Source organism: Apodemus sylvaticus, chromosome 1, assembly GCF_947179515.1.
Source record: "Apodemus sylvaticus chromosome 1, mApoSyl1.1, whole genome shotgun sequence".
NCBI lineage: Eukaryota > Metazoa > Chordata > Mammalia > Rodentia > Muridae > Apodemus > Apodemus sylvaticus.
In genome coordinates, this window is record NC_067472.1 from 182188096 (window position 1) to 182322641 (window position 134546).

General features: G+C 52.2%; 12 protein-coding genes across 26 annotated transcripts in view; 7 read left to right on the forward strand and 5 right to left on the reverse strand.

The window, feature by feature from the left end:
* The first annotated feature begins 3044 nt into the window (after nt 1-3044).
* Nucleotides 3045-14401, forward strand: Upk1a (uroplakin 1A). The gene is made up of 7 exons (XM_052179559.1): nt 3045-3125; nt 5487-5687; nt 8525-8599; nt 8721-8828; nt 12119-12298; nt 13651-13734; nt 13857-14401. Exons 1-7 carry the CDS (start codon nt 3045-3047, stop codon nt 13899-13901), a joined length of 774 nt encoding a protein of 257 aa, XP_052035519.1. The 3' UTR covers nt 13902-14401.
* Nucleotides 14402-28800: 14399 nt separating this feature from the next.
* Zbtb32 (zinc finger and BTB domain containing 32) lies at nt 28801-32855 on the forward strand. 4 transcript variants are annotated; one of them, XM_052166316.1, is made up of 7 exons: nt 28803-29181; nt 29376-29543; nt 30483-31438; nt 31639-31712; nt 31811-31879; nt 31999-32163; nt 32308-32855. In XM_052166316.1, exons 3-7 carry the CDS (start codon nt 30582-30584, stop codon nt 32583-32585), a joined length of 1443 nt encoding a protein of 480 aa, XP_052022276.1. In that variant the 5' UTR covers nt 28803-29181; nt 29376-29543; nt 30483-30581; the 3' UTR covers nt 32586-32855. The 4 variants fall into 4 exon arrangements, with proteins under 4 accessions (XP_052022292.1, XP_052022276.1, XP_052022267.1 ...); XM_052166307.1 differs by having other exon boundaries at nt 28803-29543; XM_052166332.1 differs by lacking the exon at nt 31811-31879 and having other exon boundaries at nt 28801-29543.
* A 639-nt stretch (nt 32856-33494) lies between these two features.
* On the forward strand, nt 33495-53676 carry Kmt2b (lysine methyltransferase 2B). Of its 3 annotated transcripts, none has more exons than XM_052166346.1 (37): nt 33496-34157; nt 35185-35257; nt 35486-37527; nt 37720-37833; nt 37927-38077; nt 38330-38609; nt 38786-38841; nt 39076-39354; nt 39654-39748; nt 40024-40122; nt 40260-40373; nt 40520-40675; nt 40771-40866; nt 41458-41575; nt 42085-42198; nt 42358-42542; nt 42617-42706; nt 42808-42912; nt 43050-43123; nt 43617-43732; nt 43821-43912; nt 43993-44130; nt 45062-45220; nt 45384-45504; nt 45583-45661; nt 45756-45916; nt 46440-46664; nt 46893-48186; nt 48272-48361; nt 48445-48551; nt 51687-51827; nt 51931-52005; nt 52089-52266; nt 52507-52614; nt 52722-52805; nt 52914-53043; nt 53122-53676. In XM_052166346.1, the coding sequence occupies exons 1-37, from the start codon at nt 33795-33797 to the stop codon at nt 53395-53397; spliced, it is 8178 nt and encodes a 2725-aa protein (XP_052022306.1). In that variant the 5' UTR covers nt 33496-33794; the 3' UTR covers nt 53398-53676. The 3 variants fall into 3 exon arrangements, with proteins under 3 accessions (XP_052022323.1, XP_052022306.1, XP_052022314.1); XM_052166354.1 differs by having other exon boundaries at nt 33497-34157; nt 51690-51827; XM_052166363.1 differs by lacking the exon at nt 40771-40866 and having other exon boundaries at nt 33495-34157.
* Nucleotides 53677-54337: 661 nt separating this feature from the next.
* Nucleotides 54338-56883, reverse strand: Igflr1 (IGF like family receptor 1). Its single transcript, XM_052166377.1, has 5 exons — nt 56791-56883; nt 55905-56122; nt 55365-55549; nt 54818-55175; nt 54338-54736 (listed from the first exon to the last, which is right to left on the reverse strand). The coding sequence occupies exons 2-5, from the start codon at nt 56068-56070 to the stop codon at nt 54411-54413; spliced, it is 1035 nt and encodes a 344-aa protein (XP_052022337.1). The 5' UTR covers nt 56071-56122; nt 56791-56883; the 3' UTR covers nt 54338-54410.
* Nucleotides 56884-56895: 12 nt separating this feature from the next.
* Nucleotides 56896-58933, reverse strand: U2af1l4 (U2 small nuclear RNA auxiliary factor 1 like 4). Of its 2 annotated transcripts, XM_052166420.1 has the most exons (8): nt 58833-58932; nt 58614-58701; nt 58246-58312; nt 58111-58160; nt 57942-58040; nt 57650-57783; nt 57459-57554; nt 56896-57146 (listed from the first exon to the last, which is right to left on the reverse strand). In XM_052166420.1, exons 1-8 carry the CDS (start codon nt 58874-58876, stop codon nt 57062-57064), a joined length of 663 nt encoding a protein of 220 aa, XP_052022380.1. In that variant the 5' UTR covers nt 58877-58932; the 3' UTR covers nt 56896-57061. The 2 variants fall into 2 exon arrangements, with proteins under 2 accessions (XP_052022380.1, XP_052022387.1); XM_052166427.1 differs by lacking the exon at nt 57459-57554 and having other exon boundaries at nt 58833-58933.
* A 112-nt stretch (nt 58934-59045) lies between these two features.
* Psenen (presenilin enhancer, gamma-secretase subunit) lies at nt 59046-60270 on the forward strand. The gene is made up of 4 exons (XM_052166431.1): nt 59046-59163; nt 59249-59391; nt 59723-59827; nt 60016-60270. Exons 2-4 carry the CDS (start codon nt 59331-59333, stop codon nt 60153-60155), a joined length of 306 nt encoding a protein of 101 aa, XP_052022391.1. The 5' UTR covers nt 59046-59163; nt 59249-59330; the 3' UTR covers nt 60156-60270.
* A 2221-nt stretch (nt 60271-62491) lies between these two features.
* Nucleotides 62492-66423, forward strand: Lin37 (lin-37 DREAM MuvB core complex component). 3 transcript variants are annotated; one of them, XM_052166407.1, is made up of 9 exons: nt 62492-62866; nt 64101-64176; nt 64385-64435; nt 64770-64799; nt 64877-64962; nt 65050-65216; nt 65922-66055; nt 66143-66216; nt 66300-66423. In XM_052166407.1, the coding sequence occupies exons 1-9, from the start codon at nt 62833-62835 to the stop codon at nt 66347-66349; spliced, it is 702 nt and encodes a 233-aa protein (XP_052022367.1). In that variant the 5' UTR covers nt 62492-62832; the 3' UTR covers nt 66350-66423. The 3 variants fall into 3 exon arrangements, with proteins under 3 accessions (XP_052022367.1, XP_052022358.1, XP_052022349.1); XM_052166398.1 differs by having other exon boundaries at nt 62497-62866; nt 63971-64176; nt 65915-66055; XM_052166389.1 differs by having other exon boundaries at nt 62497-62866; nt 65915-66055.
* A 39-nt stretch (nt 66424-66462) lies between these two features.
* Hspb6 (heat shock protein family B (small) member 6) lies at nt 66463-69193 on the reverse strand. The gene is made up of 3 exons (XM_052166436.1): nt 68411-69193; nt 67650-67772; nt 66463-67563 (listed from the first exon to the last, which is right to left on the reverse strand). The coding sequence occupies exons 1-3, from the start codon at nt 68606-68608 to the stop codon at nt 67396-67398; spliced, it is 489 nt and encodes a 162-aa protein (XP_052022396.1). The 5' UTR covers nt 68609-69193; the 3' UTR covers nt 66463-67395.
* A 423-nt stretch (nt 69194-69616) lies between these two features.
* Proser3 (proline and serine rich 3) lies at nt 69617-85469 on the forward strand. 4 transcript variants are annotated; one of them, XM_052166454.1, is made up of 12 exons: nt 69617-69737; nt 71781-71877; nt 72405-72572; nt 75611-75735; nt 75812-75921; nt 77849-77931; nt 78008-78150; nt 79796-79974; nt 80063-80990; nt 81073-81154; nt 81298-81382; nt 83732-85469. In XM_052166454.1, exons 2-12 carry the CDS (start codon nt 71819-71821, stop codon nt 83762-83764), a joined length of 1995 nt encoding a protein of 664 aa, XP_052022414.1. In that variant the 5' UTR covers nt 69617-69737; nt 71781-71818; the 3' UTR covers nt 83765-85469. The 4 variants fall into 4 exon arrangements, with proteins under 4 accessions (XP_052022414.1, XP_052022402.1, XP_052022399.1 ...); XM_052166442.1 differs by lacking the exon at nt 83732-85469 and adding an exon at nt 70700-70893 and having other exon boundaries at nt 69618-69737; nt 81298-81727; XM_052166439.1 differs by lacking the exon at nt 83732-85469 and having other exon boundaries at nt 69618-69737; nt 81298-81727.
* A 689-nt stretch (nt 85470-86158) lies between these two features.
* On the forward strand, nt 86159-99793 carry Arhgap33 (Rho GTPase activating protein 33). 4 transcript variants are annotated; one of them, XM_052166486.1, is made up of 22 exons: nt 86159-86378; nt 87136-87218; nt 88241-88338; nt 88420-88504; nt 88862-88942; nt 89049-89186; nt 89626-89718; nt 90664-90786; nt 90871-90948; nt 91034-91100; nt 91181-91240; nt 91330-91482; nt 91554-91656; nt 93332-93476; nt 93558-93640; nt 93723-93830; nt 94794-94939; nt 95583-95736; nt 95826-95971; nt 96057-96131; nt 97430-98089; nt 98171-99793. In XM_052166486.1, exons 2-22 carry the CDS (start codon nt 87141-87143, stop codon nt 99424-99426), a joined length of 3930 nt encoding a protein of 1309 aa, XP_052022446.1. In that variant the 5' UTR covers nt 86159-86378; nt 87136-87140; the 3' UTR covers nt 99427-99793. The 4 variants fall into 4 exon arrangements, with proteins under 4 accessions (XP_052022446.1, XP_052022428.1, XP_052022454.1 ...); XM_052166468.1 differs by having other exon boundaries at nt 86160-86378; nt 87109-87218; XM_052166494.1 differs by lacking the exon at nt 87136-87218 and having other exon boundaries at nt 86161-86378.
* Nucleotides 99794-109007: 9214 nt separating this feature from the next.
* Nucleotides 109008-123095, reverse strand: Prodh2 (proline dehydrogenase 2). The gene is made up of 10 exons (XM_052179572.1): nt 122922-123095; nt 122650-122846; nt 122423-122561; nt 122247-122333; nt 116711-116791; nt 116481-116636; nt 116234-116400; nt 112950-113060; nt 111557-111642; nt 109008-109180 (listed from the first exon to the last, which is right to left on the reverse strand). Exons 1-10 carry the CDS (start codon nt 123093-123095, stop codon nt 109008-109010), a joined length of 1371 nt encoding a protein of 456 aa, XP_052035532.1.
* Nucleotides 123096-128894: 5799 nt separating this feature from the next.
* The window catches only part of Nphs1 (NPHS1 adhesion molecule, nephrin), a 25611-nt gene continuing 19959 nt past the window's right edge, over nt 128895-134546 (reverse strand). Inside the window, exons 24-30 of the mRNA XM_052166506.1 lie at nt 134457-134546; nt 134306-134330; nt 134156-134231; nt 133914-134007; nt 133388-133503; nt 129721-129876; nt 128895-129634 (exon numbers count right to left, since the gene is read on the reverse strand). The exon at nt 134457-134546 is cut by the window's right edge and continues 30 nt beyond it. Of these exons, the coding sequence (XP_052022466.1) occupies nt 129751-129876; nt 133388-133503; nt 133914-134007; nt 134156-134231; nt 134306-134330; nt 134457-134546 (527 nt within the window). The 3' untranslated portion in view covers nt 128895-129634; nt 129721-129750. The remainder of the gene's footprint in view (nt 129635-129720; nt 129877-133387; nt 133504-133913; nt 134008-134155; nt 134232-134305; nt 134331-134456) is intronic.

Genomic DNA, 134546 nt, shown 5'->3' on the forward strand with positions numbered 1-134546 from the left:
AGGTTAGCAACAGCTGCACTCTTACTGATAGTTTCTAGGCGGGGCTCTACCACTGAGCCACGCCCCCAGCCCCTCAGTATTGGATTCTAGGCGGGGCTCTACCACTGAGCCACGCCCCAGCCCCTCACTGGAGGATTCTAGGCGGGGCTCTACCACTGAGCCAAACCGCAGCCCCCTCACTGGGGATTCTAGGCAGTGTGCACACATGCAAATGTCCTATAAGGCCAGAAGAGGACTTTGGATCTGAAACTAGAGTTACATGTATGTGGTGGCTGTGGGCTGCCTGATACCCTGCTGGGACTGAATCTTCAAGGACAGTGAATGTTCTTAACTACTGATTCTAGCGTCTCCGGTTCTTTTTATTTTACTTTTTGAGATAGAATCTCGTTGCCCAGGCTAACCTTGGACTCACTGTGGGGTCCAGGCGTTCCTTGAATGTGGAGTCCTCCTGTCTCGGTCTTCTGAGTGCTGGATTGCATGTTTTGAAGCACCAGCCCTGGCCGTTTTCTTTCATTTTTCAAGAGATTTTATTTTACTTTTAATTGTATGTGTGAGGGATTGTATGTCCCTGTGGTGGCCAGAAGAGGGCAGCAGATTCCCTGAAGCTGGAGTTAACTCGCAGTTGTGAGCCACCACTTGGGTGGTGGGCACTAAACTCAGGTCCTCTTCAAGAGCACTGTGTACACGTAACTGCTGAGTCAGCTCTCTAGTATTTTTTATTACATTTCCTTAGTGTCTGTATTTGTGTGTACATGTATACATGCATGTAAGGGTGCATGTGACGAAGCCTGATCGCTACAGATCAAAGGACAATTTGCAGCAATCAGTTCTCTTCCACCATGTGAGTTCTAGGCCAGCCTGGTCTGCAGAGTGTGTTTTAGGGACAGCCTGGGCTGTGTAGAGAGACTGTTGCAAAAATAAAATAAATTTTTACACACACACATACACACACACCAGTTGTTTAGCAAATTATTTTAACTAAAAGTCATTTCTTCCCATGAATTTTTGCTTAGATTTTCTTGGAAGCCCTTAAATAGATGTAAATTAGAAGAGAACAGATATTTTTAAATAGAAAGGAGGCTGATAACTTAATTTTCAGTTACACTGGCAACACTGCATGTGCTTTCTTACCAGGAATGCCTGGTGTTTTTTTTTAGGGACTGGGTCTCACTGAGTAGCTATGGCTGACTTGGAATACACTACGGATGCCATGATGGCTTTGAACTTATGGAGATCCATCCTCCTGTCTCTGCCGGGATTAAAAGCCTACACCAAGGCAGGGTAACTGAGCATGATCCTGAAGTCAAGATGCTCCTGTCCTAATCTCACACGCTGGATAACCCAGTGTCTTGACAAGGGAATTTTAAGTGCTAATTTTTTGCCACCTTCTGCAATAGATAGGGACCGCTGGGAAGGAGAATTTAACAAAACCCCGGAGAATTTCTGGGGCCCGGCTCTTGCTTTAAGAGACCACCAGGGGGCGCCGTCCGAGAGCCCTCGGGCTCTACCCGCCCACCACACCTCCGAAGCCTTCCCTGACCTCCAGGACCCAGTCCTGCAGGCACCGTGCAGATGTGCGCTTAGTTAGTCGCGCTGCTCAGAGGAGACAGCAGGAATTCAGCCTAGAAATTCTTGCTTTCTTTTGTTTTTCCTTCCTACTCCCTCACCCCACCCCTCTACCTTTATAGTTTAGGATGGTCTCGAACCCTTAATCCCCCTTGCCTACGGCTCCCCACTACTGGGATTACAATTACAGGCGTGCACTACTGTGTCTGGCTTGAATTTAGATCCCTTCCATTCTTCAGCCTGAAGAATGTGTGTGTGTGTGTGTGTGTATGTGTGTGTGCGCGCACGCGTGCGCGCGCACGGGCATCCTGGGGAAAGAGGAGCTCCTTTTGTCCCACCACACCCATTCCAAATGTCCCCTTCCTTTTCTAGCACATTCCTTCCTCCTTCTTCATACATCCATACCTATCTCAACCCCTCCCCCACTCCCACCCCCCCAGTGTTATCGCCAGAACTGTGCTCGGCTGCCTCTGTAGCCATAACCAATCACATCTGAGCATGCCTTTAACCTTTACCTAATTCCCTCCCACAGCCCTGCCTTGAGCCCACCCCATGATCCTTTGCTGTGTGCGGGGGGGGGGGGGGGTGCGGGGGGGGGCGGGGGGGTGTAGTCTCTGGTCCTCCCTCTGGGCTCCTGGCCTCCAAAGCTACAGAAGGCAATTTTGTTTTGTTTTGTTTTGTTTTGTTTTGTTTTGTTTTGTTTTGTTTTGTTTTGTTTTGTTTTGTTTTGAGACAGGGTTTCTCTGTGTAGCCCTGGCTGTCCTGGAACTCACTCTGTAGACCAGGCTGGCCTCAAACTCAGAAATCCGCCTGCCTCTGCCTCCCAGAGTGCTGGGATTAAAGGCGTGCGCCGCCGCCGCCGCGCCGCCCGCCGCCACCACCACCTGGCAAGAAGGCAGTTTTCTAATGTGGGATTCCCATGAGGCTCTGTCATGGGTCTGATCCCTGCTCTCAGAAAAGCCCATCATGCACCTTGGAAAAGACAGATCAAGTGTTTAACATTCTACACGGCTGCAGCCTGGGAATTAGAGGCTCTGGGTACATATATCACCTTGCCCCAGTGGCCAGTCAGGCGCACAATCCTGAATTTCAGGTCTGTAAATCACTTGAGTGTCAACTCAAAAAAAAACTATCATGGTCAGCCTGCTGAACTGCTGTCCCCTCCTCCACGGAGACTGGCTCAAGGAGGGGTTTGGGCTCCTTATATAGGGAGCTGCTGTAGCTGGGACTGGCCAGAGAGGCTTCTGTAGAGAAGGTGAGGAGGAGTTCTGGGGGTTGACAGGGCAGGGGCTGGGGAGGCAACCGCTGCCCTGCAGTTAGAGGCTGCACAGCGTCTCTTTTTCTGTAGGAGGCTCACTGCCCAGCTGTGGGACTCTGGGCTCTGCAGCCTCTGAGCATCTCCTGGCAGATGGGGTCTACAGTGGAGCCTGCCTCCCGCCCTCCTAACTTCTGCCCACTTCTGTGTCCCCATCAGGAAGATGGCTTCTGCGGCGACAGAGGGAGAGAAGGGGTCTCCTGTGGTGGTGGGGCTGCTGGTCGTGGGTAACATCATTATTCTGGTGAGAGGCGCAATAGTGGGAGTAGGGAAGTGTGGTGGGGAGGGGCATCCCCAGACCTGAGGTGGGGCTGAGACCCCAGGCCTGTGTGCTGTAGGCTCTAGTCCCAGATCCTAACGGGATCCCAGCTGCTTGTCCTTACAGAGGGAGCAACCTGTTCTCTGTGAATCGTCCTTGCCTGTCACTGAATCCTCCTTGTGGATTGTACATTCATGCTGTGTAGAATCATCCATAATTCAGGGGAAACACTTGATAGACAAGAAGAGTGGTGCACCCCTGGAATCGCAGCTTTGGAAGGCTGAGGCCAGAGAATTGCTGTGAGTCTGAAGCCAATCTAGACTACAGCGTGTGAAATTCTGTTTAGAGAGAGGAGAAGGAGGGAGAGAGTGAGGGAGGGAGGGAGGGAGGGAGAGACAAAGGGAGGGAGGGAGGGAGGGAGGGAGAGAGAGAGAGAGAGAGAGAGAGAGAGAGAGAGAGAGAGAGAGAATGAGAAAAGCTGAGAAGTAATATCAAGTCTTGGAACTCACGCTGTAGACCAGGTTGGCGTCGAACTCAGAGATCCTCCTGTCTCTGCCCCCTGGGTTCTAGGATTAAAGGCACGTGCCCCCACTGTCCCGCTGATGTTGTGACGTTGGTTTTTAAAAGAGGAGAACTATGTGATGCTTGGGCATTGCCCTGAGCCAAGCAGGCTTGGGTTCATATCCCAGCTCTGCTAGTTTTGGGACCAGAGGTCATCAGTATCACCTCTGTGACCCCTGACTTTCTCATCAGAGAGGGGAGGAGGGGGAGGAAGAGGAGAGAGAGAGAGAGAGAGAGAGAGAGAGAGAGAGAGAGAGAGAGAGAACAGGGATGCTTTGAGGATACAAACAGCTCCTAGACTAATGTTTTTGGAAGAGAATCTAGCAAACAAGTATACTATTTGTATGGTGCAGAGCAACAGGATATTACAGCTGGCTACAATAGTGTTTTATCACATGCCTGGTGCATAGTGAGCCATCACAAATGTTAGCTTTTATCACCATCGAAAATATCCACAGAATAGCCCCATGTGCTAGCACACATCTGTGGCACTGAGGAGGCTGAGGTAGGAGGATTGCCTTGAGTTTGAGACCACCCCAGACTACATTTTAGGCTATAGCCTGAGACCTTATGTCAAAAACCCAAAACAACAACCAAAGCCTATCCACAGAGAAATTGTCTTTCTTCTTTTTCTCCTCCTCCTTTTTCATCTTTGATTTTTAAGGCAGAGTTTCTCTGTGTAGCTGAAACACAGATCCACCACCTCTGCTCTGCCTCCCAGATGCTGGGACTAAAGGTGTATGCCATTATGCCTGGCACCACAGAGAACAGTTCAGCATTCCTCTGTCCCCACGACAACCCTGTAGTGATCAGATTTGTTGTTGGTGGTGGTGGTGTTGTTTCATTTGTCTGTTTTTTTCCAAGACAGGGTTTCTCAGTCTAACCAGACCTGGCTGTCCTGTACTCGCTTTGTAGACCAGGTTGTCCTCGAACTCACAGAGACCATCTCATCTGTCTCTGCCTCTGGAATGCTGGGATTCAGGGCTCCACCCTACCTGGCTTGTTTTTTGCTATATTTGAGAGAAGTTCTCTCATGTAGTCTAATCTAGCCTTCAACCCCCTATACCGCTAAGAATATCCTTTAATATTAGATCCTCCCGTCTGTACCTTCCAAGTGCTGTGATCACAGGTGTGCACCTGCTGGCCCAGTTCATACAAGACTGGGCTTGATCTACCAACGGAGAGACATTCCCCAGTCTTTCTGAAATTTCTTTAAGCAAACACCAGTGGATAGGACCAGATAAGCCCATGTTCTTCTTCTGGTGCAGCCTGTCCTGCTGATTGCCCTTCAGTGGCTCGCACTGCCTCTAAGCCCACAGATGACCAGACTCCAGGCATCTGACAGCCACATGGGTGCTGCCATGTGGCCTCCACCCCTTGTCACAATGCTGCTGAGAATAGCCCTGTTAGCCAGCCCTGGCCTTGCCCGGGACAGAGCGCCTGTAGGATGATGAACTGACCTACTAAAGAGTTGGTCCACCCATAAAATGCTCAGAATGGCGCCGCCACGCATGGCGGCCGGCGTAGCAGTTCCCCTGTGCCCACCCTGCTTGTCAAGATTTTTATTGTTGAAGCAGCTGATCCCTGGGATGTGGGGGCTGAGGTCCTGGCTACACCTTCTCTTCCTTCTTGGCTTTTCCTCATCCACCCCATCGCTGGTCATAAAGATGTGAGTCGTCTCCCTTCCAGGCCCGCTTTACCCCAGGGGGCATGGGAAGCTGTGGCCCAGGAAAGGCCTGCATTCTGGAGACTCTCACAACCCTGGACTAACCTTTCCCTGCCCAGCTGTCAGGCCTGGCCCTGTTCGCGGAGACAGTGTGGGTAACGGCGGACCAGTACCGCGTGTACCCACTGATGGGCGTCTCAGGCAAGGATGACGTCTTCGCTGGCGCCTGGATCGCCATCTTCTGCGGCTTCTCCTTCTTCGTGGTGGCCAGCTTTGGTGTAGGAGCTGCGCTCTGCCGGCGCCGGTACATGATCCTCACGGTGAGAGCCCAGGACAGGGATGGTGGCACGGGCCATCAATCGTGGGTGACATCGGGGCCACGAGTGTGACTCATTCATGGCACCTCGCTTAAAGACCTCGAAAACGCCATTTCATCCACCACACCCTGGTACCATGACTTAACTCCAGCTGTCGCCCCCGTTGTACAGAGGAACCTGGGGTGCAAGGAGGAGAGGGATGTTCAGCACAGCCTCTAGGAGGCTCCTAAAAGCAATATATACATATATATGTATATACACACAAATATACACATATACACATACATACATATATACACATACATATACCCATATATACACATACATATATACACATATATATACCTGCATACATATATACACATATACATACACACATATATATACGCATATATACATATACATATATACACATGTACATATATACATAATTATATATACACATATACATATATACATACAAATATACACATATACAGATATACACATATACACACATACACATATACATATATACATACATATATACATGGATTTGAACCCAATTATTTGGTTTCCAAGGTCTGTGGTCCTGAGTTGTGGCAGCAGTAACAACAAAAATTGTAATAACACAGCTCTCGTTTGCCAAGCATGCAACCCAAGCCAGGAGCTGAGCAGTGCACACAGATGAGTTCATTTATGTTACACGGCCTGTCATGAAATGCCACCACCGTCATGACCTCTACACTATTCGACAGACAATTGAAACTGAGGTTCAGAGAGGTGGCGACGCTTATCGGGGATCACACAGCCCAGTTGTGTTTGAATCCATCCGCTCTTGACTCCATGCTAGTTCGTGTTTAAGGTTGATTGTATTTTTTTTATTGGTGCGTGAATGTGCGTGTGTGTGTGTGTGTGTGTGTGTGTGCAAGCACGCGCGCGTGCACACTTGTTCAGTGTCCAAGGAAACTAGAGGAGGGAGTTGAATCCCCTGAAGCTGGAGTTGCAGGTGGTTGTGAGTAGCCTGATTGGGGGGTGAGGGCGGCACAGGCGCTGAACTAGGGTCCTCTGCAAAAGCAGTAAAAGGCCTTCACCAAGCCTTCTCTTCTGCCCCGCCCCATTTGTCTTCTCCCACGAGGCGCCTCGGCCTCCCCCCTGTTGGGATTATGGGTGTGCGCCAGCACAGCGCGCCAGCCCATCATCCTCTTCTTGTTCCGAGTTGAGGCAGGGTCTCGCCGTGCTTCAGTTGGCCTTCAGGAAACTGTGTAAACCGGGACCGCTTGGAACTAAACTGCCAGGCTCGGGAAGGCCCACGCGTTTGATCCCTGACACATTCAATGAGCCTTCAGTTTTCCCGGAAGCCGCAAGAAACTGGCTTATTTATTTATTTATTTATTTACTTATTTATTTTTGGTTTTTTGGATTTGGTTTTTTCGAGACAGGGTTTCTCTGTGTAGCCCTGGCTGTCCTGGAACTCACTCTGTAGACCAGGCTGGCCTCGAACTCAGAAATCCACCTGCCTCTGCCTCCCAAGTGCTGGGATTACAGGCGTGCGCCACCACCGCCTGGCAGAAACTGGCTTTTTAAACTCATTTACCAGGCAGGGAAATAAACCCGAAGCTCAAAGGAGGCCACTGCCTCTGCCAGGGGTCTCACGGGAACAGCTCAGGGCTCACTCTGCTGAGGAGGGACCTTTGGCTCCCAGAATTACCACTTAGTCAACAAATGTTAATTGAACAAGGAACACTGAGAGCAACTTAAACATCCCTTTGATCTGGGGTAGTGAAGGGAGCCGGGGATGAAACTCCACAGCCAGCAGATGCCAAAAAAGCAGGTGGGGTGGGGGCAGAGTGTCTCTGGTGGACAGGGCAGCATGAGCAAGGGTCCTGTGGCCAGAAGGGGGCAGCAGTGTCTGGCAGTCAGAAAACAGCGCAGGGCGGGGACTGGGAGGGGCGCGGGTTTGGTAGACGCGGGCCTTATTGTGTATAAAATGGAGCTATTAACTGTAGGGCTTCCTCAGCAATCCCTTCCGCCTTCTGTTATCTCACGGTGAAGATCTGGCTACTCCCTCTGGTGTCCGCCTGCTTCCACCTAAAGTGCTGAGACTCCAGCTGTGCACTGCCACGCCCAGCTGCTCTCTCGGTTCTCCCGCCTTTCTGCCTTTCTCCCTCACCCTTTCTCCCTCACCCGTAGTCACATACTCCTGTGATAGTAATTTAATCAAAGCCTGAAAGTCAATCTAACTACTTTTTTGTTTGTTTGTTTGTTGTATTCTTTTGAGATAGGGTCTCTGTCCTAGACCTTGCTCTATAGACCAGGCTGGCCTCGAACTCAGAGATCTCCTGCCCCGCCTCTGAGTGCTGGAATTAAAGGTGTGAACCACTACTGACTGACCGACTGAGTGTCCAGTTTTCTTTTCTTTTCTTTTCTTTTTTCTTTCTTTCTTTCTTTCTTTCTTTCTTTCTTTTTTTTTTTTTTTTTTTGATTTGGTTTTTTTTTGAGACAGGGTTTCTCTGTATAGCCCTGGCTGTCCTGGAGCTCACTCTGTAGACCAGGTTTGGTTAGCGTGCTGGGGACCGAACCCAGAATCTTATACATGCTGCGGATCACTCTCCCTCTGAGCAAGGTTCTGTTTGGGGCTGGGTGTAACGGTACATCTTTAATCCTGCCTCTTGGTGGTGTGGGAGGGGTGCAAATTTCTGTAAATTTGAAACCAGCCTGGTCTACATGTAGTGATTTCCAGGCTACCAGAGAGGTCTACATAGTCTCAAAAAAAGAAAGAAAGCGTTTTAATATGGCCCAAGGCACCTAGGCGTGGGCGTCCGCCTCTGCACTAAGGGCCGCCCCTGCTCTCTCTGCAGTACCTGCTGCTGATGCTCATTGTCTACATATTCGAGTGTGCCTCCTGCATCACCTCCTACACCCACCGCGACTACGTGAGCGTGGGCGGGGTGGGGGGCGGAATGATGCCGGGAGTGGGCGTGGTGGTGGTGGTGAGTGTTCGGTTGCGGGTCATACGGAGGCCCAGGCCTGCTCTTCCCTGTCCTTCCTCCTCAGATGGTGTCCAACCCTTCCCTGATAACCAAGCAAATGTTGACCTACTACAGTGCAGACACCGACCAGGGCCAGGAGCTAACCCGCCTCTGGGACCGGATCATGATTGAGGTGGGTTGGGCCCTGTGTACTCACTGGCAGAATGAATATTTCCACTCAGGGGACTGAGGTGGGGTAGGAATGCCTTTGGTCACTACAGTTTTGTAGACAACGGATCCAGAAAAGAAGTCCCCCACCCCTTTCAGGATTGTGTGCATTGAAATACTGAAGGTGATTCTCCTCTATTATGAGGATGAATCATAATAGAACCAAAACAGCCTTTACTAGGTAGCCCAGGCTAGCCGTGAGCCTACTGTTCTCCCAAAACAAAGCTGTATATGTTGCTAGGGATGGACTCCAGGACCTCATACCTTCTAGGAAGGGCTCTACTGCTTAGCTATATACTACCCTACGGCCCATCGCTCTGTCTCTCTCTGTGTCTCTGTCTCTCTCTTTTAACTTTTGAAATAGGGTCACCATGAGTTATCTGGGCTTCCCTTCAATTCACTCTGTAGCCCAGGCAGTTCTTGAATCTCCCGAGTAGCTAGGATTACAGCCCCGGTCCACCACATGGGACTCCTTTATTACATTTTAAAATGTATTTATTGAGGGTTGGGGAGATGGCTCAGTGGTTAGATGTTTGTTCTACAAGTGAGAGGATCAGAATTCAGATCTCCTGAAACCCAGATACCTGAGGACTGGGCATGTAATTTCAACCTCAGGAGGCAGAGGCCGGGGACACCCCGCACCCCAAGCCTTCACCTCCAGAACAAGCCAATTAACTAGACTGGCCAGATCGGAAGGCTCTGCGTTGGTAGGGACACACTGCCTTAAAAAACGAGATGGAAGAATCATCCTAGGAGGGTTCTTTACTTCAACTTTAGACTTCTACATGCATGTGCACACATGTGCAACACCCCACACATGCAAAAACACACAAACCACACAAAGAGGCACACAAAAATAGAAAGAAAAAAATTTTACCCCGATTTTATATGTATGAGTGTTTTGCATGCTGTGTACCTGTGCACGCACTGCCCTGGAACCAGAATGGGCATCAGATCCCCTGGAACTAGAGTCCCAGGTGGCTGCGAGCCTCTTAACATCGGTGATGGAAACGAACCCAGGACCTCTGCAAAAGCACCCTGTGTCCTTGACCTCTGAGCCAGTTCTCTAGCCCTGTTTATTATTTGTTTTAAGACAAGAGGTCAAGGCCAGCCCAGTGTGGTGGCTCATGCCTTAACCCAGCAGGTAGAGCTGGTAAATTCAAGACCAGCCAGGGCTGCACGGTGAGATGGTGAGACTTTATCTCCAAAACCAGCCAAACAATGACACAAGCTGGGCATGGTGGGATAGAACGTCAATGCCAGCACTGGGGGGTGGGGGGCAGAGGCAATCCGATCTCTGTGAGTTCCAGGACAGCTGGAGTTCTACACAGAGAAACTCCGTCTCCAAAAAACCAGATCAAACAAGCAAACAACAACAACAACCCCAAAACCACCACCACCACTAACAACAACAACAAAAACAAAGCCACACTTTCAGAACAGCCAACCTAGACTGAAACTTATTCTAAAGCCGAGGCAGGTCTTGAACTTCTAATCCTCTGTTTCCACCTCTCAAGTACTGAATCAACACAGGCATATTCTGCTACACCCAGCCCTCAAAGCACTTTTAAAACAGTTTCCTGTAGTCCAGACCAGTCCTCGGGTCTCAGTCACCCAAGGATGACTTTGAAATCCCCATTCTTCTGATTCCACCTCAGTTCAGAGATTCCAGGTCTCTGAGACAAGACCATAGTTACCTCAGAAACTGCTTTCTTTTCTTTTCTATTCTTTTTGTTTCTTTTTTTTTTCTTTTTCCAAGACAGGGTCTCTGTGTGTAGCCCAGGCTATCCTGGAACTCATTCTAGACCAGGCTGGCTTAGAGATCTACCTGTCTCTGTCTCCTGAGTGTTGGGATTAAAGGTGTTCACCACTCAGCTTGGCAAAGCTACAGTCTTAATTGCATCCAATATAATATTGCAAAAGAAGAAGAAAAGGAGGAGGAGGAAGAGGAAGAGGAGAAAGAAGAAGGGGATGAGGAGGAGGGGGAGGGGGAGGGGGAGGAGGGGGGGAGGAGGAAGAGGAGGGGGGAGGGGGAGGGGGAGGGGGAGGGGGAGGAGGAGGAGAAGGAGAAGGAGAAGGAGAAGGAGAAGGAGAAGGAGAAGAAGAAGAAGGATCCCACTCAGTTCAGCCCAAGTCCCCAGGGGCCCAGAAACCAAACTATGTCTGAAGGGTTTCTAATAAAATGCTCATTTGAGCTGGACATTGTGATGCACCACTGGAATCCTTGGTGCACTTGGGAGACTCAGGCAGGCAGCCACCAGTTTGAAACTAACCTGGGTGACACAGTGAGACCCTGTCTCAAAAGCTATAACAAACCACTTGGTGGGTTGAGAAATGCCATAAATCTGCCTTTTATAAAATGTGATTTAAAAATTGTTATGTGACCCAGGTGGTAGTGGCGCACACCCTTAATCCCAGCACTTGGGAGGCAGAGACAGGCGGATTTCTGAGTTCGAGGCCAGCCTGGTCTACAGAGTGAGTTCTAGGACAGCCAGGGCTACACAGAGAAACCCTGTCTCGAAAAAACAAAAAAAAAAACAAAAAAAGAAAAAAAGAAAAAAGAAAAGAAAAAAGAAGAAAAAAATTGTTATGTGCATATGAGTGTCTGTGTTATATGTGCATATGAGTGTCTGTGTTATATGTGCATATGAGTGCCTGTGTTATATGTGCATATGAGTGTCTGTGTTATATGTGCATATGAGTGTCTGTGTTATATGTGCATATGAGTGCCTGTGTTATATGTGCATATGAGTGTCTGTGTTATATGTGCATATGAGTGTCTGTGTTATATGTGCATATGAGTGTCTGTGTTATATGTGCATATGAGTGTCTGTGTTATATGTGCATATGAGTGTCTGTGTTATATGTGCATATGAGTGTCTGTGTTATATGTGCATATGAGTGTCTGTGTTATATGTGCATATGAGTGTCTGTGTTATATGTGCATATGAGTGCCTGTGTTGTATGCATGCTTGGGTGGGGTCCTCATAGAAGCCAGAACAGGACATCCAATCCTCTGGAGCTGGAGTTACTGGTAGTTGTGAGCCACCCAACATGGGTGCTGGGACGTGAATTTGTATCCTCTTGAAGAGCAGCAGGTGCTCTTAACTGCTTGCCCTCCCAGCCCCCCAAATCTAACTTGTCAGCGCGGTTATCAGCAATGGTTTGGGCCAAATTTATTAGCTTACTGGCTTACACACATGCGTGCGCACAACTTCACCTCTAGCCCTGCCTAAACCCTGGCTGTTTCTCCAGCAAGAGTGTTGTGGCACATCTGGCCCCATGGACTGGGTGAACTACACATCAGCCTTCCGGGCAGCCACCCCGGAAGTGGTGTTCCCATGGCCCCCACTGTGCTGTCGTCGGACAGGGAACTTCATCCCCATCAATGAAGATGGCTGCCGAGTAGGCCACATGGACTACCTGTTTACCAAGGTGCGTCTCTTTGCCGTCTGTTTGCTTCCCTTTCTCCTTCTGCTGCCTGCCTGTCTCGCTGTCTTCCTGCCTCTCCTCTCTGGCCTTTTCTTTCCTTCCCTTCTCCCTGGTCCTCCCATCTCTTTGTCTGGGTTAACTGGATGCACAGGGGCGCGCTGATTCCGACCCGATGTCTGCAGCTGGTTGGCTGGGAATGAAAGAAGCCACAGGAATGTTATCAGTGCTGGAGCGGGGCCTTGCTTTTGCGCCCTGTCACCTTGCCCGCTTAGTAAACTGAGGTAGTTTGGCCATACGTTCATGGCCAGCCCGAGTAACTTCGAAAGCTCCTGCCTGCCTCAAAAGTAAAAAGGAACGGGGTAGTGGTGGCGCACGCCTTTAATCCCAGCACTTGGGAGGCCGAGGCAGGTAGGTGGATTTCTGAGTTCCAGGCCAGCCTGGTCTACAGAGTGAGTTCCAGGACAGCCAGTGCTACACAGAGAAACCCTGTCTCGAAGAAAAAAAAAAAAAAAAAAAAAAAGTAAAAAGGAGTCAAGACTAGGGTTCAGTGCTAGAGCACCTACCTAGAATTCCCCCGACAGGGAGGGGCCGAGGGCGTGGCTTAGTGAGACTGGCTTTCCTAAACGCGGAAGGAAGGTCGTGGATTCAATCCCAGGTACAGTGGATAATCTACTTGCAGAGGACCGCTGCCAGTTTGAGGCCAGCCTGGGCAATATTAAGAATAATAACAGCTGTGCGTGGTGGTACATGTGGCTACAAGTCAGCCTGTTAGATCTGGCTCGGAGGGGAGGTGTCCCAGGGCACCCCATCACCAAAAAGTTAGCAGATTGTAAAACTGGGGCTCAGAGAACCAGAATCGTGTCTGCGTTCTACAAAGGGCAGAGCTAGCTCCAGACTCGATCGCATCCGAGAGGGTCCCATGCTCTGAACGTTTGCTCCAGCTGCTTCGTGACAGGATCCGGGAAGGTGACCCTGGTACAGGGCTCGCTCTCATCTTGCTCGTCCTGGTCTCTACTGAGCAGGCTTCATTAGAAGGAGATGAACCCTAAAGCTGGAATCCCTGAGGTTTATGGGTAGCACAGAAAGCCAGGCTGAACATAACCAACATAACCGACCGCTGCCCTGAGAACGGAAAACCTGCTGCCTCCGGGGCTTGGGGCGGGGCGGGGGCGGGGGGGGGGAGGGGGAGGGAGTGTGTGCGGGTTCAATAGCACTGTCCTGGCTAAGGGTCTCGGAAGTCAGACATGGCCAAAATTCCCATTGCAAAGATGGGGAAACCAAGGCAAAGGGAAGAAAAGGGTCGCCCACCAGCCTCGGGTCGCATTTTCACAAGCCCCCGCTGTCCCTCTCTCCAGGGCTGCTTCGAGCACATCGGCCATGCCATTGACAGCTACACGTGGGGCATATCGTGGTTTGGCTTTGCCATCTTGATGTGGACAGTGAGAAATGGGACACCTGTGGGCTGTGGGGGAGGGAGCCTTGGGTGTCCGTGGGCGTGGGCTTGGGGGAGAGAGATGCGGGTTTGGGCTAGAGCGCCCAATCGTCTCATTTGCCCACCCAGCTCCCTGTGATGCTGATAGCCATGTATTTCTACACCACGCTCTGAGGAGGAAGGGAAGACGGGAGATGCACCGCTGCCCGGAGCTCCTGCCTTTGCAGCACTGGGACATCCTCAACCTCCTCCCCACCCGACCTCCCTCCGTGTTCCTCAGCTGCAACCCAGCCGGTCCACCTCCCTCCGGTCTCCCTTCTTGCAATCCCAGCATCCCTTTCTAGATGTAGGAGCTGCCCTGGACCCTCCCTGTGCCCCTGGCCCTGGATTTGTGTGCCCCGGCCCTCTTGACCTTGCTTCACTTGGCTGATCTACTGACAGCATATCCTGTCCGCAGAGGCCCTTCCTGGCGGCTGACAGCCCATCATGCCCTTCTCTCTGGCTTCCAGAACTTCTTGTAGGCATAGCCGCTGTTGCTCGGTGGTTTGTATAAGCGCTTAGACTGCTATAAGCACATTCTGCTGTGGTCATTGTGGGGGTCCCCACCAGCACCCCAACATGTGTCTGAGCATGGACCAGGGATATCCAATAAATACTGGCTGACTGAATGAGAAGAGGAGTTTGTTCCGTTCCGTTTGAGATGAGGTCTTATTCTGAACCCCAAACTGTCTCTGGAATGTATGAGTGTGTCTGTGTGTGTGGTGTGTGTATATATACATATATACATACATATATGTGTGTATGTATATGTGTATGTATGTGTGTATGTATGTGTGTGTATGTATGTGTGTATGTATGTGTGTGTGTATGTATGTATGTATGTAATTCCTGGCTAACCTTGCAGCCAAGGTGATCCCACTGCAGCTGCCTCCCCACTGAGAGGTTACCTGTGAGACCTACAATCTCCTCCCCTTCCTGTCCTCACCTCTGGAATGCTGGTGTTCCAGGCCAGCAGCATTCCGCCCAGCCTGAGTGTGTTTTCTTTTGGGGACAAGGGTGAGTGAGTAAGACTTCAGAAGGGAGTAAGGGGGTGGCTGAAATCTAGCATCCATGAGGCATCACGTGGGGTTTTCTGGCGCACACCATTGGTTCAAAATGGCTAGCTTCAGGCATGTCTGCATACAGGAGTGCTGTCTTGGTTTCCAGAAAGGTTTTGAATTTTTCTCTTTGGTTCTTTGTGTGTGTGTGTGTGTGTGTGTGTGTGTACTACAGGCTCTGTGTGTGTGTACATACTCAAAGGCCCTAGGAGTGTTTTTCCCTGCCCCTCCCCCTCTTCCCTTAAGACAGAGTCTCACTGAACCTGGAGCCCAACAGTGCCCCCCCCCCCAGGTTACTTGACTGGCCAGTGAGCCCCGCCCACCCTCCCTTCTCTTTTCCAGCCAGTACTGGAGTCACTGATGTTTTAAATATGAGATCTGAACTCAGATTCTTTTTTTTTAATATATATATTTTATGTATGTGAGAAGAGGGCATCAGATTCCATTACAGATGGTTGTGAGCCACCATGTGGTTGCTGGGAATTGAACTCAGAACCTCTGGAAGAGCAGATGGTGCTCTTAACCGCTGAGCCATCTCTCCAGCCCTGAACTCAGGTTCTCGGGCGGTGGTGGCACATGTCTGTAATCCCAGCACTCTGGGAGGCAGAGGCAGGAGGATTCTGAGTTCGAGGCCAGCCTGGTCTACAGAGTGAGTTCCAGGACAGCCAGGGCTAGCTACACAGAGAAACCCTGTCTTGAAAAAAATCAAACCCAGAAAACCAAAAAGAAAAAGAAAAAAGTAAAAGAAAAAAAGAGAAAGGAAGGAAGAAAGGAAGGAAGGAAGGAAGGAAAGAAGGAAGGAAGGAAGGAAGGAAGGAAGGAAGGAAGGAAGGAAGGAAGGAAGGAAAGAAGAAGAGAAAAGGAAGGAGATGATAGCTGTCAGGTATAGTGGAGGAGAAACTTTATCATAGATTGAACATGAGCATAGTCAGAGTCAGAGACGCCCGTCCGCCTGTCCGGGAGAGTCTGAGTATACACGACCCTGAGCTTTGTGAGGAAAGGGGAGGGGAAGCCGGGAGGGCAAATGGTAAAACAGGAGCAGGTAACCAAAATGGCTGCACTGTATAGGGAAGGGCAACTGGGGGAGGGCAGTCCAGTCTCTGGCCTGGAGTTTATGTTAGGAGGTGGTGTATGCAGGCCATACCCGGAAACCAGAGGTAGGGACTGAGAGGACCTAGCTGCCAGATCCCGTCACTTTGATATGTTGAATAGGCACCTCAGCTGTTTGTCCCACGGTTTGACCAGTCTTCACCCACAGAGTCACCGTACCTACCCAACTAACATCACTTTTTTCTTTTTTCTTCCTTTCTTTTTTTTTTTTTTTTTCTGAGACAGGGTTTCTCTGTATAGCCCAGGCTATCCTGGAACTCACTCTGTCCTCAAACTCAGAGATCCACCTGCCTCTGCCTCCCAAGTGCTGGGATGAAAGACTATTAGACTTATTTATTTTTGTTTGTTTGTTTTGTTTTGTTTTCTTGAAACAGGGTCTCTCTGTGTAGCTCTGGCTGTCCTGGAACTCACTCTGTAGACTCAGAGATCTGCCTGCCTCTGCTTCCTTAAGTGCTGGGATTAAAGGCCTGGGGCACAACCACCAGATGGTTTTTTACTATTATTTTTTTTTCTTTTTCTTTTGGTTTTCGAGACAGGGTTTCTCTGTGTAGTCCTGGCTGTCCTGGAACTCACTCTGTAGACCAGGCTGGCCTCGAACTCAGAAATCCACCTGCCTTTGCCTCCCAAGTGCTGGGATTACAGCCATGTGCCACCACCGCCCGGCTTTTTAACTATTATTTTAGATGATTTATATTATGTGTATGGCTTCTTGGCTTGCATGTTTGTCTGCGTACATACACGCAGTGCTCTTGGAGGTCAGAAAAGGGTGTCAGGTCCCCTGTAACTGGAGTTATAGTTGTGATCCACCATGTGGGTGCCAAGAACTAAACCCAGGCCCTCTGGAAGAGCAGCCAGTGCTTGTAAGTTCTGAGCCGTCTCTCCAGCCCCTTGTAGCCCTTTTCATTCTGAGGCCTGGGTTTCTCTCAACCCATGGTTACCAGATGGAATGCTGACAGAAGTATGGTGACACCCAGCCCTGATCCCAGTCCCCGGAAGGCGGACCGACCAGGAGTTAAGGTTGTGAGTACATTAGTGGCCAGCCTGGGCTACATGAGGCTCTATCTCAAAGCAATACACAAACAAACACAAAATGGGTTACAAGATAAATGGGCATTGTAGTACTTGTACGTTTTCCCGGAACTCGAGAGATCAAGAAAGGATGGAGACTTGAGACTCACCTGCATGCTGGTCACCCAATCATCTTCATTCTGCTTTGTTATCAAGAAAGAGTCCCGCCCAGTCCAGTGGGGAAGAAACAAAGACGCCCGGGTGCGTGCCGGCATCACCTGGGGGCTTAACTTTATTTCGTAGATATTTTGACATTTCCATTTTTTAAAAAAAAAAAGATTTATTTTTTTCTAACGTTTTATTTATTTATTATTTATATGAATAAACTGTTGCTGTCTTCAGACACCCCAGAAGGAAGCATCAGATTCCATTACAGATGGTTGTGAGCCACCATGTGGTTGCTGGGAATTGAACTCAGGGTCTCTGGAAGAGCATGAGTGCTCTTAACGGCGGAGCCATCTCTCCGGCCCTATTTATTTTATGCATGTGAGTTCACTGTCGCTGTCCTCAGACACACTAGAAAAGGGCATCAGATCCCAATACAATGGTTGTGAGCCACCATGTGGCTTCTGGGAATTGAACTCGGGACCTCTGGAAGAGCATCAGTGCTCTTAACCGCTGAGCCATCTCTCCAGCCCAACACTGTCCAAAGTAATTTTTATAAAAAGAAAGCTTTTGTATGGGTGCTGGGGATCTGAGCTCAGATCCTCAAGATTGAGCCACAAGCGTCATCCGCACTGAGCCATCTGCCCAGTGCCAAACATTTAAGGTTTAGGGAGTTTTTAAAAATGCGCCATTGCTGGCTGTGCAAAACATAAAGGGAGGGAAGAATTATTCTGCCAAGCATTTCTGAGCTTGTCCTAAGCAGTTCAGAGAAGCCAGGCCTTGCTGGAGATGGGCGTTTTAGGGTGCCTCTGGGGGAGGGGGCAGGCAGACCCCTGTATCTGTCCAGGGTTGTGCCACCACTCTCTCTGGCTCCTCTGGTCCACATACCCGCTTGAGTGGCTCAGCAGGGCGGACAACAATGCCTGGGTGGAGACAGCCTGGGCTGGCAGGACAGGTTTCTCCTTCCTGGGCCCTTGCCCAGAGACCAGTGCCTGTGGGTAAGAGGGGAACAGAGAGGTGAGAGCGGGGTCAGAACAGGGATCTTAGGAGGGACAGGTACCACCCCGTGTCTGCATCTTGCAATCCTCCAGCCTTCGCATGACTGTATGGTTCCTCCATCTCTAACCAGCTTTGGCTTCCTCGGCACCCGGTCTAATTGGTCACCTGACGTGGAGGGGCCCACTCGGCCCAGGCCCTTGCCACTTCCCCATGCTTATCTCTTTTCCTGCCCCACCGAGCCTCTGAGCCTCTCAAGTGAACTCAGAAGAGAAAGAATAATGCCGTGGCACACAGCAGCCAAGCAGGGCACAAACCGTTTCTACTTCACCCGTGAAAGCAAGTTAGGTGGTGGTGGCGGTGGTTTTCGTTCAAATGTAAAACTCACATCCCTTTACCCAACCCGGTCCGGTCCGCTGCTGCTGTGAACCTGAATGGTGACGGAGAAGTGTGAGCAGGTACATATTCACAAGGAGAGACCTGAAAAGCAGTGACTGGCTAGGCGTACTGGCACACACCTTTAATGCAGGATCCAGGAGACAGAGGTAGGAGGGTCAAGAGTTCAACACCAGTCTGCTATACACGGAGTTTGGGGCCACCTTGGGCTACATAGAGACGAGAAAACCCTATTTAAAAACAAAACACAGCATGTGGGAGGCAGAGGCAGAAGGATTTCTGAGTTCGAGGCCAGCCTGGTCTATAGAGTGAGTTCCAGGACAGCCAGGGCTACACAGAGAAACCCTGTCTCTGGGGCTGGGGAGGAGGGGGTGGGAGGGAGGGGGGAGGAACCAAGCCGGGTGGTGGTGGCACATGCCTTTAATCCCAGCACCTGGGAGGCAGAGGCAGGCGGATTTCTGAGTTCAAGGCCAGCCTGGTCTACAGAGTGAGTTCCAGGACAGCCAGGGTTATACAGAGAAGCCCTGTCTCAGAAAAACAAACAAAAATAAATAAATAAACAAACAAAAAAAACAAAACAAGGAGTAGTGGGGCCCACTTTAGAGACAGGTGAACCTCTGTGAGTGTAAGATCAGCTTACTCTGCATAGTGAATTCTCAGACAGCCAGGGCTACATAGAGGGATAAACAGACAAACACTGTTCTGGGCTTTGAGGACCCAAGAGAATACAAATCAGACCTGTCTCTCCCTTTATAAAATTTACTTTCAAAGCCAGGTGTGGTGGCACTTGCTGGTTAACCCAACACTGGTGATTTCAAGTTTGAAACCAGCTTGGGCTACATAATAAAACCCTGTCTCTCATTTAAAGGGGGGAGCAGATGCCAGGCGGTTGGTGGTGTCTGCCTTTAAACTCAGCACTCAGGAGGCAGAGGCAGGCAGATCTTTGAGTTCGAGGCCAGTCTGGTCTACAGAGAGAGTTCCAGGACAACCAGGGCTACATAGAGAAACTGGTATCAAAAAAGAAAAAAAGGGCGGGGGTCTGTGTGTATGTGTGTCTCTGTGTATGATCATAGTGTAACACTTGCCTAGCATACACAAAGCCCTGAGCTGGACCCTAAGCAATATGATAACAGGAGACATGTGGGCCAGTCAGATTTCTCAGTGGCTAGTCATTACCTATACTTGCTGTGTGTGTAAATGACTTTCCTGTTGCTGTGGCGAAGCACTATGGCCACAGCAGTGTACAGAAGAAAATGTTTATTTGGGCTTTTGGTTTTAAGGGATAAGAATCTCTCATGGAGGGAGGAGGTGTGGTATTCACATCAGCCAGAGCCAGAAGCTGAGACATCACATCTCCAGCTGGAAATTCGAGGGGAGACTTTACATTCTCAAAGCCTGCCCCCCAGTGTTGTCTTTCCTTCAGCAAAACTGTACCTCCCCACGACTTCTCCGAACAACCTCACCAAATGGGGAGAAGTATTCAAATACCTGAGCCTATGGAGGACATGTCTTGTTCAAAACATCACACCATGCAAATCTGACACCGAGGATGGTCAGCTAGAAGGAAAGAACCCATAAGATACACCCTTCAGAGGCATACTCCCAGTGACCCACTTCCCACAGCCGGGACTCAGTACCTCATAGCCAATTCATCCATGAATTCATCAACAGATTAATCCATTAATGAAATAAGTGTTTTTATGATCCTATTACACTTCAAAAGTGCCACTAGATGGGGACTGAAGATTATACCCTTCCAGTCCTCATCCTTAAACAACCTGGGAGACATAAATCTCTCTCTCTGTCTCTCTGTCTGTCTCTGTCTCTCTCTCTCTGTCTGTCTCTGTCCCTCTCTCTCTGAGACAGGATCTGATTAGGCCAATTCTTCAGGACTAGATCCAAGCCTAAAATCCAAACACTCAAAAACCTATACCCTGGGACTAGGGAGATCTACTCAGAGGGCAAGAGTGTATGTTGTACGATCTGGAGGACCTGAGTTCAAATCCCCTGAGCCCTTGTAAAAAAGCCAGTGGTGGTACACTGTGCCTACAACCCAACTACCATGGGATGGGCATAGGAGGGTGAGACAGGAGGATCGCTGGGGCTGGCCAGCTGGGAGCCTAGCTCCACGAGCAGTGAGAGAGCTTGTCTCAAGGGAAGAGGTTGGGAGAGTAAGAACCCCTGACATTCTCTTAGGATGGTGGGGTAGAGGTGGGTGGGAGGGTGGTGGGTGATAAATTATTTCTCCAGCAGCGAAGTGAGCCAGTTTAAGCTAGATTATATTAAATGCAGGTTTACTGGGAAGCTGCTCTTGGGTGAGTTCATCGGCTCCGATGACCAAGGCCAGGGAAATCAACGGTTCAGGTGCAGTGTGGAGAGACAAGGCCAGAATGTCTGGATTATATAGCCTCTGGGGGAAGAGCAGCCCAGCCCCTGGGCTGGAAAGTACTGGGTTGGGACAGGGTAGGCCAGGTAGGGACTGAGACAAGCTGGGAGAACCTGGAGACCAGGTCTGCTTTGATATGTAAAATACGCACAGCAGGCCCTTGTGAAATCAAGCGTTGGGCATGGATCCAGAAGGAGTTAGGGATATGTTCAAAATATACACAAACGAAAGTCTGAAAGAATTAATTAAAGTATATTTTAAAAGCAAGAGACAGCCGGGCGGCGGTGGCGCACGCCTTTAATCCCAGCACTTGGGAGGTAGAGGCAGGTGGATTTCTGAGTTCGAGGTCAGCCTGGTCTACAGAGTGAGTTCCAGGACAGCCAGGGCTACACAGAGAAACCCTGTCTCGAAAAACAAACAAACAACAAAAAAAGAGAGACAAGTCATAATAAATCTTAGAGCAGGGAAAAAGAAAACCACAAACCCCCATTTGTAGATAAGGGAAATCAGACCTTATTCCACATCTACAAGATGAACTGCCTCCAATCATAACGTAGTGTTTTGTTACTTCTCTCTTTTCTCTCGGACAGGATCTGCATATGCAGCTCAGACTAGCCTCAACCTAAAGAGTCTCCTACATAGTTTCTCCCAAGTTCTGGGATTACAGTCCAACTCCCATCCTTCTCCATTCATCTCGATGTAGCTCGGAGGCCGGACTCTTGACGAGAACAGCTTCTGCTCAGGTCGACGCGCTCAACGCAATCCGTGAAACGGCCGAATCAGCCGCTGCTAATGCTACAAAGCTTCCTTTCAACCCTTGGAGGGCCATTTACATTTGTGGGTACTGAGCCAGGTTCTGGTGCTGCTTTTTTTTTTTTTTTTTTCCTTAAAGGCTACTCATCCTGCTCATCCCAGTCCCCGCCCTGCAGCTCTTCCGTTGGCCTAGGGGTAGGAAGTACGCCTAGGCGAGGCGTGCCCGTGCCTTGGGCTCCACGCCTTCCGCCCTCTGATCAATCAACAGCGAGTGCAGCCTTGCGACCAATCAGAAACTGCAGCGGCAGATCAAGGCCTGCCTCTCTGAGAGCGCCCTCGCGTCTCATTGGTTGTGGCTCAGTGCCAGCCAATGAGCGGTGCCACCGCAGGCTGGGACTAGAGCTGGTTTGTGCCAGGTGCCTCCCTGGCGGAGATGCAGGGACTGCTTGAACCTGGGCGCTGCTGCAGGTGTTACTCGGTGGCTGGCTCAGCAGGCCGTCGAGTCATGGAGAATTAGAAGTGCTTTATTCAACAGAAGTGTTTATCCAAACAGGCCAATCATGATGGGTCAAGGCACCGCTGCCCGCACCCATGGCCAGGGCTGGTGTCCTCCCTGCGAGGGTGAGGCCGGCTAGTCATACATCAAGTCTGTGGTGGCTTAGGAAAAGCCTCCGGAATGGGGGCTCTCCAATAGCTGCCTCTGGGCGAACTTTTGAGGGCCTTCCAATTTAGGGTGGTGACCCCCTACATTCTCTTCCTACTTTCCTCACTTTGTTAGAGACTAGACAAAGCAGACACCTGCAAGGGCCTAATGTGCTGGTGAGTGCTAACGCACCAATTGAGCTAACATGTCGTCGTCGTCGTCGTCGTCTTCTTCTTCTTCCTCTTCTTCTTCTTCTTCTTCTTCTTCTTCTTCTTCTTCTTCTTCTTCTTCTTCTTCTTCTTCTTCCTTTTGTTCTTTTTCGATAACATCTGTCTTTTTAAATAAATATTTGTTGATTTATTTATTGTATGTGACTACACTGTTACTGTCTTCAGACACACCAGAAGAGAGCATCAGATCCCATTACAGATGGTTGTGAGCCACCATGTAGTGGCTGGGAATTGAACTCAGAACCTCTGGAAGAGCAGTCAGTGCTCTTAACCACTGAGTCACCTCTCCAGCTCAATATCTGTCTTCTAAGGGCACCTTAGAGAGAGGGGGGCCAAGGGAGGGAGGGAAGAAGGGAGAGAGAGAGAGAGAGAGAGAGAGAGCCCTGGATGGTCTGGTACTTGCTCTGTATCAGACTCATAGAGATCTGCCTCCAGAGTAAAATAAGTCTTTTTTTTTCTTGACCCTTTATTTATTTTCAGATAAAATTTATGGTACAAACTGGACATGTGCAGTAATATACCCTTTCCAAATGGGTATGTGTAGTCTCCCTAATAAATCCCTTATCCTTCTTTTAACGGAGAACATTTCCTAAGAAATTATTTTCATGCTCTCCTGGTCTTCTGCAGAAAATAAAACTTTCTCCATTCTTTATGTCCGACTTTATTTATTTGGACTTGGCCCTCACCAAGACGCAAACTCCTTGAGTAAGGTTACATCTTCTCAACAGATTAATTCCCGCATATTGTAGGAGGTTAAGAAGAAAGCTTGAATTTTCAGATTGCGGATGCTCAAATAGGGCGTAAGAAGGAAAGATGGTCAAGTTCGCGTTGAAGGAGTCTTCAAGGTCTTTAACCAGGACAGAAAGTTCAGAGTAGGCAGAAAAGGGCAAAATCTGTAGCCAATCAACACCGTTGGCTGGTTACATGACTACTCGGCATCTCAGCTTCACGCCTTGCCATTTATACACATTCCGGCCAATCAGAGGCAAGGCTAGGGTTCCCCAGCCAATCCGCTGCAAGGAGAAGCCAGTTGCTTCCCTGGCTGGTCAGCACCCGACAGGCACCAATAAGAGAAGAGTAGGGCCAGAGCTGCAGCCAATCAGTGTCCGCCTCAGGGTCCAGCGCACCGAGGCTGGTGCACGAGCTGGCCTCGAGCCCCTGGCCTTGCGTTGATCCCCGCCTCGTAACGGCCACTCTGGCCTCAGCTGCCCTCCAAGTGGGTGAGGTTAATGTGAGAGGAGACCAAACTGGTGAGTGCTACGGCTTTCCTTCCTTTTTCTTTCTTGGATATTGGGCCCAGCCCAGAGAATGGTAGGGCTGAGGTGGCGATACCATACCTCCAGGGATATCGTGGAGGATCCGAAGATAGAGTTAATGGCTTTAGGTCGTGTGGCTCTTGGTCATTTTGGGGGCCCAGGTTGGACAGGAGAGGCAATATTGCCCTCCGACTTTCGTTATGGTCCCCAAGGCCAGCGGAGAAGCCGCCAGCACTGCCTGGCTGTGGCAGCTGGGGGGAGCGGCTTGTGGTTCACTGGGGTGCACGAGGCGGAGATTTTTCTGGGGTCTTTGGACCCAGCTCAGGCTGGAGTGAATGTTCTTGCGGTTGAAAGCGCACTGGTAAACGATCAGTATCCGTTTGCCCAGGCCTCACAGATGGTTGTTTCCCTGACTTGAGGTTGACGTATTTTGGCATTGGATCCAGAGTGGACAGTGTGATCAGGAGGTTCTCTGGTTCTCTGGAGGTTCCGGGGAGAAAGCCGCTAAATCCCAGACGAGCCAATAGGAACTGATACTTCCCTGATTGGATCTGTGGCTTTTCAAAATCTGGGGGTGCCCAAACCTTCCCATGACCTTGACCCTGTAAGTATAGAGCAGGCATACCGGCCTGTGGAGAGAGCTGTGTGAGACCCTCTGTGCTTTAGGGAACCGTCTTCACGGTGATGTTTTAAGTTGCTAATTTTGCTTGATCCTTTTGTTGTTGTCATCGTTATTGTTGTTGTTGTCGTCGTCGTTGTTGTCGTCGTTTAACTTATGGGGCAGTGTGTTGACACCTAATTTCACCTGGTTGTTTCACAGTGTTAAGGTCTTCCAGGTACTTCGGGATACATCTAGAATGTAGCTATGGAAGACAGAGCCATGATTCGACTTCCACAGTCTGTTTGCTTGTGAAAAGCACCAGGAAATGTGTGCACATGTGTGTACATGTGTGTGTATACGTATGTAGCGGGAAGAGGGCCAAAGGGATTGCAGAGATGAGGAGAATAGGCCCGGGTGTCACAGCATTCTGTGGGATTCGTTTTGTTAATTATTCATATGTGAAATGGTATGAGTGTCCGAGGTGGTCAGTAAAGGGCTACCCCCATGTCTGGATGGTGAGGTCCTCAGAGCTTAAGAACCACTGGAATAGAGCAGACTTTATTCCATACTATGTACGGATTCTGGGTGAGACCACAGATTACCCATTTCCCCCGCCCACCCCCCAACCCCCCACCCCCGTGTTTGCTATAGGCCTCACACACTGACCTGCACACCCATCCCTAGTCAATACAGAACTGCAAGTGTGTATATCTGTTACAGATGATCAGGCTCATGGGTGGACAGTGGAGGCCCATCTGGACCCAGGGTCAGGGCTCAGCAGCTTTTGTCCAGTAAACTCTGGATTCCCAGAATATAGTCTAGGTGTGTGCGTATCTGTCTGTGTGTGAGAGTGTGTGTCTGTGTGTATGTATGTGTGAGGGTATGTATGTACATGTGTAAATGAATGTATGTGGTGGGTTCTGTCAGCACCCAAGTGGGTGGGTACTTCCTTGATGCCCTGGGACTCTTCAGCCCCCCAAGGAGGAACGTAGCCCAAGGAGGCCAAAGTGGAGCCCTCTGCTTGGGTTTAGGTAAATCTTGATATTTAATACTCACTGTGAAGCAGCCCTCATAAAGCGGCTGAGGATTTGGGGAGAGTTTAGCCCATAATAAGACTGAAGAAGGGCTTGTGAAGATGAGTTGGTGCCTATGTTTCTGTTGGCCAGCCCAGTTCCTTTGTCATCTAATCCACAAAAGGTGAACTACCACAGGGTCTTTGATTCCCGGTTCAGCCCTTTCGGGTATTGACTGTATTTTGTTCTTGGGTTAAGCTGAGTGCCGGGATTTTCTTTTATTATCTATTCCCCTGTGCTGGTTTAAGGGAAGAAAGGAATTCGCTAGAGGCGGCTCTCTGCTCTGGTGTGCGTGGGATGCACTTGCCTCCAGTGAACAGCTCAAAAATTCCTCTCAGATTTGGATACTTGGTCTTAATACATGCACATACTGTGGGGAGTGTGTGGACCTTCATTTGGGGAAAATGTGCTGTTGGGAAGATTTCCGTTCTAACAGTTTTTTTCTAAATTGAATTCTGTTCAGCATGGCTTGGGGAATAGACTCAGTATTTAAGACACCGGGAGTGGGGGTGGGGGGGGGTGAAGGGAGGTGTAGTGGTTCATACCTATAGTCAGAGCTCTCGGGAGGTGGGAGGTCTGATGGGAGACCAGCCTGGGCAGTCTGAGTGTGAGTCTACCTCAAAACTGAGAAGGGTGAGGGAAGATGAAAGGAGACCATTTTCATAAAGCAACCACCCTGGCATGCTGTGATAAGTCTGAGTTTAACTGGAATAGTTACATAGAATCAGTACTCGTTACATTGTTACATTAAGCTGCGTTTTGCATTACAATCTAAGCTTTGATTTTGCACTGGGGCTGTGTGCTCTGAGCTCCTCACACATTGTCCCTTATTGTTTCATTGGTCAATCTTACAGGCAGGAGTAAAATATCAGACCTCAAGTTTGACTCGGTAATACAGGGATTAAAGACAACAGAAAAGCTGGTATGACCGCTCCTTCCTAGAACCCCCAGCATTAGGGATGCGGGCAGGAGTTCCGTGAGTTTGAGGTCAGCCTGGGCTATAGACCTTATCTCAAAGAACAAAGACAAACTAACAACAAAACAGTGTGGCGATCATCCCTCCTTTTCCCACACATTTTTCTTCCAATCACCTGTCCAAATCTATGCACTTTAGCTTCTGCCTGGACACAGGGTGTGTCCTAATCGGTGAGTTCTAGACTCTATGCCAGGGAGATGGTGCTCTCTGCATGATCCTGGGAAGCAGGAAATAGGGACAATTTTGTTGTTTCAGACAGGGTCTCATTATGTGGTTCAGGTTGACTTCAAACTCACAATCCTCCTGCCTTAGCCTCCTGAGTGCTACGATTATCAGCAAGTGCCACTTTTCTCAGATGGGAGACATTGCAAGAACAGTATGTCAGGTTATAGATCAGAGGCCAGATGCAGCAGGTTAGTTAGTTTGGGGAAGGATCGAACTTGAAATTACGCTTCATAAAGAGCTTTATTAGAATACTGAGCTTGCCGCCGCCGGGCAGTGGTGGCGCACGCCTTTAATCCCAGCACTTGGGAGGTGGAGTTCTGAGTTCGAGGCCAGCCTGGTCTACAGAGTGAGTTCCAAGACAGCCGGGGCTACACAGAGAAACCCTGTCTCGAAAACCAAAAGAAAAAAAGAAGGATACTGAACTTGTGAGAGATGGAGCATCATCCTACAGTAGCACGTAGAGGTGTTGAAGGGGGAGCCTTCCTTCAAAATCCTAGAGAGGTGCTTTCTTAGGAGAGAGCCTCTCTGTACCCTGTAATGGGGGGGGGGCTGGGGGTCCTGAAGAAAACGTATCTAGTCTACCTGACTCCTGGCATTACATGGAGCCAGGTATTAGATGGAACCACTACCTTATCTTGCAGTTGCAAAAGGGCAGGGTCTGCCAGGCCATAGCACAGCAGGGCTTTCTAACTCCATCCCGGAGAGCCAGCGGGAGAGCAGCAGGGGGATGTGGCAACTACAGGCTCTGCGATCTAACAGTAAATAGTGTCTCTACTCTTGCAAGTCAAAGTGCTCGCTGTTGGATCATGGCTTAATGCCAAGAGTCTGTGATTGCTTTTCCATAGCTGTAGGAAGAGGCCAGGGAAGGCCCCGAGTGTCACCAGCATAAGGGCTTAGGTGCACAGGGCCTTGAAAATGCCTCTAAGGGCTCGTTCTCTAAGGGATATCCTTACTGTGGGAAGACACCAAGTGGGAGGCAAGATGGGGTTTCCTATTCTTCTGGGCCTTTTGTTTACTCAGTGGGGAACCCCCTGGCTCTTTTCTCAGTGCCCCGAAAGCCTACTGTCAGTCCCCACAGACTGTCTCTGAGTGGCTCCTACTTGTTGGTCATCAGTGGGTAAAGCATGTTAATGGGGCCGCTGAGTCACTGGCAGCAGGGAGGGGCTTCCTCCACTGGGCAGTGGTGCTGCCATCAGACCCCCGTGCCTCTCCCTCTACAACTGTGGCTTCGCCCCACTTCTTGTTTTTAGAGACTGTGTGTTTTTGTGTTGGAGGAAGGTTTGTATCTGTTTGCACGTCTCTCAGAAGGCATTTAGTACGCCTTTCACATAGCAGTATCTAGTATGATCCTGAGTGCGTGATGTTAGGAATTAGAAAGCTCAGAAGTGGAAAATATTTAACGTTCAGAGGAGCCGATGAACACAGGGGTGCCATTTGCATTTTCCCTTTCGCTCTGACTCATCTTCCCCTATCTCCACCCTACTACCCCTTCACCAGCCTCACCCACCGACACACCCTGTCTGATCTAGGAGGATTGACAGCTGCCTGCACCCAAGCTAGAATCAGAGGTTTGGAGGGATAGAGTAATAGAAGCCTGGACTGAACACCCTGGAGTCTTGGAGCCAAGGGAGAAAAGCAGATCTGTCAGCTGTTGGCTCTAGGAGGGGCCAGAGGCCAGGGAGAAACCTCTGGGGACTCAGCCGATTCTGGCACCACAGCAGCCTAGCCAATGTCTGGCCTGGTTCTCCTCTCCTTATTTATTCCATATGTATGACATATTAGACACCTGCCACAAATTAAAAGATCAGCTTAAAGGATCAGACTGATAGAATGGTAAAAAAAAAAAAAATAAGTAAATTAAATGAAAAGGAAAAAACAAACAAACTTGAGTCTCAAACCCTTTTTATGCCTTCCTCAAATTAAAAGAGTACCAAAGCTGGGTGTGGTGGCACTGCTAGAGACAGGATGATAGAGATTTTAAGACCAGCCTAAGCTACACAGGAAGAAGGAGAGAGAGAGAGGTGGGGGGGGGGGGAGGCTAAAGGTGTCAAAAGAGGTGGAAATATCCAGAGACCTTGACCCCTTGAGCAGAAAATGAAAGAAACCCCTGGTTTTGATTTCAGAGAAATGTCATTTGTCATCAGCCCAGAAAAAGGAGATTTTTCTCTTCGAAGACCACCACAGGCTTCCTGGGGTTGCCCCCCACAGAGTCTGCTGGGAGGATCTGAGTCACACACACCTAGTCTTTGCTGTGGTCCAGAGGACAAGGGTCAGTCTCAGAGCAAGTGAGGCTTGATACCAACCAGAGGAAAAGGGAAGAGGCTTGGCCTTTCATCTCCCCACCGCTTCGAATTCTGTGTTTCTCTCCTTATACTTCTGAGGGCTCAGAAGCGCTCTCCAGCTGCTGCCCGCTACGGCCACCTCTAAGATGTAGAACTGAGAGCAGCTGAGTGCTGTGTGGTGCTCACGGACGGCTGCCTCATGCATGGCACTTGGTCTTCACCCCAACCTCAGGCGGACACCATAATTGATGCATGAGGTGACTGAGGGAGGGATGACTTGCCCAAGGTGACTCAATTAGTTAATGGCAGAGATGAGGCTTAGACTCTGACTATCCCAAAGTCCCTGTCACCACAGGTTCACATCTTCGACTATGTGGAACTCAGAAGTGAGTTAGGGTGAGGGGCAAGGCCGTCTGGCTTGCTAAACGTTGATGTGTAGTCTCTCTTATAGGTCTTAAGCAGAGACAGTAAAGCCCCACCCCTCTGGGGGACTGTGGCCGACTGATACTTGGGATGACTGAGGACAGGGGTGGGGCCAGCTGGGGGTAGGTGGGCAGGAGCCCCAAGAGCAGTAGAGAACATGCGGTACTAGGAGGCAGCTACAGCTACAGCTACGGAGGTGAGTTTCTCTCTCTCTCTTCAGATGAGGTTTTCCTCAATTCGAACCTTCTTTCTTTCTACTCCCTGCCAACCTGCCTGCACCCCTCACCCCAAGGTGTCCAAGTAGTTCCTCATTCCTCCCTCCCCTCCCCCCACCATGCTGCTTACTCATGACAGTCTGACAGAGTTAGGCTTGCTAGACGCTAAGACTCTTGGGCTCCCATCCTTCTTTCTGTCCCGGGCGTCAGTATTCTTGGTGGCCTGTGCCACGATGGTTTTGATGTGTGATTAAACTCTTGATTTGTTGGGCACTTTCTCGGTGTTCTTTTTTTTTTTTTCAGCTTATGAGCTTATGAGGAACTCAACCATTCTTTATCCTCATTGTGAGAGGAAATAGCTTCCCCTTCTCCTGTCTCCTTTTCCTTTCTCTTCCTCAGGCATCAAAGCCTTCTATAAAACTCTTGTGTGGCTCCCTTAACTCATTGGATGGCAATCTTTTCTAATTCCTTTTCCCAAGGTGTGTTCTAGAAGCTTCAGTCTTACAGAGACAATAGTGTGACGCCCTAGGGTCTGCTCTCCTGCCACGTGAGCTGTCTTGGTGCCTTCTCTAGCTCTCTGGGCTCACGCTGGGGGAGGACCCAGAAGCTTCCTGAGCTCTCTCAGGAGTCACTTCAGTCATAAATGCCAGGCTGTTCAGAGGCTATCCCTTCAAAAGAGCTCTGGGAAGCCAACACCTTCCTGAGGCTGGGAGTTTGCTACCTACACCAGCCCTAAACCCACTGCTCTGCTAACTGCCTGGCTGGTGCTCTTCAGCTCCCAAACCTGACCCCTGGCTCAGTGTGCATTCTCCTAGTGTGCATCCCCACAGCTGGCCTCGGCTTCATTTATTTGATTCATTCAAGACAGACAGCAGCAGTCTGTGCCCAGACACTCACTCACTCTCCCTTCCCCTCCACAGGCCTGAGAGTATGCGGTTTCTCCCCCCCTTCTGCCATGGACCCCTCATTGTGACTTTCCTCTCAAAGCTTGTGGTGAAACTGGTAGATTAGCGGGAACAATGCCCCAGACTCCTATGAGACTAATCAGCCCTTATGGCTCTGATAGGTTGGTCCAGTTAGCTGCGAGGCTGCGGCCAGCACTGTGTGACACCCTGATCACCGTAGGAGGCCTGGAGTTCCCGGCTCACAGCCTGGTGCTGGCGGGTGCAAGCCCCAGGCTGGGCTGCAGGGGCCGGTGGGCTCTGGCTGAAGGCATAAGCCCTTCCACCTTTGCTCGACTCCTGACCTTTGTGTATGGAGAGACTGTAGAGCTAGAACCTGGGGAGCTGGGGAACCTTGAAGAGGCAGCCAGAGCCTTGGGGGTACAGGCCTTGGAAGAGGCATGTAAGAGAGCTCAAAAGGGCAAGTCAGAGGACGAGCTGGACCCAGGACTGGAGAGGCACCAGCAGTTAGAAGAATTCCCGAGGGGTTCTGAGAGAGGACTGGGGGGCCCTGGAGAGAAACAGAAAGCAGAGAAGGATTTTAGAAGTACCAGGAGAGAACAGGAGATGCCACACGAGCTCAGAGAGAGCCCTGAGATGGCGGGAGTAACTAGGCTGGTAAGCTCAGAGGAGGCATGCAGTCCAGCCCCCGGGGGCTCCAGGGCAGCAGAGAGGAAGCCAGGAGAGCTCATGCAAAGGATAGCGAGCGGCCAGGGCTCTGAGGAGAGTCTTTGTGGGTGCCCTGGTCCCCGTTCCCCACCAGGTCCCCTCCTAACTAGCCTCATTCCCAGGCCCTGGTGGGCTGAAGCCCCTGGGTTAGGGGAGGGCCAACCCGCTCTGTGGAGCCTCTTGCTGTGGCCGTCCAGATATGGCGCCCCCTTCTCCCATAGTATCCCCATCACTGCGGCCTGGCAGGTCTGGCCTCAAGATCAGAGGTGAGTGAGGGGCCGAAAGGAGGACTTCTAGTCAGGGAGGGAGGGGCTGTGGAGAGGCGGCGTGATGGGGGAAGGTACCACATCTCTGTGTCCTGTGTACATCTCCTGAGTTAGAGACAGCAAAATATTCTCATCACAAGAGAGGCCAGAGTTGGTTAGGTTCTCAGGCTTTGCCAAGGCTGTAATTCTTCTCCATCCAGGATCCCACTGACCTTGAGCCACTCCAAAGGTCTCTGGAGTCAGAATCAGCTGGCTTCCTCTAGCCGCACTCCAGGTAAGCCCCTCAGTATTCCACACAGGGCGCTTGCTTGCCCAGCGGCTGGGCTCCAGGAGTCCAGCCTTAGCAGGGCCCCTACTTCACTCTGTTTCCAGGATCTCTTCCCCAGGGCACTGAAAAACTCAGCCCTTGGGAGATAGAAGAGTCTGGGCAAGGGGACACAGGTAAGTAGGGTGAGAACTACTGCCCCCCCCCCCCCACCGAAGCTTTTAATTTCTTGTTTGGACATTGTATTGATTCGGCCTCAGGGATTCTGGGTCACGCCATTTCTCTGTCCACACAGGCACACTGGCAACCTGTGTGAGTCAAGAGCGCACACTGAACTGCCCGTCTTACCAACACCCTCCCCTCCCCTCTCCTGCTCGCCCTCGGCCCTATTCTTGCTCTGTCTGTGGAAAGCGGTTTTCGCTCAAGCATCAGATGGAGACACATTACCGAGTCCACACAGGTATGGGCATCTTGCCCAGTGTGCATTTGTCTTTCTCGTTTCCACCGCTGGTCTGCCAGCGCCTCCCTTGCCCTATTGCTCGACGCAGCCCTAGCTTGGTCAGCCTTTGCCCATTTCTTCTCTGGCTTTCTCCTCCACCTGTAGGAGAGAAGCCCTTCTCCTGTAGCCTCTGTCCTCAGCGCTCCCGGGATTTCTCTGCCATGACGAAGCACCTGAGGACACACGGGGCTGCTCCCTATCGCTGCCCTCTGTGCAGGGCTGGCTGCCCTAGCCTGGCCTCCATGCAGGCGCACATGCGCAGCCACTCGCCTAGCCGGCTGCCGCCTGGATGGACCATCCGCTCCACCTTCCTCTACTCTTCCTCGAGGCCGACACGGGCCTCCATCTCTCCCGGTAGTCCTACCTCCTCCACTGCCACCTGACCGGGTGTTGCTAGCTTCTCTCTGGCTTGACAAGAGTCCAACCAAAGAATGAAAGGCAGAAGGGCTCAGCCAGCACCGGTGCTAGGGCGGCCTGGCAAATTTAACCGCAGAAGAGCCGCGGGACAGGGGCTACGAACCCTCTCCGGATGAGCGAGTTGCAGAAGCCTCGGCCAGCTGACGAGTCCAAGTTAAGGACAGTTAACTTGGTGAAGATGAACTGGGGACTGTCAATTTCATCACAATAATAAAGTTTCCTGTGCTCTCCAGTGAGGATGAGTCCGGACTTTTCCTCTGCGCTAGGGGGTTCCCACCCCTTGCCCTGTAGCGGCCCCTGCTGGCCATTCACCATTCATCAAACAGGGTCACACTTTTCACTCCCGGGGGCTTCCTATAATTCCCAAGGGCAGCCCGCCGCAAAGGCGCTCCAGACCCTACGGGAGGGGAAAGGGGGCTCTGAGGCGCCCCAAGACTCTGGTTCCTTCCACAACAATCTACCGCGCGCGTGGTCTAGGGCTGGAGAGGAGCGCAGACTCAGGTCCCGATCTCGACCATCGGTCTGCTCTCCTCCTAGTAAGGGACGGGAGGCCAGCCTCTCCAGTCCCTCCGCGGCGGGCAATGCGGCTACCGAGTTGCGCCTGGTCGTGAGACTAATCCATCGCCACCGCCCTTCACTCAGTCCACGCCTAGCGTAGTAGCTAACTTCGTTTGCTGTATGTCCGTCCGGTTCCCAGGGTCTGAATCCAACGGTACCCTGGGAATGGTAGTCCATGCAGGTGGCTAGTTCCGACTAGAACAATGGGAGGGGCCTGAGCCGGGAACCACACCTCCTGGAGACCAGGAACTGGCTCTCCCGGTCTCTGCCGCCAAGCCCGTATTCCCAGTTCTCGCGCCCCAGCTGTCGGCGGAAGGAGCAAGGCGACTGGACTACATTTCCCAGAAGACCTTGCGCCTCCCGCTCTCAGGCCGAGACGCGGGGTCCGCTCTTCAGGTGCGGCTTGAGGGTGACGGCCCACCGGCCCAGGACTCCTGCTCCCGTGGTGCCCCGCGCGTGGCCAGCCCAGCCCCCGGCTCCTGCCCGCCCCACAGCGACGCTAGTTGTTGTCGTGAGCCGCAGCCGCCCCGCTTTGCCCCTCCTCTTCTCCCCTCCCCCCGGCCCTGCGCACGGGCCACCCCTCCCCCCGCCTCCCCGGCCCCTCTCACGGTGCCAAGATGGCGGCGGCGGCGGGCGGCGGCAGTTGCCCCGGGCCTGGCTCTGCACGGGGCCGCTTCCCGGGCCGGCCGCGGGGTTCCGGCGGGGGCGGGGGCCGCGGCGGCCGAGGCAGCGGAGCCGAAAGAGTGCGGGTAGCCCTGCGGCGCGGCGGCGGCGCGGCGGGGCCGGGAGGAGCCGAGCCCGGGGAGGACACGGCCCTGCTCCGTTTGCTGGGTCTCCGCCGGGGCCTGCGCCGGCTCCGTCGCCTGTGGGCTGGTGCGCGAGTTCAGCGAGGCCGGGGCCGCGGCCGGGGCCGGGGCTGGGGCCCGAACCGAGGCTGCATGCCGGAGGAAGAGAGCAGTGACGGGGAATCCGAGGAGGAGGTGAGGCGGTCGGAGGTGTCTCCAGCGCCGGGTGGGGCGGAGGCCAGGGGCTTGCAGGGCTCCGGATAGCTCCGGAGCACTTGTGGACAAGTGGGATTCTCGGGGCTCCTGGAAATAAGCATGAAGGAAGCAGGCTGCGTGGAGCTTTCGGGTGACTAGGGCCTTTGAAAGTGGTCAGAGAAACCCTGACTGCAGCTAGACGCCTGGACTCTAAGCAAGTCCAATTGGTGTCCTGAGCTGATCTTTCGCGGTAGCAATGGCAGAACAGGCCAGGAGTGGGTGAAGAGGCCATAGGGATTGCATGCCGGACCAGTGGTGGTTGACAGCAGCAGCGTGGCCTCAATTGACCAAGGCTGGAGCCTCCTGGGCTCTTCCTTGCAGGCTACCTCCTTGGCCCTTAAAATCAGCGACATATCCCTGGTTTTACCAGCGCCCAGTTGCTCTCTGGTTCTAAGAGTGGTGGAGGCTTCTTAGGAACGGATCGAAGAGGGATAGAATGAATGCTGAGTCTTGAGTATGGAGTGAGTGCAGTCATGGTTTATCCCTCTCAGCCTTTTGGAAAAGGCAGGAGTGTATGGATTACATTGCTTAGGAGAGCTAGCTGTCCTTTGAGGGCTCAGAGTGGATTCTAATATGATAAACCATCTGCTCCACCTCTCATCTCCCCCAAACACTCCCCATTTAGGAATGCCCTGCAAGGGTGTAAGTGGAGGACCTACTTTGTTTTAAGTTGGAATTAGCCCTCATTGTAATGCCTATTGGTTAACTCGAGGAGACCCGCTAGTGTTTTCTGGGCTAGTGATTTACTGATGGCTGTGCTGGTCTGGTCTGGTTCAAGAATGCCTTGTACCTTGCTTTATTCCTTCTGACCTTGCCTCAGTCTTATAAGTTCTTTGATAAATAAGGAGGATTATGGTAAGGTGGAAGCAACTATCAGATCATATCTGCAACACCTGAAACCCAGATGGAACCAGGGCTTTGGCACTGACTGCTGTTTCTCCCCTTCACCCTTGGTCCCCTAAATCAGGAGTTTCAGGGTTTTCATTCAGATGAAGATGTGGCCCCCAGTTCCCTGCGCTCTGCGCTTCGGTCCCAGCGAGGTGAGTGATGGGGAAACTCTACCTCTCTAGTGTTACGGGAAGGTTCTTGCCCTTTGTGTTTAGCTAGTCTCCACCAGTTACTGAGTGTCCTGTGTTCAGTCCAAGGTAGCCTGGGCTGTGGGGAAACAGACAAGTAAGACTTAGTTTAGTATCCTGCCCTTCTGGGGTGCTTTCCTTAAGACTACAGGGCCAGCTTGACCCACCTCCCCACAACTGTTCTCCTTTTAGGTCGAGCCCCTCGGGGTCGGGGCCGCAAGCATAAGACGACCCCCCTTCCTCCTCGCCTAGCAGATGTGGCTCCTGTCCCCCCAAAGGCCCCTACTCGGAAACGGGGTGAGGAGGGCACAGAACGGATGGTGCAGGCACTGACTGAACTTCTCCGGCGGTCCCAAGCACCCCAACCCCCCCGGAGTCGGGCACGGGCACGTGAACCCTCTACTCCCCGTCGGTCTCGGGGAAGGCCCCCAGGACGGCCAGCTGGCCCCTGCCGGAAAAAGCAGCAAGCAGTAGTGGTAGCAGAAGCGGCAGTGACAATCCCCAAACCCGAGCCTCCGCCTCCTGTGGTTCCAGTGAAGAACAAAGCTGGCAGTTGGAAGTGCAAGGAGGGACCTGGTCCAGGACCTGGAACCCCCAAACGTGGAGGACAGCCTGGGAGAGGAGGCCGTGGAGGCAGGGGCAGAGGCCGAGGAGGACTTCCCCTTATGATCAAGTTTGTTTCCAAGGCCAAGAAAGTGAAGATGGGACAATTGTCCCAGGAACTAGAATCAGGTCAGGGTCATGGTCACCGTGGGGAAAGCTGGCAGGATGCCCCCCAAAGAAGAGATGGAGATGAACAGGAAAGGGGCTCGTGTAGAAAGAAGCAGGAGCAGAAACTGGAGGAGGAGAAGGAGGAGGAGGAGGGAGTAGAGAAGGAAGAAAAAGAAGATGACAATAAGGCTAACAATAAACAAGAGGAAGAGGAGGAGACTGAGAGAGCTGTGGTTGAGGAAGAAGTGATGCCAGCCAAGGAGAAGGAAGAGGCAAAGCTTCCATCCCCACTGTTGACTCCTCCGGTCCCTTCACCACCTCCTCCACCACCACCCCCTTCAACATCTCCTCCACCTCCAGCATCCCCTCTACCACCCCCAGGTTCTCCTCCTCCCCCACTTTCCCCTCCCCCATATCCAGTCCCAGAGAAGCAGGAAGAGTCTCCTCCTCTTGTCCCAACTACATGCTCTAGGAAGAGGGGCAGGCCTCCCCTGACTCCTAGCCAGCGGGCAGAGCGGGAAGCTGCTCGGTCAGGACCAGAGGGCACCCTTTCTCCCTCTCCAAACCCCAGCACCAGCACCAGCACCACCACAGGAAGCCCTTTGGAAGACAGTCCTGCTGTGGTCCCCAAAAGTACCACCTTCTTAAAGAATATACGGCAGTTTATTATGCCTGTAGTGAGTGCTCGCTCCTCCCGTGTTATCAAGACACCCCGGCGATTTATGGATGAAGACCCTCCCAAACCTCCAAAGGTGGAGGCTTGTCTTGGTCGACCTCCTGTTGCAACCTCCCCACCTGCTCCCCAGGGACCAGCACCAGTCTCTTCTCCACCTCGTGTCCCAACTCCCCCATCGACCCCACTCCCACTCCCTGAGAAGAGACGGTCTATCCTAAGGGAACCCACCTTTCGCTGGACCTCACTAACCCGGGAGCTGCCGCCGCCTCCACCTGCTCCTCCACCAGCCCCATCTCCACCACCTGCCCCTGCCACTCCCTCCCGGAGGCCCCTACTCCTCCGGGCCCCTCAGTTCACCCCAAGCGAAGCCCACCTGAAGATCTATGAATCGGTGCTCACTCCTCCTCCTCTCGGGGCTCCCGAAACCCCTGAGCCAGAACTGCCTCCTGCTGATGACTCTCCAGCTGAGCCTGAGCCTAGGGCAGCGGGGCGGACCAACCACCTCAGCTTGCCTCGTTTTGTCCCTGTGGTCACCACTCCTGTTAAAGTTGAGGTGCCACCCCACGGAGCTCCAGCTCTGAGCGAAGGGCAGCAGCCTCAACCTCAGCTCCAGCAGACCCCGCAGACCCAGCTCCTACTCCAGGCACTACCACCACAGCAACCACAAGCTCAGCCACCTCCATCACCACAGCACACGCCACCACTGGAAAAGGCCCATGTTGCAAGTCTGGGTCCCCTGCCACTATCTGGGGTGGAGGAAAAAATGTTTAGCCTTCTTAAGAGAGCTAAGGTGCAGTTATTCAAGATCGATCAACAGCAACAGCAGAAAGTGGCAGCTTCCATGCCGGTAAGTGTGGTACTTTGAGCAGGTTCTTGGACACAGTCTGTACAGCTGCCTCCCTCGTGTTTAACAGGAACATGCAGGACCAGTTTCCCTTTATCTCCATCTGTTTCTACCCTGATCCCATCCCTCCCCTCTCCTGTTGCCCTGTGTGGTTGTCACTTTGCAGCCCCTGACCCTGTTAATTCCCTCTACCAGCCAAGCCCTGCAGCACAAACCGAGGAGGCTGTGGGAACTGTCAAACAAACCCCAGACAGAGGCTGTGTCAGGTCTGAAGATGAATCTATGGAAGCTAAGAGAGAGCGAGCCTCGGTATGCAGTGAGAGGAGGGTCTTCTGAAGAAGGCTGGCTACAGAACCATATGGACCCATTTCCCACACCTCTTCCTGGTTTTTCCTCTCCCAGGGCCCCGAGTCACCTGTACAAGGCCCCCGAATCAAACATGTCTGCCGTCATGCTGCTGTGGCTTTGGGTCAGGCTCGGGCCATGGTGCCTGAAGACGTACCCCGCCTCAGTGCCCTCCCTCTCCGGGATCGGCAGGACCTCGCCACCGAGGGTAGGGGACTTGTGTAGTGGGAGGCTTGAGGACAAATAAGGTTTGTGCATGAGCAAGAGCACCAGGGAGCTTAGCGGGAATGGATGGGTTGTAGGGGCAGACGGGTTGTCGTGCTGTGAAATCTTGGACAAACCTGGTTAGGTCCAGAGCACCTAGAGTCAATCAGTGTGGAAAAGCAGAGGGAAAGTAGGAAAATGAGGTAGGATACCTAGTGGCTTTGTGGCTCTGTCTCCCCTCCATCTGCTGCAATAGATACGTCATCAGCATCAGAGACTGAGAGTGTCCCTTCCCGATCCCAGCGGGAAAAGGTGGAGTCTGCAGGGCCTGGGGGAGACTCGGAGCCTACAGGGTCTGCAGGGGCCCTGGCCCACACACCACGGCGGTCACTGCCTTCCCACCATGGCAAGAAGATGAGAATGGCTCGTTGTGGGCACTGTCGGGGTTGCTTGCGTGTGCAGGACTGTGGCTCTTGTGTCAACTGCTTGGATAAACCTAAATTTGGGGGTCCCAACACTAAGAAGCAGTGCTGTGTGTAAGTAGCTGGAGTGTAGCCTCTGGTCCTGTGGGGTTGTCAGTCACCTGAGCCTCTTGTCCCAGCCCCTCTTCTGCCCAGCTAGAGCAGTGGGATTGGCATCCTTGTGGAGAGCTTCCTCTCTTCCCCCAGACCACCAGTCCCCTACCCTGGTGACGTGCTGCTCCCCTCCCCAGATACCGGAAGTGTGACAAGATAGAGGCTCGGAAGATGGAGCGGCTGGCAAAAAAAGGTAATAAGGTTTGAAGAGTGTTTCTTCATAAAACCTCTGTAGATAGTGGGGTGGCAGAGGCTATGTTTCTTTGCTTTCCACTTGTGCCTTTGCATTTGACACATGTCCTTTTTTAGCAGAGCTTAAACCTGTCCTGCATTCTTTCTTTTGTGCTGTATTTTTCTGGCTTTCCTTTGTCCTGGTGCCCATGTCCCTGGCTGAGCTCAAATCCTACCAAGTCCCCTGTTCCCACAGGCCGGACGATAGTGAAGACGCTGTTGCCCTGGGATTCCGATGAATCTCCTGAGGCCTCCCCTGGTCCTCCAGGCCCACGCCGGGGGGCGGGAGCTGGGGGGCCCCGGGAGGAGGTGGGGGCCACTCCCGGGCCCGAGGAGCAGGACTCCCTCCTACTGCAGCGCAAGTCAGCCCGACGCTGCGTCAAACAGCGGCCCTCCTATGATGTCTTCGAGGACTCAGATGACTCAGAGCCCGGGGGTCCCCCTGCTCCAAGACGTCGCACCCCCAGAGAACATGGTATGCTCTCAGTTAAGCAGTTTGTTTTGTGACTCTTTTCCTTTTGGCCATTCTTGGGGTGGGATCCAAGGTCCTCTGTGTCTTAAGCTTAGAAGGGACAGGACTCCACAGTCTGTCCAAGAGGGTTGCTGGGAACAAAGGAGGAGGTTGTTCTTGGGGAACACACAGTTGGTGTGTTCAGTACTCACCAAAGGTCTTCCTTCTGAGCCCTGGTTGGAGGAAGCCTTGGGAACGAACGTAGGTGCAGATGGGTAGAGGACCTGGCATAGGAAGGGTCAGCTGTCCTGTGTCCTGCCTAGAGCTGCCAGTACTAGAACCTGAGGAGCAGAGTCGGCCCCGCAAACCCACCCTGCAGCCTGTGTTGCAGCTCAAGGCCCGAAGGCGCCTGGACAAGGTCAGCACGGCCCGCTCCGAGAACCCCAAGCCCTGTGTGAGGCATGGCTCCTGCTCTCCAGGAGCTACCTGGCAAGTCAGGGTGATGGGCACACCTGAGTGTCGTGGTGTGTCCTCACCAGAGGACAGGTCCTGAGGGATGAGGCAGGCCTTGCCTTTCTGGAAAGCCAAATGGGTTCTGGGCAAAGGCAGGTCTGGCAAGTTGGGGGAGGCCAGTGAGGAGGAGTCTGCAGAGGGCGGGCTTGGCATCTTTTGACAACTCCATGTCCTCCTCAGGATGCTTTAGCCCCCGGCCCCTTTGCCTCTTTTCCCAATGGCTGGACTGGCAAGCAGAAGTCTCCTGATGGTGTGCACCGGGTCCGAGTAGATTTTAAGGTACAGGGTTGAGGGCCACTTGTAGAGCCTGCACTGGACAAAACTTCTTGATTGTGTTGCGAGTAATCTGAGCTTTCAACATGTATCTGACTTGTGTTCCTGGCTGCTTTCCAATCCTGTGTCCTCTCTCACCCCAGGAGGATTGCAACATAGACAACGTGTGGCTTATGGGTGGTCTCAGTGTGCTTACTTCCGTACCAGGGGGGCCGCCGATGGTGTGTCTGCTGTGTGCTAGCAAAGGCCTCCATGAGGTTGGTGCTTTGCCCTTTAAAAAAAAAAAAAAAGACAGTCAATTCTCCATTTGCCTTTCCTGACCTTGACCTCTTGATCCCTTAGCCAGGGATCATCTTTTGGCTGTCCAGCCTCACACTGTCTATCATTTCCTTTCTCCTCCTAGTTGGTCTTTTGCCAAGTCTGCTGTGATCCTTTCCACCTCTTCTGTCTGGAGGAGGCTGAACGGCCCTTGCCTCAGCATCGTGACACCTGGTGCTGCAGGCGCTGCAAGTTCTGCCATGTCTGTGGGCGCAGAGGCCGATCGTCCAAGCAGTCCAAGGTGGGGCACTGGAAGCCCAGGGCAGGGAGAGGCCTGGGGGAGGGCTATTCTTACACAGTATATTGTACACTCCTTTCTCCTCCACTGCCCTCTAGCAACTCCTGGAATGTGATCGTTGTCGCAATGCTTACCACCCAGCCTGCCTGGGACCTAGCTACCCAACCCGGGCCACACGTAAACGGCACAACTGGGTGAGAGATGAGCCCACGTCCCTTGTTTTAGCATTCTGCTTGTTCCTTACCCTCAGAGTTGACCTGACCAAAGCCCTCATAATGATGTGAGGGCTGCCCACTGCTCTGAGAGTGACTGGCAGCATTCCCTTGTACAGTGTGCACATAGGCAAGCTGTAGATAAAGTGTCTCTAGGAGTTCATGGGCTCAGTACTCCCAGCTCTGCCCCTTCCCCCTTCTTACCATCCTTTTTTTTTTTTTTTTGGTTTTTTTTTTTCTTGGTTTTTTTTTGGTTTTTTTTTTTTTTTTTTTTTTGGTTTTTTTTTTTGGTTTTTTTTTTTTGGTTTTTTTTGAGACAGGGTTTCTCTGTGTTGCTCTGGCTGGCCTGGAACTCACTCTGTAGACCAGGCTGGCCTGGAACTCAGAAATCCGCCTGCCTCTGCCTCCCAGAGTGCTGGGATTACAAGCGTGCGCCACCATCACCCCACCTCACCATCATTTCTTGTACTGGTCCTTCTTCATCTGTTTCCCTCTACCCGTCCTCCCCGTCTCACCTGTCAGCCTGCTTCAGCCTGATGTCTGGCTTTCTTCTCTTCCCCCCCCCCCCCCCAGATCTGTTCTGCCTGTGTGCGCTGTAGGAGCTGTGGGGCAACTCCAGGCAAGAACTGGGACGCTGAGTGGTCTGAAGACTGCAACCTCTGCTCCAGGTGCACCGAGCTCTATGAGAAAGGTGGGACCTGGCAGGAGGACAACAGGGCTTGGAGGACTGGTAGAGTGGGCCAGGCTCAGGAGAGGACCTCACTCATGGCCTCCAGCACCAAAAGGAAAAGATTCTAGTAGCTTTCTGCCCTTGAGCTGCAGAACTTTTCCTTTGACTCAGTACCATTCATCCAAAGTCCTGCAGTATGCAGATAAAGAAGGCACACAGAGCAGTGCCTCTGGGAGTAGTGCAGGACAGGGCTTGAGAACCCACTCATTCTCTAACATCCCTCCTGGAAGAACCCCCAAGTTCCCACTGGCAGTGTGAACACCAGCACTGTCTGCAGTTGGTCACCTGTACAACGCCTTTTCTTATGAAAGATATCAGGGCTACAGAGAAAACAGACTTGGTCTACGAACAGCCTTTTGGATTGAAGGGGAGGGGAGACCCCTTATGTAGCTGTCAGATGATGTGTGCAAGCCTCAGGCATTGATGAGTCCTGGCTGCTCTGACTTTTGCCTCTTAACTTCTTCCTCCAGGGAACTACTGCCCAATTTGCACACGCTGCTATGAAGACAATGACTATGAGAGCAAGATGATGCAATGTGCACAGTGTGACCACTGGGTGCATGCCAAGTGTGAGGGACTCTCAGGTGAGACTACCAAAGAGTACAGGTTCAGCCCTCTACTGACCCTGTCCCCGCCACAGGCCTGTAGAGTGACATGTGCACTAACTGTCCTGGGCCTTGTGGGCTCCTGGGAACCCTTACATCTTTCCAACCCATTGTCTCCTTTGTCACTGGCTCTTCTAGATGAAGACTATGAGATCCTTTCTGGACTGCCAGACTCGGTGTTGTACACGTGTGGGCCATGTGCTGGGGAAACACAGCCCCGCTGGCGAGAGGCCCTGAGTGGGGCCCTGCAGGGAGGCCTGCGTCAGGTGCTCCAGGGCCTGTTGAGCTCGAAGGTGGCAGGCCCATTGCTGCTGTGCACCCAGGTCCGGAGGGTCCCAGACGCAGGGTGGGTGGAGTTGGCCTCAGCCCTAGCCCTTCTGACTTCCCCCATTTGCAGTGTGGGCAGGATGGGAAGCAGCTCCACCCAGGACCCTGTGATTTGCAAGCCGTGGGACAGCGCTTTGAGGAAGGTCACTATAAGTCTGTGGTGAGTGCGAGATGGGAAGGAGCAGGTGGCTGCCACGAGCAGAGCTGGGATGGGGTTGAAGTTTGGGGTAAGGACTGAGACGCTGAGAAACTCACCTACAGCACAGCTTCATGGAAGACGTAGTGGCCATCTTGATGAGGCATTCAGAAGAAGGAGAGACTCCAGAGCGCCGGGCTGGAAGCCAAATGAAAGGACTCCTACTGAAGGTGGGTGCTGGGTGGTACCTGAAGGGTGACGGGTGGGGCGGGGGCGGTGAGGGAGTAAAGAATGTGTCCTTGAGACCCTGCCCCCAGCTCTTCTTGAGGGAAGGCGGCTCTTCTCATCCTCTTAACCCATTTCCTAGCTGCTAGAGTCTGCGTTCTGTTGGTTCGACGCCCATGATCCTAAGTACTGGCGACGGAGTACGCGGCTGCCGAAGTGAGCTGGGCTGAGTGGCTGTGGGGGGACCAAGGAGTGAGGTCTAAAGCAAGGGCACTTGGGATTCCAGGGATGAGGCTGTGATCAGGGTAAGGTTCAGGTCAAGGCTGAAGAAGAGGGTGGTGCAGCTAGGGTGAGCTTTCCTCGTTACTTCTCAACTAGCAAAGATGCACATGTGTAGTTAGCTCTATCTTGTTTCTACTTCTTTAAGGCATTTGGGGAGCTCACGTGGGAGGTTAGGCAGACACTCATGGCTGAGGTGGTCAGAGTGGTGACGTGGAAGCCCAAGGTTGTGGAGGCCTAGATATGTAAGAGGAGAAAGTACCCTGGAAGGGGTGACATCTGGACTGACATGGAGAGCAGCACATGGGACTGACACAGAGGAGCTTGGCTTCTTTGGGGGAAGGGGGGGGAAGAAAGGGCTTCTGTCATGGGTAGACTCCAGCTGAGTTGCTTCTGTTGAACACATGAGATGCTAACCCTGTCTCCACAGCGGAGTGCTCCCCAATGCCGTGTTGCCTCCATCCTTGGACCATGTCTATGCTCAGTGGAGACAACAGGAACCAGAGACCCCAGAATCTGGGCAGCCTCCAGGGGATCCTTCAGCAGGTAGTGGGAAGCACGGGCTGAACCTTGATTGTTGTGTCATGCTCTAGATTCCGACCCTTTTACAGTTACCTTCCCATATCTTCTGCAGCTTTCCAGAGCAAGGACCCAGCCGCATTCTCACACCTGGAAGACCCTCGGCAGTGTGCACTCTGTCTCAAGTATGGGGATGCTGACTCTAAGGTAAAGGTTACTATCCAGAGCTCTCGGTTGTAGGGCCTGGGCCTGGGAACGTCCCCATCATGCCACTCCTCTGCCCACAGGAGGCGGGGCGGCTCCTGTACATTGGGCAGAATGAGTGGACACATGTCAATTGTGCCATTTGGTCAGCGGAAGTATTTGAGGAGAATGACGGCTCCCTCAAGAACGTCCATGCTGCTGTCGCCCGTGGAAGGCAGATGGTAAGGACATGGGCTCAGAGAGACAGGCATCCCTTGGGTCACAGGTTGGCACTTCATCCTTCAGTGTAGAGCTAACCTCATCCTTTATTAAGTGATGATCTCCGGGACATGTCTTTGCATTCCGCTGCTTATCCTTGTTACTCTTATTGTGGTGCTGGGAACTGAAGTTGGGGTGTCATATGTTCTAGGCAAGGGTTTTTTTTATCACTGAGCAATGATATATTCTCTCGGCCCATCCCCCCCACTTTTTTTTCTTAATGGGACAGTGACTGCTGAGCCCCAGCTGGCAGGTTCTCATATGTGGCCCAATCGTATTTTCTCAAGACCCTGGCACTGACGGCTGGCAGCACCTCTTCTCTAGCTAGATCTAGGCCTGTATCCCAAGAAATGGACTCTACTCACCTAGCCTACGGTACCTCTGTAGGACACCTTCCATACAGTGTTATCTTTCTCTCACGAAGCAGTCTCTGACCCAGTCAAGTAGGCTTCAGAATCTGTTCTCAGCAGGCGCGACACACACCTTAGTCCCAGTACTCTGGGAGGCAGAGGTGGGATGATCTCTTGTGTCTTGTGAGTTTGAGGCTAGCCTGGTCTATAGAGTGAGTTCCGGGACAGCCAGGGCTGTGTAGAGAAACCGTGTCTCAGAAAAGAAAGAAAGGATCTTTCTTCACTGTGCGCCTTGGTGGAGTCCTGGAGAGACCTGCCTCGGTGAGGGCTGTTGTGGTGACTCCTGTGGAGAAGGTGGCAAGTACCGACGAGAAGAGCTGGTAGCTTGCTCCACACCTCACTGTGTGCTTGACTGTGTTTCTGGGCCCTGTGTTTCCCTTCCTACCCAGGCTGTGTAGGGGGCTGGGCCAGCTAGGGCCTGTGCAGTGTCCTGAGTGATACAGGGCCACATAGTTGTCACCTCAGCAGTCCCTTCCTCCGACAGCGCTGTGAGCTCTGCCTCAAGCCTGGAGCCACAGTTGGCTGCTGCCTGTCCTCGTGTCTCAGCAACTTCCACTTCATGTGTGCCCGGGCCAGCTACTGCATCTTCCAGGATGACAAGAAGGTTTTCTGCCAGAAACACACAGACCTCCTAGACGGCAAGGTGTGCCAGGGTGCTGCGGGCCACTGCCCACTCTCCCTCGTCTCAGGCTCCCTGTGGGCATAGGCTGAGCCCTGGACTGCTGAGTCCTTGGCTATAGCGCTTTGCCCTCATGCTCCCCAATCCTCTGCCAATCTAGCAACCCCCATTTGCTTCCTGCCCCCAGGAGATTGTGACCCCTGATGGTTTTGATGTTCTTCGGCGAGTCTATGTGGACTTTGAGGGCATCAACTTCAAGCGAAAGTTCTTGACTGGACTTGAACCAGATGTCATCAATGTACTCATTGGTAAGCCTCTTGCTATCTTACGGACTGCTTCTGACCTCACCTGGTACTACCCTATTTGACTTCTCCTTTGTACCGTAGGCTCCATGAGAATCAACTCCCTGGGCACCCTGTCTGATCTCTCAGACTCTGAGAATCGGCTCTTCCCCATTGGCTACCAGTGAGCACTCCAGGACTGATGAGGGGAGGACTGCAGGGCTGGCTGTTGTTTCTAGGTTTCTCTAACCCTTGTTCCATATGTCCGTCTGCTCCAGGTGCTCCCGCCTGTACTGGAGCACAGTAGATGCTCGGAGGCACTGCTGGTATCGGTGCCGAATTCTGGAGTATCGCCCGTGGGGGCCAAGGGAGGAGCCAGCTCACTTGGAAGCAGCAGAGGAGAACCAGACCATTGTGCATAGCCCAACCCCTTCCTCAGGTAACACTTGGGTACTGCCTCATCCCTTCTCCAAACAGGGACCTCACAAAGCTGTTCCCCCACCTCTGTACCCTCCAAGTGTTGAGAAACTTTAGGATGCACTTAGTCTTTTCTCTCTGGAAATGACAGAAACAATGGTAGATGGCTTTGAAGCTTTGAAGCCTACCACAGGGGCTGTGCTCTGCGTTTCACAGGACGTGAAGGAAGAGCACCAGGCTGCCCGCCACAGGGATAGGGATGTTCACGGCTGGCTTCCTGAGGTCTCTGTGCTCTTCTAATGTTTGCTTGGTCTTGCTGAGTACATAGATTATGCAACATTATGTACAAGGGAAATGGTTTATTTCTAGAATAACAGTGGCACAGTCAGGATTTGTGCCTACATGTGCTTGTTTCCCAGGCTCGGAGGCCAGGGGTGCAGTTCCCCTAGAGCTGGAGTGGCTGTGAGCCACTGACATGGTTGCTGGGGCATGGGTTGGGGCGTTTGGTACAGGGCCCCCAACCTCCCTTGTTGTTGCCATTTCAGAGCCCCCCAATCATGATGACCCGCCAGATACAGATTCCCTGATTCCTGGAGATACTGTACACCACTCACCCATTCAGAATCTGGATCCCCCACTGCGGACAGATTCAAGCAATGGCCCTCCTCCCACTCCCCGCTCCTTCTCAGGGGCTCGAATCAAAGTGCCCAACTACTCACCATCTCGGAGACCCTTAGGAGGTGTCTCATTTGGTCCTCTGCCCTCCCCAGGTAAGCACGGTGGGCAGAGCAGATGGGCAGTGGTGGCGTTCATCTTTAATCCCAGTACATAAGCAGGTTGATCCCTTGTGGGTTCAAGGCCAGCCTGGTCTACAGAGGAAGTTCCAGAACAGCCAGGGCTAGAGGAAACCCTGCCTAAAAAAAAAAAAAAAAGATTGGTAGAGCTAGCTAGGAAACCTGGAGTTGCTGAGTTGCTGATATTGACTATTTTCCTTACAGGAAGTCCATCTTCTCTGACCCACCACATCCCTACTGTGGGAGACTCGGACTTTCCAGCTCCCCCCAGGCGATCTCGGCGTCCTAGCCCCCTGGCCACCAGGCTACCACCATCCCGGAGGACCTCCTCTCCTCTCAGAACTTCCCCTCAGCTCAGGGTGCCCCTGTCTACCTCAGCCCTCACACCTACCTCAGGGGAGCTGGCTCCCCCTGACCTGGCTTCATCTCCCTTACCACCCTCTGAAGACCTGGGCCCAGACTTTGAAGACATGGAGGTGGTGTCAGGACTAAGTGCTGCTGACCTGGACTTTGCAGCCAGCCTGCTGGGGACTGAGCCCTTCCAGGAAGAGATTGTGGCTGCTGGGGCAGTGGGGAGCAGCCAGGGAGGCCCAGGGGACAGCTCAGAGGAGGAGGCCAGCCCTAGCACTCGCTATGTCCACTTCCCTGTGACGGTGGTGTCTGGCCCTGCCCTGGCCCCTAGTCCCCTTGCTGGAGCACCCCGAATTGAGCAGCTGGACGGAGTGGATGATGGCACAGACAGTGAGGCCGAGGCTGTCCAGCAGCCCAGGGGACAGGGGACTCCTCCTTCAGGACCAGGAGTAGGCCGAGGAGGGGTCCTTGGAGCAGCAGGCGACAGAGCCCGACCTCCTGAAGACCTCCCTTCAGAAATTGTGGATTTCGTTTTGAAGAACCTAGGGGGTCCTGGAGAGGGGGCTGCTGGCCCCAGAGAGGACTCCCTCCCCTCAGCACCTCCCTTGGCTAACGGCAGCCAGCCCCCACAGAGTCTGTCCACTAGCCCAGCTGACCCCACCCGGACATTTGCCTGGCTCCCCGGAGCTCCAGGAGTCCGGGTACTGAGTCTGGGTCCTGCTCCAGAACCCCCTAAACCTGCCACATCCAAGATCATACTTGTCAACAAGCTGGGGCAAGTATTTGTGAAGATGGCAGGGGAGGGTGAGCCTGTTGCACCCCCAGTAAAGCAGCCGCCTCTACCCCCTATCATTCCCCCACCAGCCCCTACCTCCTGGACTCTGCCCCCAGGACCCCTGCTCAGTGTGTTACCAGTGGTAGGGGTAGGAGTGGTCCGGCCTGCCCCACCTCCACCGCCACCCCCACTAACACTGGTGTTTAGCAGTGGGCCCCCCAGCCCGCCACGTCAGGCCATCCGCGTCAAAAGGGTCTCCACCTTCTCTGGCCGATCCCCTCCAGTTCCTCCCCCAAACAAAGCTCCCCGGCTGGATGAAGATGGAGAGTCCTTGGAGGATACCCATCCTGTGCCAGGGAGCAGTGGCAGTGGGTAAGTGTGGCTCCAAGGCTGGGGTTGGCAGGCTGGGGAGGGAGACAGGAGAAGGAAGACGTGGGCTTTCTGTGCTGCTTTTCAGGTTCAGTCGTGTTCGGATGAAAACGCCCACAGTACGTGGAGTTCTGGACCTGAACAATCCTGGGGAACACCCTGAGGCGGAAAGCCCTGGGTGAGTGACCAGGTCCCCTCCCTGGAGGCTCTGGATACCCCCGCCCCAGGAAGTTTTGCCTCCTGACAGGTCTTTGTTGACAGGTGCCCCCAGGACCGGTGTCCTTTGCTGCCATTCCCAGAAGCTCCTTCCCGGGCCCTTGATGGTCCCTCAGACTTCCTGTTTGAGTCCCAGTGGCATCACTACTCAGGTAGAGACCAGCCTTTCCTCTCACTGCCTCCTTGCGTGCTTGGCCCCGTGGTGACTGACAGAACCTGGATTAGTTCACTCAAAACACAGCACACACCATGGGCTAATTGGGTTCATTTTTTTGACACTAGAAAACAACAACAAAAAACTCTACATACACTCATTGGTAGAAACCCAAGGCTAGGTGCTAGAGTTACATACTGTTAGGGAGCTCCTGGCCTCATGACAGCAGAATTAAGTGTTAGAACTCAGTATCTGGGAGGTGGTGGCACACACCTTTTAAGTCCTTCACTTGGGGAGCAGAGGCAAGGAAGTCTCTGTAGGTTTAAGATCAGCCTAGAGATGGAGTTCCAGGATGAACAGGGCTCCATAGAGAAACCCTGTCTCAAAACACCAAAACAGAGATCAGACTTAGAAATGTATGCTTGTAGCTGTAGCTGAGCCAGATTTGATTCAGATTCAGGTGTAGTCTGAGCTACATAGTACGACCTTATCTCACAACAGAAGGAAGGAAAACACTGAGGAAAAGCAACAGCTCAAAGGGCTGGGCTTTGTACAGCTGTAGGGGCCAGGGTAGGGGTTCATCTGATGGTTGGGATCAGAGTGTTAGTGCCTAACAAAGCCAATAGGTCAGGGCCACCCAGGGAGGGTGGAGCCCTAGGACCCAAGTGAGAGGCAGGAACAGTAGGAAGATTAGAAAAGGCTGATGTTCCAGAGGCCAGGAATGGAGCCGTCAGCAGTTCACCTGCCACAGTGAGCCACCAGAGCAGGCCTGAATCCTGGATTGGCAGAGTGCATGAGCAGGTGGCATGGGGTGGGTAGGATGTTGGAGATAGTGGCTGGTGAGAGGCCAGAGCAGCACCCAGGCAGCTAGCCAAGAAGCTGAGCTAAGGATCAGGAGGAGGTCGGGCAGCAGGTCAGAGAGCTTGAGGCTGTGAGGGCTGCAGCTTCAAAGCTGATGAGAGTGGGGGAGGGTGCTGGTTGAGGAAAAGGGCATGGGAGGACAGTGATGGCTTTGAGCAGGTAGCTCCTGGGATGGGAGAGAGCTGGCAGGTGTACGTGCAGGTTGAGTCACAGGTGGGTGCTTGAGTGGTTTGACTGCTAGACAGACTAGAAGTGAGGCTCTGTGTTGGCCTCTGGGGTCACTCTGTGAAGCAGCTGAGTGATCTAGCAGACAGACTGGGTTTGTAGTGAACCAGTCCCACCCAGGTGTTGGGTTCTCTCAGTACATAGAGGTAGGCTCTACACACCACAGTAGAGCAGTGGACTGAGGCTGCTTAGCTGAGAGGCTTTGGTGTGGCTGGCACTGGGGGTGTAATGGTGATGATGGCAGGCACATTCCTGGTCGTGGGAACCCATACATATCCACTCGACAGCTCAGGTTAGATAAGCAATGTGAGAAAGAATACGGGGACGGGCTCCTTAGCTGCCCCTGGCTATTCAGTAGATGAAGTGAGGAGGAGTAGAGGGCCTTGGGACCTGGAGATGAGCTGACTTGTGTGGCACTCAGGGTTGTCTGACTAGAGGGTGCTAGACAGGCTGTGGTGATTGATTGGGCATGTGGGCCTTACTCCTGTGTCATGCTCCACCCCTGCCTTAGATGAAGTGCTTGACTTTGGTGTCCACTGCAGATACTGGTAGCAACGTCTGTTTTCCAACTTCCCTCCTTGAAATACTTCCTTCCCTGGTTTCCAGGACCCTACATTTTCCTATCATATCACCTCTAGTCATGCCTCATTTCACCCTTCTAATTTGTGTCTCCCAGGCCCTGGGCCTTGTGTTTGTGATGCTCTCCCAACCTGCTTTCTGGGACTTCAAAGCTCTTAATCCTGTCTTTGTCCTGTAGTTACTACATTACTTTCTCCAGCCCGGGCCTAGTCCTTGTACTTGACTCGTGCCTTCTGTCACCTCCTCTATCAAGTGGCACAGGGATTCTCTGAGAGATGCTCAGTTAGCGTGCTCCAAATAGTCCTCATCATTATGGCACTTGATGGCACCGTTACTGTGTCCAGTCCCCAAACCCCAGGGTTGCCCTTACTCTTCTCACAATTAAATTCTGCCACATCAGGAGTCCTGTTGCTTTGTTTTTACAATTTGTGACTCCTGAAGGTGGTGTATATCTATATGATCCCAGCTAATTCTCAGGTGAAGAGGTCCGATGAGTCCTGAAGTTCAAGGCCAACCTAGACAATGTAGTGAGACCTGTCTTAACAAAACTGAATAAATACAGACAGTTCAGAAGTCCCTAAAATGGCTTAGAACCTCCTAATGCCGTGTGACCTTTTAATACAGTTCCTTAGGTTGTGGTTACCTCCAGCCATAGGTTATTTTGTTGCTTCTTCATATCTAATTTGCTAATGTAATCATGTAAATATGCTGCCCTTAAAGGGGTTACAACCCACAGGTTGAGAGCCACTGGTTTGTAATTATAAGTGTACTTGAATGTGTCTACACCTATACATTTTAACTATACATTTTAACTTGTATAAGAATTTAATGTATTTTCAGCTAGGGTATAAATTGGTGATAGACTGTTTTCCTAGCACATTCAAGGCTCTGGCTTCGATTCTAGTACTCCCCCAGTCATTCATTCATTCATTCATTCATTCATTCATTCATCCATTCAACTGTGTTTAAGTAATTCTCCAATATCTGTAGAGTCTGTTTCAGGGAAAGAATAATTATAGAGTGTATATGGTGGGCTAGCTTTCAGTGAGCTGGCAGACCCCAGGCCTCATGCTTCCGTGCAGCTGCTCTGGTGGAAAAAATTTTCAGGGCCCCTTAGAACATTCAGATGAGTGCCATAGGACTCACTCGGTAATTGAAGACAGACACAAGTATCTGTCTGCTGTGTGTGTGTGCCAAGGGCTGGGAGGGATTGATATCAGCTAGGAACCAGGGGCACTAGGTCTTTGTTTTTTCTTCCCCTCTTTCTTTTGTTTTGAGACAAGGCCTCTCTTTGTAGCCCTGGCTGTCCTGGAACTCACTAAGTAGACCAGACTGGCCTCAAACTCAGAGATCTACCTAGCTTTGCCTCTGGAATGCTGTGATTAAATGCATGCACCGCCTGCCTGGCAGCAGTGACTTTTGAGTCCTAGAAGGTGACCCTCTCCTCCTTTTTCCCTCCCCATGGAAGCAGGCGAGGCCTCAAGCTCTGAGGAGGAGCCCCCATCCCCAGAGGACAAAGAAAACCAGGTTCCCAAACGAGCTGGTCCGCACTTGCGCTTTGAGATCAGCAGTGATGATGGCTTCAGTGTGGAGTCAGAGGATTTGGAGGGTGAGTTGTGGGCAGCAGCGGAGGAGGAGGAGGAGGAGGAGGAGGAGGAGGAGGAGGAGGAGAGTGCTCATACCCCACCCTGACTTCTGGCTCCTCATTCCAGTTGCATGGAAAGTTCTGAGTGACAAAGTGCAAGAAGCTCGAGGGCATGCGCGGCTCCGCCAGCTCTCCTTTAATGGTAAGACCATCCCTGGGAATCCTGGGAGCCAGGGCAGGTGGGCCCTCCATGTAACTGCTACGTCCCTCCCATCCCGTTTTCAGGAATGAGTGGAGCACGGCTCCTCGGCATCCACCACGATGCTGTCATCTTCCTGGCAGAGCAGCTGCCTGGGGCGCAGCACTGCCAGCAGTATAAGTTCCGCTACCACCAGCAGGGAGAGGGCCAGGAGGAGCCACCTCTGAATCCCCATGGAGCCGCTCGCGCTGAGGTCTATCTCCGGTCAGTGGTTGGGGAGCACAGGGGTGGGAATTAAGTCTAAAATGATTGAAACAGAGACACTCGGTTACTGCAAGAGTAATCTGTAGGCTTCACACCAGAAGAGTGAATCCCACCCATCTCCTGTGGAACGATCTTCAGCCCTGTAGTCCTTGGTGATACTGGCCCAGATCAGAGAATGGCTAGGCAGCATCTCCTCAGAAGGAATGGCTGTGACCCCCCTGCTTTGCTCCCCACTTGCAGGAAGTGTACCTTTGACATGTTCAACTTCCTGGCCTCCCAGCACCGCGTGCTCCCTGAGGGAGCCACCTGTGATGAAGAAGAGGATGAGGTGCAGCTCCGCTCCACTAGGTGTGCAGAACATGTGGGGTACTGGGCCTGGTCGGAAAGAGGCCTAAAGAGGGTGACTGACCGTTCCTATATACCAACTTATGATGTGGTATTTTGTCCTCTACCAGACGTGCCACCAGCCTGGAGCTTCCTATGGCCATGCGTTTTCGTCATCTCAAGAAGACGTCCAAGGAGGCTGTGGGTGTCTACAGGTTAGTGGGGTTGGGGGTGGTGCCCCTTGGGTGGGCAGATAGGTGCCATGACGATGATGCCTGGTCTCCCTGTCCCCTGAGTTCCCTGGGGTTTGTTCTGCCCTGCAGATCAGCTATCCATGGACGAGGCCTGTTTTGTAAACGCAACATCGATGCTGGTGAGATGGTCATTGAGTACTCTGGCATTGTCATTCGTTCTGTGCTGACTGACAAGAGAGAGAAGTTCTATGATGGGAAGGTCAGTGTCATGAGCATTTGAGGTGAGTGGATGTGGGCTACCTTGACCAAAAGCTGATTCCTTCATCCATTTCTGTAGGGTATTGGGTGCTACATGTTCCGCATGGATGACTTTGACGTGGTGGATGCCACCATGCATGGCAATGCTGCCCGATTCATCAACCACTCATGTGAGCCCAACTGCTTCTCGCGTGTCATCCATGTGGAAGGCCAGAAACACATTGTCATCTTTGCCTTGCGCCGCATCCTGCGAGGTGAGGAGCTCACCTATGACTACAAGTTCCCCATCGAGGACGCCAGCAACAAGCTGCCCTGCAACTGTGGCGCCAAGCGCTGCCGTCGCTTCCTTAACTGAGGCCATGGCTGCCATCTCGCCCTGGCCTGTGGCTCCCAATCTCAGTATCTCACTCCTACTTTCCTGCTCCTGGTGGACGTGGGCTGGAGTGGGGCAGGAGTCCTGCCTTCACTCCTCCTGCCTGCCCAGCCATTGCCGCCTCCTCCTTCCCTGGGGACCCAGGATGTAGATATTGTACAAAGGTTTCTAAATCCCTTCTTTTCTATGCACTTTTTTATTTAAGAGGGCGGGGTCCCAGGTGGGAATCCCCCCCCACAATAAAGTCTGTCAGCGTTTGGAGAGATGGTCTTTCCATGATTTTATTATTGTGGCTAATGTGTTTGTGCATGCTTACTAGTGTGTGTGTGCTACCTCATGCCCATAGAGGTCAGGAACAGTTTCGAGATTCAGTTCCAGAAATCTAATTGAGGTCTGCAAGCTTGTGTGTTAAATGATTTTGCCCAATGAGTCATCTTGTCAACCCTTGTTTGATTCGTATGGTGTTGGAGGCAGGTGGAAGCTCCAATTTTTCTGTAACCATTGTAATCAAGGAAGCACTAATGAGGCCAGATTGGGTGGGGCAGGGCTAGGAGTGTTGATATATTTGTATATCATGTATGAAGTCCACAGCACACAAACTGAAAAGGTGATGTGCACTTGGTAAATAAAGGCAGGAAGATCCAGGTTCTAGATTCTAGGAGTTCAAAGTCATCTTCAGTCTCATATGGGGTTCAAGGCCAGCCTGCGGTACATGAGATCCAGCCTCAAAAGTCAGGGTCTGTGAAGGCATCAGAGCAAGGCTGCTAGTTGCTCCCTTCTTGCACAGCTGAGTGCAGACAGGTGAGTGATTCTAGGAGTGGCCAGGTAACATGGCCCTGTTTATACCGGAACGGGCCCTTTATAGGAAAAGGTGTCTGTTGATTTGGGGCCCAATCAAGATTGTACATCAAGAAGACCCATTTAATGAGGGCAAACAGATACTGGCTTCAAGGGAAACTTTATTGATGGAGTAGTAAGCCCCAGCAAACCCTGACTCAGCCAAGTTTGGACAACACCTGCAGTGCATCTGTGCGGCCTAGCTGGGCCAGGTATATGCCAAGTTGGCCCAGAGTAGCAGATGGCTCCCTTGCCACCACCATCTCAATCAGGGCCCTCAGGGGTGAGCGATTGGGCCGCAGTGAATAGGCAAAGGTAGACCAGGCGGCGGGCAGCCCGTATTTTGCAGCCAGGTGTCGGGTGGTACCATAAGCCATGCTCCCGCTAGGTCCAGGCTCAGGGTCCAGTAGCATAATGAGCTCCTCCAGAACTTCCAGCTCATCGAGCAGGAGAGAGAGGGGCTGCGAGGCCAGACCCTGAAGCTCTGGAAGGCCAGGGAGGAGTGAGAAGGAAGGACAAGCTTGGAGGCCACCCTCCCTCCTGGGCAGGGCTGTCTCATACTAACCCCAGCTTGAGAGCTGCAGCAGAGATGTCTTCCCTCTGTTTCTACTTCCCAATACTTCCAGGGTATCTGGGCAGGGCCAGTAATGTACAGAGGTGCTGGGGTCTTCAGAAGCCAAGCTGGAACAAGGATGGGAATGGACTTTTCTCTTGAATAAAGAGAGCAAGACCACTGCCAGTATCAGAAGCAGCACCAGGAACAGTGGCAACACTGCCAGGGGCAGCACTGAGGGTAGGACAAAACCTGGTCTGCTGGAGACCTCATTCCTGGTTGTCTGCCCCAGGCTCCACCTCCCAGATGAGTTAGAGACGCCTGCTTCTTCAGGTTTAAGAGGACAGACCTCCTTGGGTGGGATGGGCTTCTGGAAACAGAGGTTTGTGAGTGAGACAAGCAGGCCTGCCAGCCCCAGGCTCCCATCCCTTAGGTTCCTAAATGGAGCTCCCTCCCTCTCCTGTCTTGCTTCATCCACCCCCTTAGGCACTCCACTCAGGACCCCGCTGTGCCTGCCACTCCCGACCCAAGCTTTACCCATACCCCAGGAGTCTAGCACCTTTGTACACTGCTTGTGGGTTCTACCAGGGCTCTCCATGTGAGTGGGGGCTGCAGCTCCACTGTTACACTGGCTACACAGCTCTGTGCCATTGGGGTTGCAGTACCCAGGTGAACACTTTTTGAAAGGATGTGCTACAGTATCGCCAAAGTCATTGAGCCCGCAGTTTTCCGTAAACTCATAATCTAGTGGGAGACAATGGAGCACAGGCTTTCCCCTCTAATCCCACAAGACCATTTCTCTTCAAATCCTCATGAGACCCTACTCTTTTCCCATATCACTCTACCAAGCCCTGCCCACACTATAAATAAAAACTACCTAAATCCATTCTCCCCACACCCTCCGCTCAGAGGTAAAGTTTACTTTTGGTGTCCCCATTGTAACTGACCTTTTCTGCACAAACTTGCCTGTGCCCACCCCCACAGTCTCACCTAAGACCTAGCAAACCCACTCCCCCAAAGAAGCCCACTGCAAGGCCAGCCACACTTCTTAGCACCCCTGCTCTCCACACCATCTAGTGCACACCCAGTCACTGCTCACCAGGACACGCAGGAGGCCCAAAGCGTTGCAGGCATCGGCTGCAGCACCTTTTGTCAGAGTTCCAGTACTCAAGGCGGCCACAGAACCGAGAGGCTTCCAGTGAAGCCTCCTGAGTCAGAAGCAGCACTGCGACCGCCGCTGTCCAGAGAAGCCAGCTGGGCCCCATCTCAGCAGAGTCTGCAGCTTGAGGACTGTGGCCACTTCCACCCACACTGTTTCTGTTAGCACATTCCAGGAAGACCAAGGCAGAACAAAGTGGCGGGTGTGGGGGCACTGACTAACAGAATCTCTCTGAGAGCTGGCACACCTCCTGCCCAACTCCAAGCCCACAGGTATATAGAACCTGCTGTGGATCGCCAGGTCATTTGTGACCTTACAGACATGTGTGCCTTCTCATTTCCATCTCTAAGATGGAGTAACAGAACTTGTCTCACTGGGTGAAGATAATACATCTACTTCAAAGATCACAATAGTCAGTTGTAGTGTATACACTTTTAATATCAGCACTTGAAGTAAAGACAGGAGGATCTCTCGTGAATCTGAGGCCAGCATCGTCTACATAGCAAGTTCCAGGCCATCCAGAGCTAGTGAAACCCTTCTTCAAAAACAAAGCAAGCCAAACACCATAGTACTGAGTAAGTCAAAATTTTGTTAAGTGTTAGGTAATATTAGTGCCTTCATTTCAGGGTGGTATGGTGGGCTTCAATTTCCAGGCCTAACCTACTGTATAAACTCTCCCCAGTACCTAACCACCCCTCTTGCTTTCCTTTTCTAATCCCCAGCTCTGTTAGGAATCCTCCGGCCTGCCACAAACCGACACCTCTCCCTACAAGGCACCTAGAAAGGACCATCTGAGCTTACGGGTATAAAAGCAGCCCCGACTCACCAGTGCAGCCCACACCCCAAGCTGGTTCCGAGCTCCTCTGCTGAGACTGTGGTTGGCACACACCTTCTCTTAGGTGTGGGAGTGAAAGGAAACCACAGACCCTGGTTGACAAACTTCTTAAGCTTTATTGGAGGAGGTTCCTGTGTCGCACACATTATATTATGAAGCTCTGAAGCTTCGGGATGACAGGACTGGAAAGTGAAGGGCACTTTGAGAAAGGACACTGGACAGGAATATCTATGCCCTTGGTTGAAGAGCAAGGGTACCAGTCTCAGAAGCGACCATGCCGGTGGTCTGGGGAACGACGTCGGTTCCTTTCTCGGGGACGATGACCTGTATGGGACCTTGGAGGTGACCTAGGAATTGGGAAGAGGAGTGGACAGAGATGAGTAGGAATAGTTAAGAGTGGTCACGATTTTTCCAGGTCTGTCTCTTAGAGATAGAATGGCTGTTAATGTTATTTTAAGACTGGTATTCAGGCATAGGTACCCAAGCTGGTGGTGGGTATGGGGGTCACACTGTTTGGGGCACTGGGACTAAGGTACTTCTCCCCAGGCAAGGCTCAAAACTCTATTTAGAGCCCAAGAGCCTTGGGATGGTAGGCCCACAAGTTAGCATCAAGTTCATCTTATGGTACAGGAAAACATGGCACCCTAGGTCTGAGGTACCTATGCCTGGGTCCTCGCCCATAGAGCTGCCGGCGCAAGTTCCGGGATATGGGTCGTAGGTGCATGAAGTTGCAGAAGCCACCTCGGGTACATTCCCTGAAGACAGAGGAGGCCACCATCACTGAAAACTCCCTACCAAACACTCAAGCATCTGGGACTGTGATGCCAAGTCTTCTTTTATACTACCTTACCCCATCTCATACTGCCGGCAGCATGACTCTCGGAAGTCAGTGACAGGAGACAGCTCAGCATGCACAGCCTGCCCGTTGAACCAGCGGTTATTGAGTTCCACCACAGCCCGCTCTGCATCCTCCTCCCGCCGGAACTGAGGGGAGAGTGGGTGACCATGGGCTGTGGAATTCTAGATTTTCAGGGTATTAGTCAGCTCTGAGGCTGGACTCATAATAGTCCTCAGGTTGTGAGGTTTCAGTGGTGGCCATAGGCACTGAAATGTTTCCACTTCTGGGCAGGGGCAACAGGCACCTTAACATAGACATTGCCCACGAGGTGGTCCCCGAGGTTGTCACACACATTCATCTCTTCAATCTCTCCATACTTCTCCTGCAGTTCTGTGAATACCTCCTGCAGAAGATGGGAAACGCTCAGCTAAGGTCTGGCACACAGGAAACCCAGTTACCCTGGCAACCCTCACCTCAAAGAAGTTATCATAGTGTTCTTGCACTTCCACATCGCTCACGTGACCTGGTGGAGGGACAGAGGGTGAAATGAGGGCGTAAACTGCTGGGGCTGTCTGCCCAGTCCCTGAACTATCTAGTTTCTTACTCACAGTGTGATCCATCTGCAGTTTGGGCTGTGTTCTGTGGATTCCGGTACAAGTTGAGCAGGACTATAGTCTGAACAAAATTTAAAAGAGACCTGAGCTCAGAAAGCAGGGCTGCATGCAGGGTGAGTATGAAGCTGGGAAGAGAGATGTGAGCCAGTGGAGTCAGAGACCCCCAAAACTACCTCGACGGCCAAGGGGCGTGGTCGGTGTTGATGGGAGGCGGGGTTCAGTCCCTGGGAAGAAGGGTCTACCCAGAGGGCCAGGTCAGAAAGCAAAGAGGGGTAGGATTGGCTTTAGAAATCCGGAAGAGGCGGGACCCCGAGATGATGGACAGCAGATGAAGCGCGGGGAGGCGTGAATTTAGGTCTCACCTGGCTGAAAGTCGGTTTGTTGTGAAGTCGGGAGCACCGGTCCCCGTGCCGGCAGGCCCCAATCTTAAAGTAAAAAGAGCAGTTAACCCTGGAAGAAGTGCAAAGACAGAGGTAAACCGAGGGCCGAGAAGGTCGGGCATCCCACGAACACTGTCCGTCCAGCCCGTAGGGACCCAAGTGCCCGGCTCCCTGAGAGGCCACTCCCTTAACCATTCTCACTTGTCCTTCTCAGTCCCGAATATCGAAGCTAAATATTCAGCCATTTTTACCCGAACACTCCAATGCGCCTGCTCCTTGCGTCACTTCCGTTGCTGAGGGGCGTTGGGAAATGTAGTCACTGCCTGTGGCGCGACTGCGCACGCGTGTTAGAAGCCAGTTGGCCTCCGTCAAGCGCGTGTTTTTCTGGCAGCGCATGCGTACAACGTAGCGGGGCGGGGGGGGGGGGCGGGGGAGCTGGGCAAGGGAAAAAAAAAAAAAGACAACTCCACAGAAACCTGCCGCGTCCCCCGGAAAGGAATCCCAGGCAAAAGAGAGAAACCCCACTGGTGAGGTGAGAGTCGTCTGGTATGTCCTAGCTAGATAAGGAACTTCTTTGTCTCAAAAGCAGCCAACGCTCCTCTAATTTGTCGTAATAGGGGCGTGGTTGTTCGTGATCTTGCTCCTGTCATTTGGGTCTTGCTCTGCGGACCCTTAGGACCGTCAGGCTCTAGCGCAACTATGAACTTGGAGCGGGTGTCCAATGAGGAGAAGTTGAACCTGTGCCGGAAGTACTATCTTGGTAAGGCCGGTCCCCTAAGTTTTCGGGGGTTATAGAGGCGAGCGGACTAGAGCGCCCAAGTCAAGAGCCTGGATTCGTGGGCCGACTCTAGCCCGGGAGAAGGGAGGCTTCAGGAAGGAGGAAGCTGAGGTCTCAGTCTGAGTCCCCGTGAACAGGGAAGAAAGAATGAGCGCCTGGGAGGAGACAGTTCGTAGATGGGGGCCAGAACCCCACAGCCCTAACAGCGGGGATCTCCAGTTGAACATGGGAGAGGACCTTCCAAAGGGCCTTCTAAGATGAAGGTTAGGAGAGATCCTTATTGTCGTTTGAGTAAATGTGGGCTTTTTCCTAGGTGGATTTGCGTTCCTGCCATTTCTTTGGTTGGTCAACATTTTCTGGTTCTTCAGAGAGGCGTTCCTCGCCCCAGCCTACACAGAGCAGAGCCAAATCAAAGGCTGTGAGTTCTAGGGCACCCGCCAAAAGGGGGGGAGGGGAATGGGGGGGGCAGCGGGTGGTTGGAAGAAGAGATGGTGGAGGCTCCAGAACTCTAGATCTGTGTCAGGGATGAAAGGGCCGACCTGAGGGAGTCCAGCCGCCCCCAGAGTAGCTGGAGGCCAACTCTCCCACCCTTGTTCTTCATTGTAGATGTTTGGCGCTCAGCTGTGGGTTTCCTCTTCTGGGTGATTGTTCTCAGCACCTGGGTCACCATCTTCCAGATCTACCGGCCCCGCTGGGGGGCTCTTGGGGACTACCTCTCCTTCACCATTCCCCTGGGCACTCCCTGACAGCTTGATAAGCTTTCTCCCAGGATGGGCTTCTCTGCTCTAAGCTTTCCCTCAGACCCTGAAGACATCTGTTTCCCATTCCCCATCTGCCCCAATAAAGGACCCTAACGTTAAATATTGAGTTCTTGGGATCTTTCGGGGGCAGAAGCATAAAATGACTGCTGACACTCACAAGCATTTACTGAATGTGTTACATGTTAGACTGTGCTTTCATGCGTTGTATGAATTTTTATTTCATCAACTACTGTTCATACCCTTCTGAAATAAGAACTTTACTGCTTTGGAACCGTCCTATGGGTGAAGGAGAAAGAAATGATGCTCTCCCACTGTGAAGGGCTGCTATCCTGTACTGGTACTTGTGAATTTAAAAATACAACTTTCTAATTTTTTTTTCCCAAGACAGGGTTTCTCTGTACAGCCCTGGCCGTCCTGGAACTCACTCTGTAGACCAGACTGTCCTTGAACTCAGAAATCCACCTGCCTCTGCCTCCCAGAGTGCTGGGCTTAAAGGCATGCGCCACCACCGCCCGGCTAAAATACAACCTTTTTTTTTTTTTTTAAAGATTTATTTATTTATTACATGTAAGTACACTGTAGCTGTCTTCAGACACACCAGAGGAGGGTGACAGTTCTCTTTTCGGATGGTTGTGAGCCACCATGTCTTTGCTGGGATTTGAACTCAGGACCTCCAGAAGAGCAGTTGGTACTCTTAACTGCTGAACCATCTCACCAGTCCAAAATACAACTTTCTTAACTGGGGCTGTAGTTTACTGGCAGTATACTTTGTTAACATGAGAAGGATGCTAGGTTTGATTCCTAGCATGACAAACCAAGCAAGATTATCACTTTCTTGTTCTAAGCCTTAGTATTCTCTGCCAAGGAAGAATTCACTTGAGCCAAGACATTTCTCTCTCTAAAGGAGGTATCTTCAACAAGAGAAATATCCAGGAGCTTCCCTAGGAAAGCCTCCTTGACTTTCCTGTTTTTGAGTTTTGATTTAGGTATGTGTATGTGTGTGTGTATGTACATGTACGTGCACTCGGGAGTGTGTGCATGTGTATGTATACTTTTACATGGTGTCCATGGAAACCAGAAGAGGACATCATCCCCTGGAACTGCAGTCACACATGGTTGTCAGTCACCATGTGAGACCCTTAACCACTGAGCTTCACAAGTGGGTGAGACATCTCTCTGGCATCTCGATAGTATTCAGAATGTCATGATTGTGGTGGCTTGTGTCTGTAACCACAGCACTTGAAAAACACAAGCATGGTGGATTTCTGTGAATTCCAGACCAGCAGGGGTTTGTAGTAATACCCTGTCTCTATAATTTCAGCAGAGAGTCTGGTGAGATAACTCAGTGGTAGGGACACTTGCTGCCAATCCTGACCTGCATTTGATCCTCAAATCCTGTAAGTGGTCCTCTGACCTCTACAGGTGTGACCCCCTCCCCAAGTAAGTTAAAAAAAAAAAAAAGCATACACCCAGCAAGTTGTGGTATTGGTATTAATCACACACTTGGGGGGCTGAGGCAGGAGATCTTCTGGGAGTTCAGAGACAGCTTGGGTCACATATATAATGAATTTCAGGCTAGACTGAACTAGAGTGAGGCAATAAATAATGATAAAGTCTCAGTCTGGGCTGGAGAGATGACTCAATGGTTAAGAGCACTGACAGTTCTTTCAAAGGTCCTGAGTTCAAATCCCAGCAACCACATGGTGGCTCACAACTATCTGTAATGATACCTGACTCCCTCTTCTGGAGTGTCTGAAGACAGCTACAGTGTACTGATATATAATAAATAAATTAAATAAATAAATAAATATTTTTTTTAAAAGTCTCAGTCCTTACCTTGATGTTCCCTATGAGTATTTTTGCATATTTTTGTGTTCCTGTTACATTTCACTTAGAATTTTTGGCTTGTTCATTGACTGTCTTCTATGCTCTACACGATGTGACATATCAGCAAGGATTTTTGCCTGTTTTGCTCGTTACAGTGTCCTCACTATCTGGATGAGTACCCAGCACTTTTAATATTTAATATTTAATATTAAATATTTTAATATTTAAATGAATGAGATTTTGCTCAGAAAGACATCTCTCTGTAAGAAAGGAGCCAGTCAGCTTCCAGTTTGGTCTTCCTATGAGGGATGTCAGTGACTATGATAGTTACTTAAAAGCTGTAAATAGATTTATTGGTAATACTAAAATATAACACTACAAATCCCGAGAATCCTTGGTGTGTCTGACTCTATTGTTTCCCATAGTGCCCTGCGCAGCGCAGGCGCATTACCTCCGTCTTGAGGAAGTTTGAATCACAGCCCCCACCTCCGCCCCCAGGTGCCTGGCCTTGTCGTTGGTTTGTTTCCGGATACAGGGCCTCGGGAAGGTGGAACTTAAGGCTGGGAGCCAATAGTACAGGCTGTCAATTGACCAGCAAATGAAATTGACGTTTTCATCAACCAGTGGGAAAAAGCAGTTGCCAAAGGGGCCCGCCTACAGAAGGGGAAGACGGGAAGTGGCGGCCAAGGCAGGCGCGGCTGGACAGTGCTCAGGCCTGAGGACCAGTGGTACCCAGACTTACCTTTGACCTTTTCCTGCCCGCCTTCCGCCTAGCTTTTGAACCACGCCTCCTCCAAGTTTTTCTGATCCAGCGCATTAGACCTGGATCCAAATCATGTTCCCGGTAAAGGTGAAAGTGGAGAAATCAGGTGAGGACTGGGGATCCAGGACACCCGAGAGATAGGTTAATCATGAACCAGAGGCGTATGCGACATCTCTGCAGCCCATGTGACAGGACCCTCTCAAAAGGGTCCTTTTCTTTTTCTACCTCAGTTTCCCCTTTTCTGACAGTGGGCATGAGTCAGCATGTCCCTAAAGTACAGGGAATCAGTCCTCAATAATCGTTGCATTCCAATTACCCTAGGGTGATGGATGTACAAGGTGGGAGGGGTGGCAATTGTAGGAACAAAGCGGGCGGCAGAGAAGATAGGGCGGCCGGAGCAGTGAGGAAAGGGAGGCCGAGAAGTGGGAGGGGAGGAGGACAGGTCTGTGGGGTTCAGGAAGGGACTTTCGACGTTTCCTTTGAGGGAATGGGTAGAGTCTAGGGAGGTTTTTGAAGAAGGAGTGAGTTGGTAAAGGTGTACCCCAAAGTGGAGGGAGCCTCACTACAACTATGCAGGTAGGACAAGGGTGGCCTTGGAAACACCAGACTGAGTACAGACCCTGTTTTCTGGGGTCAGGATTGTAGAATCCTCGAGGGTTCTGTGCTGGAGAGGATCAAAGCCACATTGTCTGTTTTCATATTTTTCTTTGTTTTGCTTATTGTTTGAGAGAGGATCTTTCATTACTTTAGCTGACCTTGAACGATCGCTCTTCCTCCCTGAGCCTCCAGAGCGCTGGGATAGCAGACATATGCCATTATGCCCAGCTGGGCTTGGTTTCCTCTTAGGAAGGTTTTGTTGGCTGCCTTATAGAAGGGGGTAGATCAGAAAAGGTGGCTGAGGCTAGGCGCTGGATGGGAGGGAAAGGCAGGGTGTGGAGGGGAATATATTGACAGATTCCAGTCAAGCCAAGTGAGCTGAGACTGGGGCAGGAAAAGAGTACCCATGGTGGGTCCAGGAGCCTGTGGACTGGCGAGTCACTTCTCCTCGTGTTGAGAGTCAGGAAGGAGACCTCAGTGCAAATGCCCTAAGGGCTGTCTGTGGAAGGTGTCCAGATCTTAGATTCTTGAGGCTGTGTGGGAAGAGGAGCAGTGGTAGCAGCTCTCTTGGCCCCTGCCTAAGAAGGCTCTGTCGTCCTGGTTCTGTCTTTAGTTGGTCTCTCCACTGAGCGGTACTAAAGCTGCTTTGCAAGGATCTGGACCAGACAGGACGTAGGATCGATCGCCTCCCACAGCGCATGTGGGAGGCGCACACACAGCTGACTCCTACCTTCTGCCCTCAGAGATGGAGATGGCCAAAGCCCGGAATCAGTTGGACGCTGTTCTTCAGTGTCTTCTGGAGAAGAGTCACATGGACAGGTTGGGATCTGCTCCAGCCTGGGCAACCACAAGGGTGGGAGCTGTTTGGACTGACTCTGATGGTTGGGGGTTGGGGGGGGATCTGGACGGGAGGCTGGAGGCTGCCTTAGGGAGAAAAGTAGTCCATAGAATGCTTCATGGGAAGACTAATCTCACCACACCCTGGGCCCTTGGTACCCTCAGCCAACAGTGCCTTTTTTGCTCCCAGGGAACGCCTGGATGAAGAAGCTGGGAAAACCCCCTTGGATACGCACAACAAGTAAGGAATTTTGATGAGATTTAGACCTGAGAGTTTGGGTTAGGTAGCTTTCCCCTCTGCTACGTCCTAACCATCTTACATAGACAAAGATACCTATTGTATAAGTGGCTAACACCTTGGGGAGGTATTGTGGGATACAAGGTTCAAGGAATACCAGTAATCCCTAGGATGTCCATTTTCATTTGTTTTTAGTGCTAGCGATAGAACCCCAGGACTTTTGCTCATGCTAGGCAAATGCCCTATTACTGAACTATGTCACTTCCGCCTTGGAGGGTAGCATTGACCAGATGTTTATTAAAGGCTCAGCCTGCTGACACCATGTCTTTCCCTGCAGGGATTGTTCCATCGCTGCGACTGGCAAAAGGTAAGGTGGCTGGGACCCAGCCCACTAAATGGTTCCCAGTTCTCAGCTCCGGGCTGACCCTCACCTTAACCACACAGGCCATCTGCCCGCTTCCCCCACCAGCGGAGGAAGAAGAGAAGGGAGATGGACGATGGGATTGCCGAGGGGGGTCCTCAGAGATCCAGTGAGTAGGCAGGGCACCGAGAGGGAGGGTGTGGAGCTAGGGACTACACAAGGGTACTACTCATATATCGCCACCTTACCGCCCTAGATACGTATGTGATCAAGCTGTTTGACCGGAGTGTGGACCTGGCTCAGTTCAGTGAGAACACACCGTTGTACCCCATCTGCCGCGCCTGGATGCGCAACAGCCCCACAGTGCGAGAGTGCGAGCGCTCGCCCGGCTCACCACTGCCCCCTCTGCCTGAGGACGGAGAGGTGGGATGAGTGTCAGGAGGCCAGACTGAGCAGTGGGTGGACAAGTCAACAACTCCCCAATTAGTGCTAGATAGGCATAATCTCTGGGCCCCCTCAGTGAAGAGAGAATCAGGACAAATAACTCTGCTCTTAGGTGAGGATTATGGACAGAGGTTCCTAGACTGGATAGATATGGCTTCCTAGGGAACAAGGGTTCTAAAAAATAAAGGGCCAAATGAATCTTAAGTGCACACAGAGGTGGCTGCCAGATGGGGCCTTGGTGAGCAAAGGCAGACTTCTGGGCTGGGTGGAGGGTAATAGGGCTTTGGAAGTCAACTGGCCGGAAAGGGTAGACATGCATCCCTGGGACAGATATATGACACTTTGACTATTGGGATTCTCAAGATAAGAGTAGACATGACACCCCCTGGACAGATTCCTTAGAGAAGACATCTTGACCGCCTCCTGCCCCTGGGCTGATTATAGATGGAATTCCCTGGGCTTGGCAAGGGTAGACAAGGGTTCTCGGGCTGACAAGAAGGCACAGTCCCTAGAACAGGAAGACTCTCCTCTTGCTGTCCCCCTACTGTGATGTCTCCGAGGACAGGTTTCTAGGTAGACCCCTCATGTCCGTCTCCCTGGAAAAGGAGGCGGGACAACACGTGCTTTCAACCCTCTGCTCTGACTCCTGGGCCTCATATGGGGCTTTGTCTCCCCAGGGTTCAGAGGTCATCAACAGCAAAAATCGTGATGTGTACAAGCTGCCTCCACCCACAGCCCCTGGACCACTTGGAGATGCCTGTAGATCCCGAATTCCATCCCCACTCCAGCCTGAGACCCAGGGCACCCCCGATGAAGAAGTAGGTATCCAAGGCTGGCCTAGAGCTTCGGGGCATGTTGGGAGGGCTAGGGCATGGTCACCAAACTGGGCCTCTCTGTCCATGCAGCCTTCTGAGCCCGAGCCATCTCCTTCCACACTTATCTATCGCAACATGCAACGCTGGAAACGCATCCGCCAGAGGTGAGTGTGCCCTGCCTCACTGGCTTCTTGTCCCAGCGTCCTCTGCAGCAGTCAGTCGCTAAGTCCTCCCTCTGCCTCCCTAGGTGGAAGGAGGCCTCTCATCGGAACCAGCTTCGCTACTCAGAAAGTATGAAGATCCTACGGGAGATGTATGATCGGCAGTGACCTTCCCAGTAACCCCACCCCAATAAACCTGTCCCCAACCCACACTGGCCAGCCCACCTTTCCTGGCCCAGACATAAGGCAGTTGACAAATCTCAAGTGCATTTATTGGGGATTGATGGTAGGAAGGCCTGGGGAGATGGGAGATGTTGCAGTGCAGGTGTGGCCTTAGAGGACGGCAGATGTGAAGGAGGCTCCCTGAGACATCTAGCTACAGATGGGGAGCCAGGACAGAGGAACTCGAGGGTTCTTGTTCATTGGCCTAGCACAGCACATCTGGAGAAGTTGAAGTATCCATACAGTTTGGGTTTGGGGTTCCTGGTTAGTCGGGAATAGGTGTCCCCAAAATCGGAGGTCAGAATAGTATTCAAGAATTTAGGTGCCTGGAGTTTTAAGTGAGAAAGTGGGCTGGGACAGAGGAGCATTAGGTCACAGGAACAGGAGCTAGAGTTGGTGGACCAGGTTGGGATGCTCTGATGTGGAAAGCCCATGTAGGCTGGGTCACTGTGGAGAATTAGGTGACTACACTGTACTCTGGAGTCACCGTGGTACAAGTGCGATAGGAGGCCTGAGTGGTGATAGAAGGTGAGGGAGAGGGCTTGGGGTTGTCTAGGTTACTGAGGGAGAGGGCTTGGGGGGGTGTCTAGGATACTGAGGGAGAGGGCTTAGGGGGGTGTCTAAGTTACTGAGGGAGAGGGCTTAGGGAGGGTGTCTAAGTTATTGAGGGAGAGGGCTTAGGTTATTGAGGGAGAGGGCTTGGGGGGGTGTCTAGGTTACTGAGGGAGAGGGCTTAGGGAGGGTGTCTAAGTTACTGAGGGAGAGGGCTTGGGGGGGTGTCTAGGTTACTAAGTTTCAGGTAGGGTTTGGTGGAAAGGTCTCGGGAGGACATCTCCATGTGGTTGGGAAAAGCGGTCTTGACAGCGATTGGGACGTCTGGCTGGGCAGTGGAGTCAGGTCGGCTTTTAAAAGAGAGCCTAAGGAGGCTTCCCAGGTTCGGTCCTGTAGTGCTGGGACCCCCTACTTGGCAGCAGGTGGTGACGGAAGTTGGCCCTGGGCTGGCGCTGGTGAGGCCTGGATGGACAGGACACCCTCAGGAGACAGTGCCGAGGTCACTGCAGCAGGGTCCACGCCGGGAGGCAGGCGGTATCGGCGGTGGAACTCTCGAGCAATGAATCCATGTTCGTCCTGGGGGCAGGTGGGGGGAGAGATGGGCGTGGGAATCTTGCCCTCCTGCTTTTATCCCTGCTGCCCACTCTGGCATGCAGACCTACCGGGCGCTCCTCATGCCGAGCATGGACCTCCACGTGGTCGCCAACCACCTTGACGGAGATTTCCTCTGGCGAGAAGTGCTTCACATCCAGCAGCACGGAAAAATGTCCAGGGTCCGTGGGCACCTGCACACATGGGGCATGGATGTGGGATGTTGGTCGGGTAGGGGCTTGGCTTCTGGCTCCTGGCACCCAGCACCCTCTGTGACACATACAGTGCTGCTGCCGAGGACTTGGCTAGACCGTCCCCTCTACTCAGTCACCAGAACTTCAACCCACAATAACTGGCCTCCCTCCCCTTCAGACACTGGGTCTACCTCATGTTGACCAAGTTGGATCCTGCCCTACGTCCCCCAGCCCATGTTCTTGACACCACAGTCTGCTTCCGAGACCCCACCATGCTAGCAACCAAGATGCCACTTGCCCAGCTCCAGAGTTCTTAGGTCATGGAGTCGCCTGTGCCCTTTACGGGTGGGTACCTTTCCCTTGTCTTAGAGTGCCCAAGACCCCCTTCATCAAATCACAGGTCCCCTCTAGGAGATGCAGCAACCCGTCAGGACTCACTTGTCCTTTCCCCTCACCCCTCAGAAGATCAGTAACCGGGCCTCAGGTTACTATACTCAAGGGACACCCAATGACCCTTGAGGGGCAACATTCTCCCCTAAATTCGAAATCAACAGACATCCCCGCACCTCCACTTCAGGGTGAACCCCCCCTCCCAGTCTTGTTAGTAGCTGAATTAGCCTTCTCCCTAGGCCTGGCACCTGGGCTGTGGGTAACGCCACACTGGGGGCGCGCAGATAGTAGGGGGCGATCGCAGCAGGGCACAGTGAAGCCAGTTCTGCCTCAAGTAGCCCTTCGCCGAAACGCTGGTCAAAGAGACGTCCCAGAGGGGAAAATCCCGGTAAAGGGGCTGAAGCCCGGCGCAGCCAGGAAGGCTGCACAGGCACAGGGATCTCCATCCTGCTGCTCCGCGGCTACCCTGGGCCCCCGCAGTGCCCAAGCGCACGCAGTCTCCCATTTATACTGTGCCCTGTACCGCCCCTGCGGCGGGCCTCGCAGGGACACTGGGATTGAGGCCAGACTCAGCCATTAGTATTCCTTATTTAGAAACATCAATAATTATTTGGCCAGTTATTAAACGCCTGCTGGATGCCTGGAAAAGGACACCAGGGAAATGTCATTAAGCCCTTTTCCATTTCTAGAAGGGGAAGCTAGCTAAAGTCTAGGAGGCAGACCCTTATAGGTGTGGCTAATCACTGTGGCAGTTGGGACCCTGGGTCCCGAGAAGTCCACCAAAGAGTTCTCAGTCCTCTTAATCCAACTCCGCCCCGGCTGGCAGCTCTGAGGATGACGCATCAGTCTTAGTAACAGACTCCTGGAGAATGCTGCACCCATGCCAGGCTGTCAGAAGGACACAGAACAGACCCTACCCCACAGTAGGTCGGGCCTAATTCTGTGCCTCTGACTCAGCCTCAGGTGCCCGGCGGCCAGGGGGCATGAGCATGTACACTCCAGGTCGGCCCCCGGGGGCTGTGCGCCGGGCCCGAAATAGCTCGTTTTGATCCCACTACCTGGGCCAGGAGCCCGGGCCTGGCAAGGAGTACGACCAGCTGCTCAGTAGCAAGCGGAAAGTGGTTAAGGTGACCATCAGGACGGGATGGCAGTCAAAATAAAGACAGACGTCCCGGGTTAGCCCTGCAATAGTAGTTAGGCTGGAGCCAGGCCTTAACTCCTGCAGGTAACCTGGCGGTTAGAAATAAGGACTGAGTAAAAGCCAGGACTCTTAGCTCACTTCCAAGCTTCAGCCCGGCCTTTGACCCTTACTATTGGTCTGAAGTCTGCCAATTACTGCTGCACGCTCCAATCAAACATGCGCTCTCCCAGAGAGTCCGCCCCTCGGCCGCTTTCCAGTTATTTTTATTTTCTAGTCTATCATTGGTCGCCTTGGAGGCCGCGCTCCTACTCTGCCCGCCCAGAAAGGGGCGGGGCTGACAGCGTTGCTAAGCGAGGAGGGTAGGCGCGGGGCTGTTCGGCGAAGGAGCTCTGCACGCGCTAAGGCTGCGGTAAATGCTGACACACTTACTGCAGGTGAGGTTGGTTCCTCTTTCAGAGACCACAGGAGGCCTGGGGAAGACAGCACGGGTTTACAAGAGCCTGGCGTCTTCGGCCCAACCTCACTAAACTACAACTCCCAAGATACTACGCAGTTCCCCCACCCCATCCCCAGCATCCCTGAATGTCTCGTGTCTTTTGTTTTCTCTGGGTGGGCCTAAGGAAGTCTAAAAGAAATTTGAAAAATGAGCTCGTTAGTTTCCAAATTGCCCCAGAAATCTAGGGTGTTGCTTTTGAACTTTCTCACTTAGGAGGAACCCAGTGAATTATGGGGATTGTAGTCTACTGCCCCTTTCTGGTTGGGAGTCGTGCCACCACCTCCCCCTCAACTGGTTTAACCGGAAACATACTGTGTATGTTTCCTTGTGACTTTTTGTTAATGTTTAATTTTGCCTATTACTCTTTTGTTGTTTTCATTCTTCTTTTTTCATTTGTGTGTGTGTTTTTTAATTACTTGTTTTGTTCTTCGAGACAGTGTTTCCCTGCATAGCCTTGTCCTGGAACTCATTCTGTAGACGGGGCTGGCCTTGAACTCAGAAATCTGCCTGCCTCTGCCTCCTGAGTTCTGGGATTAAAGGCGTGCGCCACCACTCTTGGCTAAATCACTTGTTTGTTTTACCTCGTGGAATTAATTAGAGCTTTGTGTTGGGGCTGGAGATATGGCTCAGCAGTTAAGAACACTCGCTGCTCTTCCAGAGGTCCTGAGTTCAATTCCCAGCAACCAGATGGGGTCTGATGCCCTCTTCTGGTGTGTGTGTGAAGACAGTGACAGTAGACTCATATAATCAAACAAACAAATAATAAGTAAATAAATAAATACATTGTTTTGTTTGTTTGTTTGTTTTTCAAGACAGGGTTTCTCTGTGTAGCTCTGGCTGTCGTGGAACTCACTCTGTAGACCAGGCTGGCAATAAATCTTTTTTTAATTGTCTGAATAGTGTGGAGAAGATGCAGTGTGTAGCCTGTTTCCTGATATTCAGATTCTGTCAGCCTGGAGGGAGAACCGTGAAGAGCGTGGGGTGTGCCTGGGTACCAACCCCATCAAGTCACTGCAGCACTAGGCACATCCTCTCTCACTGAAGCCAGGCAAGGCAGTGCAGTTAAGGGAACAGGATCCACAGGCAGGCAACAGGTAACACGTTATTCTTATTGGGAGAAGAGCTCACTATGTAGCCTTTGGGTGTGTGTGTGTGTGTGTGTGTGTGTGTCTGCGCCATGTGGAAGTCAGACAGGCTCAGGTGTCTGTCCTCACCTTTCACCTCGTTGAGCCGTCTTCTCTTTGATGATCACCTCTGAGGCTCGAGGACCTGAGAAGTTTCAGGGGATTCTCCGGTATTTACCTCCCACCTCAGTATAGAAGTACTCGATTGTGCTACCACATCTGGCTTTCCATGGGTTCTGTGGATTTGAACTCAGGTCCCCATGTTTGTGCAGCAAGCCCCTTACTCACTGAGCCATCTCCCCAGCCTTTGCTTTGGAACTTTGGATTCTCCTGCCAGAGCCTCTTGAGTGCTGGGATTACAGGCAAACATTACACATCTGGCATGAGTCTGTAATTTTTAAAGTCCTAGCACTCAAGAAGTTGAGGCAGGAGAATCACCTCAAGTGCAAGGCTAACCATGGTTGCAGAGTGAGACCCTGTGGTGGCGCACGCCTTTAATCCCAGCACTTGGGAGGCAGAGGCAGGCGGATTTCTGAGTTCAAGGCCAGCCTGGTCTACAGAGTGAGTTCCAGGACAGCCAGGGCTACACAGAGAAACCCTGTCTCCAAAAACCAAATAAATGAATGAATGAATGAATGAATGAATGATAAAAGCTCCCCTTAGGCTAGATCCAGAGTTGAGAACTACCTACTACCAGTTTCCAAGTTCTTCTAAGTCTCTGTAATGGGACTTAGAGCTCAAGGGAATTATGGGACTTGTGATGATTCCTGGGAATTGTAGTCCATTTCGTCCAGCAATCTATGGAAACTGTCAGCTTCTGTCCTCCTCTTACTATGCTCTGCTCCTTTCATACATAGCCTGTCAGTTTTCACTTCCCAAGACAACCCCTTTGGAGATGTTTCCCAAGGTGGACAACCCTTTGGACCGTCAAGAAGCTAGAACTGGAGCTACAAGGTGAGGACGCTTTTTTTTTTTATTCGATATAATTTATTTACATTTCAAATGATTTCCCTTTTCTAGCCCCCCCACTCCCCGCAAGTCCCGTAAGCCCCCTTCTCTTCCCCTGTCCTCCCACCCACCCCTTCCCACTTCCCCGTTCTGGTTTTGCCGAATACTGTTTCACTGAGTCTTTCCAGAACCAGGGGCCACTCTTCCTTTCTTCTTGTGAGGACGCTTTTTAGGTAAAGTTCTCTGCCTCAGACTAATAGCTGTCAGTGAGCACTAGAGGGAAGGAAGGCATGCAGTGAGAGATTGAGAAGTCCTTACCCCAGTGCTGGTGGCCTGCCCATTTCCAGGTCTCGAGCACCTGGATCCCTGACCACAGCCCCACTTCCGTAGTTAACCGAACCTCTCAGTGGTAACAGTGTGGGAGGTTTCCTTTTTGTCTGCCTCTATGTGTGTTCATTCCCTATAGGGTCACCCTTCTGACCTGATCTTTTCTTCTTCTGTTTTCTCCCTATTTAAATCCTGGGTCTATCCAGGTCTCAGAGGCCACAAGACCCCCATGCCACGGCAGCCAGTTCCACTGAGCTGTCTGAAGAGTCCTGGCCATCCAGTTCAGGGACGCCTTCCCCACCCAGTACCACCGAGGGACAAAGGACCTCTTCACCCCTCACCTTAATTGACAACGAGGACTCAGTGGTGGCCAAGTGAGTACCAGAATTCCCTGGGGGGAACGAGAGGAAGCCAGCATCCCATAATAACCATCAGAGACAGAACTGTTTATGCAATACCTTTTTAGGATCAGGCATTTCATGTATATTATTGAGGGCAGTAGAGCTGGGTTCAAATCCTGCCTGTTAATTTAATCCCTATATTGCTTTGGTCTCAGTTTCCTTCTTTTGGGAATAGTAATCAGACACAAGCACTAGAGTTGTTTTGAATTCTCAGTTCCTCCATACAGTGATCTATAAGGGTACCTGTTACCTGGTGGTGGTGGTGCATGTCTTCAATTCCAGCACTCGGGAGGCAGAGGCAGGAAGATTTCTGAGTTTGAGGCTAGCCTGATTTACAGAGTGAGTTCCAAGACAGCCAGGACCACACAGAGAAATCCTGTCTCATAAAACCAAAGACCAACCAATCAAGCAAACCAAAACTAAAACCAAAACCCACTCACCCTAGAGTAAGTACTTTTTTTTTTTTTTTTTTTTTTTTTTTTTTTTTGGTTTTTTGAGACAGGGTTTCTCGGTGTAGCCCTGGCTGTCCTGGAACTCACTCTGTAGACCAGGCTGGCCTCGAACACAGAAATCCGCCTGCCTCTGCCTCCCAAGTGCTAGGTTTACAGGCGTGCGCCACCACACCTGGCTAGAGTAAGTACTTGAATTTGAAAGATAGAGAAATGAAAGATTCTGTAACAAAGGGTCCTAAGATAATTATGGCCTAACCAAGATAACATTTCTTTAGGTCTTATTGTTACAGAAGCAACCAGGGCTGACATGGCCACCCCAGTGTAAGGTGTTAGGAGCATAAGTTCTGTTTATCTTATATTCTTGGTTGTGAGCCTGGCCTTTAACGGCTGAGCCATCTCTCCAGCCCAGGGTCTGTCTGTCTTATTGTTGTCCTATGTCTGGGCTGCTGTCCTTTACCTTGTGGGCCAAAAATGATTGTCAGAGACACTGCTCTTCCAGAATCATGCTTGCTTTTCTTTGTTGTCAAGAATCGTTTGGGCTGGCAGTGTGGCTCAGCTGTTAGAGTGCCTGTCGCATGCACAGTGCCCCTGGCTTGGCCCCCAAAGCCACGTAAAGCAGGCATAGTGACGCCTGCCTGCAGTCTCAGCATTGAGAAGGTAGAGGCAGGAGGGCCACAAGTTCAAGACCAGCTTAAGCTAAATGATACCTTGTGTAAAACACACAAACAGCCGGGCGGTAGTGGTGCACGCCTGTAATCCCAGCACTCTGGGGGGCAGAGGCAGGCGGATCTCTGAGTTCGAGGCCAGCCTGGTCTATAGAGTGAGTTCCAGGACAGCCAGGGCTACACAGAGAAACCCTGTCTTGAAAAAAAAAAACAAATCCAAAAAACCAAAAAAAAAAAAAACCAAAAAAACCCCCAAAAACCAGGGAGCAGCAAGATGACTCAGTAGGTCAAAGCACTTGCCATGAAAGCCTGGCGACCTCCTTCTGATCCCAAGACCCCCACATGAACATGGACAGGGGGCACTAACTCCACAAAGTTGTCTTCCGTTTGCAAACACAGGCTGTGATGTGTGTGCTATCCCTGTACACAGCAAGTGTGCAAAAACACACATCCAACCATAATAAATAATTTTTAAGAATCTAATTATGACCCGGCAGTGGTGGCTCATGAAGAGGCAGGCAGATCTCTGAGTTCAAAGCCAGCCTGACCTATAGGGACAGTTCCAGGTCAGCCAGTGATACACAAAGAAACCCTGTCTTGAAAAAAAAAATCTAATTATGTATTCACAAGTTATATGACAAATATAGTCCATGGCACTGGCATAGTGGTTTATAAGTCTATAGCTTTAGTTTTCAGGGACCAGACACCTTCTTCTGGTCTGTGTAGGCAACCTCTATGCATCCATGTGGTGCATACACATATACACAGGCACACACACAAACAAATCTCTAAAATAAAATAGCTATGCACCTAGCTAAAATGTATGACCTGGCAGGAAAGCATTTAACTGATATACTAGTATATGCAAAGAGGCACTGTGTTTAAGTTCCATCATTTCCAAACATGAATAAATAATTTTTAAAAAAGAAAGAAAGACAGCCAGACACAAGATTGGCATGGTGCCATACATCTGCAGCTCTTAGAAGGTGGAAGTAGGAGGATGAGGGCTTCAGGGCAGTCCTTGGCTACATAGCTGGAGGTTAGCCTGGGCTATATGAGGAGCCCCCCAAAATTTGGGTTTTTGGGTTTTTTGGGGGGGGGGTGTTTTGGATTTGGCTTTTCCATGATAGGGTTTCTCTGTATAGCCCTGGCTGTCTTGGAACTCACTCTGTAGACCAGGCTGGCCTCGAACTCAGAAATCTGCCTGCCTCTGCCTCCCAGAGTGCTGGGATTACAGGCGTGCACCACCACCGCCCGGCGCCCCCAAAATTTTAAAATAAACAAAAAATTTTAGGCTGACTATGGATAAAGGTGCTTGCCACCACAGCGTGACAACCTAAGGTGCATCCAGTCCCTGGGAACCACCTCCACATGTGTACTGTAGTGTTCCTGCTCAAGTGTGTACCCATGCCTGTGTGCATGTGTGTGTGCACGTGTGTACACACTTGCAAAATAAAGTGTGAAAAAATTAAAATTACACTACTATATAAGAAAGAAACGGATTTTTAAGGCCAATTGCATATTTTGGTAGATGTGAAGAAAGGAGTTTTTTATTTTTATTTTTGTTTTGTTTAGCTTTTTTTCAGACAGGGTTTCTCTGTGTGCCTCTGGTTGTTCTGGAACTAACTGTAGACCAGGCTGTCCTCTAACTCAGAGATCTGCCTGCCTCCCCACCCCACCCACCCCAATCCCCCACAGGGCTGGGATTAAAGGCGTGTGCCACCACTGTCCACCCTGCAAAGGAGTTAGTCTTGTCTGGGCCTCTGAGCATACCTTTCCATGGCGTTTGATAAACAGAAGAAAGAGTGATGTGCCTACTGCTGTTGTCATAGTTGCTGTTATTACTACGCGCCTCCTTTATGCCCTCTGCCTTCTCATCCTTCGATGCTCACAGGTACATAAACAGGTTCCGCCAAGCTCAGCCCACGAGCCGAGAGGACCGACAGCCTGCAGGCCCGACCCCAGATGACTTTTGGTGGCTACAGCCTGCGTCGGACTTGAGCAGTCCCCTTGCAGCAGGTATGCCTGAATCTGCCCTGCGCAGAGCCTGGCCGCCTCTCTTCTTGGCCCTGGTCATGTAACAGAGGTTTCCTAGCAGGAGCTGGTGAACCTACAGGAAGATCGGACATGACAGGTCCAGGTCCGCCTCCCATTGCCATGTCTAGTACATCGCTGGCGTCTGCACCTCTTCAGAAAGTAAAGCAGGTGACAAGTGCTATCTTCTCCCTCTCTCGTGTGCCTGCACTGACAGCACAAACCCTGGGACAGAAGCAGAGACACTGACCAACTTAAAGCATCATAAACAAAAAAGCGTTTATAGACCCAAGAGATACGGCTCACTCATTTGGGAAGGTGCTTGCCTAGCAGGTAGAAAGCCCTGATTTGATCTCTGGGCACCACATAAAGTAGGCATGGTGGCACACACCTGTAACCTCAGCACCCAGGAGGTGCTGAAGTTTAAGGTCATCCGAGTTGTAGGCTGTATCTCAAAAAAAAAAAAATTAATAATAGACTAAAAACTTACCAATAGGATTTGCTAGTTAAATACAACTTTGAGCCTTTTTTTAAAAAAAGACATTTAATGACGGAGTGCTCTATCTGCATGTATACCTGCATGCCAGAGAGGGCATCAGATCCCATTACAGATGGTTGCGAGCCACCACGTGGTTGCTGGGAATTGAACTCAGGACCTCTGGAAGAGCAGTCAGTGCTCTTAACCACTGAGCCATCTCTCCAGCCCCACAACTTGGAACTCTTAAAAAAAAAGTAAATGTGCGTGCTTATTCATTATGCCCATGTTGGTAGAAAGAAGGGAAGAGAGGTTTATTCTAAGCCCAGTTTCAGGGGCTGTCAGTGCAGGAGTGTGGGGTGGGGTGATCATGTTTTAGCAGACCAGGAAGCTGAGAGTGCAGGTTGGAACCATGTGTGGGTGTACCTTCAAGAGCCTGTACCTAGTGGCCTGCAAGGCCCTACTTCCTAAAGAGTCCATAGCCTTCCAGATGGTACCATAAACTGTGGACTAAGCATTCAAAGCGTGAGCCAGATCCCTATGTTTGGACAGTGCTGGGGGAACCTAGCTCCTGTTCTGGCTCCCTGGCCTGAGCCGTCACAGACTTTCTCCCTGCAGTCACCAGTATGGCCCCCAGTGGCTCGAGATGCTTCTGGCACTCAGATATAACAGTGGAAAGTAAGATTGAAGGACAGCCTGTCTGCCTTCCTTATCCTCTCCCCTCTCTTCTTGTTTGTTTGTTTGTTTGTTTTTGTTTGTTTTTGTTTTTTTCGAGACAGGGTTTCTCTGTGTAGCCCTGACTGTCCTGGAACTCACTCTGTAGACCAGGCTGGCCTCGAACTCAGAGATCCGCCTGCCTCTGCCTCCCAGAGTGCTGGGATTACAGGTGTGCGCCACCACCGCCCGGCTCTTCTTGTTTTTTAATTAAAAAATTTTGTGTATGGGTATTGCCCACATATATGTTTGTGTACCACTTGTGGGCCTGGTGCTCATGGAGGCCAGAAGAGATGTCAGATTCCTGGAACAGGAGTTCCAGGCAATTGTGAGCTTCCACCTGGTGGCTGGGAGTTGAATCTGGATCCTTCGGAAGAACAGCCTTAACAGCTGAGCCATCTCTCCAGCCCCCACATACATCTCTGTCTCTTATCCCGTCGCCCTTGAGTCAGTCTGAACTATTTGATAGAATGTTTTCATTAGGCAGGGTCTGGTCAGGAAGAGATGCTTGATCTTTCCTTTTTAAATTTTAAACGTAGCGTGTGTCTATGTATAAGTCTGTCTGTCTGACTTTGTGTGTGTGTGTGTGTGTGTGTGTGTGTAGGTCAGAGGTCAACTTAGGAGCTGATTCTCTTCTTTCACTTCTGGGTAGGTTCTAGGGATCATAGGCCTGTACAGAAAGCTTCAATTCTGCGGTGGCTGAGGTAGGGTAGGATGGAGAGTTCAAGGCCAGCCTGGGTTACAAAGTTAGATCCTGTCTCAAAGACAAAAACCCCAAAGGCCAAAGCAGGAAAGAGAGCCTCTCCTCCCTCAAGGTAGAGAAGTAGCTTCCCGCACCCTGTGGGACATCGGCCCCCAGGCCTCCTGCAGAGACCCTCTTTCTAGCCTCTGGCCTCTCTCTCTGTGCAGAGTCTGAACTCATGGAACTCTTCTCTGCTGGAGCTGGAGACGCTGAGCCTGCAAAGCCGGGCTGCCAGGCTGCTCAAGCGCAGGTGCCGCCTCTCCCGCCGTCCCCCTTAGCAGTTGTTGCCCGCCACTGCTCTCCTCACTGCTGCCTTCTCCCCACAGCAAGGCCTCCCTCTCCTCCTCCCTCAGTCCCAACGATGCCAGCTCCTCCTGCCCCATCAGCTCCGATGGCCCCTCTCCCTGCTCTGTGACCTTCAATCCGGACTCCAACAAGAACTCCAGTGCCAAAGAACCTGTGCTAGGAGGTAAGGATTGATGGTAGTCAGGTTCAAATCTCACCTCACCTATTTACTAGCTGCGTGACGCTGGCCTCTCCTGGCCTTGTTTCTCTAACTGGGACCCAGGAATAATAACTGGATCCCTCTCACTCACAGCTACTGTGAGGATGAAATGGGTTCATGAGTGTAGGGCAGGCCCTTCACATGTGTGTCAACAGAAGCTGTCGGGTGAGCCAGCTAACATGCGCCCTGCCGTAATACACATAACACGCGCCCTGCCGTAATACACATAACACGCGCCCTGCCGTAATACATATAACACGCGCCCTGCCGTAATACACATAAGCTCCAAAATCAGATGGCTCAGTACAGAGTAGAAGAAATATTTCTACTATATTGCTATTAGTTCTTTTTCTTTGAACCAGAGTTTTGCTCTGTTTGCCAAGCTGGCCTGGAACCCATGTGTAGTTCACGCTGGCTGTGAGTCCTCGACACTCCTGCCTCGGCTTCCCTGGCACTGGGTTTACAGGAACGCATCACTACACAATGGTTTGTTTTGTTTTTTGTCTTGTTTAATATCACAGTGGAACTTTTATGTACATCAAAGATGAGTATTTGGCAATTTCATATGGCTTAGCTAAGTCTCAGTGTGTTCCAGCCTTGTGCATTGTCTCAAACCCATATCTACACTGAGTACAGACACGTCTATAGTGCATATAAACACGTCTGTAGTACATATAAACATGTCTATAGTGCATATATAAATACGTCTATAGTACATACATCAGTGCGACTTAGCTACAGCGTGGGAACTGTTGAAGGCCAACAACTTGAGAGATGAATCTGGAAATGCTGTACTGCAGCAGCCCCAGCAGGAAGATCAGTAGCTCAGGGTCAGTCTCAGCTACATCCTGAGTTTGAGGCCAGTACAGGCTCTGCGAGACTATCTCACAAGCCAGAGGGAAGCAGGTCTCGGACAGCATGCCTTTCTTGGCAGGGTGGGGGTGATATTGAGACAAGGTTTATCTGCGTAGAACTGGTTGCCCTGGAATTTGATCTGTAAATCAGGCTGGCTTTGAACTCAGATCCACCTACCTCTGCCTCCTAAGTGCTGGGATTAAGGTGAGAACATACCTCTTGAATCTGAGCATTTGGAAGACAGAGACAGCAGATCTGTGAGTTGGAGGAGAGCCAGTACTCAGTGAGTTTCAGGCCAGCCAGGGTTACGTAGTGAGACCCAGAGACAGAGCAGTGTAGCACAGGTGGGAGAGGTTGGCCATGGAGGCCTAGAGGGGAGGCTTCGGAGCATGGAGGGTACATTGTTTTCTGAATGCTAATATGGTCCCGTGGCCGCTCTCAGCACCTGGACCAGCAGAGGGGAGGCAAGTGACCAAATTCAAAAGAATCACAGAGGAAGAAAAGAAAAATAAGGAAAAATACAAATAGAACTACAAACTGGGTGTAGTAAACTTGCCTATAAGCCCAGGCTGCCACTTTGAACTGGGCCCAGGCTTCAAATTAAAACTGTGAGAGCGAGATGCCCCAACCCGGCTTTCCACTTCAAAACAGTGGTGTCTGGGCAGCCCTCTGCACGGCCCTCTGCACGGCCCTCTGGCCCTCAGGCCTTACCTTGTGCTCTCTCCTCACCCTTTTCTCTCTACTCCCTCCACAGCAGCCCCAGCCCCATGCCAGGCCACCCCTGCACCCCACCCAGCCTCCTCCCGAGCAACCCTTCGGCCTGAGGAAGACATTTTATACCAATGGCGGCAGCGGAGGAAGCTTGAGCAGTCTCTACAAGGTGCAGGTGACGGGGCCTGGGTGGTGCCTCGGATGCCAGCCCTCACCACTCAGGTGAGTTGGAAGAGTGAGGCTGGCAGTCATAAGGGACACCCGAAGATGGCACAGGGCCATCCACCTCTTTCTTCCTTTCTGCTTGCAGACTCCTCCTGTCTCTGCAGTGAATCCTGGTTCCCAGGGGACCCAGCCTAACTGTGCTCCTCCATGGGGCAGTGTGGCCCAGCCTCCTCCCCCACAGGCCTTCCATATGGAGAGGCCACCCCTTTCAGGGCCCTCTCCACACATCTGGGCCCCCAGCACCCACGGGGTTCTCTGGGCCGCACAGGCTAATCCTTGGGTACCTCTCGGGATGCTTCCTACCACACTGCTCACCTCCACCCTGGCTCCCTTGGCCTCCCTTCCTGTCCCACCTACCTCCTCTTCAACTACCCCAGCCCCTCCCCCTGCTCCCCAGGTCTCCATCCCAGGGCCCCCAGCCTCTGCTCCACCTCCCTGCACTTCCACCCCCGCTTCCACCCTCCCACTACCTGACATTCCCCAGGGACCAACCACCCCTGAGCCGAGTAGCTGTGTCCAGCCCAAGAAGCTGGGCCCCAAGCCAAGGAGGGCGAGCACTTCGCCTCACCAGGAGACTACTGCACCAGACTCTGCATGTAGACCCTCAACAGAGGGTCCCTGTTTGCAGCTCAGGGGGGCCCTGGGCCAGGTAGTGACAGCCCGGCTGTTCCCCGATAGCCTGGAGGATACGCCTCCATCTGGGGCAGATTCCCGGAAAGTCAAAGCAACCCCCTCTAAAGCCAAAGTTCTGCTCCCTCCATCTGAGTCTCTGCGTGGGTCCAAGACAGAGTCCCGCAAAAGTAAAATCACCCTCGCCTCTGAAACTGGGGACCCACAGCCAGGCACAGCCCCAAAGGCAGCCACACTGTCAGAGGCCCAGTCACTTGAATTCAAGATGTCTGCACACGAGAGGGGAGCAGGTGACCCCTTGACCATGGCTCTGCCTGCCTCAAGCCACGCTCCATCTGAGGACATGCTATCCCAGGGTGCCAGACTTCTGCAGGCTGCAGAAGGTGAGAGGGATTCCTGGCCCCTGGGGTATTTTGATGGTGGTCCCAAACCCTGTGTGGAACTCAGCCTTATTTTACCCCCCAGACTCTGACGGCAGCGAGTTTCAGGAAGACCCTGTGTTGCAGGTGCTAAGGGCTCAGAGGGCAGAGCTCCGGCAGCAGAAAAGGTGATTACAATACTGGGCCCCGAGTCCTACGACACCCTTGTTAGGTGCCTGTCTCTTCCAAGTCCCTTTCCTGAACCCCAGGCACAGTCGCAGGTTCTTATCGCGAGCACGTACTTCAGCCTCTACCTCTGACTTTTCTCCAGGAAAGTGGATGCCCAGTTATCCCTCCTCTTGGACCACACTGAAGACCCCAGATCTTCATCTCCAGCCAGGTCCCTGAGAATGCGGGTGAGGAGGGAAGGAGCCTCCCTTGAGGCCAGACGACTTTGAGTTAGAAAAATTCTGTTATTCCTGGGCTGAGGAGATGGCTCAGTGGGCAAAGAACTTGCAAGTGTGAAGACTCGAGTTTAGATCTCCAGAAGCCACATAAAGGTAGCTGACTGGCCAGCTGGCCTGTGGAGAGGGCTCTCGATCAAGGTGGAAGGCGGAGACTAGGCTCTGAGATTCTCTGACTCTGCACACGAGCTGTGGAGCACACACACACATGCGCGCGCGCGCGCACACACACAAACACACACACACACACTCGTACACATACACGTAAACAGCAAAAATAAAGTTGTCCCCAATGAACATTTCTCCAGTTTACAGTTAATCTAGAAGAAATGAATTGTTGTAGAAAGGCCGATTGTGCTAGTAAGGAATCAGTCTCTCTTCCTCTCTCTCTGGTTGAGCACACGGTTCTGGATACTGTGGGCACTTGACTACCTGACTCCTGTCACTTGGAAGTGGATTTTTACATCTCGAGTGGAGACGAAGGCCCTGTGATCCGGTCCTAAGACACATCAGTGTTGGACAACAGTATACCTCCCATCTGCGCTAGTTAGCTAGCATCTCTCCCTCTGGTCGCCATCTCCGTCTACAGGCCTAAGAGATGCTTCAGTTCCCACAGGTGCTCAAATTCCTGATATTTCCCCAGGTTTGTCCCCTCCCCCCCTTCACATTCTTCAGCTGTGTTCCCCCTACTCAGAACCAAAGTCTTCTGTCATCTCGACTCCTCTCCCTCCTACACACAGTCACCAGGCAGATGCTGGCTCTGCTTTAGAGTCCATCAGAATCCAACTCCTTTCCACTGCCCTCACCTCAGTTTAGGCTGCCTCCTACCTGTACAGCCGAAAGGTGATCAGTGCTATAAACACATCTGCTCACTCTCTAATACACCTGCCACCCAGGGGGACAGCCTGTCTCTTCGCTTTGAAACTGAGCCTTTCAACAAATTGAATGCAACTGAAGGCCTACAGCTTCTGTCAGAAAAGTGGGTGCTGTTCTGTTCTTTTTCTTCTACTTTCTGTGACTCAGGTGCTTTTCAGAGTCTGCTATAAAATCTGATTGCTGGACATGGTAGCACACACCTGTAATCCCAGGAGTCTGAGGCCAGAGGATCTCCACTCTGAGGTCACCCTCACAGTGAGTCTCTGTGTTGAAAAAAAAAGTTGTTATGCTGGGAACACAGAAATGTGCACCTGCTGAGCTCAGTGAGATTTGTAAATCTCATTCTATGTGGTTGTTTTAGTTACTTTTCAATTGTTGTTATAAGACAGTGTGACCAAGGCAATGTAAAAAGAAAGTGTTTATTTGAGGCTTAGAGTTTCAGAGAGTCCATGACCCTCAGGGCAGGGTGCAGGGCACTGGAGCAGCACCAAGAGCTCACATCGTGAGACTCAACCACGAGGCAGAGACAGAGAGACACGGGGAATGGGAGTCTTGTGAAACCTCAAAGCTAACTGCAGTGACATGCCACCTCCAATGAGGCCACATGTACTCAATCCCAAACAGTTCCACTTACGAGAGACCAAGTAACCAAACATCCCAGCCTACGGAGGCCATTCTGACCAAAATCCCTGCGGTGTTTCCCTCAAAAGGGAAATATGCTGAGTTCTAGCTAAGGAGATACGTGTCAGCTAGGCATAGTTACACATGCCTTTAATTCCAGCAGAGGCAGGGAATCTCTGTGAGTTCAAAAATAAAAACTGATCTACATACAGAAATCCAGGCCAGCCAAGAATACAGAGTGAAACTGTCTCAGAAAAAAAAATTAAACAAAATGCATATAGAAACATTTAAGTACAAATTTTTACAAAAGGAAATGAGGGTTATTCTAAGATAGTATGGATGCAATGGTTTGTCTTTTGAAACAGGGTCTTATAAAGTCTAGGATCCAACTCACTGTGTGACTTAAGCCTGGCTTTGGACTGAGTCTCCTGCCTTCACATCCCCAAATGCTGGGATTACAGATATGGGTCACCACACCCACCCAGCCTAATCTGTTTTGAAATGCACCCAAAGATGAGTTGGATGGCTGAGTAAAGCAATAAGATAAGATATAGTAAAATGTTTTAATGGTAAAGCTAGGCAATGAATATGTGGGTGTCAACTTTCCATATCTTAGAACTTTTCATGAATAAAATGGTGGCAACTATATATGATCAGGATTAGGTTGAGGTTTGTTTGCTTGTTTGGTTTGGTTTTTCAAGACAGGGTTTCTGGGATTCTTTAATCTGGGATGAGTGTTGTTTTGATACATGTTTTTATGAAGAGAAATGGGATGGATTTCTGACAGGCAATTCTCTATGTCAGAAACAAGGTAAACATGTGTTTTCGGCCTCTTGAACAAACCACACACTTGACTGAATCAAGAAGCAGCTGTTTAAACACAAGGAGCAATAATTGACGTTCACAATTACATCCTGATCAAGTTAAATGAGGGACTAGAAGGCTGCCTGAAGAAGCTGTACTGAAGCTGGGATTATCTACTTGCTGAAGGCCATTTTAGTTACTATGGCTGGGTAACAAGCTGCCCCCAAAGCTTAGTAGCATCAAGTACTCGTTACACTTATGGATTCTATGAGTCCGCACAGCCTGAGACGTTGCCTGTACTCTGTGATGTCTGGGAAGATCCTAAGATTGACATCTGTGTGGAATCCTCTGGACCTTCTTCACTTACAATCCGGCATCAGGGCTGAGAAAACTAAAAACTGAACTGAGTGAGGGTTGTCAGATGCTATGGTGAATGCTGTCAGCCCAGCGGTTTGAAATGCCTGGAAGCCTCAGAAGAGTCAACTTTTTCCAGTTGAGGCCTCTCAGTTCGAGGGAGCAGAAAGAAGCCTGTGCTGCCATCTACCACAGCCGTGGAGGCGGCACAGCGCCCTTTTCATCTCTCCCTGTTGGCTGTGGCTGTCGCTTCTGCAAGCCGACAGGAGACAAGCTTGAGTGGCGTGTCAAAGAAGCTGCCACGGGAGCTACGGGACTGTGCGGGCTGCGGGAGGAACGTGGGTAAGGAAGCCCTGGCATGGTGGGGCTTGCAACTTGAGTAAGTCAAAGCAAGTGAGGGCTCTGTGGGGTAGCTCGGTGGTAGAGCACACGCCTTGTCATATCCCAGGTTCTGGGCTCCACCCCCTAGCACTGGAAACATAACCGAGCCAGGCAATGGTGGTGCATGCCTTTAGTGCCTGCACTTGGGTGGGGGGCAGAGGCAGGCGGATCTCTGAGTTTGAGGCCAGCCTGGTCTACAGAGCTAGTTCCAGAACAGCCAGGGAAACCCTGTCTCAAAAAAAAAAGGACAAAACCAAGAAGGAGCTGGGAGCTGGAGAGATGGCTCAGTGGTTAAGAACACTGGCTGCTCCTCCAGAGCACCCTGGTTCCTTCCCAACACCCACATGGCAACTTGCAAGTGTCTGACTCAAGTTCCAGGGGCTCCGACACCCTCACACAGACAGACATGCAGGCAAAACACCAATACCTTAAAAAATAACTGCAAATTTATTTCCTGCCCCCTTCCCCAGCACGTTCTTTCAATATTTCACCATCCCAACTAGCTTTTCTCTGGGACGCTAGATATCTATATTTATTCTGTTCATTATCTTTTCCCATCAGTCTTTGCTTTGGAGGTTTTACATTTTTTATTTAATGCATAGTTATTTTGCCTGCACACATGTCAGAAGTTCCATGTGTGTGCCTAGTACCCACAGAGAGCATCTTCTGGACGTCTTGGAACTGGAGTTGGTGAACAGTCATGTGGGTGCTGAGAATAGGGAGTAGAAATCCGAGAGTACTCTGGAAGAGCAGTCAGTGCTAACTGCTGAACCACCTCTCCAGTCCCTAATTAGGTGTGTTTGAGACAGATTTCTCACTGCAGCTCAAGCTGGCCTCAGATTCATGATTCTCTTGCACCCACTTTCCAGTGCTGAGATCACAAACCGAAATCACCTAGTTCGTACTAGCCTTTGAGCTTCCATATGGGTAAGGTTTTTTGTTTTTTTTTTTTTCTCTTTTGATTATTGATATATCCCTGAATTAAATGATCATAGTCTTTAAACGCCCGGACCGAGAGCGTGCTCTTGAAACGAGGGCCCTGTTCAGGTCCTGATCAGTGAAAGCATCCTTCCGGAAAGGGTGTGGCTGCAATGCTTTCTAGGCATTTCTCTATCGTTTAAAAAAAAGAAAAAGAAAAAAGACCATACCTGGCTTTCTCAGAGGCACGAATGTCATAGCATTCCATACGGAAGCTTTTCCCAGAAAAAGACGTCAAAAGCTAGCCTGTAATAAGCGAATATAGGGAAACAAGGAAAAATGTCCAGTGGATGGGGGGAGGCCAAGTCGCACAGAGCCTAGGGTGGGGACACAAGAGGGGTGTGCACATCAAAAAGCTCGTGGGCGGGGTCAGGATCAGGACTGACAGCGTAGGGACTGGAGCACCAGCATTTCGAAAAGGCTGCTTCAGGGATGGTCGTAGGCGAACCCAATGAAGCGCGTCCGAGGAGCGACTGCGGGAGGAAAGGGCAGACTGCTTAGGGAGAGAAGTGGCGGCAGCCGAGCATAAAGAATACAGGGTTGTATCTCAGGAGGGCGCTGACAGCCAATGCCAACCGTCCATGGGCGTGGCGCTGTCAAACTTCGGGGGGTGGGACTGGAGGGATGGGCCGGGGAGGGGGGCGGGAAGTAGAGCAGCACTCAAAGCCAATAAGCAGCCGCCTTATGGGCGGGGTGTAACCCTCAGGCCAAAATCGGAGCCAATTAGAAGGGCCTCCGCTTGCCCACTGGCCCGCCCCTCGTGGAGCGCGCGCCAGGGCGCCCCCCGGCAGCCGTTAGGGGCGGAGCCTGCGGCCGCCCGCGCGCGCCTCACGCCCTCCCCTTTGTGTCACCATGGCGGCGGCGGCAGTGGCGAGGACTACGAACGAGGGCTCGAAAGCCGCCGGGGTCTGAGGAGGCTACCGCGACCATGGTGGTGAGGGGCCCTCGGGGCCATCAGTCTGTCTGTCCGCGTGCCAGTCTGTCCGCGCGGCCCCGCCCTGCGCGCCCCGCCCCCGGCCCCGCCCGAGCCCGCGGCCCGCGCGCCGCCCCTCACCCTTCCTCGCGGTCCCCTATGGTTTCCACCTCGGTGCGGTCCTGGGTCGCAGCCCGGGCCTCGACCCCGCCCCCTCAGCCCGCATCTCCCCCTCCCCCTTCCGGGCCCTGAAAAAGGGGTGACAGTGGCGGAGGGCCCGGGCTTGAGGAAAGGGGGCTGGTTCAGGGAAGGACCCGCGCGCCCCGTGAGGGCTTCCCCCCTGCAGGCGTCTGCCGAGGCTCCCTGGAAACCAGCCCCCATCCCAGCGCCCTCCTCAGCATCCTCAGCCCCAGTCACCCTCCCGACCACCACCCCCTGCTCCCAGCAGCCCCTTTCTCATTCCTGAGCCCCACCCCCATCTCACTCCATCCCCTGCCTGACCCCTTTCTTTTTCATTTTCATCCCACGCCACACGCTCTCAATCCTCCCACCGACATCGATCTGAACCTTTATCGAAGTCTCTTCTCCCGCCGCTTCCCGATCCTTCGATCCTTACTCTACCCTCGAGGCCAACCTTGCGCCTCACGTCTCCGCTCCACTTGAGCCTTGGGGCTTCTCCATCTCCTTGTCTTCATCTCCCCCCCTCCATACTGCTCCCGCTCATTCATCCATTCATTCCCTCGCTCCACAGACATTCACTGAGACCTCCTCTGTGCAGGCCCCATGCTCCAGGCACAGAAACAGTCAGATCCCATCCTGCCTTGGGGAGCTTCATGGGCTGGCAGGGGACAGACTCTGAGGGTGAGACCCAGGGATGAACTCGGGGTTACAGGGACACGGAGGAGGGGAAAGCCCAGTCTAGCAAATCTCTGAATCCCCATCTGGCAGCTGGTTATTTTACTCATCAGAGTTGCCCAGTCTATGCCGTACAACTGGTTTGGCACTGTGTGTCAGGGACCTGTGTCAGAGAAGAATCTCACAGACAGTATTAACGCTGTGCTGATCTCTGTTGGGCATGCTGGGGGGCTCAGCCTGGGGCCCTGTTTCCAAAGGGAGAGATGATTTCCAGCTCAGAGCCAGATGGATAAGCTCAGGTATAGTAGTGAAGTCTGGGATGGAGATGAATGTCTGAAGCAGCCTAGATGGACAGAGAAGGCTCACTTGAGTGAGAAGGAGAGAACGGAGACGGTGCGGAAACTACATCCCAGTCTGAGGAACAGCCTTTGCAAAGGCACAGTGGGGAAATGAGAAGGTAGCACTTGTGTTCTGAAAAGTTCAGAGCTCTAAGAATTGGGGTAGCAAAGGAATGACAGGACTGGAGTGGCAAACGGAACCCAGCTCAAGGAAGTTTGGCTCTCAGACCTGAGAATTCCAACCTCATCTAGAATTCGTGAGAGTCACGGAATCAGGAAAACCAGTCACATTTGTACTTTGTGGAAAGCGTCCTGCCAGGAGGGGAAAGACTGGGGACAGAAGACAGGTGTGGACTGGGAAGGTCCAGACAGTGGCAAGTGACCGCACCCTTGCTGTACTGTTGCTACAGAAGGGTCTTAAACATGCACAGGCAGGACCGGCATGCCCTCGCCCCTGCTGCCCGCTCTCCCTTGGTCCCTGCACCTCCAGTCCTTCATCCCAGACCACACAGGAAGAAGCAGGCTGGTCTGTAGCCCAGCACTCATCTCCTGCTGACCTTCCCTTTTACCCCACACTGCAGGACAGTGTGTGGAGCCTCCAGGCTCAGGGCCCAAGCCTGCAGATTACAATGCTCCTGTTGTTCCTGCTCCCATCTCTGGGGGCCTCTGATTCTTCTCTCTGCTCTACAGGCCCGCAGCACTGACAGCCTGGATGGCCCAGGGGAGGGCTCAGTGCAGCCCGTACCCCCTACTGGGGGGCCCGGCACAAAAGGGAAGCCAGGGAAGAGGTGAGAGGATGCCAGAGGGTTTAGCTGAGGGAGTGGGGGACCCCAGGATGAGCCTTCCATGATACTTTGCCTGTCTTCCAGGCTGTCAGCTCCTCGAGGCCCTTTCCCCCGGCTGGCTGACTGCGCCCATTTCCACTATGAGAATGTTGACTTTGGCCACATTCAGGTATGGGAACTTCTGCTCAGGCAGGGAGGTGACCTGCTAGCAGCCACTATACCCCTGAAACTCGTCCCTGAGCCTGGCCACCTGGCCACACTCACAGAGAGAAGAGGCTCCAGCTGACAGGGAGGGCACTGTCTCATTCCTTTATTTTTAAGGGACATCTACTTATTCCTCCACACCAATGTTCTGATAGGCTCTACTCAGTGACAGGACTCTGTACCCAGACAGTGACATCATCATGCCCCGTCTTGTGGAGGCCCAATGAGGAACATGGATCTACCCCTAGATAGTCTCAGCCAAGAAAGGTTAAGTCTGGAACAGAACTAAAGCCCTCCCTTTGATTTCTGTCTCCTTCTGCAGCTCCTGCTGTCTCCAGAGCGTGAGGGCCCCAGCCTCTCTGGAGAAAATGAGCTGGTCTTTGGGGTACAGGTGACCTGTCAGGTGAGGCTGCCCCTGCCTCTCATCTAGCCTGAAGGACTAGCTAGCGCCTGTAGTCCTCAGCTCTGTGTAATGGAATCTGCTCCCTCTGTGCTGCCTGCCCCAACAGGGCCGCTCCTGGCCAGTTCTCCGGAGCTATGACGATTTCCGTTCTCTGGATGCCCATCTCCACCGGTGCATATTTGACCGGAGATTTTCCTGCCTCCCAGAGCTCCCTCCACCTCCAGAAGGTGCCAGGGCTGCACAGGTATCCTTCCTTCCAGGGTATATCATCAGCCATGTGTACAGCCAGTAAGGCAAGGGGAATGACGATCTCGGGTTGGCCACGCTGATGTGAGCCTGTAATCTCAGCACTTGGAAGGCTCCTGTCGTGTGATCTGAGTTTCAATCAATCAGAATGGAGAAGCCTTAAAAATGTATCAGCATGTTAGAGGGTCCCCCTTTAGTTTGAGGATCATGGGAAGGTCCAAGTGGGTTCACAGGTCAGCACAGCCCATCAGTTTCCCTCCAGAGCTCAGCTCAGCATGATGTAACATTTCAGAGCTTCGCAGCTGAGCCGCACCCAGGCATCCAGGCTGAATCAGTCTTGCTGAGAGAAGAGCTTGAGCATTGTGGGAGGGTGTGGGCGGTGCTGGGGCTCTCTCTGCCTCAGTTCACACGAGCCTTCCTTGGCAATTTGCTCCCAGATGCTGGTGCCACTGCTGCTGCAGTACCTGGAGACCCTGTCAGGACTGGTGGACAGTAACCTCAACTGTGGGCCTGTGCTCACTTGGATGGAGGTGGGCCTGCTGTGGGGGACCTGGAGCTAGGGTCTAGTGAGAGGTGTCTGAGACACAAGAAGCAGCCTAGTAGTGTGTGGGCACAGGAAAGAAGGAAGCTGGGGGAAGTGGAGAGGCACTGGTATTTTAGTGTCTGTGTGGGCGCATGCCAGCAGGAGAAAGGTGCAAGCGTGAGTGCGTGCATGTGTGCGCGTGTCTGTATAGCTGTGTGGATGTAGAGATTTAAAGGTATACCAGTTAGAAATGTGTTGCTTGGGGCTGGAGAGATGGCTCAGCCACTAACAGCACTGACTGCACTTCGAAGGTCCTGAGTTCAAATCCCAGCAACCAAATGGTGGGTCAACCATCCGTAAAGAGACCTGACACCCTCCCTCTTCTGGTGTGTCTGAAGACAGCTACAGTGTACTTACATATAATGATAAATAGATCTTTTTTAAAAAATGTGTTGCTTGTAGTTCACAATACATCTGGCTGACAATGGCTTAAACTAAATGAATTTTGGATAAAATATGTAGTGCCTGCTATGGACGACGAAAGTATGGATGCCTTTGGGAGTTTGGGGAACAGAATCTTGGGATAAGTTAGGTGGAGGACAGGCAACTTCTTACCTCTTGCTGTTGCTGTTATTTTGTTTGGCTTTAAATTGTTTTATTTTATGTGTATGAGTGTTTTGGCTGACTGTGTGTCCGCCACATGCTTGCCTGCAGAGCTGGGAGAAAAGCCCCGATCCCTGGAACTGTAGTTCCAGATAGTCATGAGCTGCCCTGTGGGGGCTGAGACCTGAACTTGGGTCTTGTAGCAAGTGCTCTTAACTACTGAGCCACCTCTCCAGCTTTGGACAACAGTTCTTATGACAGGTGGAGGCCTCACACCAGACACAGAGGGACTGGTCTGATTTCACTCACCCCTCTGACTTCTCCTTGCCACATTTTACTTCCACCTCAGCTGGACAACCACGGCCGGCGCCTGCTCCTCAGTGAGGAAGCCTCCCTCAATATCCCCGCTGTGGCCGCTGCCCATGTGGTCAAGCGCTACACTGCCCAGGCACCCGATGAGCTGTCCTTTGAGGTGAGACTTGGCTGGAATGGACTCTACCTGTGCTCCAGGCTTCTCCTGCCTCTTCTGAACTCCTCTCCTCCCATCTGTGCCCAGGTAGGAGACATCGTCTCCGTGATCGACATGCCACCTACAGAGGATCGGAGCTGGTGGCGGGGCAAACGGGGCTTCCAGGTGAGCTGGGTCTGAGGCTGGGCATGGGCACTAGGGCTCTCTGCCCATTAGGGTGGCCCAGCTACTCACTTTGATTTTTCTTCAGGTCGGCTTCTTCCCCAGTGAGTGTGTGGAGCTCTTCACAGAGAGGCCAGGGCCTGGCCTAAAGGCAGGTAAGTACCATGGAGAGTGGGCAGCAGTCCCCCTCAGCCTTGGCCGACCACCTGTCCTTTCTACCATTGTCCACCCACAGATGCTGACAGTCCCCTGTGTGGCATCCCAGCTCCCCAGGGTATTTCTTCTCTGACCTCAGGTAATGGAAACAAGAGATCAGATCTCTGCCCCTGCCCCCAGTAAGCCAATGGCGCTCCTGACTCGGAATGCTCTCCTTTTGCCCCACAGCTGTGCCCCGGCCACGTGGGAAGCTGGCAGGACTCCTCCGCACCTTCATGCGCTCTCGTCCTTCTCGCCAGCGGCTGCGCCAGCGGGGAATCCTGCGCCAGAGGGTATTTGGCTGTGATCTTGGAGAGCACCTCAGCAACTCAGGCCAAGATGGTGAGGCCTGGGATCTCTCACCCTCCTGCCTCAGACGCAGCTCTGGTCCTGACCCTGGCCCTCTCTCTCAGTGCCCCAAGTGCTGCGCTGCTGCTCTGAGTTTATTGAGGCCCATGGTGTGGTGGATGGAATCTACCGGCTCTCAGGCGTGTCCTCCAACATCCAGAGGCTTCGGTGAGCACCCACAGCCCGCATTTATTAGCACCTTCTGTCCCAGATCTATGCTACATGCCTGGGTCTTGTGTTGGCAGCTAGGGAGGCACAATGCAATGGTGACCGGAGGCCTCTTCCTTGAGAAGGTGACAGCCACTCTAAGGCTGGAAGGCCAGAGTAGGTGTAGCATCCCCAGAGAGTCAGCTTAATGGACCCCACCACATGCCAGGACTAAGTCTAGAACTGGGGATACCTCAGTGAATGACGTACTTATTGTAGGCCCTGAGGGACAAGCAAGATGGCTGAAGGTACCCCAGGTGCAATGGAGGAAAATAGATTTGTGCTAATGCACATAGATAAAACTAAGGCAGCGCAAGGAATAAATGCCATACTCGTAGTCCTAGCGTGTCAGAGGTCAGGGATTCAAGGTTGTATTTGGCTGCAGAGGGAGTTCTAGGCCAGACTAAGCTATGTAAGGGACCTGCTCAAAAGAACAACCCTCCACCTCTGAAAAAGAAAACTAGGATGGAGGATTGGGGGGGGGGGTTCTTTGTTTTTTTTTGTTTTGTTTTTTTTTTTTTGTATGTCTAATAGCCCTAGCTGTCCTAGACTTTCTTTGTAGACCAGGCTGGCGTCAAACTTAGGAGGCTGAGGGAAGTGGATCTCCTGAGAGCTGGGATTTAAAGGTGTGTGCCACCACACCTGTTGAGAATTTATATTCTTTTTCTTCCTTCCTTCTTTTGTTTTGTTTGAAATGAGTTTTTCTGTGTAGCCCTGGCTGTTCAAGAACTTACTCTGTAGACCAGGCTAGCCTCAAACTCAGAGTTCCACTTGCCGTTGCCTCCCAAGTGCTGGGATTAAAGGCATGCGCCACTATGCCCAGCTGAGAATTTGTATTCTTGAGTAGGGAGGGAGGAAGGAGACCTCATGAGAAAGAGGTGAGAGAGCAGGGGCTATCTGTCCTCCAGAAGGCATCTGTGGTGGAGGGAGTAACCATGCAAGGGGGACACGGGGCAGTCCTGAGACTCACCCAGGCGGCACATGCAGGGCTTCCTGCGCTCCAGTGCTGGGGACGGCTGTGCGCATGGTAAGCAAGCACTGCACTGCTACCCCACGCACCCAGCCCTTCACTGGAGTGTCTGGGCAGGTGCTCTGTCAGTGAACATCCCAGATCCTTGTACAGGGCAACTTTGATGCCTTAGGATTTGGACTTTATTTAAGGGAACCACCAGAAGGTTCTGAACCAAGGAAACATAATGGTGGGAAGGAATTTGGGGCAAGATTCCAACAGAGACTGCAAGGTGAGAGCAGGAAGGTTGAGGGGCAGTGACTGGGTGGAATTACAGAGGGGAAGAAAGCTCTGCCTGTGAGCAACAGACGCCCAGCAGAGTAGTACGTGCTTCACTTCCCAGGGCCTGCTTAAAGTCCAGAGTGTGGCACAGCACGGGCCTTAGGGCAGGGCCATAGCTGGACTCTGGAGTCCTTGGGTAGCTACAGGCAGAGGCATCTTACACCTGGGCCTCAATACCCCTTCGCTAGTGCCTCCCCTGTCTTTGCCATGCAGGGTCATTGGATATTCAATGAGATTCCCTCTCTGGAAGGGCCTAGGGAAGATTGTGTATCCATCTGTGGGATTGTGGGTAGGGGCATGGCCTGATGAGCCAGACTAACTTCTCAGGGATGTGGCGATTCTCAGGCATGAGTTTGATAGTGAGAGGATCCCTGAGCTGTCTGGCCCCGCCTTCCTACAAGACATCCACAGTGTGTCCTCCCTCTGCAAGCTCTACTTCCGGGAACTGCCCAACCCTTTGCTCACCTACCAGCTCTATGGGAAGTTCAGTGTGAGTAAGGGGACTCTTGAGGGCAGCGGGGGCTGGGCAGCCGCCTGTGGCCAGCACCATCATGCCTGTCCATCATCTCAGGAGGCTATGTCAGTGCCTGGGGAGGAAGAACGCCTGGTGCGAGTCCACGATGTCATCCAGCAGCTGCCTCCACCACACTACAGGTAAATGGGCGGAGTCAAGAAGCGCATCTCAGGATGCAGAGAACGGGAGTAAGTAGTTGTCCGACACTGCCTCTGCCCCCAGGACCCTGGAGTACCTGCTGAGGCACTTGGCCCGCATGGCGAGACACAGCGCTAACACCAGCATGCATGCCCGCAACCTGGCCATTGTCTGGGCACCCAACCTGCTACGGTACGCTTCCCTCTGTGGGGTCGACTCTATTCAGGAAATAAGACGAGTAAAAGCCCGTGTGAGCGTCCAGGGAGAATCAGAGCAGGCAGAAGGCAGAGGGCAGACCTGCGGCACATGGGCCTGCTCGGTGATTGGGAGGGTCCCACGGAGCTCTGTCGGCTGTAGCTGAGTAAATGAGCAAGGGTGGGGAGAAGAGACACAGTCGCAGACTGTGGACCAGATAGAAGTCAGCAAAGACTTGGCTGGGTGTTGAGGCACAGCCAAGGCCTCTAGGCTGGCAAGCCTTAGTGACAGACTGTTGGGAGCAGGGGGAAGGGGCTGCTATGACTTGCACATGGGAAGGATGCAGACTGGGCTAAAATGGCAGTCAGCTTTCTGAAACTATAACAAAATGCCCGTGGCGGTTAGCTTATAAAGAGGGCGGGTTTGTTCAGAACACAGCTGCAGAGGTGTCGTCCACAGTGACTGACTCCATTACTCGGGCTTGTAACAAGGTAACGTGGCGGGAGAATATGGTGGGATTAATGCACAGATAGCTCATGGCCAAGACACGGGAAGGGTCGGGGGAGCCAGGACCTCAGGACTGTCTTTGAGAGCATGCCTCCAGTGACATAAAGACCATGTCTCCATCAGGTCCCACCTCCTAAATCCCCACCTTGGGGACCAAGTCTTCTTTACATAGGTGTTTGGGGGATACTTTCTCAAACTACACCAAGCAGCATAGAGTCAGAAGCAGCATGGGGGAGAGAGGGTGTTGTTAGACTCTGGGTAGATTTTTGGAGGTCCGAGTACACTTGGTGTTGCTGACAGATTGATTGCATGTGGGTTTGAAGGACAAAGAGGGTTCAAGGACAGCCAGAGCCCCCTGCACAGGCCTGTTATCACCAGTGATCTTGTCCATTGGCACCCTATACTGCCAAGCAGGCTCAGAGTCCATGCATGGTCTTACTCTCCCCACTCCAGGTCTATGGAGCTGGAGTCAGTGGGGCTGGGTGGGGCAGCTGCCTTCCGGGAGGTCCGGGTGCAGTCCGTGGTGGTGGAGTTCCTGCTCACCCACGTGGAGGTCCTGTTCAGCGATACCTTCACCTCTGCTGGCCTGGACCCTGCAGGTATGTCCAGCCCATCCCCCGACATCCTGGCTACTGCCCCTCAGTGTCAGGGCTGTACTGGGAGGGCAGGTGGGCTCCTGGCCCTATCCCTGCTCCACTGACTAGACCTCCCCCGCAGCTCCTTGAGGACCCCACCCTGGCCCATCCCTCCCCGCGCCCCCCTCCTTCTCATTTCAGCTCCTACGCCCAGGATCCCCACTTCTTGGCCAGGACACCGTTCTTCCTTCACCCCTTATAGCTCCTGGGGGCGCGTGGGGCCTTGGGTCCACCCGGGAGGAGGTGGGAGGTCCCCAGACTTGACCCCACCCTGGCCCTGCCCAGACTCCCTGCCCTGCCCCGGACCCCAGTCCAGTCAGGATTCTGCTCGTCGGAGGGCCCTCTGGCCCGAGGTAACTGACCAGAGCCACTGCCCTTGCTGGCTGCTGGGAGCTGCCTTCTCATCAGCTCGTTCCGCCTTACCCCTCTTCCTTACCTGCCTGCTGCCCCTCCTCCCTAACTCCCGCCTGATCTACACCGGCCCCTGCCTTGCCAGCCCGGGTGGGCGCGCTGCGGGCCGGGCCGGGGCTTGGGCTGTGGCGCTTGGCTTTGCCTGTAGTCTTAAATGGGCCAAAGCTTATAGTCGTCCCCCTTTCGACCTCTCCAGGTCGCTGTCTCCTTCCCAGACCTAAGTCCCTTGCGGGGAGCAGTCCCTCCACCCGCCTGCTGACACTGGAAGAAGCCCAGGCAAGAACTCAGGGCCGTCTGGGAACACCGACGGAGCCCGCGATTCCTAAAACGCCCGCCTCGCCAGTGGAAAGGTACTGGAAAGGGATGCTGGTGACGGGAGGATTAGCCTGGAGGCCCTGGTTCCTCAGACAGCCTACTCTCTCTATCGCTCAAACTCCAGAAGGAAAAGAGAGAGGGCGGAGAAACAAAGGAAGCCAGGGGGTAGCAGCTGGAAGACTTTCTTCGCTCTGGGGCGGGGCCCCAGCATACCGCGGAAGAAGCCGCTGCCGTGGCTAGGTGGCAGCCGAGCCCCGCCACAGCCTTCAGGTCAGAGACCGAGGCCTCGCTATGGGGTGGTGGGCGGAGCTGTAGTGCTGGAGAGGCACGTGACTTCTCTTACTCCTCCCTACAGGCAGCAGACCTGACACTGTCACACTGAGATCTGCCAAAAGTGAGGAGTCTCTGTCATCCCAGGCCAGCGGGGCTGGTGAGCAGAGTGGCCCCCACATGTACCTAAACTGTGCTGGGAGGAGCCGAGGCCCTGGCTTGGGCTTTAAATGCCGGACTTTAGATTGGTGGAGATGGCCTTGGGCTGTGGTTGGTGGTGGTGATGTTTGGGTTTTGTTATTGCTTTGAGATTAGGTCTTGCTATGTAGCTCTGGCTGGCCTGGAACTTGCTATAGAGCCCAGGCTGGCCCACAACTCTTGAGAACTGAGATTACATGTGAGTCACTACATCAGGAAGCCAGGGCCTTCCTTGAACTTTTGTTTTTTCAGGACGAGGTTTCTCTCTGTAGACCAGGCTGGCCTCAAACTCAGGGATCTGCCTGCCTCTGCCTCCTGCATGCTGGGATTAGATGAATGTACCACCACTGCCTAGTGGGATTTAAACTTTTAAAACTAGGGCCTTGGGTGTAAATTAGATACATTTTAAGTACAAATTAGATATAAATTGCTGTGGATAGTACACATGGTATTCATTGGTTCATATAGAGCCTTTTGTTTAGTCACTCCTTTTAAAAAGATTTAAATATTACAATACCCTAAAACTTCCTGGATGCAATTAAAGGAGCCCCACTCATTACCTGAGAGTCTTTCCCTCCCTGCTGCTGCCCTGACCAGAGGCATCCTTGTCATCACCCCTGCACCCCTCCCTTTGGAGGCTTTCTCACACAGAGGTGTATATGTAAAAATCCTGCTGCTCAGTTCCAGTTACTTTGAAGCATTTGTGGGCAACATGGGAGGTGGAAGCACCCTGCATCTGCAGCCTGATTTTCGGTCAGAAGATCATCTGCAGTGTGTGTGTGTGTGTGTGTGGTGTGTGCACATGTACCCCCACCCCCAATGTGGTCAGCAGCATTCCTCCACCCAATCGATTTGGTGGTTCTTGTCAGCAATCCCCACCTCACTCAGTCCTGGGAGATGGCTCTGCCTGGAGCCCACGAGGGAAGCTGTTATGTAGGGTTAGCATGTAGCTCGACAGAATCAGAACGGCCAGGTTTCCAAGGGGAGCGGTCCACCTAGCCCCTCCCTGCACAGTGCATGACATCCTGTTGCTCTCCTCCTTCTCAGGTTATGCAGCCCCCAGCCCCATCCTTGCTCCGGGTCTAGACCAGTTCATAGCCTTGCCCTGCCCCTCTTGGTTGCAGCAGCTCTTTGAGTCAGCTGGGCATCCTCCAGGGAGCTCTTGCTTTCTCACATTGTTTCTGCCAAGTTGCATCCTGTCTCTGCTGATGTGTCAGTCTGTAAGGTTCTGATCTCTGATCTGTGACCCTCTCCCAACAGGCCTCCAGAGGCTGCACCGCCTGCGCCGACCCCACTCCAGCAGCGATGCTTTTCCTGTGGGCCCAGCACCTGCTGGCTCCTGCGAGAGCTTGTCTTCTTCCTCCTCTTCCTCTTCCTCTTCCTCCTCCTCCTCCTCAGAGTCCTCAGCACCTGGCCTGGGGCCACTCTCTGGCTCCCCCTCACACCGCACCTCAGCCTGGCTAGATGATGGTGACGAACTGGATTTCAGTCCACCCCGCTGTCTGGAAGGACTTCGGGGACTTGACTTTGATCCCCTTACCTTTCGCTGCAGCAGTCCCACCCCAGGGGACCCTGCACCTCCTGCCAGCCCAGCACCTCCAGCCTCAGCCTCTGCCTTCCCACCTCGTGCAACCCCACAGGCTCTGTCACCCCATGGACCCACCAAGCCTGCTTCGCCAACCGCCCTGGACATCTCGGAGCCTCTGGCTGTGTCAGTACCACCTGCTGTCCTGGAACTGCTGGGGGCAGGAGGACCACCTGCCTCGGCCACCCCAACACCCGCTCTGAGTCCTAACCCGGGACTGCGCCCCCATTTCATTCCCCTGCTGCTGCGTGGAGCTGAGGCACAGCTAAGTGACACCTGCCAACAGGAGAGCAGCAGCAAGCCAGCGCCAGCCCGGGGAGCTCCTGGCCAGCACGGTGAGCCTTGCTCTGTAGACCCAGTCCCCAGGCTGTCCCAGGACCCGGCTGACCCCCTTCCCCTTCCTTTCTGTATTGTAGGTCCTGGCGGCATGGATTCACCATTATTGCCCCCACCCTTGTCCCTGCTGCGCCCTGGTGGGGCCCCACCCCCTCCCCCTAAGAACCCAGCGCGCCTCATGGCCCTGGCCCTGGCTGAGCGGGCTCAGCAGGTAGAACAACAGAGCCAACAAGAGCAGGGGGGCACCCCACCTGCTCCCCACTCCCCATTCCGACGCTCACTCTCCCTAGAAGTGGGTGGGGAGCCTGTGGGGACTTCAGGGAGTGGGCTACACCCTCCCTCCTCAGCCCACCCAGGTGCCTGGGCTCCAGGTCCCCCACCTTACCTCCCAAGGCAACAGAGTGATGGGAGCCTGGTTAGAAGCCAGCGGCCCTTGGGGACCTCAAGAAGGGGTCCTAGAGGGCCTTCCCAGGTCAGTGCCCATCTCAGGGCAAGTGGGGCTTACAGGGATGCTCCAGAGATGGCAGCCCAGTCACCATGTTCTGTCCCCTCACAGGGTTCTAACCCCAGCTTCTTCTCAACCCCCAGAGAGTGTCTGCCGCCTTTCCTTGGTGTCCCCAAACAAGGCTTGTACTCTCTGGGTGCCCCATCCTTCCCACCTAGCTCTCCAGCCCCAGTCTGGAGGAACTCTTTAGGCGCCCCCTCAGCGCTGGACAGGGGAGAGAATCTGTACTATGAGATTGGGGGAGGGGAGGGGACCTCCTACTCAGGCCCCAGCCGGTCCTGGAGTCCGTTTCGCTCCATGCCTCCCGACAGGCTCAATGCCTCATATGGTGTGCTTGGCCAGTCACCACCGCTCCACAGGTCCCCCGATTTCCTGCTCAACTACCCACCGCCCCCCTCCTGCTTTCCCCCGGACCACCTTACCACCTCAGTTTCCCAGCACCTTGCCCGGCGCCCTACCCGGCCTGAACCACTCTATGTCAACCTAGCCCTAGGGCCCAGGGGACCTTCACCTGCCTCCTCTTCCTCCTCCTCTCCTCCTGCCCACCCCCGAAGCCGGTCAGATCCTGGGCCCCCTGTTCCCCGTCTCCCTCAGAAACAGCGGGCTCCTTGGGGTCCCCGTGCCCCCCATCGGGTGCCTGGACCTTGGGGCTCTCCTGAGCCTTTCCTGCTCTGTAGGCCAGCTCCGCCGTCCTATGGGAGGGCAGGGGAGGTCCAAGGATCCTTGTACAGAAATGGAGGACACAGAGGGGAGGGGGCTGGTCCCCCTCCTCCTTACCCCACCCCCAGCTGGTCCTTACATTCAGAAGAACAGACCAGAAGTTACTGCTGAGATAGGACCAGGAAAGGACCCTCCCCGCATTCGATCTTGGCCCAAGTCAATCCCTTGTTTTGTATTTTCTTGAGCTCACCGCCCTATCCCAGGTTTCTAACTTTGTAAATTGCTCTGATGTGGGTCCCTAAGCCCCAATCATTGTGTCCCTATCATGGATTGCAGGATATGACCACCCCACCTCCCTCCTGGAGCCCTTGCACAATTGGGGGGGGGGGCGGGCAAGGCTGACACCCTGTCCTCCTCCCTCTGGGAGCCTCCAGCCTGTACACAGAGGGTGGGGAGACAGTTCTTGCTCACCCCTCCCCATACACCCCACCCACTAAACCACCTGACGACATTAATGAATAAAAATGGCAGAAATGTGGTTGCTGGAGCCAGTGAATGATGGAGACAAACTGGGGACTTCCCCATGCTCTTTGCTTTGAGGTAGACATTGAGGGTTGGGGTCAGTGTTGGGAGGGCGCCCAGGGTAGCGTCTGCAGGGGGACACTGCAGGGAAGAGTGAGGACACCCTAGGAGTCTGGGCTAAGAGTAGGACTCAGCCTGGGCGTGTCTTCGAGGTGGCACTTACTCTGCAGCTCTGCCATGATCTCCTCCAACAGATCCATCCTGGGCAGCAGTAGGGCAGAGACAGACCTGGGTTCAGTTCAGGGCTGCGGGAGGGACCCGGGCTGCCCACCACAGCCTGTTAGCCTGTTCTCTCACTCCTGCAGGCTGGAGAGGAGACTGTCTTCTGTCTGCTCACGATCCTCACTACCAGGTTTCTGCAGGAGACAAGGTTGGCGCTGCCAGCAGCTGCCCTGCGGGCTCAGAGCCTGGGTCTTTTGGGTCTACATATGGCCTTCCCTGGCAGCAGCTCTGGGCACTGACGCCTCTTTGTTGGTCAGCATGCAGGGGTGAACTCCCAGGGCTGGGGGACCAGAATAACAGCCCATGTGTGCCACAGCTGCCCCTGCAGAGCTTACATTCTGACAGAACTTCCTCCCCAGCAGGGAGGCTGGCTCCAGAAGGCTGGGGTGCAGGGGAGCCCCTGAGGGGGGAGCAGGCCTACTCAGGGAACCCCAGGTCAGCGGAGGGAGCTGGGGGACTTCTGGGGGGGGCACATTTAGCGTGGGGTAGGGGTATCCGTACTATTGAGATGGGCTCCGGGCAACAGTGTGGGCTGGGGCTGGGGCTGGGGCTGAGGCTACTGCCTAGAGTCAAGCTACTGCCGGAGTCCCAGGCTGCAATCTGCTGGCCCCTACTGTGACCTGTGACCTCAGGAGTCGCCAGAGCCTGCAGAAAACAATGTTGAGAAACCGGCATGGCTGTCTGGGTCCCCATACCTCCCTTGGCTCTCCAGAGCATTCATTCCCCTGCTCCTACCTGAGACGGGCCTGTGGAAGGGAGCACGAGCCTGGCCCTGGCCCTGGGAGCCCCGTCACCGTGCAGATGCTCTAGGGAAACAAACCAGATGGCTGGGATTCGATGCACACTGCCCCAGCCCCCCATCTGATCCTTGCTCTCTAACCTGGCAGGGAACCCAGGGCTACAGGAGACAGTGATGTCCATTCTAGCGAGGAGCTGCCTTTGGGTGCTGAGTCCTGTGGAAAGGACATGCGATGTAGTGATATGGGCCCTGCCTGGGGCTCCATGAATACCCATGCCACTCCAACCTCCCTGTACCTTGGCCATGGCCTTTTGCAACAGGTACCGAGTGCTCTGCAAGCTGCCCCAGCGGTCAGCAGGCTCCAGACCCAGCCCAGCTCGAACCAAGGCCTGGTAGGGGGCTGGCAGCAAGGGGTCCAGACCCGGACTCTGGCCTGCCTCCATCTTAGCCTTCACCTCATGCCCCTCTCCTCCAGCCCAGGGCAGCTCTCCTGTGGAGAGGCACCATGAGGAGACTCTACTAGTGGGATGTTTCTGGGGTTGGGTATAAGTGCAGGGTGAGTCACTGACCAGTGAAGACCTCCTGGGCCAGGATGCAGAAGCTGTAGAGGTCTGAGGTAGTGGCTGGCACGTCGCCATGGATCAGTTCCAGTGGTAGCCATGGGTACAGTTCAGGGGGCGGGGGCAGCCCTGGATTTGGGTTTCTCTGGGAGCCGTCTTGTTGCAGCCTGGGGAGGCCAGACGGTCCAGTGAGCTAGTGGATGCTGGGAGGTCCCCCAGGGCAGACGGGGCAGGCTCTCACCTGGGCTGCAGCCTGGGCTGGTGCAGTGGACGCCCGTGTTCTAGGTGGCTCACCTTAGCCAGGCCTGGCCGCACGAGCTGCACAGCGTGGGAAGTCAGGCCAGCATGGGCCCAGCAGCGGGACTGCAGGAACAGCAGGGCCTCCAGCACCTGAAGCAGCAGGGGGCCGGGCAGCAGGCCTGGCAGGCCTGGGGGACCTTCCTCATCCACTCTCACGGAATGCAGCAGGAAGTAAAGGGAGCCCAGCCACACCGGCTCGAAGAGCAGACTCAGTCTGGACAGGTCCTCCGAGGGGCTCAGGGCCATCAGCAGCAGCAGGCCAGGGTGGTGCAGGGTGCTGGGGGAGGGGAACAGAGCAGGCCCTTCACAAACTGCCTGCACCTGTGCAGGGTGAAGGCCGGGTCAGGCCACAGAGCATCTATCACGGGCCAGGGGAAGACTGTCCCACCAGCACCATACAGAGAACACAGAAATGCCCACCACAGCCTAGCAGTGACCGAGTCAGCCCCCACCCATAACAGCTTAAGGCCTCCCCCCACCCCTTCCTCCTCTCTAGAGCTTAAAAGGCATCCCATACGGATCTGGGTAACATTCTATGGGAGGGGCAGTGCAGTAGCATGGGGGGTCATTACAGCTGGGGGGCACTGTGCTGGACACCAGCAGAGAGCCAAACCGCAACTACAGCTGTGGCTAGTGCCACACCCCTTGGTTACGGGCTGCTGGAGTCTGAGGTCAGGGGAACTGGTAACCTGCAGTGCTGAAGATCAGCCAGTAACACATCAGGGCTGGAGTCAGGGCTCTTCAGCTGCCGCACTGTAACCGGGTGGCCCTTCCACAGGAGGCTGGAGAATGGCAGCAGGTGAGTGCCACGGATCGGATTTCCTCCTGTGAGGGAGCAGGAGGCCGGGGCTCTCGAGGGCGTGGCGGAAGCTCTCACTTGGCCATGACGGTATGAGAAGTGCTGTCGTAGGTCCGGTCAGGCTCACCCTGGGTTGGTACCAGCTCCTTGGGGTCTGCTAGTGGGATGCCCATTACCAGGGCTGGTGGCTGCAGGCTGCTCAGCTGAGGGGAGAGAGCAGGGGTTTGAGCACCAAGAGGACGCAGGGGTGGTCACTGCGCTCCCACCCACTTCCTCTTACCTGGCCGAACCCCAGTGCTGGGGTTTTGGGGGATCTTCTGATCTGCCCTTGCCTTAGTGCCCTGGAATAAAGGACGGGCTTACGGTTAAGTATGAGGTAGGTCACCGGGTGTGCTGGCCCTGGCAACACAAGGGTGTGGACTGTTACCTGTCTGCCTGGACCAGCTTTAGTGAGGGCAGGGAGCCACACAGGCTGTGTCCAGAGCTAGCTTGCAAGTGACTCAGGGACATACTGGGCGCCAACTCCCCACTCTGTACCAGTGCTGACATGTGGGTCCGGCACCATCGCAACAGCTCCAGCACCTGGGTGGGGCACAGGGTTAACCTGGGGTACATGCTGGCCTTGATGCCTTCACTCTGCCCCAACACTACTCACCTCCCAGCTCTGCCTGGCATCACCCTGCTCAGCCCAATCTCGTGGCGTGCGACCCTGCAGGTCACGCAGGCGCAGGTCACCTCCTGCCTGCAGCAGGTGCCACAACACCAAACCTCGGCCCGAGGAGGCACCTGCATGCATGGGCGTGCTGCCGTCGAGGCAGCGGCTAGGACAGAAGCGGAGGCGAGGGCGGGATGGATGAAAGGGGGGGCGGGAAGCTGGATCGGGGCGGAGTGGACGGGAAGAGTCACGTGGGTGGGTCACGTGCGAACTCAAGGGATGAGCGGACCTTTTGTGAGTTCTGGGAGGCACCAGAGAGTCAGTAGCAAGTGAGAAGAGGGTAACTGTGGATAGGGAGGGCACTAAGGGGGATTGAAGGGGATTTGTGTCCTGGGAGTGTTGGGGTACAGGGACCTGTCCACTCACTGGTTGGGGTTGGCACCAAAGGCCAGTAGGAGGCGCACAGCAGACGTATGGCCCAGTAGCGCGGACAGGAAGAGTGCTGTCTGCCCAGCAGAGTTCTCACCATCTACCTGTACAACTGAGGGACGGAAAATTTGAGATTATGCTTGCTCCAACTTCCTAGAAGTCTTTCCAGCCACCAGGCAACACGCATCTCATGTATTCCAGGCTAGCCTGGAACTCACTATGTACCCAAGGATGCCCATGAACTTCTGCTTCTGCTGTCTCTGAGTGCTGGGATTTACAGGTGTGTGCCACCATCACTGGCTTAGAGTGCTGAGGCTCCAACCCCGGATACCCAGGACTGTAAAGCACGCTCTTACATCCCAGGCTGTAGGCAAACACGCTGGGCAATTCCAGCCTCTGCTGTCTTCGGCTTGGTGCCTGTTCCGCCCCTTTCTTCATCCAGCCCATGTCGCCTCTGGTTCTGTCCTAGAGGTGACCTCGAAGGTAGCTCACCTATGCCTTGATTTCAGGTTCCACTTCTGTGTCCTGGAATAGCACCCCAACACAGTGCACTAGGAGCTCCATAGAGCTAGAACGACCCTCTGCCAAGAAAGTAGTTATCCTCCCCAGACCAGAGGTGGCCCTTCTGCAACCTCTCTGAACAGCGCACTCTTGGCCTCTTATTTACTCGCTGCCCTCTGCCACCTTCTGCAGTGACTACTGGTTTTCCACTCTCAACCTGTGCCCCAAAGGCACCTTCCTAAAACAAAAACCATTGTCAAAACTAGATTATTGCAGACAAGTTGTTCCAAAATGAAAATACACTAGGAGGGTAAGGCTTATTTTTATGAGGCCAGCCTGAACTACAAGTCCCAGAACCAGAAAGTAAAACTATATGTGAATCCAGTTGTACACAGTTACACAGGTGTAAACCCGACTCGTCCCCAGAAAGCAGACATGATTCAACCTAAGAAAACCTATCAATGTAATAAACGTTCATGGATTAATGGACAAAATTAATATGTCCTAGACAGCTCAGTGGTAGAGCCCCTGCCTAGAATCCCCCAGTGAGGGGCTGGGGGCGTGGCTCAGTGGTGGAGCTCCTCTGCCTAGAATCACCCAGTGAGGGGCTGGGGGCGTGGCTCAGTGGTAGAGCCCCTGCCTAGGATCCCCCAGTGAGGGGCTGGGGGCATGGCTCAGTGGTAGAGCCCCTGCCTAGAATCCCCCAGTGAGAGGCTGGGGGCGTGGCCCAGTGGAAGAGCCCCTGCCTAGAATCCCCCAGTGAGGGGCTGGGGGTGTGGCCCGGTGGCAGAGAGCTTGCCTGGCACTGGGTTCTATCCTTAGCACCAGTGGGAAGAAAAAAAATCACATTTTAACTTTAGTAGATAGAGAAAAAGGGAAGTTGACAAAACGTAATACCTGTGTACAATTAGGGAGAAAAAAAAACTCAGACAACTTAGACGGGAGAATTACTAATTATGATTACATTTATAAGCCTCAATACCAAGCATGATACTCAGTGCAAAAACAGATTTAATTATTTGTTGTTTGTTTTCCAGACAGGGTTTCTATATAGTCCTGGCTGTCCTGGAACTCACTCTTAGACTAGGCTGGCCTTGAATTCACAGAGATTGGCCTGCCTTTGCCTCCTAAGTGCAGGGATTAAAGGTGTGAGACTCCTTTGTGTGACCACCCAAGAGATAAAAAAACTAAAGGGTGTCAAAGGGCAACCGTGGTTTGAGAGTTTAGTGTAATACTTTTTTATTTATTTTTTTGAGACAGGGTTTTATTAGCACAGGCTATCTCACTAGCACAGGCTTCTCCCACACGCTTTCTGCCAGCCACAGCTTCCTGAGGAACAGAATGGCATGCACGCCATGTTTTCTCCCTCTTCAACTAACAAAACTATTAAAACCCAGCAGACAATCACAGCTACTCAGCAAATTCTGACCGTGACCAGAAATACAACTTACAGAAACCAGAGACACTTGTGAAATGGTTGAATGCTCCTCTCAATGGGAATTTTCCATGTCTGGTACCAAGTGGCTTCCCACCCGACACCCAACAAAATCCCACAGCATTCTGTCATCTTCTCAGGTTCTTTATGGTCTGGGTCCAGTACCTATTTACCCTCCTCTCCCTATATCCGGCTAGTCACACACACACACACACACACACACACACACACACACACACACACACACGCCCAGCTGGACTTTAGGGCCTCGGCCCAGGTCATCCCGGTTTCCAACAGGCCCTTCCCCAGCTTCCTGCAGAATGCCTTACACTGTGAGACTCCTATCATGTCCAGCGCACCCCTCCCCACCAACTACATTCTGTTCCCAACGACCCAGAGGCCAGCTTCACCCTGAAATGCCATCTCTGACCATAGATCTTGGCAAGCAACAACATGGGATCCTGGCACGCAGTTCTGGACTGGCTCAATTGAAGCCATCCATCCGTGGTTGGTTTTTTTTTTTTTCCGAGACAGGGTTTCTCTGTGTAGCCCTGGCTGTCCTGGAACTCACTCTGTAGACCAGGCTGGCCTCGAACTCAGAAATCTGCCTGCCTCTGCCTCCCAGAGTGCTGGGATTACAGGCATGCCCCACCACCCACCTGGCTCAGTCCGTGGTTGATTCTTTCCCCACTCCATACCAGCAGTAGAACCTCACCTCTGCGCAGATGCCTGGCCAGGCCCCAGCATGGGCCTCCAGCCATAGCTAGGCGGTGCAGACGCCCCACCTGGGCATCCGGATCCCGCACAGAACCCAGCTCCACCGGGAAGCGGGAGACCTGGGAATGCATCTGCAGCCTGCTTATCCTCAGCTTATAGCCTGGGATGGGGTCCACTCCTGAGGGGAGGGCGGAGGTAAAGGACAACAGAGCTAGCTGAGGAGCAGTCTACGTGACCAGGGGATTTGGGAGGTTTCTGATGGGAAAGGAGATGTCTGGTAGGCCGGGCCAGGGAGCTGCATACTATTAGACCAGGAGCCCGAGGGATCAGAAGTGATAAGGGGGAGGTTAGGGCAGGGGCGGGCATTTCAAGAGAAACTCAAGGGCTTCAGGCAGAATCTGAGCCCGGGTGAGGCTCGGAAGAGCGCTGGTAGAGTCTGCGGAGTGGGAATGTCTAAGATTTCCACAACAGACGTGGGGTCTGAGTGAATGAGGAGGGGGCTGGGGCTGGGGCTGGAGTATGGAGATGAGGTGGGTGTGGTGAAGAGCGGAGCCGAGGGTCCTCAAAGCTCCAAACAATTCTAGGCCCAGACTCTGGCCCGGATGGCTGAGTACCTACCGTTGGGAGCCAGTGTGACTGTCACGTGACTGTGGCCCAGCCACGGCTGTCTGCGCTTCTATTCCCATGCAGATGCCTGCAGCTTCCTGCTACCTCGCACTTGCGCAGTAGCCTACCCTAAGAAGCTGCCCCCCCAACCCGCACCCCCACTCCCCGCCCCTGCCATCTTGTAGCCAAGGGACAGTGATGTTGGCCCAAGAGGTTACAGTTGGCTCTCCTTCCTCCTTGTGTGCTCCAGGACTTCAGGCAGCCAGAGTCTCTTAGTTTTTATTTATTATTTATATTAACTGTACGTGTATGAATATTTTGGCTGTATGTATGTAAGGTGCAGCACACGGGCTCCTAGCGCCCACGATAGCCGAAAGAGTGGAAGTGGGTGGAGTTAAGGGGCGAATGAACTACCGCGTGGGTGCTAAGAATCAAGACACGGGTTGGGGGGCAGCCCGTGCTCCTAGCCGGTCAGCCATCTCTCCCAACCCCCAGCCATACCATCCTGGACCCTCTTAACCTCGGTTCCGTATCCCCGACTGCCTTCCCGTGTTCACCCAAGACTATGTCTAGGCTCTTTCCCTGAGCCCCGTACCCGAGGGCCCTTCAGGACGCCTCCCTTTAGACATCGCCTGGACGGTCAAGGCTGGCGCCAATCAGCTTTAGATGACTGTCTCACTCACCTTGGTACGATATGAAGAGTTTTCTTAACTCGTTCTTAGTGTGCAGCTGTTTGAAACAAGAGATCACTGCTGCTATCCTTGCCTTCTTCGAAAGCCCACCCTCCACCTGCTGCCATGTCCCCTCTGCCTGTAAACCCACGAGTCCTTGTCGCCTCTGGAGCACAGAGCAAGTCCTCAGGCCGCACCCCAGGCCCTGCGTTTCCCTTTTTCCTTAGCTCCTCACTCCTTGGTCTGAACTATTTCTCTGTGGGTTTTTCTGTATGTTGTTTGGTAGTGGTTGTTTTTTAATTTATTGAATGTTATGAGTTCTCCGCCACATATACATCTGCATGCCAGCAGAAGGTGTCAGATGTCATGATGGATGGTTGGGAGCCACCACGGGGTGGCTGGGAATTGCACTCAGAACCTCCAGAAGAGCAGCCAGTGCTCTTAACAGGTGAGCCATCTCGCCAGACCCTGGTTTGGTTTTTGTGAGACAGATTTTCTCTGTGTAACCCTGGCTGTCCTGAAACTTGCCCTGTAGACCAGGCTGGCCTCGAACTCAGAGATCCGCCTCCCAAGTGCTGGGATTAAGGCGTGCCCCACCGCCCTGGAGCTCCTTTCTATCTGTGTGACTTTTATTATTATTTGCGGTGTGGGAGAGGATTCTGTGTCTGCCAAGCACGCGGTTGGTTCAGTGGTAACTGACCCATGCATGCCTCAGCTTCTCTCTGGGTGGCTCTAGGCAGGGGCTCTTCCAGTGATCTCTGTCCTCAGCTCTTGGGCTTCATTGTTGTTTTGTTGTGTTGTTATTGTTTGAGCTAGAGTCTCACCGTTTCGTCCAGGCTAGCCTAGAACCTGTCATACCCGTGCCTGTGCTTCTGAGCGCCGCATCTGTTTGCGGCGGCATCTGTCACTGGGACCTGTGGCTCACCAGCTGGGCAAGGCTGGCTGAGCAGAATCTGTGTCAGCCCGTACCCCCATGCTTAGAGTTTTATGTGGGTGCTGGAGATTAAACTCAGGGCCTCGCGTTTGTGCACCAGAGGCGTCGCTGACAGGAACAGCTCCTCAGCTTGCTCACTGGTGCCTAAGTGAAGGAATGGCCCACCCCTCCTGGGCAGCCATTTGTCTTAGGTCATCAGTGTCTGCTCTTCCCCTGTGTTGTTATTGCAAATCCTCTGAGACGGAAAGAATTCTTGACCAGATCCCTGACTAAGTGCATTGAAGGATTAATGATCTCAAGTCGTCCTTACCGCCCTGGGCTGGCTCCCTTCCCCTCCCCCTCCCTCTCCTCCTCTTCCTTCTTCTCACTATGTAGTCCAGGCTGGCTTGGAACTCATGACCCTCCTGCCCCAGCCTCCCAAGTGCTGGGATGACAGGAGTGTGCCATCCCACAGGACTAAAGATCTCTTGAGTCTCAGGCATGCCCCACCGGTCCAAGCAGACGTGGATCATTCTCCCCGCAAGGAGGCAGCTTCAGAGACAGGGCCAGGGCTCAGGACCTTTATTGAGCACATAGCCCCTGAAGGTGCCGATGGGGACACCTTAGGCCCGCCTTCCCAGCAGCCTCCGACACAGTTCTTGGCTGAGGAGTGCCTGTTCCCTGCGGGCACCCTGCAGCACACCCCTGTTCTCCTGGGCTCTTCGGATTAGGTAGGGTATCACCTCCTCCAGGCAGCCGTAAGGAATAGACTTATACACCAGGTATCCAGCCTGCCCTGTTGGGGAGAGAATTGGCAGTTCCTGGGTATCAGCAGCAATAGACGCGTCCCTTGCTCAAAACGTGGCATAACTCATCACTAAAACACTCTACTGCAAACACGTAGAAGAGATGCTTATCCCTCCCCCACCCACCCTTCCTTCCTTCTTTCCTTTCCTCCTCCCTCCCTCCCTCCCTTCCTCTCTTCCTCCCTTCCTCCCTTCTGTTCTGACTGGAGATGGGCTCTCTCTCATTAAGTAGTCTAGGCTAGACTCCAACCCAAATCCTTCTGCCTCAGCCTTTTTTTTTTTTTAAGATTTACTTATTTATTATATGTAGGTACGCTGTAGCTGTCTTCAGACACCAGAAGAAGAGGGCATCAGATCTCTTTACAGATGGTTGTGAGCCACCATGTGGGTGTCAGGATTTGAACTCAGGTCATCTGGAAGAGCAGTCAGGGCTCTTAACCGCTGAGCCATCTCTCCAGTCCCCCTGCCTCAGCCTCTTGGGTGCTAGAATTACAGGCTGGCACCACCACACTCAGCTAAAATAAATCTCAGTTGATTAAGACATTGCAAAGAGAGCAAGGAGTTTGCTAGTTCAAGAAATAAGAAAACCTCAGAGAGATGGAGACACAGGAAGCCATCTTTCCCTGAAGGAGAAAGTCTATTGCCGTAGGATAACCTAGCATGTTAAGGGACTAGGTGGAGCTGTGAGCAGGCTAGACTGAGAGTTATGAAGGACCCTGTCCTGTCCCATATTAAGCTGGAACTCAGAAAAACTCTACCTTCTGAATGAGTGAGTGCGAAGTCGCCCTCCCACCTCTCAACACCCCTAGAAGATGTGTCAGGCCAGAAGAAGCCAGAACAATTCATTGCTGCTTGGTTGTGTTTTGAGGTATGCCTTTAATCCCAGTCTCCAGAAGTGTGTCTGTGAGTTTGAGGCCAACCCAGTCGATGTGGATTCTCAGACCAGGCAGGGCTACATTACAAATCCTTGTCTCAAAAACAAAAACAGCCGGGCAGTGGTGGTGCTTTAATCCCAGCACTTGGGAGGCAGAGGCAGGCAGATTTCTGATTTCAAGGCCAGCCTGGTCTACAGAGTAAGTTCTAGAACAGCCAGGGCTATACAGAGAAACCCTGTCTGAAAAAAACAAAAACCAACCAATCAAACAAACAAACCCCACCTCCAAAACAAAAAACAAAAAAAGGCAAAACAAAAACAAAAACAAAAAAACAAGGAGGGCTGGAGAGATGGCTCAGCAGTTAAGAGCACTCACTGCTCTTCCAGAGGTCATGAGTTCAAATCCCAGCAACCACATGATGGCTCACAACCATCTATAATGATGCCCTCTTCTGGTGTGTCTGAAGACAGAAGAGGTACTTACTTATAATAATATACTTACAGATAATAATACTTACATATAATACATTATTACTTACATATAATAATAAATACATATTAAAAAACAAACAAACAAAAAAACCCAAAAAACTAAAAACACAAGGGGCTGGAGAGATGGTTTGGTAGTTAAGAGCTCTGACTGCTTTGCCAGAGGTCCTGAGTTCTATTCCCAATAATTCCACATGGTGGCTCACAGCCATCTGTAACAGATCTGATGCCTTCCTCTGGTGTGTCTGAAGACAGCTACACTGTGCATACACAGGATTTTGAAAAAGCAAACAAACAAACAAAAAAACCCACTACATGTGTAGATTGAGAGCAAAGTGGTCTTTGAAAACACATCTCTGTGGTGTGGTGTGGTGGTGGTAGTGGTGGTGTGAGTGTGTGTATGTGTGTGTGTGTGTGTGTGTGTGAAGGACAAAGGACAGCCTTTGGAGTTTACCTTGTGTGAGAAGGGCCTCTTTGCTCTGACTAAAACTAGATTAGTTGGGCTACAAGCTTCTGGAAGGTCTCCTGCCTCTGCCACCCATTCCCACAGGCGTTCTAGGTTGACTGACATGTCTGGCTTTTGCATGGGTTCGGGAGATCTGACCAAAGGTCTTCAGGGCCACACAGTAGGCACTTTACCCACTGACCCATCTTCCCAGCTACGAAGAGCTTCAGCCATCCTTAACACTCCACACAAGGAGAGCAATCTGGCATAAGGCTCTAGGGTCTGCAGTCCCTGGGACCCTAAATAACACCGGCAGTAAGGCATCATGGCACCATAAACAAGAACCAGCACAGCTCAGGAGAGAAGACGCGGGGCACAGCCCCACAAGGGCCTCAGATCAAGGAACAATCTGGAAGATCATTCTGGAAGGAAGTGGAGGAGGAGTCCACTGCAGGTTCCATGTGAGAGAAGGAAGAGGCGGCGGGGGATCTGGCTGAGGGGGTGGGGGTCGGACGGCGGGGAGGGATGGAAATGGAGGGAGGGCGGGCATTCACATACCTAATGCCAGGGAGACATGGTCACACATGCCCAGCAGTTGTCCAAAACAGACAGGCCCATCCAGAGGAATGCCCAGCTCCCACATGCTGCAGAAAGGGTCACATTGTCAGTGCTAGATCTAGAGAGAGCCAGCCATTACCCACCCAAGAATTCAAATATGGAAGAACCGTTGGGCAGACGGAGCCACAGTTCTACACCCACAGATTTCAACCAGGGATCAGATACAAGGGCAGATCAGGTGCAACACCTGCATAGGTTCCCCCTTAGATTGTCCTTAACAGTGTAACTATGTAGCACTTATATTAACAGTGTAACTATGTAGCATTTATATTCTAGGTATTATTAATGAGCCCGATGACTTCAAGTACACAGGAAGATGTGCAGAGGTCATAAGCAAATATTCAAACATTACATCATCTGATATGAGGGACTTGAACATCTGGAGATTCTGGTTTCCATGGAGATTGGTCCTAGAACAGAATTTCTACAGATTCTGAGAAATGACTTTATCCCCGATCTCAATGGTAAATAACCACTGCAGGGCCGGAGAGATGGCTCAGTGGTTAGATGCACTAACTGCTCTTCCAGAAGACATGGGTTTGACCCCCACCGCCCACACTGCAGCTCACAGCTGTCTCTAAGTCTGGTTCCAGGGGATAGGATGCCCTCTTCTGGCCTCTGTAAGCACCTGGCCAGGCATGCACATGGTGGACACGTATTCATGCAGGCAAAATATCCAAACATAACATTTTAAAAATAAAAATGAAATAAAATCTAATAAAGAGCTCTTCTTTTGCAGAGAACCCCAGTTCAGTTCCCAGTGCCTAAGGCAGGCGGCTCTCAGCTGCCTGCAGCTTCAGTTCCAGAGGACCCAGTGCCCTCTTCCGACCTCCCCTGCTTCTTGCATTCATGGGTGCATGCGTGTGTACACACGTATAATAAAAATTAAGTCAAAATCAATCAATATTAATCAATCAATCACAATTCCCATGAGCCCTTGTGAGTGCGAGTCTCAGCTGCTTTCTGGAATCCTCAGCACTCCTGAGGTCACAGTCAATACAGGACAATGCCCTGTCGCACCTGAGCCTGCAGGACATATGTAGGCATAGAAGGAGTCGATTATTTTGTGTGTGTGTGTGAAGATTCCTACTTACTATACACACCAAGAGGTGTGTATCAACATAGCAGGCTGGGATTAAATATCTGTACTGTCCTCCCTACATTCCTTCTCCCTGGACTTGTTCTTGTCCCCTACTCGCCACCCACCCCTCACTGTCACGTGGACACAGGGGAAAGGGGTGGGGCTTCTACTCGCCACCCACCCCTCACTGTCGCGTGGATACGGGGGAAAGGGGTGGGGCTTCTTAGAGGCTCGGATTCCCACCCCTCATACCGCTTAGTTGCCTGGCGAACGGATTCTTCATTGTGGGAAGCCACCATGAGGTGGCACGACGGTCCGTGGTTGGACACGCGGCGCAGCATCAGCTCCAGGCAGCGGTTGTAACTGAAGGGAGAGGCTCTGCTCAGCGCCTCCAGGGAGTGAGGCCCAAGCCCGCCCGCCCCGCCTTCGCTCTGTAGGCACAGGCTCCTCAGAGCTGTCTCCCTCTCCTGTGATCTCCTGAGTTCCCCTAATGGTAGTCAGGACGGGGGATGGGGTGAAGAACAGAGTTTTCTGACAGTTTCACAGACCTAGAATTCATGATCCTCCTGCCTCAGCCTCCCATGGACCAGGATGACAAACGTGCATTTAAAGGCCAGCAGTGACCGGTCTCTGACCCAGTGGCTGCCACGCCCACGGCCAAGATGGCATTTGCCCAGGGTTAGTCACAACAGCAGCATGGATGGAGTTTTTATTTTTATTTTTCTTAAATTACATTTTATTCCTTGTGTGTGTGTGTGCACCCGTGAGTGCGTGCGTGTGTGCATGTGTGTATGAGCACGCGTGTGTGAGCGTGTGTGTGTGTGTGTGTGTACTTCACAGGGCAACTTGCAGGAGCTGGTTCTCTCCGAGTTCCCAGGCATGGAACTCAGATCACCAGGCTTGGTGGCAAAGCACCTTGACCTGCTGAGCCCTGTGGTTGTTGTCTTAATTTTCTTTCTTTCTGTTTTGTTTTTTAAATGATTTACACTTATAATTGTTATTTTTAAGTGCATTGGGGTTTTTTTCTGTTTTTCTGTGTGGGTGAGTCAGATTACCTGGAACTGGAGTTACAGACAGTTGTGAGCTGCCATGTGGGTGCTGGGAATTGAACCCGGATCCTCTGGAAGAGTAGCCTGTGCTCTCATTCGCTGAGCCATCTCTCCAGCCTCTGCTTGTCTTAATTTTCAATATGACATGATGGGGGCAATTACGTATAAGAGAAAAATCTGGCCTGTCTCTGATGACATCGTCACAGAAGTTTAAGGACTTCTGTTGAGGAAGAAAAGACTCCCAACCTCTGCCACACACACTGATTGAGGTCCCAGGTCGAAAACAACTGAGAGTGAAACCCGGGTGTGGTGGCCCATACAGTCTCAGCACTCAGGAGGCAGAGGCAGGAGGATCTCTGTGAGTTCAAGGTCAGCCTGATCTACAGAGCTAGCTCTAGGACAGCCAGGGCTACACAGAGAAACCCTGTCTCTTAAAACACAAATGAAACAAACAGAACCTAGATGTGGCAGCCATGAACAGAGAGCCCCAGCATCTGGTTCTCTGGTTTTTGGTGACGATGCACGGTGCATACGGTCACACCTCCCAGGTGCTGTTGAACTCTGTCCCCTCAAACCAGGAGTCAAAGAAACCCAGACTTCCTTCACTTGCTTTTGTGAGCGGATTTTTGTCTGAGAAGTGAGAAGCGTAATGGATACATCTGCGGAATGTGATTAACCACAAGCGCTCACAGTTGGGGAAGGGCTCCCAGGGATGCCGATAGCAGAGGAAAGCGGCGGGGCTGGGGATGGTGGTGGGGCAGTGAAGGAGGCAGGAAGAGGGTGCCGGACAGAGGGGCAACCACAGCATCCTAAAACCTTGGAGAGAGGAAGCGGCGACATAGAGACGCAAGATGTTTGGCGCTGCGGAGCAAGTGAAAGGTTACATTGTTACAGCCTGGCGGTGCAGGCCTGCGCAGTGAGGCTGCAGGTTTGCAAGTTTCAAAGCCTATCTGTACTGTAGAGTGTGCTCAAGGTCACCCTGGGGACTTAGCAAGGGTCTGTTTCAAAAACAAAGGTAGAAATGGGCAGGGGATACAGTTTGATTGCAGAACACTTCCTAGAATCCCCCAGTGAGGGGCTGGGGGCGTGGCTCAGTGGTAGAGCCCCTGCCTAGAATCCCCCAGTGAGGGACTGGGGGCGTGGCTCAGTGGTAGAGCCCCTGCCTAGAATCCCCCAGTGAGGGACTGGGGGCGTGGCTCAGTGGTAGAGCCCCTGCCTAGAGTCCCCCCAGTGAGGGGCTGGGGGCGTGGCTCCGTGGTAGAGCCCCTGCCTAGAATCCCCCAGTGAGGGGCTGGGGGCGTGGCTCAGTGGTAGAGCCCCTGCCTAGAATCCCCCAGTGAGGGACTGGGGGCGTGGCTCAGTGGTAGAGCCCCTGCCTAGAATCCCCCAGTGAGGGACTGGGGACGTGGCTCAGTGGTAGAGCCCCTGCCTAGAATCCCCCAGTGAGGGGCTGGGGGCGTGGCTCAGTGGTAGAGCCCCTGCCTAGAATCCCCCAGTGAGGGACTGGGGGCGTGGCTCAGTGGTAGAGCCCCTGCCTAGAGTCCCCCAGTGAGGGGCTGGGGGCGTGGCTCCGTGGTAGAGCCCCTGCCTAGAGTCCCCCAGTGAAGGCCAGCTCAGTGGTTGAGTGTCAAGTTTAGGTAATTTGCTTTCCCCTAAAAGAAGAGTTACATTCTATTTTTCTTATTTGATGTGTGTGTGTGTGTCCATTTGTGTGCATGTGCACATGTGTGGGTTGTGGCCCAAGGTTGACATTGGGTGTCGTTCTTGATGGATCTCCACTTTTACTTGGTCCCTGGCTCCTGTCTAGATGACAGGCATCTACCACACCTGCTCAGCTTTTTATATGGGTTCTGGGGATCTGATCCGCAGCTGCTGCGACATGCCAACCAGTGCTTTATCCACTGGGCTATCACGCCAGGCCCACCTTGTTTTTTGGGACAGGGTCATTTTTTCACTAGGATTTGGGCTTGCGGATTAGATTAACCATGCGGCCAGTGAGCTCCAGAGGTTCTCAGGTCCCTGTCTTTTCAGCACTGGGATTATACTAAGAAAAGCTACCATGTGCAGGACGTGTGTGTGTGTGTGTGTGTGTGTGTGTGTGTGTGTATGTGTGTGTGTATTGCTTATATGTGTGTGTATTCATGTTTGTATCTCTGTGTATATTCATGTGTGTGTGTCTGTACATCTGTGTGTTTCTGTGTATGTGTTTGTGTCTATGTGTATATATGTATGTGTGTTTGTGTGTGTGTACCTGTGTGCCTTTCTGTGTGTGTGTGCTCCCTGTGCACGCACATGTACAGGGTAGAGATCAGTGTCTTCCTCTGTCTCTCTGTGCCTTACCGTTGGAGGCAGGGTCTCTCACTGAATCTAAGATCAATGTCTCAGCTGCGCTGATGCCCTCCAGTGAGCCTATAGCATCTGCTTGTCTTGACATGTCCTTAGAGTTTCTTTTTCCTCTTCCGTGCTCTCGGTCCTCTCTCTCCCTACCTCCGACTAGTGGCCTCGTAGTCAGGCTGGGTGCAGTCTTCCTTCCCTCCGAGCTGTGTCTCGGATCTCTCCTTGTCCAGATAGGCACCTCGTACCAGCTTCACCCCGAACGCCAGGCCAGCCTTGTGTGCTGCCTCAGTATCCCGCTCCAGCCGGCTGTGAGTGTCCTGCAGAGCACACGGGCAGACTCAGGGCGTCAGGCTGCGACTGAGTCCCCACTCACAGCCTTGCAGAGCCTGCCACTCACCTTTAGATAGGCCTGGTAAGTGTTCCACACCCACGGGCCACCTTCCTCAGGGCTGTTCCAGCGCACTGCCAGGGCAGCCACCAGCAGAGACAGGGCGGGGTTAATGGAAGTGTATTCAGCGTCCACCAGCAACCTCACGTGCTTCGCCCGGGCGTGCTGAAGGGCAGTGAGAAAGGTGTCAGGGCCAGCGGGTCTATAAGGGGTGGGGAGCCGGGACACCCACGTGTTACCTGTGCCACTCGGTGCAAGCGGCTGAGGGAGGCCTGCAGGTGCTGATTCTGTTCCGCACTGAGGCAGGAGAGCTGGAGGTTCTAGGAGGTACCAGGGAACGGGAGACTGCTCAGGACTACCGACGCCCCTGGGATCCTCTCTCCCACCAGGAAGGGGCGTGCGGGAAGGCTTTGTGGGAAATCAGAAAGTGACTTGCAGGACACGATGCCGCATGCCTGCAGTCTCACAATTTGGGAGGCTGAGATAGCCTGAGCTAGTCTATCTAGAGAGAAAAAGAGGGCTAGTTGGATCAGCGGCTAAAGACAGCCGGTATTAAGCCTAAAGACCTGAGTTCAAGTCTCAGGACCCGTGTGGTGGTAGGAGACAACTGGCTCTTGGCAGTTGTTGTGTGACCTCCACTTCACACTGTGTCATGCATGTACACAGGGACACACACACAGACACACACACACACATACACAAAACAAAAACCCAAATAAAAATGTACTAGGTTTTTTGTTGTTGGTTTGGTTTTTTGAGACAGTTTCTCTGTGTAGCCCTGGCTGTCCTGGACTCGCTTTGTAGACCAGGCTGGCCTCAAACTCACAGAGAGCTGAAATTAAAAGGGTACACCATCAGGCCCAGCACAAAATGTAGTAGACTTTTGTGTGTGTGTGTGTGTGTTTTAATGGTAATAGAAAAAAGAAAAGAAGGAAGGAAGAAAAAAGGAAAGAAGAAAAGAAAGCCAGGGCTACATAATGGGTCTCAAAAAAGAAATAAAATCACCATATAAGCCAGGTGTGGTCGTGCACAGCTGTAATCCTATCATTCAGGAGGTGGAGGCAGGAAGAGTGGGGGCAAAAGGCTATCCTGGGCTACAGAGTGAGTGAGAGGCCGGCCAACCTGGGCTAAATGAAACCCAACCTTAAAAAAAAAAAAAGAAAGAAAGAAAGAAAAAAAGCCGGGCGGTGGTGGCACACACCTTTAATCTTTAATCCCAGCACTTGGGAGGCAGAGGCAGGCGGATTTCTGAGTTCAAGGCCAGCCTGGTCTACAGAGTGAGTTCCAGGACAGCCAGGGCTACACAGAGAAATCCTGTCTTGAAAAAAAAAACCAAAGAAAAAACAAAAAAGAAAAGGAAAAAGACCAAACTAAACTAAAGCTCACCCTCAGTGATGTAACCTGTGGTGATGGAAGGCTGCATGAATGGGAGGGGATTTGTGTGGCCCTACTGTGTGTGGTCGCTCAAGTTCATCAAAGTGTAACTTTGCCCCTCTCTGTCTCTGGGACAGGAGCTCATGTATCTCGGAGTCACCTAGAATTTACTGTGGAGCCAGCAAACCTTCTGCTCCTTCTCCCGCTGCTCCTCAAGTGCTGGGTTTCTGGGTGTTTACAGCCCATCTTGTTTGATTGGTAGTTTTCATTAAACATGCGTTTTTAGCCCCAGAGGCAAAGCTAGTTTAAATAATTATGACATCCTAACCTGTGATTCACTGACACGCTTGATGGCGGAGGAAACTGTCGTCCACCGTCGAAATGCATCACACAGTAAGATGGTTTCACGGGTGGACAGAGGAGTGGACCGATCAGATTTAGAGCAGGTGCTGCTACCCCTCTCTATCTACAAGTTCTGGTTCCGTAGATTCAAGCCATGACAGATCAAAAATATTCAGAAAAACCATCGCAGACCTGGAGGGAACACGTGTTGCTTTAACAGAGGATCTGAGTTCAGCTCCCGGAGTGTTGGGAGGCTCACTGCTTGTAATTCTAACTTCTGAGAATCTCACGCCCTCTTGTGGCCTCTGAGGGCACTGCATACGTGTGGTGCACACATGTAAATACAAGTAATATAGGAAACCAAAAACCTCTGCATCTGCACTGAGTGCAGACAGTCCCACGCTGGCATCATTCCCTGAGGTTGGTTAGTATTGGTAACTTGACACAATCTAGAACCATCTGCAGGACCAGGGTTCCGGGCACACCTGTGGAGAATTGTCTTCCACCCACAGCAGCGGGGTGGCGGGGATCTTGGACTGTATAACTGGAGAAAAGCAGCTGGGAGCAGGAAGCTAGGGCTCGTGGCTCTCTGTTGTTTGAGCTTAGATGCCATGTGACCAGCTGCTTCGAGCTCTTTCACGAAGCCCAAGGCAGCCCTTTCTCCCTTAAGTTACTGTGGTCAGAGCATTTTATCAGAGCACCAGAAAAAGAGACCCAGACACATCCTTACCAGCTCTGCAGAGTGCACACTGCACTTGGTGTGGAGAGTCACCCAGAGAGGATTTTAACGTGCCCAGGGGGATGTGCACAGGTTATATATGCCAATACCGTGCCTGGTGGACTCAAGCACCCTCAGGTTTGGTTGCTTTGCCCTGTGCCCTGTGCCACTCAGAGATGGCTGTGTGGCTAAGTGTTCAAGGTGGCAGATGTGCAGATGACCACTGCACAATGAACTTTTTAAATGTTTTCCCTGCAGAGCTGGGGATAAACCTAGAACTTTGTGCATACCAGGCAAGCTCTCTGCCACTGAGCCACGCCCCCAGCCCCTCACTGGGGGATTCTAGGCAGGGGCTCTACCACTGAGCCACGCCCCCAGCCCCTCACTGGGGGATTCTAGGCAGGGGCTCTACCACTGAGCCACGCCCCCAGCCTCTCACCGGGGGATTCTAAGCGGTGTTTTACCACTGAGCTACTTCTGTTCCTCTTTCTATTTTAAAGACAGGCTGTCACTATGCAGCCCAGGCTGGCCTAAGACTTGAGATCTTCCTACTTCAACAACCCTGGTGCTGGGCCTCTAGATGTGTACAGCTATGCCTTGCTTTTTAACCTTTTGTTATGAAAAATTTCAAACACAGAAGACAATAAAAAGAGGCCTGGTATACTGGTTAATGCCTGTAATCCCAGCATTGAAAAGCTAAAGTGGGAAGATTAGATTGTGTTTTCCAGACCAACCCGGGCTACATAGTGACCCTGTCTCAAGAAATAAGTTAGGAAGACACCCCCCCCCCCAAGTATACATTTATCATGGCAAAATCTCAATGGGAGTGGGAGCTAGGGAGATGGTTCAGTGGCTAATGCTCTTGCTGCATGGTTGTGAGCCTCTGAGTTCCCAGCACCACATAAAAACCCAGTTGGAACCGCACGTGTCTCGAACCCTGTTTTTCAGGGATGGAAACCCTTGGATCCTGGGGCTCCCTGCCAGCCAATGTAGCCATTACAGTGAGCTCCAGGCTCAGTGACAGATCGTCTGTTAAAAAGTAAAATGGGCAGTGGTGGCGCACGCCTTTAATCTCAGTACTTGGGCAGCAGAGATAGGCAGATTTCTGAGTTCGAGACCAGCTTGGTCTGGGTTTCACAGAAAAACCCTGTCTTGAAAAACCAAAAAAAAAAAAAAAAAAAAAAAAAAAAGAAAAGAAAGAAAGAAAGAAAGAAAGAACAAAATAGTGAAATGGGACAGTCAGATGCACACATTTAATCTCAGCACTCAGGAGCCAGAGGCAGGGGGATCTCTGTGAGTTCCAGGCCCAGGCCGGCATGATCTACTGAGTGAGTTCCAGGATAGCTAGGGCTACACAGAGAATTCTTGTCTCAAATAACCAAAAAACCAGGAAGGGTTTATTAGCCAGATGTGATGATACACACCTTTGATGCCAGCACTCAGGAGGCAGAGGCAGAGGCAGAGGCAGAGGCAGAGGCAGAGGCAGAGGCAGAGGCAGAGGCAGAGGCAGAGGCAGAGGCAGAGGCAGAGGCAGAGAGGCAGGGGAATCTGTGAGTGTGAAGACAACCTGGTCTACTTATTTAACAACTCCAAGACAGCTAAGGCTGTGTAGAAAAAGACACTGTCTCAAAACAAAATAAAACACAAACAAGCAACAAAATAGAGAGTGGTAGAGGAAAAAGCCTGTTGCCGGCCTCTGACCTCCACGTGTGCACATGTGCGCATTAACACACACATGCACACGTACACACTTGTGCACAGACATATACAAACGTGTACCCACATGTATACACACAGAGAGATAGGATATTAGGATAATACAAAGGAATAAACGAATGGAAGAATGAAAGAATGAATGAATGAAGGGTCAGGCATGACGGCAAACATTAGTAATCCCAAGACTGGGGATGCTGAGAAGGAGGATTGCAAGTTCCAGACCCATCTGGACCATATGGTAAGATCCTATGCACGCGTGCGCACTCACACACAGGTACACATGTGCACTCACGCATAGGCACACACACATGCATACACACGCGTGCATGCATACACATACCCAAAGAAAAGGAATATCCCATTGGTCACATAAGTGTTTACATTCAGGAAGCACACATCTGTGTAACTGCTGATTAAAGAAAACTTACTATTATTTTCTTTTTTTAAAAAAAAAGTGTAGTGAGAATTATTGGATTTTGGCTTCTTCAAAAAATATAGAAATATAAGAATATGTTTCGTTTTAATCCCGGGTGTGGGATGTGGGGCTGCTTCCCATCAGCTGACTGTGATTTGCCTCGTGCTCTAGCGGAGACATAGTTTTGCCAGCTGCAGATGGTTTCTGTGATTGTGTGAGGTTTGGAATTCTGGGAACTTTTCAGACAGTACATAATGTGAGGGCCCAGGGCAGCAGAGCTGGTGGTTGTTGGTCACTTGGGGGGTGGTTGTGGTTTCTTGGTAGTCACGCTCAAAGAAGAAACAAAAGGAAAGGAATTAGATTCGGGACTCTCTCCCCTCTCTATCCTTCATGCCCTACCCCTAGTGTTAGGGCACAAAACCAGAGCGAGGGTGGGGGAGGGGAGGGATAAATGTAGGAAAAAGAACCCACAAAATAGCAAAGACCAGCTGTACCAGAAACAATAGTCCCGTGCCTATATCTCTAGTGGGGTGGAGGCAGGAAGGCCAGGAGTTCAAGGTCATTCTTGTCTATACAGAGGGTTCAAGACCAGCCTGGGACACATAAGACCCTGTCTTAAAAACAAATCCACCACCATATGTATATATGTGTATGTATATGTATACGTGTATATGTATATGCATATGCGTGTGTGTGTGTGTGTGTGTGTATGTGTGTGTGTGTGTTTGTGTGTGTGTGTGTGAGTTGTAGATGTTTTGCCTGCATGCCTGTATGTACACTACAGGAATGCCTGGAGCCCATGGAGGTCAGGAGAGAGGGCTGCATTTTCTGGAACTGGAGCTGTGGGTGGCTATGAACCACCACGTAGGTGCTGGAAACCAAACCTTGGTCCTCTGCAAGAGGGCTCTTAACTGCTGAGCCATCTCTCCAACCCGTGCTTTTGAAGCAAGTCTCACCATATAGCCCAGGCTAACCTCAATGATTGATCCTCCTGCCTCAGCTTCCCAAGTGCTGGGATCACAGGCATACATGGCCACGCTCAGCTACTGACAGATAGGTCTTATTCATGCCTGTCCTCTGTGGAAAAAGTGCTGTTGCCTGATCCCTCCTTTGGATAGCGCCTCACCCCAACACATCCCTTAGAATGCCAAGAGAGCCCTATTTGTCCAGGTCAACCGCGTCCTCAGCGACAAGCACCTGCATTCCTTACCTGACCCGAGTCCATGGCTTCTGCCAGCCTCTCGGGGCTCAGCTCCGAGGAGCCTCTCAGTCTTTGGATCCAAGCCGATAGCTCTTTCTGAAATGGGGTGGGAGCTGGCATGGTGAAGGTGGCCCGGTGGGCAGCCACGCCCATATCCCCACCCCCATCTCAACTGTGTCACTTACACAAAGCCGAGGGCTGGTTAGCGCGGTCACCTTCAGCTGCATGAGACTGTTCCTGGCTGGGCCGCGGGCGTCCACGAGGGCTCGTGATAAGTCCACGCAGCGCAGCATGGTGCTAAGGTTCTCCTCATACCAGGCCTCACTGCCCGGCCAGTGGAGGTCAGTGGAGGAGCGAGGCCGCGAGCCCCCTTCCTGCCCGCTCCCTCCTCCCTTCTACTCTCACTACTCACCTGGTCTTGGCAGCGGAGTCTGGTTCCTCCTCGGTGGGCACTGCCAGCAGGGGCTGGAGTCCCAGGGCCTGCAGCTGCCGGACGCAGCCCCTCACCTCCTCTGCTGTCTCCCCGGCCACAAACTGCCCATAGATGGATGCTCGGAGAAGCGCGCCGGAGAGCCGGGATCCCAGGAGTCGCTGAGACCAGGCCTGAAACTGGGGTGACAGGGAGCGCATGTTCAGAGCCAGGCCCGGGAGACTTCGAGGCCAGTCCTTGTGCCTACTGCTCACCGCCAGTCCATGAGTGACCAGAGGGGGCCAGGCGCATAGGCGAAGCACTAGCAAAGCCCGCGCCAGCTCTGCCGTTCCCTTGAGATGGAAGGCCCCACCATCAAAGCGCAGGGGCTGCCAGGCCCCTGTAGAGGGCTTGGAGTGGCCATACAGCAGCAGACGCGTCCAGACCATGGCATCACCGCACTAGGGGAAGGGGCCAGGCTGACAGCAGCTCTACCAAATGCCCCTTGCCCAGCTGGGGGGCAGTGACTGATTAACTGGGCAAATCTTTAGGATAGCAGGCTCTTGGGGTGGGGGTGGAGGGTTAATAATTAATGGTTAGGGACAGAGGTCAGAATAACAGGACATGTACGCCCCCCCCCCCAGTGACAGCCCCCAATAACCTTCAGCCTGACAGGACAACAGATCTCAGCCGTCCAGGCCGCACTGCTGGGTAAGCAGCTGGGCCGGAGAACAGTGAACTCCAGGTCCAAGGCGGCCCGGCTTCGCAGTCCCAGCTAAGCGACGTCACCTCTCTGGTTTGGATGATGTTTATCTTACAGGAGGAGCAGTGTGCAGTTGTTGCATACACCGAAACTGCACGCAGCCCACAGCCCTGCTGTCCATCCTAAACACGTAGTCTACAGAACTTGAACATGGGCATCAGAAAAAAAAAAATCCTTAATGACCCTAACGCCGGATGAAAACAACCCAAATGTGCACCAAACACGACCGGGTGACGGCATCGTGGTGCATGCAGAGGGACTCAGGCAATGGGGACTCTTCATCAATGAAAGAAGGAGCTATTTATTTATTTATTTCGAGACAGGGTTTCTCTGTGTAGCCCTGACTGTCCTGGAACTCACTCTGTAGACCAGGCTGGCCTCGAACTCAGAAATCCTCCTGCCTCTGCCGCTCAAGTGCTGGGATTAAAGGCGTGCACCACCACTGCCTGGCCTTTTATTTATTTTTTAAAGATTATTTGTTTTTATTTTATACATAAGAGTGTTTTGCGTGAACAAACGTCTGAGTACAGATGCATGCAGCGCCCTCAATGGCCACCAGAGGGCATTAGGTCCTCTGGAACTGCAGCTACAGAGGGCTGTGAGCTGCCAAGAGGTTGCTGGGAATTTCAGTGTTCTGTAAGAGCAGCCAGTGCTTTTAACTGTCCAGCCACCGCTCCAGCCCTGAACTGTTTTTAATTATCTGCCAAATCTGCAAGATGTGCACTGTAAAACCGTTTGCAATGACGTGCCTCCGCTTATTTTTTAAAAAGTTTTATTTTCCATTATTTTAATTACCGTGTGTGTGTGTGTGTGTGTGTGTGTGTGTGTGTGTGTCTGTCTGTGTACATAAATGGAGGTACCCACTGAGAGGACCTCAGATCCACCCAGAGCTGGGGTTACAGGCGATCTTGAGTCAACCAACATGGTTGCTAGGAACTGAACGACAGTCCACTGGAAAAGCAACCAGGTCTCATAACTGTGGCGCCATCCTTCCAGCCCTACTACAGTATTAGAACAAACAAACTTAGAGTCTCACACCCAGGCTGGCTTTGAACTCACTGCAATTCTCCTGTCTCAACACAACCTCCCAAGTGCTAGACTTACAGGCATGCAACACCATGCTCAAGATGTTATTTATATAATGCTCATCTTCCAGAGGATGACACAGGCTAGAGACTCTTCAAATTCCCCTGGGTGGGACTCCTGGAGGGTCGAAGACACATTAAAGCAAGGACCCAGAGCTAGCGGTGCGTGAGTGTAAAACTGAACCTTGGGCGGGGCTTGGGGCCTCACACCCATAACCTCAGCACGGCGGAGGGATTGCCTTGACACCTTGCCTCAAACAAAACAAAACAAAACAAAACAACAAAACCATCCAAACAACCCCCCCCCCCACGCCTGCAAATGAGAGGAACTGGAGAGACCACTCTGCATTTAAGAGTATGGGCTGCTCTTCCAGAGGACCTCTCCCCAGGACCCATCTGTTCCGGATTGACACCCTTAGAGGAAATAAATAAATAGCGAGAGCCACTAAGTTGGTTCAGTGGGCAAAGGCCCTTGTTGACAAGCCCGGTGACCTGAGTTTGACCCTTGGGACACACAGGCAGACAATGAGAACTGCCTCCCACAAGTTGTCCTCTGACTAACACATGCACCGTGTCATATGTATTTGTCACACCTTCACATAAAATAAACAAATAAAATAATAATAATAATAATAATAATAATAAACAGGATGAAACCGAAAGGAAGGAAGAAGAGGCTAGACAGAGCACTTGGTGTCTGCCTGGTGCCAAACACACAAACACAGCAAGCCACTCAGGGCTTGGAGCCGGAGGTTTTGGGTTGTTGTGCTTTGAGAAGGGGGTCCCACTGAAGAGCCTAGGCTGGCCCGTAACTTACTGTATTGTCCGGGTTGGTCTGGAACTCACGATCCTTCTGTTTCAGTCTCCCAAAGGCTGGGAGTGTCCCGCCCTGTTAGTGTCGTAAAAATTCCTGAACAAAGTTTTATGGACAGATCAGGGAAGATTTTTTTTTTTTTTTTTTTTTTTTTTTTTTTTTTTTACTAACAGCACAAAAGTTGTTATGGTGGGAGGACCCAGAGCCCTCTGGACCTCTGTGACAGTCACTGGGGGTGAAGGAGATACTGGTCACCTGCGGTTGTTCACTGTTCCGTACAGCGGTCTAATCCTCTGTTTTCCAAAGCAAGACCGTGTCATCATCTGCAAAAGCAGGGGAGGCTTTGAGTGATGAAAGCACCGGATAGCTAAGTGACAGCTAAGTAGAGCTTAGAGGCTGGGGCCTTGGCTCCGGGGAGAGCTCTTGCCAAGCAAGCAAGGCCCAGGGCTCTGTCTCCAGCCCCGCCCACAAACAAATCACCCCGACTCAGAATACAGCTTGGCACGCTGAAATAACTCGTCAGTTCCATCCCTTATTGTTGCAAAGCGGCTCTCATAATTGGATGTCACACAAACCCCGGAAGATGTCCTGATTCTTCTGCCAGATTGCCAGCCTAGGCTCCTGCCACCTACAGCCTCGAACTTGATTTTGCACACCAGTTTCAAGAACGCCCCTCCCGCCAGTGTATTCCTGAGATCCTCTGCCTCAATGCCTGCATGGACCATGAATCTTTAATATTGGAGTCCAGGGACTGTTTACCTATAGAAGACGCCCCCACATCACAACCAGGTTTAGTCCCAGCCCAGCTCTAACACGAACCCCCAGAATTGCATCTGGTCTATGCAGAAGGCCCTAGCTACATCAGGTGTTTTCAAACGCCCTAGTACCGCCCCCCGTGGACATTTAAGGAAACTGCACCGACGTCTGCGCTTGCTCGCTGACAGGCGCGCGGGTCTCTTCTTCAGATGATCTCACCCAGGCAAACCCCATTTGTTCTATTTAGCTAGTTGGATACCTCACCCCTAAAATGTTATTGTAGTCGGCTGGTAGTGGCGCACGCCTTCAATCCCAGCACTCAGGAGGCCGAGACAGGTGGGTCTCTGAGCTTCCAAGTTCCAAGCCAGGTAGCTCTGTATAGTGAGTTCCGGGACAACCACAGCTCCACAGTCTGTCTCGAACCAAAACAACAACAAAATGTTATTGTAATACCCAGGCATGGAGTCACATGCCTGTAATTCAGTACTAGGGAGACTGCAATAGGAAAATTGAGAGTTTCAGCTCAGCCTGGCCTGCATAGTGAGGCCCTGTCTCAAAACAGCAGGGGCAGCTGGGAGGCGGGCGGGGCAGGGATGCAGCTCAGTGGTGGATCTTTTACTGAGCATGTGCAAGCCTCAGGAACCACTTAGCAGCACACACACACACACACACAAATTATAGTGGTAAAAATACATATAAATAAAAACTTCTAACTTAGCCATTTAAAAAACCCTTTCATTATATTGTATTTAATTATGTGTCTGGGGGCTGGAGATATGCTCATACATGCAGATACCCCAGGAGACCAGAAAAAGGAGTCAGATCCCCTGATCTGGAGTGGTAAGTGGCCGTCAGCCTTCCAAAATGGGTACTGGAATCGAACCCAGGTCCTCTACAAGAACAGTACTCACTCTTAACTGCTGACCTTTAACCCTTAACTGTTTTTATTTGTTAGTTTTAAATTATTGCTATTATTTTTCACTTCCTGACGACAGTTTCCCCTCCCTCCTCTCCTCCCAGTCCCTCCCAATCACCGTGCCTCTGTCTACTTTGCCCCCCCCCCCAATCCATTTCTCTTCAGAAAAGGGCTTTCCGTGGACATCAAGTTGCAGTGAGACTAGGCATCTCCCCCTGAACTAAGGCTGGATCAGGCACCCAGTAGGAGGAAAAGGGACCCAAAGAGGATCAGAAACAGCCCTTGCTACCGCTGTAGGAGTCCCACAAGAAGACCGCGCATGTGGAGGACCTAGGTCAGTCCTTAACCATTTCTTATACACGCGTTCTGTACCATCACCCGCACACATAAAATAAAGCCAGCAAATAAATATTTAAATAAGATAAACCTACAAAAAACCCACCCACCCACACACACACAAAACAATGTGGTTTTAATCCCAGCACTCAGAAGGCAGAGGCAGGCTCATCTCTGTGAGTTTGAGGCCAGCCTGGTCTACAGAGTGAGTTCCAGGACAACCAGGGCTACACAGAGAAACCCTGTATCACAAAAAAACAAAACAAACAAAAAAAGTGGAGCGTGGTGGAAGAGGATCCCTGAGCTCCGGCCTCCACAGCCGTGTGTATCCATGCGCGCGCGCGCGCGCACACACACACACACACACACACAGGTCATGTCATCCACTCCTCTTTTGCTCAACTATTTGCTAAAAATCATTTGGTCTGATGGCTGGAGAAATGGCTCGGCGGTTAAGAGCACTGGCTGCTCATTTCCCAGCAACCACATGGTGGCTCACAACATCTGTAATTGCGTCTGGTGCCCTCTTCCGGCCTGCAGGGGTACGTGAACTCCTGCACTCGGACAAAAAACAAAACAAAACACTCACTGTGCTCACACTTTGAGAAACACTGATTTGAGCACAGAGGACACTCTCTCTTCAAGTCTCTCATGTTGATTCTTTCAGGGCTAACTCCTGAAGAAACATAGCTAGACCTCGGCGTCATCATTTGCACTTTCTCCAACTTCTGGACAGATATTGTTGGTTTCAACTGTCTCTGCTGTTTTAGTTTTCAGGATTTTTATTTTATTCATTTTATGATTTTTTTTATTTTTTGATACTATTATATAGTTACATCATTGGGTTTTTTAAGTGTATGTGCGTGGTTTGTACACACGTGGGCATGCAGGTGCTGTGGAGCCCAGCAGAGGGCGCTGATTCCCTGGAGCCGGAGGAACAGGCGGTCGCGAGACACCCAGCGCGCACTCTGGGACGGGAACTCCTCATTTCTGGCTTTGGCCTCCCAAGTGTGGGATTATAGACGGGTAACACCAGGCCCACCTTAGTTTTTCATTTTTACGAAGTCTGACTTGTCTACTCTTTAATTTTTACATTTTATTTATTTTGTGTGGCACACACTGACAGGCACATGAGCATGCACATGTGGCACTCGCGTGTACACACACACACACACACACACACAAGCAAATAAGTGTTGTAAATGGGCTTTTTTTCCAAAGTGGGACAATCCTACAGCCCCAAAGGCCCAGCCACCAGTCATGTTCTTGCTTCTGTGATGTCATCATTTATCACTACATTAATTCTTCAATTTTAACTTTCATTCTGCATTACCCACATTCCTCCAGTAACATTTGAGTCTGAGCTTAACCCTTTCCGTCTCTATAAACGTGCAGTTTTTTTTATTTTGAAAATAAATTGAAGCTACCATACACCCTAAGTATATACTAGTGCGTGGTCTCTAAGCTTTGCCCATAAATGTTCATTCTTTGATAATGATATCCTTTTGCAATGATATGTTCCTGTTTGCATGTCAGTTCATATATGTTTCACAAACTGAAAAATAAAACAAAAACAACTAAGATCTGACAATGGTTTATAATTCTGGTTATTATCCAAGCAAGAACTTTAACACTGAGTCACGCCCCCAGCCCCTCACTGGGGGATTCTAGGCAGGGGCTCTACCACTGAGCCACACCCCCAGCCCCTCACTGTGGGCCGCCATACAGGTTGGATTTATTTCATTTGTAATTGTGCGTTTCTGTGCGGGTATGTGCACATGAGTGCAGGTGCCCATGGAGATCAGAAGAAAGCATCCGATTCCCTAAAGATGACGATGTGATTGTGACTCCCTGATCTGGGTACTGGGAACCCATCCCAGGTCCTCTGCAAGGGCAGTAGCTGTTATGCGAGTTCTCAGCCCCTGAACCATGTTTGCAGCCCCTAGCTAGTGGCTTTGAACCTGTGCTTCCAGTGCCTCAGCCTCCGGCAGAGCTGCAACGGCAGGGATGGGCCAGCATACCCAGCTCTGTCTGTGTGTGTAATGCCAGGACCGGCTGCAACCTGCAGCCCAGACCTCACACATGCTAAAGCAAACACTCTCCCACTGGGCACATTGCCGGGCTTGGAACAGGATTTTTAATAGGTCTATCCTACTTCTAAAAACTTTACTTTTGAAAAGTATAATGACCCCTAAGTGGGTTTTCATTGTTCAAATGCCATTTCCAAATGATTCTGTCTCTTGGGAGAAGCCTCATTCCAATGAAAGGAGCCTCGGTCATCCCAGAAGTCAGTTTGAGTCTTCTTGTCACGTCTTCTCCTGAAAAAGCCGTGTGTTAGTGTCACGGGGGCTCGCAGTCAGCCCAGCTGGAGAGGAATGCACGGGGCCACTGGAGGGAGTCATACCAAGGCTGCAGGAAAGCGTTGTTTAGAGTCTCACACCAGGTGTCCCCTCAGCTCAAAGGGCAGAGAACCAGGTTCCCCGACGTCTGCCGCCACCTGGTCGTAGATTCTCCTCGGATCCTCACACTTGACCTCAGGCCAGCCAAGGTCATAGGGGTCCTAAGAGGCAAGAAGTGGGGTCAGAGCCACAGAGAGGCCCCGTGGGACATCACGCTGTCCTGGGAACACATGTCCCTGACAAACTTCCCAGGGAGCAAAAGTGTTTTAGGCCTGGTGATTCAGCCCATCGGCTCGCCGCGCACCAGGTCGTGCATGCCACTGGAACCAACGTAGAACGGAAAAACCAGTAGAAACCATGCGCTGGGCCCATACTTGTAATTCTAGTGTTCTTGCTTTGAGTTTGAGGAAAGCCTGGGCTACACAGAGACTTCTAGGCTAGCCAGGGCTACATAACAAGAACCCACCTCACCTCACATATGTTCTCTGTCGGTCTGTCTGTCTGAAAGTGCAGTTTGAGAGGAGTCAGGGTAAATGAGGGTTAAAGTTAGGAAATAAGCAGACAGGCGGCTGTAAATGAAGACGGCTTATTATAATCACTCTCATCTCCGTGCCTGGGGATGGGGCAGGGCGGGGCAGGATTGTGTCGGTAATTAGGAGTTAAAGCTGGGTGTGGTACTGTATGCCTCTAATTTTAGCACCCAGAAGTCTGAGGCAGGAGGATTTTGAGTTAAGAACTTAACCTGTCTTCAGCATAGTGAGACAAACGATAAATATACAGATCGATAAAACACAGACAAAACGCTCATATCCAACAACAACGACAACAGCTGAGAGCCAGTTGTGGTAGCTAAAGCCTGTTATTCCAGTATTTTGAAATCTGAGACAGAAGGATTGCCATTAGTTCAAGGCCAGCCTGGGCTACAGAGAGAGTAAAGAAGAAAACAACCTCATGATGTCAGCTATGACATCTGCAGGATATGAGCTTCAGCTCTTTCTGTCCCATGGCTCCCAACACATTTCCCTATCAAAATGGAAGACAGTCTGGTGTGGTGACACACAACTGTGATCCCAGCACTCTCTGAAGCTGAGGCAGGGGGATTGCTAGACCAGGGCCAGCCTGTGCTACATAGCGAGACTTTGGATTTTTTTTTAAAAAGATGCATGGCACTGTGCGATGATTCAGAAAGTAATGTCACTTGTCACCAGCCCTATTAACTTGTGTCCAACCCCAGAACCTTCCCCCACACACATGCAGGTGCACACACAAGTAATTAATTTTAAATGGATGAGAGGGAAGGGTCATATAGGGTGGTTGTTTTTGGAGGTGTGCTCTGTTCTAGGACTCAGAGAAAATAAATGTTTGGTTTAGCAAACCTTGGCACAGCATTGGCCCAGGAGGTGAATATAGCGGCCCTCATCTGCTTTTGTGCTACCTAAGAGCTATAAATAGGTTGATAATTTTAAAATGTTAAGGGAAGACAGAGAATGATAGTATTTGTGGTGTATAAAGATTAACTGGAATTCAACGTTCAGCACCCAACTATAAAGTCCTCTTGGGCCATAGCCTCACGTGTTCACATACGCATGCACTGTGACTGTTTCTAACCTACGACAGCAATGAATAACTTAGGGGAAGGCCGTATGTCCCCAGAAGCCAAAATATTTGTTCTCTGGACCCTGTGCAGACATATCCCACGGATTCCACCCCCCACCCCCGTTTTCTGGGGAATTATGGTCCAGCACCATGGACAGCGCTTCAGCTGCCCTGTCCCGGAGCCAGGACAGCATCTGAGACATTGTCACCAGAGGTGCTGGAGCGAGCATTGGTAGGGCTCAGGGGAGAGTCTGGCTCTTCGTTTTGTTTTGTTGGATTTCTTTCCTCCTCCTCCTCTTCCCCCCACCCCAGCCCCGTCCTCCTCTTCTTCTTCTTTTGCAGACATAGTCTTGTTGTGTAGCTCAGGCTGCCCTTTAACTCCCAGTCCTCCTGAGTGTGGGGAAGACAAGCCACTACCACATACTGTTGAATGTTAGGCGTGTGTCTCCTCTCCCTTGGCATGATGCAGTGGGTGCGTGAGAGGTCACAGTCCCCTTCCGCCATTGTCACCTGCCCAGATCCTCACATCATTCAAAGTTCCCTGCCCTCTCCCACTCTGACTCCATAGATGAACACCAACTAAATGGTTCAATGTGCAGGCTACGGTGGCTCACACAGGTAATACCCTGTTGGGAGATAAGGACAGGACAATCAGGAGTTCAAAGACATCCTAAGCCACATAGTAAGGTGGAGTCCAGAATGGGGCTATATGAAGCCCTGTCTCACAAGAGCCCGTAAACCAAATGGTACATTCTATCCCCGTCTCAGCATGCATGTGACCAAAGGCGGGCCATGGTATGGGTGGCCTGTGCATGAGGAACTGCCTGGAAAAGAGACATTCTCTTTCTTTGATGATTTCAGATCTAACGGGATGGAAACCTGGCTGTACTGGGAAACAGTGGAGGAGAAATTCTGAGCCCAATTGTGCCTGAAGACAATTCTAGCATGTAATGTTTCAGCTGAGTGAACCAAAATGTTCTTTCTCAGACCAGCAAGACAGCACAGCAGGTGAAGGGACACGTCACACAGGTCTGGTGACAGGAATCTGATTCCTGGAATGCACACACACACACACACACACACACTAATAAACAAATTAATTTTAAAAAATCCTTTCTCTCAGGCTGGAGAGATGGCTCAGTGGGTAAGAGCACTGACTACTCTTCCAGAGGTCCCGAGTTCAATTCCCAGCAATCACTTGGTGGCTTTTGACCATCTCTAATGGGATCTGATGCCCTCTTCTGGTGTGTCTGAAGACAGCTACAGTGTACTTACATGAAATAAATACATCCTTTAAAATTTTTTGTTTGTTTGTTTTTCGAGACAGGGTTTCTCTGTGTAGCCCTGACTGTCCTGGAACTCACTCTGTAGACTGGGCTGGCCTCGAACTCAGAAATCTGCCTGCCTCTGCCTCCCAAGTGCTGGGATTAAAGGTGTGCACTGCCGCCACCACTGCCGCCACCATCACCACCACCCTAGCTAAAAGGGTTTTTTTTTTCTCTAGTGGCATAATCAGTATGGTGGAGATGCCTAATTATGCAAAGAAACACATTCTTCTGTTCTCCCACAGTTTCGGAACTATAGACAACAGTCCCCAGCCCCGGTGGCTGGACCATGTTCCTACCAATCAGAAGGAAGCAGATGGACATGTCTGGGTCTCGCTAACAGCTTTTCTCTCTGTCCTTCTCCAGCTGATTGGCCTTCCACCCCTCAGTAAACTGACCTGTGTCTGCGCTCCCTGGTGATAGGCACGCTAGAGAATGACAGGGATCTGGGGGAGGGGAAGAGGGGACCCTGGGTTCCAAATCACTGGGACACAGTAGGACTCCACCTGGACAGCTATTGACAAAGAAAGACTTCATTATCTGCTTGGTGGAGACAGTCTCACTATGTAGTCAAGGCTGGCTTTGAACTCCCTCCTCCTTCCTCCTCCTCTCCAGCATACCCCACCACACCTGGATGAAGGTATGCCACTTTAATTTTTCCTGTCACTGCACCTGGGGTCTCTTTGTCACAGTGGCTTCTTCTAACCGATAAAAGCGGAAGGTGGGTTTCCAGCCTAGATAACCTTCTTACCATTTGTACTTCATCATAGAGGGGTCCCCAGACCCCGGGCGGACCATAGACTCTCTCCACTTCATCATACAGGTGTCCAGGGAAGGCTATGTCCCCATCTTCGGTACCTGTGAAGGCTGGAGTTGGGAGAGATGAGGGCTGGGATGGAAACGCTTTCCTTTGGGGGAAAGCGTCTCCCCCAAAGGCTCATATGTTGGGGTTTCAGGGCTAGTGGTGCCTTTCTGAGAGGTTCTGGGAACTTCAGTGGAGGATGTGCCCAGCTGGAGAAAGTAGGTCACTGGAGTGTGCCCTGGGGGGCGGATCTCTTTCCTATGGTCCCCTTCGGGTCTGGCTCACTTTCTGTTTCCTGTCTGCTGTGATGAGCAACTTTCCTCTGCCACACATACACCAAGGCCGAGCAGGCACAGACAGACCTTCTGAAGTGAGGCAGTGGAAATCGGGGCCCTTTAACTGTTCTCTGGGAGTATTTTGGTCACAGTAATAAAAGCACAGCTTGGAAGGAAAGAGAAAAGTGGCCATGACTCACCTTGGCGATATGACACCTCTTCCAGTGTTGGGGGAAGCTGGGGGCTGAAATCCCTCATGGAGTAGTAATGTGGGTCCACTTCCGCTGTGCTAACCTGTCACACATGCATGTGCACACACATGAGCACACACACACACACACACACACAATACAAGGTCATTTCCCTTGACTCTCAGGTCCCAGGAGATGGCAGTGATTAGTCTGAAGCTGAGGCTGGAGGCTGCCAGCCCCGCCCCCCTCACCGTGGAGCTTCTTGTGTCCCGGTCCCCAGTCCACTGACTTTCCTCATATTCATTCCTGATTCGGTCCTCCTCCGACCTTCCAGAACGAAAGTGCCGATGAAAGTTGGCTCCGAGTCTCCTACCCATCGCTCCCAAGCCTCTCCCGCTTACCCTGCCTCTGTCTTCTCTGAGATCTCTGAGAGAAACGAAAAAGGAGGGCTTCAGAGATTGTTCAAACCCACCGCAGTTGTACTGTGCGGCAGCCCCGGCGTCCCCACCCACTCGGGTCTCCAGTTCGGCACTGAGAAAGCTCTCTCCTTACCCTCAGCAAGGCGCCTCAGTCTTCTCCGCCAGAGGAGTCCCCCAACACAGGAGGCATTGGAGAGCAACAGAAGACCACCAACTGCAAAGA

Coding starts and splice junctions, on each gene's coding strand:
- Upk1a (XM_052179559.1), top strand. CDS start 3,045: ATGGCTTCTGCGGCGACAGAGGGAGAGAAGGGGTCTCCTGTGGTGGTG. Junction 5,688..8,524: donor GCCGGTACATGATCCTCACG/GTGAGAGCCCAG, acceptor CTCTCTCTGCAG/TACCTGCTGCTGATGCTCAT. Junction 12,299..13,650: donor TGGACTACCTGTTTACCAAG/GTGCGTCTCTTT, acceptor CCCTCTCTCCAG/GGCTGCTTCGAGCACATCGG.
- Zbtb32 (XM_052166307.1), top strand. CDS start 30,582: ATGCCCCAGACTCCTATGAGACTAATCAGCCCTTATGGCTCTGATAGG. Junction 31,880..31,998: donor GTCTGGGCAAGGGGACACAG/GTAAGTAGGGTG, acceptor CTGTCCACACAG/GCACACTGGCAACCTGTGTG. Junction 32,164..32,307: donor ACATTACCGAGTCCACACAG/GTATGGGCATCT, acceptor CTCCACCTGTAG/GAGAGAAGCCCTTCTCCTGT.
- Kmt2b (XM_052166346.1), top strand. CDS start 33,795: ATGGCGGCGGCGGCGGGCGGCGGCAGTTGCCCCGGGCCTGGCTCTGCA. Junction 40,123..40,259: donor GGGTCCGAGTAGATTTTAAG/GTACAGGGTTGA, acceptor CTCTCACCCCAG/GAGGATTGCAACATAGACAA. Junction 42,543..42,616: donor CATTGCTGCTGTGCACCCAG/GTCCGGAGGGTC, acceptor CCCCATTTGCAG/TGTGGGCAGGATGGGAAGCA.
- Igflr1 (XM_052166377.1), bottom strand. CDS start 56,070: ATGGGGCCCAGCTGGCTTCTCTGGACAGCGGCGGTCGCAGTGCTGCTT. Junction 55,550..55,904: donor TGGGCCTCCTGCGTGTCCTG/GTGAGCAGTGAC, acceptor GTCTCCCACTAG/ATTATGAGTTTACGGAAAAC. Junction 55,176..55,364: donor CCCACAAGCAGTGTACAAAG/GTGCTAGACTCC, acceptor CTCTGTTTCCAG/AAGCCCATCCCACCCAAGGA.
- U2af1l4 (XM_052166420.1), bottom strand. CDS start 58,876: ATGGCTGAATATTTAGCTTCGATATTCGGGACTGAGAAGGACAA. Junction 58,041..58,110: donor ACTATGATAACTTCTTTGAG/GTGAGGGTTGCC, acceptor CATCTTCTGCAG/GAGGTATTCACAGAACTGCA. Junction 57,555..57,649: donor TGCCGGCAGTATGAGATGGG/GTAAGGTAGTAT, acceptor CTCTGTCTTCAG/GGAATGTACCCGAGGTGGCT.
- Psenen (XM_052166431.1), top strand. CDS start 59,331: ATGAACTTGGAGCGGGTGTCCAATGAGGAGAAGTTGAACCTGTGCCGG. Junction 59,392..59,722: donor GTGCCGGAAGTACTATCTTG/GTAAGGCCGGTC, acceptor GCTTTTTCCTAG/GTGGATTTGCGTTCCTGCCA. Junction 59,828..60,015: donor GCAGAGCCAAATCAAAGGCT/GTGAGTTCTAGG, acceptor TCTTCATTGTAG/ATGTTTGGCGCTCAGCTGTG.
- Lin37 (XM_052166389.1), top strand. CDS start 62,833: ATGTTCCCGGTAAAGGTGAAAGTGGAGAAATCAG. Junction 64,177..64,384: donor GAGAAGAGTCACATGGACAG/GTTGGGATCTGC, acceptor TTTTGCTCCCAG/GGAACGCCTGGATGAAGAAG. Junction 65,217..65,914: donor CTCTGCCTGAGGACGGAGAG/GTGGGATGAGTG, acceptor TTGTCTCCCCAG/GGTTCAGAGGTCATCAACAG.
- Hspb6 (XM_052166436.1), bottom strand. CDS start 68,608: ATGGAGATCCCTGTGCCTGTGCAGCCTTCCTGGCTGCGCCGGGCTTCA. Junction 67,773..68,410: donor TGGCGTTACCCACAGCCCAG/GTGCCAGGCCTA, acceptor CCATGTGTGCAG/GTGCCCACGGACCCTGGACA. Junction 67,564..67,649: donor CTCGGCATGAGGAGCGCCCG/GTAGGTCTGCAT, acceptor ACCTGCCCCCAG/GACGAACATGGATTCATTGC.
- Proser3 (XM_052166442.1), top strand. CDS start 71,819: ATGTTTCCCAAGGTGGACAACCCTTTGGACCGTCAAGAAGCTAGAACT. Junction 71,878..72,404: donor GCTAGAACTGGAGCTACAAG/GTGAGGACGCTT, acceptor GGGTCTATCCAG/GTCTCAGAGGCCACAAGACC. Junction 80,991..81,072: donor ACTTCTGCAGGCTGCAGAAG/GTGAGAGGGATT, acceptor TTTACCCCCCAG/ACTCTGACGGCAGCGAGTTT.
- Arhgap33 (XM_052166486.1), top strand. CDS start 87,141: ATGCTCCAGGCACAGAAACAGTCAGATCCCATCCTGCCTTGGGGAGCT. Junction 93,831..94,793: donor TGGGCACCCAACCTGCTACG/GTACGCTTCCCT, acceptor TCCCCACTCCAG/GTCTATGGAGCTGGAGTCAG. Junction 98,090..98,170: donor GGGAGCTCCTGGCCAGCACG/GTGAGCCTTGCT, acceptor TCTGTATTGTAG/GTCCTGGCGGCATGGATTCA.
- Prodh2 (XM_052179572.1), bottom strand. CDS start 123,095: ATGGTCTGGACGCGTCTGCTGCTGTATGGCCACTCCAAGCCCTCTACA. Junction 122,562..122,649: donor GACTCCGCTGCCAAGACCAG/GTGAGTAGTGAG, acceptor CTGGCCGGGCAG/TGAGGCCTGGTATGAGGAGA. Junction 113,061..116,233: donor TACGAGGCCACTAGTCGGAG/GTAGGGAGAGAG, acceptor CTCTCCCTTCAG/TTACAACCGCTGCCTGGAGC.